General features: G+C 38.0%; 3 protein-coding genes and 1 non-coding gene across 9 annotated transcripts; 3 read left to right on the top strand and 1 right to left on the bottom strand.

The window, feature by feature from the left end:
• Positions 1 to 6,231: 6,231 nt before the first annotated feature.
• Positions 6,232 to 6,303, top strand: Trnav-uac (transfer RNA valine (anticodon UAC)). Its single transcript has one exon. It is a non-coding gene; the product is annotated as a tRNA-Val (tRNA).
• A 3,341-nt stretch (positions 6,304 to 9,644) lies between these two features.
• Coq10b (coenzyme Q10B) lies at positions 9,645 to 35,116 on the bottom strand. Of its 2 annotated transcripts, XM_047547748.1 has the most exons (6): positions 34,960 to 35,046; positions 25,546 to 25,603; positions 25,095 to 25,244; positions 22,732 to 22,924; positions 13,390 to 13,491; positions 9,645 to 10,689 (listed from the first exon to the last, which is right to left on the bottom strand). In XM_047547748.1, exons 3-6 carry the CDS (start codon positions 25,217 to 25,219, stop codon positions 10,522 to 10,524), a joined length of 588 nt encoding a protein of 195 aa, XP_047403704.1. In that variant the 5' UTR covers positions 25,220 to 25,244; positions 25,546 to 25,603; positions 34,960 to 35,046; the 3' UTR covers positions 9,645 to 10,521. The 2 variants fall into 2 exon arrangements, with proteins under 2 accessions (XP_047403704.1, XP_047403703.1); XM_047547747.1 differs by lacking the exon at positions 25,546 to 25,603 and having other exon boundaries at positions 34,960 to 35,116.
• Positions 20,301 to 20,732, top strand: LOC124981393 (UPF0729 protein C18orf32). Its single transcript, XM_047547749.1, has one exon. The coding sequence runs from the start codon at positions 20,466 to 20,468 to the stop codon at positions 20,694 to 20,696; it is 231 nt and encodes a 76-aa protein (XP_047403705.1). The 5' UTR covers positions 20,301 to 20,465; the 3' UTR covers positions 20,697 to 20,732.
• A 46,412-nt stretch (positions 35,117 to 81,528) lies between the features above and the next one.
• Positions 81,529 to 124,120, top strand: Sf3b1 (splicing factor 3b subunit 1). Of its 5 annotated transcripts, XM_047544212.1 has the most exons (25): positions 81,529 to 81,639; positions 94,869 to 95,035; positions 96,217 to 96,321; positions 96,651 to 96,765; positions 98,613 to 98,692; positions 100,193 to 100,363; positions 105,905 to 106,142; positions 107,347 to 107,559; positions 107,812 to 107,933; positions 110,358 to 110,555; positions 110,650 to 110,751; positions 111,909 to 112,088; positions 112,739 to 112,825; positions 112,931 to 113,201; positions 113,844 to 113,989; positions 114,229 to 114,375; positions 114,658 to 114,783; positions 115,443 to 115,664; positions 116,188 to 116,370; positions 116,454 to 116,565; positions 118,187 to 118,307; positions 118,725 to 118,856; positions 119,880 to 120,152; positions 122,214 to 122,430; positions 123,637 to 124,120. In XM_047544212.1, exons 1-25 carry the CDS (start codon positions 81,612 to 81,614, stop codon positions 123,793 to 123,795), a joined length of 3,915 nt encoding a protein of 1,304 aa, XP_047400168.1. In that variant the 5' UTR covers positions 81,529 to 81,611; the 3' UTR covers positions 123,796 to 124,120. The 5 variants fall into 5 exon arrangements, 2 of the variants coding, with proteins under 2 accessions (XP_047400168.1, XP_047400169.1); XR_007107665.1 differs by lacking the exons at positions 119,880 to 120,152; positions 122,214 to 122,430; positions 123,637 to 124,120 and adding an exon at positions 117,711 to 117,780 and having other exon boundaries at positions 118,725 to 118,753; XM_047544213.1 differs by lacking the exons at positions 81,529 to 81,639; positions 94,869 to 95,035; positions 96,217 to 96,321; positions 96,651 to 96,765 and adding an exon at positions 96,985 to 98,306.
• The last annotated feature ends 16,566 nt before the right edge of the window (positions 124,121 to 140,686 follow it).

Here is a 140,686-nt window from a genome sequence, read left to right as displayed (position 1 = left end):
AACCCGCTGGGCTTGTTTTGTTTCCTTTCCTCAACTTCCTTTACCCTGATGCTGGGTGGGGGCAATGTGTTCAGACCTTTCAGAACTCGTACAGCCCATCGAGCTTGTACCTCTCCTGTGGGAATCATGGAGCCGAAGGGCTTGATGAGGCCAATAACAGGGTTGGCTTTTGCAGATGCGCCGGGAAGACATACTTGTACAGGGACACCTGGCCAGCTTCCACTTTCACGAAAGATTCCTGCTGTCCTTATCTTGAACATAACTTGGGTAGAAGTAGAGGGAGGTTAAACGGTCCATCACAGATAAGAAGTCTTAAGTCAATTGAAATCCTCCACCTATAATACTTTTGCTTTGGTAATTTGGTCAACAGATTTGAGATGAAGTGACCTGTTAACAAAAGGTTTTTAGAAAAGGAACATAAGGATTTCCAGTGAGCTCAAGGAGGCTGAAGTAAAAACTGTCAGTCCTATTTCTAACCCAAGGGCTATTAAGTGGTAAGAGTTTACCTTTGAACTTAACCAAAGAACAAGCTGGCAACTGCCCAGGACCTAAGCAATTGATGCAAGAAAACCCAAAAAAGTTGCAGCCAGATTTGGAAATTTTTTTTTTCTTAGCCTTAAGTGAAAACATCCATGGTCACACTTAATGATGGAATCAGGAGTAGACCCATAGGCCTAAACTCTTAAGTCTTAATCCTTTCCGTTCTACCTCTTCCAAAATACATAAATGAAAAAGTCAATAAATCCATTCTTAGGCCAGGCTCATCACAAATTAAAAGATGAAAGGGACTTTAATCCAACTTCCACCTCCCAAATATCCAACAGAAAAAAGACAGTACCAGTGAAAAGCATATGTTCTACCTATAAAGTGATATCAAAAGTTTTGGGTAGGTTCTAGAAAGGAGCAGGAATATCAAAATGGTTACATACACAGTATTTAGTTGAGATTAAAGTCAGTTACTGTGGATCAGGAAATAGGTATTTGGATCCCTTAAGGAAACCTGCTGCAAGATAGTTCATGGAAATTCCCGGGTAACCACACAAAAAATGTCAGGGTGCCAATGAGTGTTGACCTACAAAGAAAAGCAGGGTGGAATGGCCTTACTATGAAAACAAGCAGGATTTAATTGCCTTTCTGCTAAGAATCTATTTGAACAAAGAAGGGGCTTTTCAAATAAAAATGTCCAGAATTAGGTAGAGAGGGAAGTAAACAGTGATCTCCAACTATGGAAATAAACCTGGATAAACAAAGGAATAACCAAAGGAAAAGGAATGCCCCTGTAGAGTCAGATCCTGCTAATTCAGGGAAATTGTTGAGGAAATGAACACTTCTATTTTAACCAAGATAGCCCCTACTAGGCTCAGATTTCAGAGAATCCAAAAAACTACAGTTTGGGGATTTAGGACTTAAAGTATCTTCCTGGTTCTCACAAACAGCAGTTAATTCAGTATAATCATTTTCAAATTGGGTTAAATGTTGGGAACTGTCAATGTCAGGAGTTAAGTAGCCAATTGTGGTGGTGCACGCCTGTAATCCCAGTGACTGCAAATTCTAGGCCAGCCTCAGTAATTTAGTGAGACCCTGTCTCAAAAAATAAAAAGGGCTGGGGATGTAGCTCAGTGGCAAAGTGTCCCTGGGTTCAATCCCAGTACCTAAAAAAAAAAAAAAAAAAAAAATTAAATTAAAAAAATTAAAAAAAAAAAAAGGTAAGAGTGCACACCTGTAATTCCAGAGACTTGGGAGGATGAAGCAGAAGGATTGCAATGTTAAGAAGGCATACCCGGTAATTTAAGACCTTGTCTCAAAATAAAGAACTGGAGATGCTCAGTGCTTGCCTAGTATGCAGAGGCCCTGGGTCCGGTCCCCAGCACTCTCCTCCCTAAAATGGAAACAGGGTTCCCTGGCTACCATAGTTTATGACAGGAAAAAATCAAATGGATCTAAAACACAGTTACTACTTGAGAGCATGTATACTTTCAACAACATTCAGAGAAGTCAATGCACTGGTGCACACCTGTCATCCCAGTTACCCTGGAGGCTGAAGCAGGAGGATCACAAATTCAAGATCAGCCTCAGCAACTGAGACCCTGACAAAAAATAAAAAGGACTAGGGATGTAGCTCAGTGATAGTGTGTCTCTGGGTTCAATTTGCAGTACTGAAAAAAATAGGAAAAATAAAAAATGGGGGTGAGCCACAGCGGTTTTAAAGATAAAGGAATCAGGGGCTGGGGAGAGAGCTCAGTCGGTGGAGTGCTTGCCTTGTAAGCACAAGGCCCTGGGTTCGATACCCAGCACCCAAAAAAAAAAAAAAAAAAAAAAAGAATGGAAGGGCCTTTCTTCAAACAGAAACTGAATAAAAGTAGGAACTGAGCAGCACCAGTGGTTTCATATGCTCTGCTCAACAGGTAGAAGGGGAGTCCAGGAACCAACTGGCATTGGCCATGGATAATCAACTGAAAAAAGGGTCAACAGTGGGTTCCAAGATGATAGATTATCTTAATTCCCAGAGAATAAGACATCTGAGATAGATTCATGAATTTGAGACTGACATAAACACTTTACCACTGAGCCTAGTCCTTTTTTGTTTGTTTGTTTTGAGATAAGTTCTCCTTAAGTTGTTTAGGGCCTTGCCAAGTTGCGGAGGCTGGCCTTGAACTTGCAATCTTCTTGCCTCAGTCTCCCAAGCCACTCAAAATTATAGGCATGCACCACCACACTCAGCCATAAGTTTTTATTTATAGTGACAAAGAGCTGAGTGCAGTAGCATATGCTCATAATCCGTGATTTGGGAAGCTGAGGAAGGAGGATTGCTAGTTCAAAGCCTGTCTCGGCAACAGCAACATGCTAGCAATTCAGTAAGACCCTGTCTCTAAATACAAACTAGGGCTAGGGATGTGGCTTAGTAGTCAGGTGCTCCTGAGTTCAATCCATGGTACCAAAAAAAACTCCATAAAAGGATTTCCTTCAGCATCAAGGTAGTAAATCAAAATAAAAGGCCAAATGATTCAGGAAATAAGAGGCCCCAAACTACAGAGAGATGAAGGAAGTCCTACGACAATGGCAGGAAAGAACTAGGATTATAGCTGAACAACATCCTGGAGGGCACCCAGTTCAGACTGGAGCAGGAAGATAAAGGGATGGCTATAAATAATTGTGTACCTAACTAAAAGTGACCTGAACACTGTTATCTCCCATAATCAGAAGTGTAAAATTGGCAACTATAAGGATGGTGTTAGAGAGTTTTGAGATGGTCTCTGAAATAATTTGACTCCTCCCCAAAGTGAAAAGATGGAAGATATAGCTGCAAACCTCCTGTCCTCAAACAATTAGTTAAAAACAAAACACTAAGGAAGAGAACTTCTAAGGTTCCGTCTACAGAGGGAAGAATCTTATCAAGCTATCCCACTGCTATCAGTCTTCTTAGATATCATTGACCAGATAAAAGTTTAGAAAGTTGGTGTTTTCTTCCCAACGTATTTCTTTCTTAAATATGGAAAGCAGAGATGCCAAATTTTAAGTCTACAGGTCCTGGTCTCAAGACTGTTGGACCAGATCAAACATGAGAGGACAGATAATAGAGACAGTAGTGTGGGAGTTTTACCGTTTCTACCACTTCTTGTGATATTGGTCAAGTTACTTAAACTCTCCATATATTTTTCTTTGTACTGTATATAAAATGGGGATAATAATATACCTACTTTAAAGAGTTACTGTGCCTAACACATAGTACTATATAAGTACGCGAAACCAAAAAAAGTTTTTGGTATTGGGAATTAAATCCATGGGCACTCTGCCACTGAGCCAGATCCCCAGCCCCTTTAAAATTTTGAGATAGAGGCTCACTAATTTGCCTGGGCTGGCAATGAACTTATAATCCTCCTGCCTCAGCCTCCCAAGCAGCTGGAATTACAGGTGAGCACCACCATGTACAGCACCAAAAAAACTATAAATGCCTAAAAACTTGAGCACTGAAAATCTATGTGGATAGCCCCATGAAATCCCAGAGATCTACCCATCCCAGTCTTATCAACTCTTTTCTTGTAGAAGGGGGAGGAGAAATAAAGGGAGGGATCACAAATTACCCTCGATTAGAGGCTGAGCACAGATTTCCAGAGAATACAATCAACTCTGTAAAGATAAACTTGGGCTTAGGAACCTAGCATCTAGAGAGATCCAAGATGGCAGACTAGAGGGAGGCTGCTCTCCTTGTTGCTCCATAACTCGGGTTTCAAGCAGAGGATGTGTTTCTCGGTGAGGCAGTCTTTGCTGCTTATCAATCCCCTGCTGTTTACTCCATTTGTCCACTGCGATTGCCTGCAGTCTGCCAGCATATCAACTATTTTTGAGTGCAGATTGCTCACTGACTGGTGCCTATCATCTGCAATTTGCCTGCCTCTTGCCTGCCCATCACCCACTGCCCAAGGTCCACCTGCCAATCGTCCACCAGTAGCTAGCACACCGCCAGTGGATTGCCAGCTGCCTGCTGTTGCCTGGAAGTCCAATGTCACAGAACCTACAGCTTCGGTTACACGTGGCTGCTGCCATTTTGAGACAACAGCCAGGACCTGTAGGACCCCCAGCCAGACTCATTGAGTCGATGACACCAGACATAGATAGAATATTCCATCCATCAACAAATAAATACGCTTTCTTTTCAGTAGCACATGGATCCTTCTCTAAAACAGACCATAAGTTATGCCACAAAGTAGCCCTTAGTAAATACAAAAAAATAGAGGTACTACCTTGTGTTATATCAGATCATAATGGAATGAAATTAGAAATCAATGACAAAATAAAAAACAGAAATTATTCCACCATGGAGACTAAATAATATGCTATTGACTGAAGCATGGATAACAGAAAATGTCAGGGAGGAGGTAAAAAAAATTCTTAGAGGTAAATGGTAATGACAATACAACATATCAAAATCTCTGGGACACTATGAAAGCAGTACTAAGAGGAAAATTCATTGCATGGAGCACATTCAAGAAAAGAATGAAAAGTCAACAACTAAATGACCTAACATTACATCTCAAAGCCCTAGAAAAAGAAGAAGAGAACAACACCAAAAGTAGTAGAAGACAGGAAATAATAAAAATCAGAGCTGAAATCAATGAAACTGAAACAAAAGAAACAATTTAAAAATTTGACAAAACAATAAGTTGGTTCTTTGAAAAAGTTAACAAAATAGATAAACCCTTAGTCACACTAACAAAGAGAAGGAGAGAGAAAACTCAAATTACTAAAATTCGTGAAGAAAAAGGAAATATCACGACAGACAACACTGAAATACATAACATAATGAGAAACTACTTTGAAAATCTATACTCCAACAAAATAGAAGATACCGAAGGCATTGACAAATTTCTAGAGACATATGATCCTCCCAAACTGAACCAGGAGGACACAGACAATTTAAACAGATCAATTTCAAGCAATGAAATAGAAGAAGCCATCAAAGGCCTGTCAACCAAGAAAAGCCCAGGACCAGATGGATTCTCAGCCGAGTTCTACAAGACCTTCAAAGAAGAACTCATTCCAATATTTCTCAAAAGTATTCCAGGAAATAGAGAAGAAGAAGAGAACCCTTCCAAACTCATTCTATGAAGCTAGTATCACCCTCATACCCAAAGCAGACAAAGACACATCAAGGAAAGAAAATTTTAGACCAATATCTCTGATGAATTTAGATGCAAAAATCCTTAACAATATCATGGCAAATCACATACAAAAACATGTTAAGAAGATAGTGCACCACGATCAGGTGGGGTTCATTCTGGGGATGCAAGGTTGGTTCAACATCTGGAAATCAATAAATGTAATTCATCACATCAATAGACTTAAAGTTAAGAATCATATGATTATTTCAAGTGATGCAGAAAAAGTGTTAGACAAAATACAACACCACTTCATGCTCAGAACTGTAGAAAAAATAGGGATAGGAGGAACATACCTCAACATTGTAATGGCTATTTGTGCTACGCCCACGGCCACCATCACTCTTAATGGAGAAAAACTGAAAGCATTCCCTCTAAAAACTGGAACAAGACAGGGATGCCCTCTTTCACCACTTCTATTCAACATGGTCCTTGAAATACTAGCCAGAGTAATTAGACAGATCAAAGAAATTAAAGGGTTACGAATATGAAAAGAAGAACTCAAACTGTCAGTATTTGCTGATGACATGATCCTATATTTAGAGGATCCAAAAAACTCCACCACAGGGACTGGGGAGATAGCTCAGTTGGTAGAGTGCTTGCCTTACAAGCACAAGGTCCTGGGTTCAATCCCCAGCAAGCACCACAAAAACAAAACAAAACAAAACACCAGAAAACTTCTAGACATCATAAATGAATTCAGCAAAATAGCAGGATATAAAATTGACATCCATAAATCTAAAGCATTTTTATGCATAAACCATGAAACATCTAAAAGGGAAATGAGGAAAACAACTTCATTCACAATAGCCTCAAAAAGAAGAAATACTTGGGAATCAATCTAACCAAAGAGGTTAGACCTCTACAATGACAACTACAGAACATTAAAGAAATTGAAGACCACAGAAGATGGAAAGATCTCTCATGTTCTTTGATTGGCAAAATTAATATTATCAAAATGGCCATACTTCCAAAGGTGCTATACAGATTTAACACAATTCCTATTAAAATCCCAATGACACTTCTCATAGAAACAGAAAAGGCAATCATGAAATTCATCTGGAAGAACAAAAGACCCAGAATAGCCAAAGCAATCCTGGGTAGGAAGAGTGTTGCAGGAGGTATCACAGTACCAGACCTTGAACTCTAATACAGAGCAATAGTAACAAAAATGGAATGGTACTGGCACCAAAATAGGTAGCTCAATGGTACAGGATAGAAGACACAGAGACATACCCACAGAAGTACAGTTATCTCATACTAGACAAAAGTGCCAAAAACTTACAATGGAGAAAAGATAGCCTCTTCAACAAATGGTGCTGGCAAAACGGGAAGTCCATATGCAGTAAAATGAAATTAAACCCCTATCTCTCACCCTGTACAAAATTCGACTCAAAATGGATCAAGAACCTAGGAATTAGACCTGAGACCCTTCACCAAAGAGAATAAAAAACGGGCCCGAATCTCCATCATCTTGGCTTAGGACCAGACTTCCTTAGTGCAAGAAATAAAAGAAAGACACAAGAAATGGGATAGATTCAAACTCAAAAGCTTTTTCTCAGCACAGGAAACAATCAATAATGTGACAAGAGAGCTACAGAGTGGGAGAAAAATCTTTACCACACACAATTCAGACACAGCATTCATCTCCAAAGTTTATAAAGACCTTAAAAAACTCTACACCCAAAATACAAAGAACCCAATCAATAAATGGGCTAAGGATCTGGGCAGACACTTCACAGAAGAAGATATACAGGTGATCAACAAATATATGAAGAAGTGCTCATCATCCCTAGTAATTAGAGAAATGCAAATTAAAACCACCCTAAGATTTCATCTAACTCCAATAAAAACGGCTATTATCAAGAATACAAGCAATAATAAGTGTTGGCGTGGATGTGGGGAAAAAGGCACAGTCATAAATTGCTGGTGGAGCTGCAAATTGGTGCAGCCACTCTGTAAAGCAGTATGGAGATTCCTCAGAAAGCTTGGAATGGACCTACCATTTGACCCAGCTATCCCTCCTTCTATACCCAAAGGACTTAAATCAGCCTACTATAGTGATGCAGCCACATCAATGTTCATAGCAGCTCAATTCACAATTCACAATAGCTAGATTGTGGAACCAACCTAGATGCCCTTCAATTGATGAATGGATAAAGAAACTGTGGTATATAAACACAATGGAATATTACTCAGCCATAAAGAAGAATAAAATTATGGCATTTGCTGGTAAATGGATGAAGTTGGAAAATATCATGTGAACTGAAATAGGCCAAGCCCAAAAAACCAAAGACTGAATGTTTTCTCTGATAGGTGGATGACCATGTTTAATGGGGGTGGGGGGTGGGGGCAGGGAGAGAAGAATGAAGGAACTTTGAATGGTGTAGAGGAAAATGGGGTGGAAGGGGGTGGGGTCGGAAAGACAGAAGAATGAAACAGACAGTATTACCCTACATATATATATGATTTCATGAATGGTGTGAATGTACATTGTGTACAACAACAGAAATGAAAAGTTGTGCCCCGTTTGTGCACAATGAATCAAAATGCAGCCTGTAAATATAAAAAAAAAAAAAAAAATTAATTAAAAAAAATAAGAACCTAGTCTTGGGGCTGGGGTTGTAGCTCAGTGGTAATGTGCTTGAATACTAGCCCTGTGTGAGGCACTGGGTTCGATTCTCGGCACCACATATAAACAAAGTAAAGATCCACTGACAACTTAAAAAATATTTTAAAAATAACCTGGAGTCTCAGGATCCCTTTGTTATTTAGCATCCCTTTCAAAATGGTCATTGTGCCTTCTGTATAAATAAAGGAAGTACTGTAGTTAACCTAAGTAAGAAAACTACTAAAAAAAATTCCTAGAACTTGAGAGAGTAGATCAGGCAATTAAGCTTAATCCCAAATTTAGGACATCCTTGAAATTCAACATAAACCAAGAGCAACCAGACAAAGCTGAAACCAATGCTGTCTTTCCTACCTGTCTCCTGTTCTTCATCTGTGCCTATCCTGCCCATATCTAGGGAACCTCATGAGTCAAAGGGATAGTGAGATCAAAGCAATAGCTGGGTATTCCTGAGTTCAGTGACCAAAATGCCATTACATACTCTAATATGAGGCCCAGATACATCCCAATGACTTAAGATTCTGAACCTAAAAGTTTACCTATGGTATATGTAAAAGCATTGATAAGTTCTTATTTCTATTGAAAGAGTAGCAATTCAGTATAGGGCACATATGAGTTTTAGTTTTGCCATTTAAGAAAATCTGTGGGCTGGGTACAGTGGAGCAGGCCTGTAACCAGAAGCTCAGGAGGTTGAGTCAGGAGGATCACAGGTTCAAAGACTTACCTGTTTCAAAATAAAAAAATAAAAGGGTTGGTGATGTGACTCAATGTTTAGGCACACTGTGTTCAATTCTTTGTACAAAAAAGAAAGAAAAACTGGGGGCTGGGGATACAGTTCAATAGTCAAACACCTGTCAAGCACAGGGAGGCCCTGAATTTAATGATTCCCAGCATCGCAAAAAAGAAAGAAAAAAAAAAGAAAAGCTTTCTATGAAAAGGTACATGATTATATGTAGACCACTTATTCTCTGGGAAAATATCTGTAATTGAAAATTTATTGCTTTACTTGTATGACAGCACAGTGACTGAATGTGAGTTCTTCACCACTATATAGTCAGTGTCTGAGAGATAGCAGGTACTCAAAAAGCGGATTAACTGAACAAATTCATGTACACTCACTTTAAATAGAAAGCAAATTAGTGACTGTTGATCCAAGAAAATAAAGTTAGTAGCACTAATTAAATGCCAGAGGGTGGTGTGTATGGAGCAAAAAGAGGGAAGGAGATCAGTATTGATTATAGGGAGACTGATTTTGCTCAGATTTTTCAGTCTGCTCCTATAAAAGTATTTTTGTTATGAAATTCTATAACACTTCACTTTGAAACAATATAGTAAGATTTCAATAAACAAAATAACTGTACAAAAAATAGACAAATTAACTTTATTAAGTTACTACTTCAGTCCTTATATTCATTTATTTAAAAAAATATGTTTGGACTATATTACTGAAAGTGAGTACACACAATAAATAGAAAATAGGGATGCATAGTGCTGGAGATATATCAACCAACTTATTTCATCTGTTGCTTACTCTGGTAGACAAAATTTGACGCGTGATTAGCAATACTGAAAGAGCAGCCAGAGAACCTGGGAGAAGGCTGCAAACTACTGGAAAAGTACCATAAAGCTCTGGACCACTCACCAAAAACAAAACAAAACAAAACACCAAATCAAACAAACACCCTCAGTATTTACCTGGGGGCTAACCTCACTATAACAGTGAATTAGCTACTACTAACCACAAGAACAATTTAAAATTACCAAAAGTGCCAAAAAGTGAAGTGGGAACCTTCATTAACAGAATTTTAAATCAAAGGTTTTACTTTAAATGGATGATGATTACTCAAATATTCTAGGCCATATGGCAGGCCCTATAGCAATAAGTTACAAATACTCTGAATGTAATAACTTAAACATGATATGATTAATATATATGGAGATGCTCCACTGAGGGAGTATCTCAACTAACCTCTTTCAGGTAAGGTGATAATTTAAAAAATTGAATTTACAGTTTCAACTTCTGTACAGAAGAATAATGTCAATATTCTGGCAATAGTGATGATATCCCATTATCATAAATGTAGAACCTGTTGAGGTACGCATTACTTTGAATTATACTTGATTGAAGAAATAATTCTATGTACAAGTGGGTCCATATTCTATGTGCAAATTTTCAATGGAGCTCCTAAAAGTGAACTAAAATTAAATGAAGGTGACACCAGTTCTTTTTTTCCTTTACGTGTGATGAACTTCATGAAGCATTAATTCCCGAGGTATACTTGTTTCTGGACCATACAGCTTACATGCTCTTCTTTCAAAGGCAGCTACCATCTGTTTCACAACTTCATCGAAAAACAGTGTAGCAAGTTGCGAGTGTAGAAGGGAGCGGAATTCAAAAGAAATCTGTAAGAGAATGTTAAAAATTGTTTTAGAAAGATCTTTGGGGCTGGGGTTGTGGCTTAGTGGTAGAGCGCTTGCCTAGCACATGTGAAGCACTGGGTTTGATTCCCAGTACCACATATAAATAAATGAATAAAATGAAGGTCCATCAACCATCTAAAAAAAAGAGGAAAAAAAAAAAAAAAAAGACGATCTTTCTTCTGCTAACTTTCCACTTAGGACAAGGTGTTTACACTGTGACCTGGATATCTAAGGTAGTTGTGTGGATTTATTGAGGTGAGATTTTAGCAACCATCAGAAGAGGGAATCATCTTTATTGCACTGTGAACAACTGCTGGCACAATAAATTTAAGAAAACAAGGCCAATGAATCTCATTTCAGAGCTAACACTCGGGGCTGGGGAGATAGCTCAGTTGGTAGAGTGCCTGCCTTGTAAGCACAAGGCCCTGGGTTCGATCCCCAGCACCCAAAAAAAAAAAAAAAGAAAAAGAAAAAAAAGAAAACAGAGCTAACACTCTACATCTGAATAAGCTGGAGAAGACTAGAAAACTTTTGCTGTTCTTATTAATGTACCCCTCCTTAGATCCATCCTACTTCACAAAAGGAATAAGGAGGGCAAGTGACTGTTCTCATAGGCATCATTCCAATGATAAATAGTAGCAAGGAGATCTCCTGTGTGTGCATACATGCATGACTCACCACAAAGCAGAAAGGGCAGGTGATTCAATCTTATAAGTAGCCAGTGATTTAGAATTTTACTTATACTCTCTCATTGTTCTAGATAGAATTCAAGGCAAATGTTTTGAGAAATAGTTTTTTAAAGACCAAATGTCTTCTAAATTTTAAAATGTTTTAACTTTCCGTCCTTTTTTTTTCCCCCTGAAGTACTGGGGATCAAACCCAGTGTCTCCATTGAGCTATGCTCCCAAGCACAAAGTTTCATTTTGAAATAAATTTATTTTTATAAAAAGGTTGAAAAACTAGTAAAAAGAATTCTCATGTACCCATCACCCACATTTTCCCACTTTAATGCCCTATAAAATCACAGTATAACTGTCAAAATCAGGAAATTAACAGAGGGAATTACTATTTCTAGATAATAGTACTATAATCTATACAGACGTTATTCAAGTGTCCCCAGTTGTCCTATTTAAGGTCCATTAGTGAGCTGGGGTTGTAGCTCAGAGGTAGAGCACTTGCCTAGCATGAGTGAGGCATTGGGTTTAATCCTCAGCACACATAAAATCAAATAAATAAAAATATTTGTCTTTATTTAAAAATTTGTCTTTATTTAAAAATAAAGTCTAAGAAGAAAAAAAAAATCCACTAATCTGGGCTGGGATTGTAGCTCAGTGGTAGAGTGCTTGCCTAGCAGGTATGTGGGTTTGATCCTGAGCACCACATAAAAATAAATAAAAATTAAGGTATTATGTCCATCTACAACTAAAAATATTTTTAAAACAAAGGTCCGCTAATTTTTTTTTGGGGGGGGGCAGGGGGGTAGGGTTGCTGGAGGCTGAACCCAAGACCTTGAGTATACTATGTCTACTAATGTTTTCATGAGAAAGAGCTGAAAACAAAATAAAACAATTTTACTGAAGCTATTACCATTTCTTTTTTGTTTGTTTTGCAGTGCTGAGCATTAAACCCAGAGCCTTCTGCATGGTATTAAAGCAATTTACCACTGAGCTACAACCCTAGCTCCCCATCACTAAGAACAGAAACCAGAGGTGCTTTATAACTTAGCTATATCCCTAGTCTTTTTTAATTTTTAGACAGGGTCTTAATAAGTTGCTGAGGCTGGCCTCAAACTTAAACAATCATCCTGCCTCAGCCTCCTGAGTTGTTGGAACTGCAGATGTGTACCACTACACCCCTGGATCACCACCATATATTAACATTCAACACCTGAGCCGGGTATGGTGGCACACACCTGTAATTCCAGCAATATGGGAAGCAGAGGCAAGAGGATTATAAGTTCTAGGCCATCCTCAGCAACTTAGCAAGACCCTGTCTCAAAAAAAAAAAAAGGGGGGACTGGGGATATAGGTCAGTGGTGATAAAGCACCCAACCCTGAGTTCAATCTATAGTACAAAAAAAAAAAAAGATTCAGTGCCTGAGTTCCTGAATTACAAGGACAGAAAAATTTACAGGGGGCTTTAAGTTTTCTACTGTTAAAGTGATAAGAAGAAAATTATGAGTTCCTAGATTCTGAAATTTTAATTTCCCCTTTATGTTTCATTTCTACAACTAACATACAATATATAGATTTAATTTGATATTAATTTTAAATTGTTACTAAATTTAAATGTTTTCAACTGATACTAAGCTGGTAGTAAACTCATGGCATGTGTTTTTTTGTTTCTGTTTTTTCTGCATTACAGGGGATCAAACCCACCTCACACATACAGATAACTGTTCTACCACTGATCCCTGGGCTACATCCCCAGCCCAGGCACATATCCTATAATCTATGGATCTGTAAAGTGTAGAAAAAAATAGAAGAAATAAATATTCAGCATTGGAAGATTAAAACAGGAAAAAAAATGTTCATAGCGCTGGTACAGAAAAATGTAATCAATACTCAAAAATTTGAGATTTTTTAAAAAGTGAGCTTCAGTAATCTCTATGCATACAATATAACTACAGTACTAACTTCACTTTATATGTGAAACAAATCAAGGACTTCATGAGAGACTTACTGAAAAATCCAAGGTACAAGTTCTTGGGTAGCCAGGAAGACCCGGGCTAAAACGCCAAATGGTCTCCAAATGATTGAAAAGTCTCCCATCAGTACAGGATGCCTAGAATAAGACAAAACAAAAACAAAAACAAAAAACTACAGTTAAATACCGTTGGGATTTACAAGACTCTACCATGACTGATTTTTCTTTGAAAAGTAATTATTTTTATAGACCAGACCACAGGAGATGAAGATATCTAATACTGTGATACTAGGAAGTAACTTCTTAACCAAAATTAGTCATTTTCTTCCCTTTTGAAATTCCTAAGACTGACAGTTTTGCTCTCTTCCACAGTTATCACCCATTATACTACTTAAGATTCCTCTTCTCTAGCAGTACAACAGGAAATGATTTTTCAGAAGCTTATTTCCAGATATACCACTTATAAACAATCTTGAACAAATTAAACCCTTGTACCATATTTCCTTAAAATGTAAAATAATACCTGCTGTATACCATTTCTATGAGATGGCTGAAATGGTTATAAGGTACCTGGTACAGTTAGAACAATTCTATAATTCTCTTTTATCCAAATTTATCTTGTTAATCACATTAAGTCTTTCCTTCACTTTTTTTTTTTTTTTTTTTTTTTTTGGTGGTATTGGAGATTGAACTCAGGAGTGCTCTATACCAGTGAGCCACATCCCCAGTCCTTTTTATTTTGATACAGGGTCTTACTAAATTGCCCAGGCTGACCTCACACTTGTAATACTCCTACTTTAGTCTCCTGGGTAGCTGGGAATACAGTCCTGTGGCACCCACCCAGTACAGCTTCTTTATCTAAAACCCTCAGACGTTATGGGCATTATTACACTAGTAAACAACTGACCTCAAGAATACATATCACTTTCCATTAGCAACAGATTATTTTAAAATGTTGTTTCAAAGTATACAATTTCCTCCTCAAGTTTTAAGGTTTCAGCTCCTTAGGCATATCCTGAAATCATTATTCAAGCTCCTTTATCCTTTTTCTTTGGTGACAGATTCCCCTCAAGAGTTTAGAATGTCCTTGTCCTCACTACAAACATACATTAGTAAAATCAGGACTTGCATAGATAAACTGTTTTTCCTCCAAATATTTTTTCACTTTTTCTTTCCCAGCTATAGTTCCCCTAAACAAAGAACACAGGACCCTTTCTCTGACTAAATTTGGGATCTCTGGATATTGAAGCCAAAGCAGAGAATCTTTTACAGTTTCATTTCTAAATTCCTCTTCATCTACATTCTCTTGAATGAATTACCATTGTGAATTACCTGCCAGTAACATGGTATAATAATTATACCATGTATAAAAAGGTCAGCAGCACCCAAGCTAAAAAAGTATTTATGTGCTCCATTCACGTGTTTATAAAAATAAACATTATTTTAATTTGAAAAATGGAAACCAGTGAATGTTAAAAAATTTTTATAGGGCTGGGGATATACAGCTCAGTGGGGCAAAGTGCTTGCCCAGCATACACAAGTCCCTATGTTCAATCTCCAGCACTAAAAAAAAAAAAAAAAGGAAAGAAAAAAATTTATTTAGATGATAATAGTAATTAAAATACTAGCTATTAACTGATAGCCAAGTTAAATCATATTATGCTAAATCACTGGGGAGAAACAAATTTGTAGCCATACATGTATAGTTCAATAACAGCCAATTCAACTCTCTAATTTTTAATACCAATAAAAATCTATAACAAACCAGGCATCGTGGCATATATGTGTAGTGCCACTTACTGGGGAGGCTGAGGCAGGAGTTCAAGGCCACCTAGCCACCTAGCAAGACCGTATCTAAAAAAAAAAAAAAAAAAAAAACTATAATGAAATCTTATTATTTCAGTAATCTAAGTTTAAGATAATACGTTTTGGCTGAGCATCGTGGTACATGCCTATAATCCTAGCTATTCAGGATGTGAGATAGGAGGATCACCAAGTTCAAGGTCAGTCTGTGTAACTCAGTGAGACCCTAAAAAGGGCTGAGGAAGTAATTCAGTGGTAAAGCTCTTCTGGTTTCAATCCCCAGTACTGTGAAAAAATAGGAAAGATAATACATTTTGCCCTTCTTTATAATCACAAAAGAAGCTTACAGGAAACTTAACACTGAAGGAAAAACAGCTGTTGGAAATACTATAACACCTCCCTCTCTGACTATTTTTATACAAAATATGGCAGTGTGCACTCATACCAATGATGTAGTCCAAGGACACATGGATTTTTATTGGTATGTTTTGACATGAATGATATTGCCAAAGACCTTACTCCAAACAGAAATGATATCTAACACAGAAGCAGCTGTTACGATAATGACTTTCTGCTGGTTGTTCTAGGTAAATTGACCAAGTCCATCAAATAAACTAACCCAAACAAAATGTTTATATTGTAAACCAGGAAGTAAGATTCTTTGAAATGTTTGTTGTCCCTGTTATATCTGGACACTTCCAAGGGCTTCTGGTCGTTACACATTCATGTAGATTAGAATTACTGACATATTAAGTCATAGGTACATTTTAGTCAGTTAATTCACAGACTTGTGACATGTCTTCTGTTGTTCTTTTGTTAGAATGATTATTACTGTATTTTACAAACATGTATTAGATATTAAAATCTAAAACCTGAACTCAGGGACAACTGAAAGCTAAGTATACACAGTTCTGGGTTATTCTCAATTATATTTGTAAAAATAAACTTGTATATAAAGTGATACAGCTTATTATAATGGAAAAGCAGTTTGGAATCAGATATATACAGTGTAAAATTTTCTTTTTCTTTGTACTGGAGACTGAACCAAGGGGCACTTTACCAATGAGTGTTATCCCCACTGCTTTTTAATTTTTTATTTTGAGACAGAGTCTTGCTAAGATGCCCAGTTTTGCCTCAAACTTGCGATCCTCCTGCCTCAGCCTCCAAGTTGCTGGTATTACAGATATATGCAACTATGCCCAGCTACAGTGTGAATTTTTTTAGGGTTCCTAATCTCCTTAAGCATCATAAAACTGAGATAGCAATATCACAAAGGCTATTAAGAAGATTTTTTAAATACTTTCCTTTCTCCTCAGATGTACTGAAAATAACAGGTTATTATGAACATCTCTGATCTTCAATAGCCCAAGAATACAGGTAGTGAGAGCTTCATATCAAAGGACTATGATTCCTACAGTTGTAGTGCTGAGGACACAAATGAAAAGACAGGCCCCTTCCCTCAAGTTGCTCAAACATGTCAAAGAAAAACCCAGCTGAAAAAATATATGACCGAAATAAAGTATATACAAAGCCCAGAAGAATCACTGAGGTAGGACTAATGATTTACATGAAAAGAAAGGAGAATGTAAAACCAGACAGCTGGAATTTGAAGGATTAATAGGCAAGGAGAGAAGTACATTATAGGTAGAAGATTGAACAATATGCCAAAGCACAGACCTGTGGAATAAGCACTGTTTGGTGCATTCATGGAACTTTAAGATGTATGGTATACCTGTACAGTAAGGCAGGGGGAGGAGTAAGTGGGTCTGTGTACAATGATAAAGAGATTGACTTTATCCTGTATATTTTAAGAAGCCAGAGAAGGTAAGAAAGTCCAAGGGTAAAGTGGTTAGGATGTTTTTTTAAGAGTTCTTTATTTAGATGCTGCATGAAACACTAATATTTAAGTTACAAGATCCCTCTAAAAGTGGAACAAGGCAGGGATGCCCTCTTTCTCCACTTTTATTCAACATCATCCTTGAAACACTAGCCAGAGCAATATTAAGAAAGACGAAAGAAAGTAAAGGGATACGAATAGGAAAAGAAGAACTCAAACTATCACTATTTGTTGTTGACATGATTCTATATTTAGAAGATCCCAAAAATTCCACCAGAAAACTTCTAGAACTCATAAATGAATTCAGCAAAGTAGCAAGATATAAAATCAATACCCATAAGTCAAATGCATTTCTATACATAAGCAACAAATCCACTGCAAGAGAAATTAAGAAAACTACCCCGTTCACAATAGCCTCAACAAAAATAAAATACGTGGGAATCAATCTAACAAAAGAGGTGAAAGACCTCCACAATGACAACTATAGAACACTAAAGAAAGACACTTGAAGACCTTAGAAGATGGAAAGATCTTCCATGTTCTTGGACAGGCATAATTAATATTGTCAAAATGGCCACACTACCAAAATCACTATACACATTTAATGCAATTCCTATTAAAATCTCAATGACATTCTTCATAGAACAAGAAAAAACTATCATGAAATTCATTTGGAAAAATAAGAAACCCAGAATAGCCAAGGCAATCCTTAGCAAAAAGAGTGAAGCAGGAGGCATCAGAAAACCAGACCTTAAGCTATACTACAGAGAAACAGTAACAAAAATGGCATGGTATTGGCACCAAAATAGACATGTAGACCAATAGTACAAAAGAGAAAACAGAGACAAACCCACAGAAATATGGTTATCTCATACTACACAAAGATGCCAAAAATATACATTGGAGAAAAGAGAGTCTATTCAACAAATGGTGCTGGGAAAACTAGAAATCCATATGTAACAAAATGAAATTAAACCTCTATCTCTCATCTGCACAAAAATCAACTCAAAGTGGATCAAAGACTTAGGCACTAGAACAGAGACCCTGCTCTTAATAGAAGAAAAAGTAGGCCCAAATCTTCATCATATTGGCTTAGGACCTGACTTCCTCAACAAGACTCCTAAAGGGCAAGAAGTAAAATTAAGAATTAATAAATGGGGTAGAGTCAAACTAAAAAGCTTCTTCTCAGCAAAGGAAACAATCCATATGTGAAGAGAGAGCCTATAGAATGAGAAAAACTCCTTACCACATGCACCTCAGATAGAGCACTAATCTCCAAGATATATAAAGAACACAAAAAACGTCAACACAAAAATACAAATAACCCAATCAATAAATGGGCTAAAGAACTGAACAGACATTTCATAGAAGAATATAATCAACATGAAAAAATGTTCATCATCTCCTGCAATTAGAGAAATACAAATCAAAAGTACTCTAAGAATTCACGTCACTCCAGTCAGAATGGCAATTATCAAGAATACAAACAATAATAGAGACATTCTAAAGTATTTTTTATCCCATGTGTCCAACAGTGATGTCCCACTACCATTTAAGAGAAACAGGGATCAAAGTTCAAACTGTCTTTAAGTCTAGGACCTGGTTTAGAGTCAGGAGAGGTCAACCATGGTTGCTACAGACCCCAAGGGAGTGGGGTCACTCAGGAGAAGGACAGGAAAGAAGTGAAGGGATGACTATGGAAGATCCAAGGTTCCCAGAACCCCTCCTAGTCTTCAGGCATTCTCAATATGGTTCACCTGTGGTGGAACGTTTTGTTACATTGAAACATTTTAAAACCAGATAGTTCCCTGCCCAGAATCAAGTAATTACAAGATGCTGAAGATACCAAACAGAAAAAACAGAAGATAAAAGTGCCAGCTCTAGATCTTAAGACTTCCACTCAAACACCATGAAGTGCTTTTTGTTTTGGTTTATTAAAGTGTTGTACAGAAAAAAAAAAAAAAAAAAAAAAAAAAAAAATATATATATATATATATATATATATATTACACAAGCAATAAGTGTTGGTGAGGATGTGAGGAAAAAGGTACACTCATACACTGTTGGTAGAACTGCAGATTGGTGCAACCACTCTGGAAAGCAGTATGGAGATTCCTCAGAAAATTTGGAATGGACCTACCATCTAACTCAGCTATCCTACTCCTCAGTTTATACCCAAAGACTTAAAATCTTCATACTACAGTGATGCAGCCACATCAATGTTTATAGCAGCTCAATTCACTATAGTTAAAACTATGGAACCAACTTTGATGCCCTTCAACACATAAATGGATAAAGAAAATGTGGTACACATACACAATGGAATATTACTCAGTATTGAAGAAGAATGAAATTACTGTATTTGCTGGTAAATGGATGGAACTGGAGAAGATCATGCTAAGTGAAATAAGCCAATCCCAAAAAATCAAAAGTCGAATGTTTTCTCTGATAAGTGGATGCTGATCCATAGTCGGGGGTGGGTAGGGAAGAATGAAGGAACTATGGATTGTGCAGAGGGAAATGAGGGGAGGGGTGGGGTCTTAGGGAGGGGAAGGATGGTAGAATGAGACAGACATTATTTCCCTACATACATGTATGAAAAAAATTATAAAATAAAAATTTAAAAAAAAATCTTCTGCATTTAAAAAAAAGTTGTAAGAGCTTGAATGGTAAGAGATTGAGGTCAGAGAACAATAAAATCTTAAGATTATAATTCACTGGTTTTGGACAGACTAAATTAAAGTGTTAGCTCTTTGACTCTGAGCAAGTTATCTAACTCTTCCAAGTTTTAATTTGCTCTAGAAGACAAGGAATAATAAGACTTGACTTTCAATGGGCTGTTGTGAGAATTACATGAGTAATTAAAGCATTAAAAAGAGCTCAGTAAAAGTTAGCAATTATAAGAAAGGTAGTATAGTGGTTACAAATTCCAAAACTATGAGGAAAATAGCTGAAAACATTTTTAATAATGGCAAAGTCCCAGAATGGGCACACAAACTTTTAAATGAAGTTCAGGTTTTGAGACTGAAACAGGCTAGACTCCAGGGTCTTAGCTTCACTAAACAGTACACTCCTTCCAGATTTAATAAAACAAAGAGCACAGTTGAAAGTTGAAGGCACAGCGGCACATGTCTGCAATCCCAGTGGCTCAGCAGGAGGATCACAAGTTCAAAGCCAGCCTCAGCCACTTAGCAAGGTCCTAAGTAACTCAGAGAGACCCTGTCTCTAAATAAAATAAAAACAAAAGGGCTGGGGGCTTCGGTGCGCCTGGCAGGGGCAGGGGCCGGAAGGTGGGCTCTGTCTTCCGCGCTCCCGCGGCGCTTTTGAGCAGCTCCGCAGGCTCCTCCCGGCGGCGCTCAGGATCCTCAGCCGGTGCGTGGCTCAGCTCCCCGCCCTGCCCGGCGCCTTGTGGCGGCCTGCGCTCCCGATACACCCCGCCTGGCCTCACGTTTAGGGACTTGAACCTGGGACAATGGTGTGCATTCCTTGTATCGTCATTCCTGTTCTTCTCTGGATCTACAAAAAATTCCTGGAGCCATACATATACCCTATGATTTCCCCTTTTGTTAGTCGCATATGGCCTAGAAAAGCTGTACAAGAATCCAATGATAAAAACAAAGGCAAAGTAGACTTTAAGGATGCTGACAGAAATGGATTACCAACAAAAGGACCAACAGGAATCTATGAAAAAAAAAAAGACTAACGCAATTTTCCCAAAGGATCTCAGTTGTTTTTAAAATGGACCTGATAACACGAAGCACCTTCTTTGTAATTGTCTCTGACCTTTTTCTCTGAAACTAGGATTTTGGATAGAGAGTTTATTTATCTGATACTTAACAGAAAATACATGGTATTTATATTTAAAATGTACTTAGTTATATTTAATGACCTCATTCCTGGTTTCCATTTTCATTATAGTAGCTTTTATTTCTATTATTGCTGATTTAGTAATATGAATAAATAGGTTTATGCCAGTAAATACTCAGTACTCAGGCCTCTAGCATTCATCCTCATGAATTTGACTGCTGTTTGCTCTAATTCTACGGGTTCTTTTAATTTGAATGGAGTAAGTTTTACTGTGAAATAATACAGATGATAATGATGTGAAACATAAAGGTAAAATACTGTCCAACACAATGGAGCAGTTTATCTGTGAGTAAGTAACTACTGTTTATTGCTCTGAGGAAAATGGAGAAGAAGGATATAGAGGAAACTTCTTTGAAAAATGAAACATCTTTTACGTACATGTCTAATGTGTTATAAAATTATAATGCTTTTGCATTCCTTCCATTCCTACAAATGCATTAAACATTCAATTTAAAAAAAAAAAAAAAAAAAAAAAAAAAAGGGCTGGGATGTGGCTCAGTGGTAAAGCACCCCTGGATTCAATCCTTGGTACCAAAAGAGAAAGTTGTAGCCCCTTCACTGCATGACAAAGAGCTGGCTTTGGCCTTCAGCTCTGGCCAAATATAAAGAAATAATATCACCATTAAATCCTGTGAGCACAAAACAAAACTCAGTCTTAAAAATAGCCATTAACTAGGCACAGTGGCATATGTCTGTAATCCCAGCTATGTGGGAGGCTGAAGCAGGCGGATGGTAAGTTCAAAGCCAGCCTGGGTAACCTGGGAGACCCTTTCTGAAAAATAAAACATGAAAAGAGTTGGGGTGTAACTGAGTAGTAGAGTACCCCTGGGTTCAATACTCAGCACTAAAAAAAAAAAAAAAAGCTTTGGTCACTACAAGGTATTTCCATGGAATTCTGCATTTTGTATGTCTAAGTCTGGGTTCCTTTTTTACAGGTGTATTCTTCTCTGAAGATGATTAATATAAGGTAACAGGAGCTGTTACATGGCAGGAGGACCTCAATCCTCAACATATCTGTATCTTTTCTACCTTTCCTCACCTTCTTACCACTTTTCACTCCTTAACTTTTTAAAAAATATACTTATTAAATCTCCCCCCAACATTCTGTCTCTCTCTCTCTCTCTCTCTCTCTCTCTATATATATATATATATATATATATATTTTTTTTTTTTTTTAAATAATGCAAAGATTAGCCTGTAATCCCAGTGGGAGGCTGAGACAGGAGGATCATGAGTTCAAAGCCAGCCTCAGCAAAAGCAACTCAGTGAGACCCTATCTCTAAATAAAATACAAAATAGGGCAGGGGATGGTCAGTGGTCAAGTGTCCCCAAGGATCCCCAGTATCATACCCCCCACCCGCCAAAAAACTATTGCAAAGATTAAATTAAAAATTTCTCACTTGTGTGGCCCAAGTGATCTTTCTTATGATGTGGTTATTCCTTAACAGTTTTAAAAAAAAGGATAATGCTAATATTGTATACAGAATAGCAAAATTAGGAGATAAAAGAAATGGCTCATTTCCTCCCCTCCTAAAGATGCCATTTAAATTAAAAAAAAAAAATTTTTTTTAGTTGTAGATGGATACAATATCTTTATTTATTTATTTATTTTTATGTGGTTCTGAGGCTGGAACCCAGTGCCTCACAACATGCTAGGCGAGTGCTCTACCACTGAGCCACAATCCAGCCCTTTACAGACATCTTTTTATGCTTTTATACATTCAACCATTTGGGGGCTGGGGATATAGCTCAGTTGGTAGAGTGCTTGCCTGTTAAGCACAAGACCCTGGGTTCAATCCCCAGCACCGTAAAAAAAAAAAAAAATTGATATTATTTGGGAAATAAAAAAAAAAAAAAACCAGAATTATTACCTTTACCAAATGTGGTTTCACCAAGGTTACTACTGATGTATATCGCTCCAGCACAGGTGGAAATCCAATCTCTAATCGTGTTTTACAATATCCAGATCTCTTTGATATTATATCTGATTTTTTGCACCAAGGAACGAAATGCTTGTAATTCTCCATTTCTGATACTACATCATACATTTCCTGCATTGAATATCTTTTAAAAAAAGATGAGGGGTGTTAACAGCTTGTTATATATTCATACACTTTAAATTGAAGTGAATAAAACTTATTTGTAAATCATTTTGCATATATGTTGAACACATTGTAGAATGAATGACTTCAAAACAACACAGAAATTAGAAGGGTCTACATAGACACACACAGCAGAGGTAACAATTTGGCAGCTCATGGGTTGAATGTGGCCTGTAGAGGTGATTTTTCAATTTTTTACTAGTGCCAGTACTTAATCATGCAAGGCAAGGTGGAATATGGCTATAATCCCAGCTATTCAGGAGGCTGAAGTAGGAGGATCACAAGTTTGAGGCAGAACTGGGCAACTTAGTAAGACCCTGTCTCAAAATAAAATTAAAAGGGGGATGGGAATATATAGCTAATGAGCACTTGCACAGCATGTGCAAGGCCCTGAGTTCAATTCCCAATACTTCTAAGTTAATAAGTAAAATAAATAAATAGGTGAATGTTTAATAAACCACAATAAGATTACTATGGGACTCTAAAAATATGATTGAATATACATTTTAAAGCAAAGAAATTTAAAGTATGTCATTAATGAGAAAAACACATTATAAAGTAAAATATGTACAACAAAAGTATAAAAATATACATTTCCTCAATTTAAACTTGTTATTTGTTTTCTCTTAAAAATTACTATTGTCAACAGAACATCCATAATGAATACATTTAAAAAGTGTGGAAGAACATAAAATCAACTCAGAGAAAAGGAGGGTTAAAAATAGACTAACTCAGGCTGGGGATTTAGCTCAGTTGGTAGAGGGCTTGCCTCACATGCATAAGGCCCTGGGTTCAATCTCCAGCACCACAAAAAAAAAAAAAAAAAAAAAAAAAAAAAAAAAAAAAAAAAGACTAACTCCTTAGACTATATGCTTCCATGTTATTTTTTACATGTAAGCAGGTAATACTGTTGCAATTTTAGAAAGAAAAATGAACTATTTTAGAACACAAGAAAAGGAAACTGCCTATTGTTTTGTTGTTGTTGTTTTTGTTTGGGGTACTGGGAATTAAACCCAGGGTCACTTTACCACTTTTGAGACTGGGTCATGCTAAATTGCTCAGGCTGGCCTTGAATATCCTCCTGCCTCAGTCTCCCAAAGAGCTGGGATTATAGGCATGCAACACCACTCCTGCTCCTCCTATTCTTTTTATGAGTCAGCATAACCTCCTAATACGAAAACCTTATAAAAGAACATGAAAATAAAGTTACATACCAACACCCTGTAAGTACAGAGGCACTCTTCAGAAAAATATCAATAAATAGAATCCAGCAATATATTAAAAAGACATAATGATCAAATGCAACTAATTTAGGGATATGTGAATAAGTTAATATAAAGAATTTTACGATTCTAATAATATTAATTGCAAAAAAGGGAAAACTATATGATTAACTCCATAGATAACAAAATATCAGAAGCAATTCTATTACGGTAAGAAATAACAAAGATGCCACTGTTCTGAAAATATTAGCTAAAACTTCAAATAGAGCATATGTGCTGAAAATATTAAGCAAATTTATCAACTGGTAGGTGAAACAAATATCAATCCAGAAAAGCAATTCAGAATTTAGTAAGATGGCCTGTTAGAAAGTAAACAGAAATCAATACCTTTCCTATGTTAACCAAAACCAGTTAGAAAACACTAGCATAGCAATGCAAAATACCTAGAAATAAATTTAACAAAAATATGTCAGGACTTAAAAGAAAAAACTCCATTGATACCTATAAAATAAAACCCAAATAATAAGTCAGATATATACTACTCTTGGTTATAAAGACTTAACACTGTTTCACCCAAAAAATGATATGGTAATTTAAACAATCACAACCTAAATTATAAAAAAGTACTTTTGGAAGCAACCGAATTTGAGGCTTTCTCTGTTTAAATTCCTCTCTAGAATTGCCAAAAATACAGCATACAGAAATGGTCATATATTATTTTCATTTTATGTCAAGGTTTAAATCTATCTTATAATCATTCAACAAATATTTATAAAACTACAAGGGCAATGGAAAAACCAATCTAGAAAAAGCAAAGTTTAGTCTAAGAAAATAATCCAGAGAGAAAAGGCACAATACTTTATAAATAATTGTGAATGTGTTCTTTTAGTAGAATTATTATATACAAACCCTATAATTCTTCTCTCTGAATATTCTTTTCTTTTGTTTATTAAAGGTGAAGCGATTTTGAAGAAAGTTCTTGAATATATCTCCTTAGGCAAAACAGAGTTATGTAGTGGAAGAGTTCTGCTCATCAGTATACCACAGGAAGCCAAATATCTAAAAAGACAAAAATTACCAGATTTAGAGTGACAGTAAAAATTAACAGGAAGCACAAATTATAGAGACTGTAAAAAAATTAAGACTTTGTAACTTCAGAGTAAAATAACAACAACACACACACACACACACACACACACACGTATACACAGACAAAGAGAAAAATAAATCTTTGTTTTCTACTGGGTATAGAACCCAGGGGTGCCTTACCACTGAGCAACATCCCTAGTCTTTATTTTCTCTTTATTTTTTATTTAGAGACAGGGTCTTGCTAAGTTGCTGAGGCTAGCCTTGAACTTACCCATCCTCCTGCTTCAACCTCCCCAGTCAATGAAATTACAGGTATGGGCCACTACTGTCTGCTAAGAAAAAGAAAAATTTCTTAGACACCATTAAGAAAACTAAAAATACAACAAATCAAAATGCAGTCTATAAAAATAAAAATTAAAAAAAAAAACCTAAAAATAGCTGGACCACCAGGCTCATGCCTGTAACCCCAGCCACCTGGGACGTTGAGATAGGAGGATCGCAAGTTCAAGGCTAGCCTCAAGAACTTCCTATGCAACTTAACAAGGCCCTGTCTCAAAATAAAACACAAAAGGGATTGGGGATGTAGTTCAGTGCTTAAGCACCCTTGGGTTCAATTCCCAGTACAAGAGAAAGAAAGACAGAAAGAGAGAAAAAGAGAAAGAAAGAAAGAAAGAAAGAAAGAAAGAAAGAAAGAAAGAAAGAAAGAAAGAAAGAAAGAGGGGGGGGGAGGGAGGGAGGGAGGGAGGGAGGGAGGGAGGAAGGAAGGAAGGGAGGAAGAAAGAAAAGAAAAAAGAAAAGAAAAGAAAAGAAAAGAAAAAAACAACGGCTCACAATTAGATTGGAAACTTCTGGCGCAAAAAGTTCTCTCTTTCCAGAAAAGAAATATCTTGTTCACCTAGCTATTTTAACTTTCCCTAATGAGATATTGCATAACTATTTTACACTACTGTTCATTCATTATCAGTTCACATACTTATTGAGTTCCTATTCTGTGTTAGACTGTACTAGTCACTAAGGATTAATGGTGAAAGAACAAATAAGAACCTTATGAAGATTATATTACAGTTGAGAATTCAAAACAAGTACCAGAAAAGAGCTGAGTACACCATGTGAACATGTAGTCCCAGCTACTTAAGAGGTAGATCATTTGGGCCCAGAAGTTTGAGACAAGCCTGGGCAACATAGCAAGACCCCAAGACTCCATCTCAAAAAAAAAAAAAGAAAAAAAAGAAAAAGTACTAGAAAAGAAAGGGTAGAAATATATAATGAGGACCTCAGGACCTATCCTTTAGTCAGGGTGTCCTAGGAAGTCCTCTGAAGTTCTATTTCAGCTAAGATGTAACACAAAATAAGTTTCCATGCAGATAGAAAAGAGGTAAGTTGGTACATAATAAATGTGTGTACACATATGAATATACAAAGATATTTTCATTTGTGTGTGTGTGTGTGTGTATATATGGGAGAGAGGGATAGGTAACACTACTATAGCATTCCAGGTTATAGGGAAAGAGTTTGGCAGTGTCCAGAGACGAAAAAAGACCAATAGTATAGAAGCAGTATGAAAGCCAAGAGAGTAGCAAGAAATAATGTTGGAGACAGTGGTTGGATCATGGTGTGTACTGCTAGCCAGTATAAAGAAATTTGAAAATTTTGGGGGGGAAGGGGTTCCTGAGGACCAAACCCCAGGGACTTTACCACTGAGCTACATCCCCAACCCTCTTTGATTTTATTTTGAGACAGGATCTCGCTAAGTTGCTTAGGTTCTAAGTTGCTGAGACTGGCTTGAACTCGTGATCTTCCAGCCTCAGCCTCCTAAGTTGCTAGAATTACAGGCGTGTGCCATCATGCCTGGCTGAAATTTATTCTTAATAAGAAGTTGTTGAAGAGTTTCATATATGAGAGTGAAATTTCAATGGGCACAGTGGTGCATAACTATAATCCCAGCAACTCAGGAGGTTAGGGCAGGAAGACTGCAAATTCAAGGCGTGCCCGGGCAATTTAGTGAGACCCTGTCTCAAAATAAAATCAAAAGGGCTGGATATGTATTTCTGTGGTAAAATGCCTCTACATTAATCCCCAGTACCAGCAAATGAGGAAAAGAAGTGAAGGTTCATTAAATCAAATCTTTAAATTATTATTTTTGGCACTAGGGATTGAATCCAGGGGCAGTTAATCACTGAACCACATTCCCCAGACCTTTTCTACTTATTCTGAGACAGGGTCTCACTAAGTTGCTTAGGGTTCCTTTAAATTGCTGAGGCTGGCTTTGAGCTTGCAATCCTCCTGCTGCAGCATGGCGTGCACCACCATGCCTGCCAAATACCTTTTTAAAGGGGAATAGAGTAGCTGTTATGGTTTAGATATGAGGTATCAACCACAGGCTCCTGCATTAACGCAGGGATATTTGGAGATGAACGATTGATTAGATTATGAGAGCTGGAACCTGATCACTTCACCCTAGTTTGAAAGGATGACTTGATGGTGACTGTGGGCAGGTGGGCAAGATTGCAGGCAGTGGATCACTGGGAGTGTGCCCTGGAAGGGTTCATCTTCCCTGCTGCCCCTTCCACCTTCCTTTTCTCTGCTTCTGATACTGCATGAGCAGAGAAGCTTTTCTCCATAGGGTTCTTTGGCCTTGAGGTTCTGTACCTCACTCTGTGCCCAGAGCAGTGGACTTTGCTAACCAAAGACTGAACCTATAGAACTGTGAGCCAAAATAAACTTTTCCTCCTCTCAAGTGTTCTTGTTGGATATTTTGGTCACAGTTATGTAGAGTCAGCTAAAACAAATTAATATCAAAAGTGAGGTTGTTACTGTAACTAACTTGATCCTGTGGTTCAGAAGTCTTTGGAAATTATTTGTGGGAGTTGTTTTGAGAAGTTTGGAAATGCAGGATGGAAAAACCTTAGAATGTTGTAGCAGAGCTTTTTAATTTTTATTTTATTTCATTTTTTTGGTACCGAGGATGGAACCCAGGAGTGCTCAAATAATGAGACACATCTCCAGCACTTTTTAGTTTTTATTTTGAGACAGGGCCTTGTTAAGCTGCGTAGGGCCTCATTAAGTTGCTGTGGCTGGCTTTGTACTTGTGATCTTCCTGTCTCAGTCTTCTGAGCTGCTAGGATTATAGGCATGCACTGCCACACCCAGCTGCAGCAGAGCTTAATGAGTAATTCTGGTGGGAACTCAGAAGACCAAAATGCCATCAGGAATAAGAACTGTGCTCATGAGGTTTCACAGGGGAACAAATACTCTTCTGGGAATGCAACGAGCCACCACTTGTGTTATATTCTGGCAAAGAACATGTTGTCCATGTCCTGAGACTTTTAGTGAAGGTGAATTTAATGGTGATGGGACTAATTAATCTGGCAGAGGAAATATCAAAGCAGCACAGCATTCAGGAGATGGCACGGATGTTGCTATCAGCCTTGAGTCAGGTACACTGTGAGAATGAGGAACAGAAAGAAGAGCTGAAGGGTTGGGGATGTAGTTAAGTGGTAGAGTGCTTGCCCAGCATGTGTGATGCTATGATTTTGATCCCCAGCACCACACACACGCGCACACACACGCGCACACACGCACACGCACACACACACACACACACAAAGGGGGGGGAAAAGGCAGAGTTGAAGATTTTAAAAACTAGAAGGAAAACCTTTCAGTTATACCAGAAAAATACTTGTATAACTGGGGCCAAGGATGATATGGTTGTTAACAAGATTACAGCCACTAAAGAGATGCTAAGTACTTCAAAGAAACAACAGAAAAGATGGCTTGAGGGCATATTAGAAACTTGTTAAGGCCACACCCATTAAAGGTTCACAGTATAGAAGGAAAAATTTATTTGAGAAGATATCATGGGGTGCCCCGCATATACAAGGGAGCCTAGTAAGCTCTTTCACCCTGTTCAGCTACCCAGACACTCAGAATCTATTAGAGCCATAATTTCGGGGGGCCCAGTTCTTGAGCAAGCTTCCAGCAGGCCTTGATGTCATACACATAGTGCTAGTTCTATAGGAATACAGACAGGATCCTGGAGTTGAGGGGTTATAGTGGCTTCCACCATAATTTCAAAAGAAGGGCTGAGAGACCAGGCAAAGTATAGTAGTGATGGGGGCAGACTGATGCAAGTGATAGGAACATAAGGTTAAAGGAGTAGTTCTAAAAAATGGGCCCACTGTGCTGACCTGTACATGCTTTCTTTTCTAAGAAGCAATTTACCTGCAGCCATGCCCAGATTAAGTGGATAGGATATGTCGTTTTCCTCACCAAACTGTAATCTGCAGGAGAAATGCAGGCCTGAAACAATGCTGATAAGTGAAACTCAAGTTACCCTGAAGGGGGTTCTTTTTGTGACTCTTTTTACAGACCAGATCCTGGAACTCAGGAAGATAAGTACAATTCCTCCTAACCATAAACTCTGTAAAAATGTATGATTAGTGATTCATTTAGAATCAGTCAGCATGGGCCAAAGTACCCTAGAGTTGTCACTGCAGTGGGAACTTGAAAGTCTCATATAATGTTGCTATCCGTCAAAAGTCAAGAGGTGGACCTGGGTGGGACTCTCTGGAAACTTCTCTGGGATCCCCAATAAAACTAGAGTGCAGAAGAGGCACACTGTCCCTCTCCTCTCTGGGAGGACCCACTCTTTCACTTGAAAGTGTCCCCTTCCCCTTTTCCAATCCCTTCAATAAACTCAAGCCTGTTACAGTCTGAAATCTTTCTGACTTTAAATAGGTGGGGTCCTTCACGCTGCCTCAGTTTCCTGTAACACTATCAGGTCCTCTCCCACACCACGGGAGTTTTATCTCTTCTCACTTAAATAAATCCTACTCTGTTCTCTCTTCCTTTTCATTACTGTCCATGCGTTTTATTCTTCAAATATGCCAGACAAGAACACAGAAGGAAATTGGTGAGGCCTGCAGCCTGCACAAACCCCATTTGCCAGGAGAAGCAGGGAAATCTAGTTTCATCTCAAAGCTGATTTCAGTAGGGTCAGAATCCCTGCAGACTGCCCCTGAGCAGGCAATGTGTAAAGCTGTGAAGTGAAGCTGAAACTGGAATGGAGACCCCAGAAATTAAGAAATACCAGTAATGTCGACTGTCTGCCAAGAAAAGTTGCTGGCTGCAGAGAGTGCCAAGCTGAAACAGAGCCCATGTGTGCTGCAACCAGCAAGACCAAAGGCATGATCCGCCCAAACCTTTTGGAAATTATATCTTGTCACCATATGACCCAAATACTCCAGGTGGAACTACAAAAACAGTTTGCCCAGCTGGGATTAGGTTTTGCTTTGGCCCCATTCCTTCCTTCTTTCTTTCTTTTTATTTTTTTTAGATGTTGATGGACCTTTATTTTACTCATTTATCTTTATGTGGTGCTGAGAATTGAAGCCAGTGCCTCACACATGCTAGGCAAGTGCTCCACCGGGTCATAATCCCAGCCCCTCTGCCTCTCTCTCTCTTTTCTTTTCTTTCTTTCTTTCTTTCTTTCTTTTTTTTTTGGGTCTGGGGATTGAACCCCGGGGCACTTAAGTGAACTACATCCCCAGCCCATTTTATTTTTTATTTTGACACAGGGCTTTGCTAAGTTGCTTAGGACCTAAGTTTGCTGAGGCTGGATTTGAACTTGGATCCTCCTCCTGCCTCACCCTCCTGAATCACTGGGATTACAGGCATGCGTTACCACGCCCAGCACCATTCCTTTTCTCTGTGCCTCTGTCTCTCCCTGTAACTTGCTTTTGATCTTTCAGAGCCAAGAGTGTGCCTTGAGTCTCAGAGGATACTTAAGACTTGGACTTTTGGGCAATACTAAAACTGTTAAGACTATGAGACTCTTGGAGATGAATTAAAAACATTTTGTATTGTGAAATGAACATGATCTTTTGGGGGCCACAGTGGAATTTTATGGTTTGGATATGTGGTATTCCCCCCAAAGCTCCTGTGTTAATGCAGAAATAGCCAAAGGTGAAATGATTAGATTATGATAGCTATAACCTAGCCAGCTCATCCTAGTTTGAATGGACTAACCAGGTGGTAATGATAGGCTGGCATACATGACTGGAGGAGGTGGATTCACTGGGGGTGTGCCCTGGAAGGGGCTCATCTTTCCTTCTGCTCCTTCCACCTTTCCTGTCTTTGCTTCCTGACCTTGCCATGAGTGAGCAGCTTTCCTCCACAAAGCCCTTTGGTCATGATGCTCCACCTCATCTTGGGCCCAAAGCGGTGTACTCCGCTGACCATTGATTGAGTTTCCAGAACTATGAGCCAAAATAAACTTTTCCTCCTCTAAGTTGCCCTTGTCAGGTACTTTGGTCACAGCACCACAAAGTTGACTAAAACAGAGACCTTGAGAAATCTCATGTTATTATATATAATATTTGATTTATATAAGTATTATGGATACATAAATAACATTTCTTGAAGGACAGTGAGACCCTACAGTTTAGATGAGGAACAAGAGAGAATCCAAAGGATATAAAGAATAAGGAACAGTTGAAGAAATCGAGAATATTCAGCCAGGAGTTAAAGGATACCTGAGAATATGGCTTCAAAATGCAAAAAAGCAACACAATTAAAAGGAAACCAAATTTGGGCTCCATAATAAAAAAATTAAAAAATAAAAAAGATGTTTTGAACAATTAGTTGTTTATAAAAACTGAAAGAGGGGCTGAGGAGATAGCTCAGTCGGTAGAGTACTTGCCTTGCAAGCACAAGGCCCTGGGTTCGATCCCCAGCACCATAAAAAAACAAAACAAAACAAAACAAAAAACCAAACAAACAAACAAACAAAAAACTGAAAGAGGGCTGGGGATTTAGCTCAGTGTTAGAATGTTTGTCTAACAGGACCTGGGTTCAGTTCCTAGCACCACACATGTACAATTTGAATGGGCTTATTCTAGAGGCAATGAAATAGAGGTCAATGAAAATGGTTAAATTAATTACTACATGACTGTTAAAATGTAATGGAAACGAACAATATAAACTGTATGAACTTATCTAGGATTCTTATGTATACAGCTATAAAAACAAAGTTTAAGAATGAAAATATGGAAAAGTAAAATGGGTTTGTGAATTTTAAGTTTTCTATGACACCAAAGTAATAGTTGATTTTAAAGTGATGGTAAAAGCACATTTCAAAGACAGCTATATTATTTTAGCCAAAAACATAACAAAAACAAAATACCCACTTTAGATTATTGTCTTCCTAGAAGAGTGTTATAAATGGGTTCCCAAAAATCTTTTAAAATATGGTTTCTGTTATGTGAAAGATGCCTATTGTGACTTTTTTTGGTATATCTTTTGAATTTGTTTAAAGGTGAGGTTATACAAATAATGAACTACAGTCACTCTGCTTAATGAAGCAAAACAATGGAATAATATATTATTATTATTATTAATACTACTACTACTACTACTACTTTGTGGTTCTGGGGATTGAAACCAAAGCCTCCCACAGGCTATGCAAGCACTTTAACATCGAGCCATACCCCCAGTCCTGCGCAGTGAAAATAAAATTTTTAGGCAGTGATTTAAGCTTCTCCCTTAAAAAATAAGTCACACACACACACACAAAAAATGATTTCTGATATCTGTTAGCTAGATTGATTACAAAAACTAAATTTAATATATAAAACCTACACATTCTTTAGTTATCTTCCAACTGTTATAAGTTTTATCTACTTTTCTCCACTTCCTGCATCCCATGGGTACCTTGTTATTTGTTGTTGGAGGCTAATCATGTGGTAGTTACTATGTCCAGTTATTAATAATTTTCTGATAAATCAGTATCAGAAAAGGCAGCTTCTCTGAGAAAAGTCTTTACTTTTAAAAAGATAATAGGACTACAGATGTAGGTCAGTGGTAGAGTGCTTGCCTAGTATGTGCAAGGTCCTCAGGTGATTCCTCCCCCAACCTCCACCCTGCCAAAAAAAAGATAAAGAAAGAAAGAAAAAAGTAAGATCTTTATTTCTAAAGAGGTGAATTGAGTAACTTGCATACTTTTCACTGCATACAGTTTTGTAGCAGATTCATATATGGCTTCCCCAGCACCCCAAATTTTTTGTGTATAAAGCAAACTAAGAAGTTTCCTAATCAGTGTGCTATCATGCTATGGTTCAGTGCCCTATATCACACATCTGTTTTCACACACTATCAATATTAGAGTTAGGAGTGTACAATTCAGTGGTAGGAACCCTGTGCTAAGCATGTGCAAGGCCCTGGGTTCCACCCCCAGCACCAAAATAAGTTTTCAACTGCAATATGAAGAGCCATACAGTCATAAATACAGATAAACATGAAATGATCACTGTACGACATTGAAGACAACTTTTTTCCCCCTTGTGTACTAGAGATCAAAACCAATCTGATAAGGTCTACCACTGAGTTACATCCTCAGCTCTTCTAATTTTTAAATTTTGAGACAGGGTTTCCCTAAACTGTCCAAACACTGAACTTCCAATCCTTCCGCCTCAGTTTCAGGAGTAGTTGTAATTACAGGCTTGTACCACGTGACTTCTTTTTCCCTTCTTTTTTACCAGTACTCTTCCAATACTACTCTCTCAAATACTCTATTATAAAGGCCAAAATCTATGTTAATATAACACTTTTATTTGCAAACCAGTATTTTGTAAGAGGAGCACAAGCAGATCTAAAGTATGAGGAGGTTGTGTTCTGTTTAGAATTACCTTTTAAGGTTACTTCCTAAAGCAAGAGTAAATAATTTCTGATTTTACTTGTTTTACCCAATTTGTCTAAAAGGATTTGGAGGTGTGCTACTGTTACTTCTTAAAATTCTTCAGTGAACATAAATGGCATAGGGGTCAGCCAGATTTGTGCTCTCTCACGTCATCCCATTCTGTATAAATATGTATTCATTTTCAACACTAATTTTCGAGTACAATTCTTCACAATGTTATTAGTAAAAAGGAAATTAGTAAAAGTAGGGTATCCTTCATGTCTCCACCTCCGTTTCCACCCCCACCTCTCAATAAAGGAACCAACCAGGAAAGACAGACCCTGTACAAGGTTACAAGACCTCTGAGTTACAGCGGAGTGGGGAACGGATCGAATCAAAAGAGGTCCTCTTCGTTGGCTACATTTAGTTTTGGTGCCACAAAGGGAGACAAAAAACTCCACTGGAAAAACGCGCCTGATCACCTGGCAAGGGGGAATAGAAGGGGGCTCATAGCTAGGCCACAAACTCCCAAATTCCCAGCAGCGAGCAACGCTTTCGCGCAAAGGCTCTTTGTTAGTCGTGGTGTTTCCGCGATAGTAGGGATCGCATCCAGGGTCAGGAGCCTGCGATGCTAGTCCGTGATCACTGAGCTACACTCCCAGGCCCCGCGCAAAGTGAAAACTTTCCGGCGGCCGCAACAGGTCTAAGGGAAGGCGACCGGAAGAGCCCCCAAACACCTGTGGCTCAGCGGCTTCCTCAGAGGCGTCCAGAGCCGCTCCGCCAATGCCTCACCGCCGCTGGCGAGGGCAGCCAGTCGCCAAGAGACCGAACCACCAGCCAGCCGGCCAGCCTGGGGCGCGGCGCCTGAGCCCCTCAAATGCCGACACTTCTCCAGAGACAAGGAAACCCGCGGGGTCCGGCTCCTCCTCAACCCCAAAATCTCCCTGTTTCGCCACTCAGCAGGCCCGGGAATAAAACAGCTCTCGTCCCCGCGCCCCCCTTGTTTATTACCTGACATTCCGCGCAGACCTTTGCGCCGGAACCGCGGCTGCTGTCGCCAACCCGGGGCGGCACCCCGAGACCATCCTCGCCAGGGCCCTCTGACCGGTGCGAGCTGCCATGATTATCTCTCTGAAGCCGGTCGCAAACACCCGGACTAGGTCCGCAGCGCCGCCCTCAAGCCGGGCGGGCTGACCGGCTCCCCCGCCTCCCAGCCAATCGGCTGGCCCCTTGTGCACCTAGACCCGCCCCTTCTTCCCTCCCTGATAGTGTCATGGCGACGCAGGCTCTCACAGCCGTAGGGCGGATTGTGAACGCCTGGTCCCCCTCACGGCCAATCAGAGGGGTGCACGGTCTCCAGGACACCCCCAATCCCCATCCGGGCTCCTGCTACGCCCTCGCGCACTTACGTAAAACACGGTGACCGCTCGCCCCACCTCCCGCGCTGGAATTCCTTCCGGAATTCGCCAACGGCAGCGGATTTCTTGGGGACCTACTTCCGGTCTCGAGGCCCCGCACGTGAGCCCCGCCCAAGAGTCAAAGGGAGCCCAAGGTCTGGTTAATTATGTAACTGTCCAAACCTATAAGTGCTGAGCCCGTCATGCCATCTTCTTCCATGCTGTGAAGCCTGGCAGTGTGTGCTCGTTAATGATTGTCTAATACAATACCTGCTGCACTTACCTGTGTGGTTGTGAGAGCAGCAAAAGGTCATGGCTTTAAGGGAAGCGACTCAGTTATCTAGTAGCACTTCTTCTTGCGTGGCCAATGTCATATTTGGTGTTGATTTGTGGTTTGGGTTTCTCTTATTGCCTACTGGCCAGACAACTTTGCTTTGATTCACTCATTTCAGAAATCAATCATCAAACCCAGACTTCTTTTCTCTACATTTATTCCCAGGCCCTTATTAACCTCTGCAGGCCATGGTTTTCTGTAAACTGTAGCAATACTATTTAAACAGTTTTGAGGCATAAATAATATTGTTCATTAAGTGTAGTCAATTATATGGGGAGAACATACCAGGTGCTGGAGAAATAAATTAATAATAAATAAATAAAAGTCCCATCATAGAGCTTATATTCTAGTTGGGGAAAGAAAGCAATTAAGTAATACAATATCAGATAATTATATATCCTGTAGAATTAAAAAAAAAAAAAGTAGAGCAGAATAAGAAAATGGAGAGAAAGGGATGAGGTGGATTACTATTTTATTTATTTCAGCTGTGCTGGGGATTCAACCCAGGGGGGCCTCACATGGTAGGTAGGCAGGGCTGTACCCACAGCCCTCTTATTTTTTAAGACAGTCTATGTTGCCCATGCAACATAGTGGTAACTCCATATATGAACAACTAAACAGTTTCCCAATAGATTTTTAAAGAAATCTTTGTATATGTGACAGTATATAATACTCATTTCACTCCTCAGCAAAGGAAGGAATGTGTTGAAACAAAGGTGATAATAAACTCTGTTTTCTTTTCAGTAGGTGATAGTGCTTCCATAATTGGAGTTTGTAAAGACTGAATCTGTAATTTTAAAGTATTGGTTATGAATTAAAACTCTTCAAAGCTGCCTCAGCAACTTAGCAAGGCCCTAAGCAACTCAGCGAGACCTTGTCTCTCAATAAAATATAAAACAGGCTGGGGATGTGACTCAGTAGTTAAGCGTCCCTAAGTTCAATCTCAGCCAATAAGTAAATTAATAAGTAGAACTTCTCAAAGACTTCCCAGGAGCAGGGTCTTAGTTTCTCAATCAATTATGCTGTTAGACATCTGACGAGCTGGGGATACTGCTCAATGGTAGAGCCCAGTCTGCTGTGTGAGGGCCTGGGTTTGATCCTGAGCACCATAAAATAAATACATTTAATTAATAAGTATTTAATTGTTATTAAGTATTAATAATAAATGCATTTAATTAATAAGGTGTACTTTTTTAAATATTTGATGCAATACCACATATGAAATGCTCTTGTCAAATTAATTGAATTTGGTCAAACTTCTATGCCAGTTTGAACGGGGGATACAGAGTGTTAGGGAACAGACAAATGAGGATGGTGGGAACATGAGATTAAAAGAATAATTCTATAAAATGGGTCCACTGTGCTGACCCCTATGTAGTTTCTTTTCCAAGAAGCAAATTACCTGCAGCCCTGCCTGACCTAATTGGACAGGATATGTCACATTCCTCAGCAAACTACTGTTAACTGCAGGAGAAATGCAGGCCCAAGATAATATTGATGGGAGGATCCAGGAGATATTTGTGTCCAGATCCCAAAACTACGGGAGATAAGGATAGTTCCTCCTAACAATAAATTCTGTAAGAATGTATTGTTGAGACTCCATTTAGAGGGACTGGGGTTGTGGCTCAGTGGTTAGAGTTGCCTGGCACATGTGAAGCACTGGGTTCAATCATCAGCACATAAAAATAAATAAATAAAGGTATTGTGTCCATCTATAACTAAAACAATATTTTTTTTAAAAAAAGAATCCAAATAGAACCAGTCAACATGGGACAACATGACCTAGAGTTGTCATTACAATAGGGACTTGATGACACACTCTGTCAGTCAGAAGTCAAGAGGTGGACCTGGGTGGGACTCTCTGGAAACTTCTCTGAGATTCCCCAACAAAACTGGAGTGCAGGAGAGGCACACTGTTCCTCTCCTCTGAGAGGACCCACTCTCCCCACCTGAGAGGGTCCCCTTTACCTTTTCCTATCCCTTTTCCTTTCCCTTCAATAAACTCATTCCTGTTACTCTGAGTGACATGTCTGAAATCTTTCTGATTTGATTGCAAGAATCCGGATTTGAAGATGGGGCCTTCATGGTTCCTCAGTTTCTCGGAAGGCCCCAGTTCTGTAACAAGATAGAAGAATACGTTAAATGACACTGAGGGATGCTACCTACCAAATCTAAAATATGGTAAATTCTAAAGGAATAAACCTGCTGTTTGCTATTTCTGTGTCCTATTCTTCAATAATTTACTGAACCAAGACAATGAACCTAGCACCCCTAGACAGTAACAGAATTGGGGGCTCATCTGGGATAGAAACTATCAACTCAAAGGTTAGTAACAGTCATGTTAAACTGTTGATGAGGTCTGGAAAGTGACTGTTGATCATCAGGCATTCTGTGGCGCTCTGAGGCCAGAGAAGCCCCAGCCATGACTAGCACAGCTGAATTTGCAGACTGTTTCCCCCGCCTTCCCTCATCTCTGGCAAAAACGTGAGTAATAGGCCCCATAGCCCATAACAGAAATGGCAACATTTCTTTTCCTTATGGAAACAATTTGTCAGTTAAGACTAGGTCACTCCAAGTTCATCTTTACCTTATGCAGAAACCTTGTCCCTTTGTCAGGGTAATTACCCCTGGAAATGGGGCACAGTGGCGCACACCTGTAATCCCAGCAGCTCGAGAGGCTGAGACAGGAGGATTGTGAATTCAAAGCCAGCCTCAGCAAAAACGAGGCACTAAGAAACTCAGTGAGACCCTGTCTGTCTCTAAATAAAATACAAAATAGGACCAGGGATGTGTCTCAGCGGTTGAGTACCCCTGAGTTCAATTCCCAGTACCAAAAATAAAAATAAATAAAATAAAGCCCTATAGTAGAGGAACTCCCTGTAGTTGAGATATTTGAGAAACCACCTATCTCCCTCCCTTGTGACTTTAAGGATCCTCCAAAAGAAAGGAATCAAGAAAGGGGCGGGGATATTATCATGATCATCACAGTGAAGGCAGGGGACAAAAGGCAGTTGATATAGATAACAAATAATTGGGTCCGATCAGGGAGATGGGAACTAGTTCTAAAGAAAAGGAAATCAAGGGCTAATACCTCCAGAGCCCTTCTGCCTCCTCCTCCACCTGTTGCCAAGGTAACCTGGCCCCAGGGATTGTTCTTCTCTACAAGGGGCTGTTAATGAATGCTTCCTGGGCTGCTCCCTTCCTGCTCGACCCCTGAGCCATTCCCTTCCTTTCCCACCCAGGATCACTCCACTTTGGGCCGCTAATCATGTACCCAGGATGGAGGGAGGAGGAGAGAGCATGAGAACAAAGGAAATCTAAAATGTATAAAAGGGACAAGACACTCCCACATCCTTGGACACCAGCTCTGGGACCCCTTCTTTATGGAGAAGTCTATTTCTGTTCTAGCCTTTAAATAAAACTTGTTTTCTGCACTTCCCTTGATGTTTCTCAGGTGTTCAATCTTCACATCTGGGGAAACAGAATTCAGACATGATTGATTCTTGTCACTGGCATCAAAAGGACCTCTCCTGGGGTTGATTTATAGCAGTTGCTGAGAACCTTCTTGCATAGGAAAAATACCTATAAATGTGGGCTGAGAGATCACCTTAGTAGTTCAGGGGATTCTGCTATCAAAGACTTCAGCATAATCTTTTCACAGGCAGCTGCCTCTCCTCCAGATTCTTGTTCTCCTGAGAATCCAGGATCCCTTGTTGATAAGAATAAGGTGGGAATTACATGCCTTCCAGCAGTTATCAAATCTTTATGACTTAGCATGGAAGGATGTTATGTTGTTTTTAAGTTAAATTTTAACTTCCTTGGAAAAACAAAGTGTCTTAGAGAAGGCTCTTACAACAGGAGAAAACTCTACAGCAGAGGGAGGAAAGTAACCATGACTGGCAAGAGTCAGGCAGTCCCCGCACTGAACCAAACTGGAATGCTGACAGAGGTGAAGATGAATGGGAAAGATGTCACTTTGTATACCATGTATCAGGATTGAGGAGAGACCAAGTTAATCCTTTCAGTTATGCCCAGCTGACCGCTGTGATTCAAGGCAAAAAGGAGCCATTGGTAACCTTTCTACAGAGGCTCCAGGAGGCCATTACCAAACACATTAATTTTTTTTTTAGTTTTTTTATTAGGATTTTTTTTATTTTTACAGACTGCATTTTGATTCATTGTACACAAATAGGACACAGCTTTTCATTCCTGTGGTTGTACACAATGTACATTCACACCATTCATGTGTATGTATAGGGTAATACCGTCTGTTTCATTCTACTCTTTCTGACCCCAACCCCCTCCCCCCCATTTTCCTCTACACCATCCAAAGTTCCTTCATTCATCTCTTCCCCCTCCTTGTTATATATCATCATCCACTTATTAGAGAAAACATTTGACCTTTGGTTTTTCGGGCTTGGCCTATTTCAGTTCACATGATATTTTCCAACTTCATCCATTTACCAGCAAATGCCATAATTTTATTCTTTTTTAAGGCTGAGTAGTATTCCATTGTGTTTATATACCACAGTTTCTTTATACATTCATCAACTGAATGGTATCTAGGTTGGTTCCACAATCTAGCTATTGTGAATTGTGAATTGAGCTGCTATGAACATTGATGTGACTGCATCATTGTAGTATGATGATTTTAAGTTCTCTGGGTATAGACTGAGGGGTGGGATAGTTGGGTCAAATGGTGGGTCCATTCCAAGCTTTTTGAGGAATCTCCATACTGCTTTCCAGAGTGGCTGCACCAATTTGCAACTCCACCAGCAATTTATGACTGTGCCTTTTCCCCCACATCCATGTCAACACTTATTGCTTGTGTTCTTGATGATAGCCATTCTAATTGGAGTTAGATGAAATCTTAGGGTGGTTTTAATTTGCATTTCTCTGATTACTAGGAATGATGAACACCTTTTCATATACTTGTTGATCACATGTATATCTTTTTCTGTGAAGTGTCTGCCCAGATCCTTAGCCCATTTATTGATTGGGTTCTTTGTATTTGGGGGTGAAAAATTTTTAAGTTCTTTATAAACTTTGGACATGAGTGCTCTGTCTGAAGTGTGTGTGGAAAAGATTTTTCTCCCACTCTGTAGGCTCTCTCTTCACATTATTGATTGTTTCCTGTGCTGAGAAAAGCTTTTGAGTTTGAATCTATCCCATTTCTTGAGTCTTTCTTTTATTTCTTGCACTAAGGAAGTCTGGTCCTAAACCAAGATGATGGAGTTTTGGGCCTACTTTTTCTTCTATTTGGTGAAGGGTCTCAGTTCTAATTCCTAGATCCTTGATCCATTTTGAGTTGAGTTTTGTGCAGGGTGAGAGATAGGGGTTTAGTTTCATTCTGTTGCATATGGACTTCCTGTTTTGCCAGCACCATTTGTTGAAGAGGCTATCTTTTCTCCATTGTAAGTTTTTGGCACCTTTGTCTAGTGTGAGGTTACTGTACTTCTGTGGGCATGTCTCCGTTACTTCTATCCTGTACCATTGTTCTACCTGTCTATTTTGGTGCCAATACCATGCTGTTTTTGTTACTATTGCTCTATAGTAAAGTTTAAAGTCTGGTATAGTGATACCTCCTGCATCACTCTTCCTATCCAGGATTGCTTTGGCTATTCTGGGTCTTTTGTTTTTCCAGATGAATTTCATGATTGCTTCTTCTGTTTCTATGAGAAATGTCATTGGGATTTTAATAGGCATTGCATAAAATCTGTATAGCAACTTTGGAAGTATAGCCATTTTGATAATATTAATTCTGCCTATCCGAGAACATGGGAGATATTTCCAATCTTTTAAGGTCTTCTTCAGTTTCTTTCTTTAATGTTCTGTAGTTGTCATTGTAGAGGTCTTTCACCTCTTTGGTTAGATTGATTCCCAATTATTTTTTTTTCAGTTGTTCTATCACTTATGAATAAAAATGCTTTAGATTTATGCATGTTGATTTTATATCCTGCTATTTTGCTGAATTCATTTATGAGGTCTAGAAGTTTTATGGTGAAGTTTTTTGGATGCTCTAAATATAGAATCATGTCATCAGCAAATAGTGACAGTTTGAGTTCTTTTCATATTCGTATCCCTTTAATTTCTTTGGTCTGTCTAATTGCTCTGGCTAGTATTTCAAGGACCATGTTGAATAGAAGTGGTGAAAGAGGGCATCCCTGTCTTGTTCCAGTTTTTAGAGGGAATGCTTTCAGTTTTTCTCCATTAAGAATGATATTGGCCATGGGCTTAGTGTAGATGACCTTTACAATGTTAAGAAATGTTCCCACTATCCCTGTTTCTTCTAGTGTTTTGAGCATGAAGGGGTGTTGTATTTTGTCAAGTGCTTTCTCTATGTCAACTGAAATAATCATATAATTTTTAACCTTAAGTCTATTGATGTGATGAATTACATTTATTGATTTCTGGATGTTGAACCAAACTTGCATTCCTGGGATGAACCCCACTTGATTGTGGTGCACTATCTTCTTATATGTTTTTCCATGTGATATGCAAGGATTTTGTTAAGGATTTTTGCATCTATATTCACCAGAGATATTGGTCTACAACTTTCTTTCCTTGATGTGTCTTTGTCTGCTTTGGGTATGAGGGTGATACTAGCTTCATAGAATGAGTTTGGAAGGGATCCCTTCTTTTCCATTTTCTGGAATACTTTGAGAAGTATTGGAATGAGTTCTTCTTTGAAGGTGTTGTAGAACTCGGCTGAGAATCCATCTGGTCCTGGGCTTTTCTTGATTGGTAGGCTTTTGATGGCTTCTTCTATTTCATTGCTTGAAATTGATCTGTTTAAATTATCTATGTCCTCCTGGTTCAGTTTGGGAGGATCATATGTCTCTAGAAATTTGTCAATGCCTTCGGTATCTTCTATTTTGTTGGAGTATAGATTTTCAAAGTAGTTTCTCATTATGTTATGTATTTCAGTGTTGTCTGTCGTGATATTTCCTTTTTCATCATGAATTTTAGTAATTTTAGTTTTCTCTCTCCTTCTCTTTGTTAGTGTGACTAAGGGTTTATCTATTTTGTTAACTTTTTCAAAGAACCAACTTATTGTTTTGTCAAATTTTTAAATTGTTTCTTTTGTTTCAATTTCATTGATTTCAGCTCCGATTTTGATTATTTCCTGTCTTCTACTACTTTTGGTGTTGTTCTCTTCTTCTTTTTCTAGGGCTTTGAGCTGTAATGTTAGGTCATTTAGTTGTTGACTTTTCATTCTTTTCTTGAATGTGCTCCATGCAATGAATTTTCCTCTTAGTACTGCTTTCATAGTGTCCCAGAGATTTTGATATGTTGTATTGTCATTACCATTTACCTCTAAGAATTTTTTTATCTCCTCCCGGACGTTTTTTGTTATCCATGTTTCATTCAATAGCATATTGTTTAGTCTCCAGGTGTTGGAATAATTTCTGTTTTTTATTTTGTCATTGATTTCTATTCTCAGTCCATTATGATCTGATAGAACACAAGGCAGTATCTCTATTTTTTTGCATTTCCTAAGGGCTGCTTTGTGGCATAACATATGGTCTATTTTCAAGAAGGTTCCATGTGCTGCTGAGAAGAAAGTGAATCCTCTCGTTGATGGATGGAATATTCTATATATGTCTATTAAGTCTAGGTTATTGATTGTGTTATTGAGTTCTATGGTTTCTTTGGTTTGTTTTTGTTTGGAAGATCTATCTAGTGGTGACAGCGGTGCATTAAAGTCATCCAGAAGTATTGTGTTGTAGTCTATGTGATTCCTGAAATTGAGAAGGATTTGTTTGATGTACAGGGATGCACCATTGTTTGGGGCATAAATATTTACTATCATTATGTCTTCCTGATTTATGGTTCAATTTAAGCAGTATGAAATGTCCTTCTTTATCCCTTCTTACTAACTTTGGCTTGAAGTTCACTTTATCTGATATAAGGATGGAAACCCCAGCTTTTTTTTACTGAGTCCATGTGCGTGGTAGGTTTTTTCCCATCCTTTCACCTTTAGTCTGTGGATGTCTTCTATGAGATGAGTCTCTTGCAGGCAGCATATTGTTGGGTCTTTCTTTTTAATCCATTCTGCCAGTCTATGTCTTTTGATTGATGAGTTTAGGCCATTAACGTTCAGGGTTACTATTGAGATATGATTTGTATTCCCAGTCATTTGGCTTATTTTTGGTTTTTAAGTTGGCTTGGTTTCTCCTTTGAGTGGTTTTTCTCTAAGGTAGTTCCTCCCTTTGCTGACCTACATTGTTGTTTTTCATTTCCTCCTCATGGAATATTTTGTTGAGAACATTCTGTAGTGCAGGCTTTCTATTTGTAAATTCTTTTAACTTTTGTTTATCATGGAAGGATTTTATTTTATCTTCAAATCTGAAGGTTAGTTTTGCTGGGTATAGGATTCTTGGTTGGCAACCATGTTCTTTCAGAGATTGAAATACATTGTTCCAGGCCCTTCTAGCTTTTAGAGTCTGGGTTGAGAAGTTGGCTGCTATCCGTATTGGTCTCCCCCTATATGTAATCTGATGCTTTTCTCTCGTGGCCTTCAAAATCCTGTCTTTATTTTGAATGTTAGGCATTTTCATTATAATGTGCCTTGGTGTGGATCTGTTGTGATTTTGTGCATTTGGTGTTCTGTAAGCCTCTTGTATTTGATTTTCCATTTCATTCTTCAGGTTTGGGAAATTTTCTGATATGATTTCATTGAATAGGTTGTTCATTCCTTTGGTTTGTATCTCTGTGCCTTCCTCAATCCCAATAATACTTAAATTTGGTCTTTTCATAATGTCCCATAGTTCTTGTAGATTCTGTTCATGATTTCTTACCATCTTCTCTGTTTGGGAGACTTTATTTTCAAGATTAAATATTTTGTGTTCGTTAAGGTTCTGTCTTCCAAGTGGTCTAGTCTTTTGGTTTCGCTTGTTTGTTATTTCTGCAAACCCACAGTGCTGGGGACTCGAACCTGGGCCTCAAGCAGGGGAGGCAGCCACTCTACAAGATCGGCTATAAGGCCTGCACTAGTCTTTTGGTGATGCTTTCCATTGAGTTTTTTATTTGGTTTATTGTTTCCTTCATTTCAAGGATTTCCATTTGTTTTTTTTTTAGAATCTCTATCTCTTTGTTGAAATGATCTTTTTGCTTCCTGCAGGTGCTCTTTTAGCTTATTGGTATTATCATTCATTGCCTGCATTTGCTCTCTTATCTCATCCTTTGCTTCACGAATCATCTTAGTCATGTATAATCTGAAGTCCTTTTCTGACATTTCTTCTACCATACTGTCATTGGATTCTGTTAATATAGAATCTAGATTTGTTTGGATCATTTTCTTCCCTTGTTTTTTCATGTTGTTCATGTATCTTCCCCTCTAGCAGTGCAGATCTGGGGTATTGCAGATTTCCCCCTATAGGCTTATAGTGGCCCTGTAGGTTTCCAAAACCCTTTCTTTAAGGGGACATCAATATTAGCAATGCCCAATTCAGACACTATGCAATTCTAGACCAAATAGCCCCTATGAGGACAATAACAGAATTATCATAATAAACAGAATGAGTTCAAATATTATCTTCAGTAAAACAAACAGATTTGCAATAAGGTCTGCAGTTTCTAATGGAGGACAAAGAGGATGCAGAGGGATGTAGAATGTAGCTGTTAATGGGATAGGAAAAGAATATACAGAAGTTCTAGATAATAGAAAGGGTGGGAGTGCTAACATCCAATCAAAAGAAATTGGATGTTAGCATGCAAAAAAGGAAGAAAGAGACTCTGAAGAAACAGGTAAACAAAAGGAAAAGAGAGCAAGAAAAGTAAAGAAATAAAAACTTAAATTTTTTCAATAAGGAGAAAAAAGAATATCTACAGTATAACAGTCATATAGTAATGAAACCTCCCAGAGTTCAGTAGCCTGATGCAGGAGAGGTACCTGACAATGAGCTTCAAGCCTCCAGCAGGCGTCTCAGGATGGGTTTTACCCCACCTAAAGATCAGAGCTACAGCTTCCAGGATTATCCAAGGTGGCCGCTCTGGCTTCAAAATGTGTTGGCAAATGGGGAGCTGCAGCTCAGGGTTTGGCCGTGGTCAGCAGGAGGTCCTGGAGGCAGGATGCAGTTGGTCCAGCAGGGGTCCTGGAGGTTGGGTGTGTTTGGTGTGGCTGTGGGATCTTGGAGGCCGGTTGCAATCAGTCCGTCTGGGGTCCCGGTGATAGGGTGCAGTCAGTTGGTCTGGGGGTCCTGGCAGCAGGGAGCAGTCAGTCAATGTGAGGGCCCCAGAGGCAGGGGTGATCGGTCAGGCTGAGGGATCCTGGAGATGGGGCTCAGTCAGTCTGGCCAGGGGTCCTACGGGGCCTGGCTGTTGTCTCAAAATGGCGGTAGTTACGTGTAATCAAACCTGCAGGTACTATAACAGTGAACTTCCAGGCAACAGCAGGCAGCCGATGCTCCACTGGCGGTCAGCAATCAGTTTGCTGACTGTTGTTGGACTATCGGGAGGTGAACTTTGTGCGTTAGGTGATGGATAGGTGTAAGGCAAGTGATGGACAGGTGAGAGGCAGGCAAATGGTGGATGATAGGCGCCTGACAGTGAGCAATCTGTACTCAAAAAACGCATCAATATGCTGGTAGGCTGCAGGTGATCACATCAGACAAATGGGGTAAACAGCAGGGGGATCGATAAGCAGCAAAAACTTCCTTACCAAGAAACAGATATTCTCTGCTTGAAACCAGAGTTATGGAGCAACAAGGAATGCAGCCTCCCTCTAGTCCACCATCTTGGATTTCCCCTATTTTTGGTTTTTAACTTGACTTGGTTTCTCCTTTGAATTGTTTTTCCTTTAAGGTAGTTCCTCCCTTTGCTGACCTACATTGTTATTTTTCATTTCATCTTCATGGAATATTTTGTTGAGAACATTCTGTAGTGCAGGTTTTCTATTTGTAAATTCTTTTAACTTTTGTTTATCGTGGAAAGATTTTATTTCATCTTCAAATCTGAAGGTTAGTTTTGCTGGGTATAGGATTCTTGGTTGGCAACCATGTTCTTTCAGAGATTGAAATATGTTGTTCCAAGCCCTTCTAGCTTTCAGGTTCTGGGCTGAGAAATCTGCTGATATCCGTATTGGTTTCTCCCTATATGTAATCTGATGATTTTCTCTCACAGCCTTCAAAATCCTATCTTTATATTTTTGTATGTTAGGCATTTTCATTATAGTGTGCCTTGGTGTGGATCTGTTGTGAATTTGCCATTTGGTGTTCTGTAAGCCTCTTGTATTTGATTTTCCATTTCATTCTTCAGGTTTGGGAAATTTTCTGATATGATTTCATTGAATAGGTTGTTCATTCCTTTGGTTTGTATCTCTGTGCCTTCCTCAATCCTGATAATTCTTAAATTTGGTCTTTTCATGATGTCCCATAGTTCTTTGAGGTTATGTTCATGATTTCTTACCATCTTCTCTGTTTGGGCAACTTTATTTTCAAGATGAAATATTTTGTGTTCCTTGTCTGAGGTTCTGTCTTCCAAGTGGTCTAATCTGTTGGTGATGCTTTCCATTGAGTTTTTTACTTGGTTTATTGTTCCCTTCATTTCAAGGATTTCGGGGTTTTTTTTATTTGTTTGTTTTTTAAGAATCTCTATCTCTTTGTTGAAATGATCTTTTGCTTCCTGCAGTTGCTCTTTCAACTGCTTATTGATATGATCATTCATTGCCTGCATTTGCTCTCTTATCTCATCGTTTGCTTCATGAATCATTTCAATTGTGTATATTCTGAACTCATTTTCTGACATTTCTTCTACCATGCTGTCAGTGAATTCTATTAATATAGAACTAGGTTCGTTTGGATCACTTTCTTCCCTTGTTTTTTCATGTTGTTCATGTATCTTCCCCTCTAGCACTGCAGATCTGGGGTATTGCAGTTTCCATCCTGTAGGCTTATAGTGACCCTATAGGTTTCCAAAGCCTCTTCTTTAAGGGGGAGATCAATATTAGCAGTACCCAGTACAGACAATATTCAACCCTAAACCAAATAGCCCCTATGAAGACATTAACAATATTCTCATAATAAACAGAATGAGTTATTATTTAAAGTATAACAAATAGATTTGCAATAAGGTCTGCAGTTTCTAATGGAGGAGAAAGAGGATGGGGAGGGGTGTAGGATGTAACTGTTAGTGGGACAGGAAAAGAGTATATAGAAGTTCTAGATTGTAGAAGGAGTGAAAGTGTAATCCAAAGAAGTTGATTGTTAGCATGAGAAAAGGGAGAAAAAGACTCTGAGGAAACAGGTAAACAAAAGGAAAATAGAGCAAGAAAAGTAAAGAAATAAAAACTAAAAATTTTTCAAAAAAGGAGGAAATAAGGAAAAAAGAAAAAAAATCTACACTATAAAAGTCATAAAGTATGAAGACTGGGAGGTACCTGACAAAGAGCTTCTAGTATCCAGCAGATGTCTCAGGATGTGATTTTTCCCCACCTGTAGATGGGAGCTACTGCTTCCAGAATAATCCAAGATGGTCGCTCTGGCTTCCAAATGTGTTGGCAAATGGTGATCTGCAGCTCAGGGTGTGGGCATGGTTAGCCAGGGTTCCTGGAGATGGGGTGCGGTTGGTCAGGCAGGAGTCCTAGAGGGGGGTGTGGTCAGTCTGATTGAGAGGTCCTGGAGGCAGGGTACAGTCGATCTTGGAATCCTGGTGGCAGGGAGCACTCAGTTGGTCTGGGGGTCCTGGAGGCAGGGTGTGGCCGGTTGGGCTGAGGGGTCCTGGAGATGGGGCACAGTCAGTCCAGCTGGGGGTCCTACAGATCCTGGCTGTTGTCTCAAAATGTCAGCAGCCACATGTAACCAAACCTGCAGGTAATGTGACAGTGGACTTCCAGCCAAGAGCAGGCAGCTAGCTATCCACTGGTGGTCTGCGGTCAGTCTGCTGGCTACCAGGGAAGGCAGTAGACAAATGGGGTAAACAGTAGGGGGTCAATAAGCAGCAAAGACCGCCTCACCAAGAAACAGATATCCTCTGCTCGAAACCCAAGTTATGGAGCAACAAGGAACTCAGCCTCCCTGTAGTCCACCATCTTGGATCTCCGCAACTTCCACATTAACATTGATCCAGGGTAACAGATGGAGGAAATCATTCTTAAAGATAACTTCTTAATCCAATTTGTTGCATACATACAGAGTAAGCTCCAAAAACTGACTGGGGAACCAGACAAAATCTTGAAACAATTACTCCAAGCCAAAAGACAATAGTCTTTTATAATAGGGACCCAGAAAAGGAGAAAATGAAGGACAAATGAGAAGGAGAATTTATGTCAGCCAGGAGAGAAGGTGCCCATGGGTACTCCTCCACCTCCTGTTTCTCATTTCAAAAAGGATTGTCCCCAGAGGCATCCACCACCTATTGGACTACCTGCCAGACTTTGTCTTCTATGTCAGTTGAAACCATTGGAAGGGTTAGATGTCCTTGGAACCTGAGGGGATAAAGACCCTTGCCTACCAGTTGCCAATGATGCATCCCAGGGGCTTCCTTTATGGCTACCATGACTGAAGTCCAACTTGAGGAGCCCTGGGTTACCTTGCTCATGGACAGAAAACAAATAATTTTCTTCTTGACATGGAGCTTGATTCTCAGTTCTGTTCTACTCTTTTGAACCTAGGTCCCAAGATAAAGCAACCATTCAGGGCATATTGGGTCAACCCCTTGAGTGATATTTTACTAGACCTCTTGCTTGTTCCTGGGTGATTTCCATTTCTGTTACTCCTTTCTTATTATGCCAGAGACTCCAACCCCTATCTTAGGAAGAGACCTATTATCTCAATTAAGGGTCACATTGTCTGGGTGCTGCAGTACATGTTTGTAATCCCGGTGCCTTGGGAGGTTGATGCAAGAAGATTGCAAGTTCAAAACCAGCCTCAGCAACATAGTGAGGCCCTAAGAAATTCAGTGAGACCCTGTTTCTAAATAAAATACAAAAAAGCTGGGGATGTGACTCAGTGGTTGAATATCCCTGGGTTCAATCCCTGGTACTAAAAAATAAAAAATAAAATGGGCCAAGTTGTTGCTATCTGGGGACTATAGCTGCCTACCTTTAGTAGAGACAGAGGTGGACCCTACAGTTTGGTCAGATAACAATATGATGTGATGGGCACGGACTACAACCCCTGTTGAAATTCATCTAAAGGATCCTTCTTACTTTCCTTGCCAAAATCAGTATCCTTTAAAACTTGAAGCTAGAAAGGGACTAATACCTAGTATATGGAGTTTGAAACAACAGAGACTTTTGGTAGAGTGCTCTGTCCCTTATAATACTCCTATATTGGGGGTCCCAAAGGGCCCCAATAAATGGAGATTAGTTCAGAATCTTTGTATGAAGCAGTAGTCCCTTTGCATCCAGTTGTTCTAAACCCATTTACTCTTTTTACCTAAATTCCCAATGGAACTACTTATAATACTATTCTAGATTTGAAGGATGCCTTTTTCTGCATTCCTTTACATCCAATAATTAAACTCCTATTTGCCTTTGAGGATCCTACTCATAAGCCCAGACAAGTTACCTGGACAGTACTTCCCCAGGGATTTACAGACTGTCCCCATCTGTTTGGATAAGCACTGGCACACGACTTCATTGACTGGTCATACTCTAAAACAGTGCTACTTCAGTATGTACATGACCTTCTTTTGTGTGGACCTTCAGAAAAAAATATTTTCTGAGAGCACTGGCTCTCTCCTCAATTTGCTGGATGCTAGGGGATATAAAGTTTCCCGAGAGAAGGCTCAGTTGTGCCTACCCCGGATTACTTACTTGAGCATGATACTGAGAGGTGAAACTCAAAAACTTGGCCCAGAAAGAGTTCAACCCATATACTCAATGATATGTTGCAGAAAGGAATGACACTAGGAATGATTACTCAATCATTAGAGGCCACTCTCCAGCCAGTGGGATACCTAAGTAAAGAATTAGATAAGGTGGCCAAAGGGTGGCATGGATGTCTTACAGCTGTGGCTGCAGTGGAACTATTGGTCCTGAGGTGAATAAACTTACTCTGGGAAGGCCCCTAACTACTTACCTCCCAATGACATAGGAGGAATCCTAAATTCTAAAGATAGTCTTTGGTTAACAGATAGTAGTATACAAAAATATCAGGTCCTGTTGTTGAAAGAAACTGAAATTACCTTAAAGACCTGTCAAAACCTCAATTTAACCTCTTTCTTACCTGAGAGGAAAATCCTTTCTACTCCTGTGAGGAAGTTATAATGGAAACTTATGCTGCCGTACCAAATTTATCTGATCATCCCATAGATAATCCCAATCTCACTCTATACACTGATGGTAGTTCATTGTTGATTGATGGGATTTGGAGATCTGGATATGCAGTAGTGACAGATTTTTAGGTTTTTGAATCAGGACCACTTCCAACTTATACCAACACTCAACTGACAGAATTAGTTGTCCTCCCCTGAGCACTAGAGCCTTCTAAAGATAAGCAGGGATATATATATATTTTTTTAATATATATATTTATATATATATATTTATTTATCTTTAGAAAGATATATATATTTTATATTTTATCTAATTGGTTATACATTACAGTAGACTGCATTTTGACACATTGTAAACAAACAGAGCACAGCTTCTCATTCCTCTGGCTGTACATGGTGCTGCTGAGTCACACCAGTAGTGTAATTATACATGAATATAGAGTAATAATGTCTGTCTCATTCTACCATCCTTCCCATCCCCAAGACCTCACCCCTTCCCTCACTTCCCTCTGCACAATCCATAGGTCCTTCATTCTTCCCTACCCACCCCTGACTATAGATCAGCATCCACTTATCAGAGAAAACATTCTGTTTGTGTTTTTTTGGGATTGGCTTATTTCATTTAGCATGATCTACTCCAGTTCCATCCATTTACCTTTAAATGCCATAATTTCATTCTTCAAAACTGAGTAATATTTCATTGTGTATATGTACCACATTTTCTTTATCCATTCATCTGTTGAAGGGCATCAAGGTTATTTCCATAGTTTAGCTATTGTGAATTGAGCATCTATAAATATTGATATGGCTACATCACTGTAGTATGATGATTTTAAGTCTTTGGGTATAAACTGAGGAGTGGGATAGCTGTGTTAAATGGTGATTCCATTCCATGTTTTCTGAGGAATCTCCATAATGCTTTCCAGAGTGGTTGCACCAATCTGCAGTCCCACTAGCAATGTATAAGTGTACCTTTTCCCCCACAGCCTTGTCAACACTTATTATTGCTTGTATTCTTTTTTAAAAATATTTTTAGTTGTAGATAGACACAATGCCTTTATTTTATTTATTTATTTTTATGTGGTGCTGAGGATTGAACTCAGTGCCTCCCATGTGCTAGGCAATCACTCTACCACTGAGCTACAACCCCAACCCTGCTTGTATTCTTGATAATCACCATTCTAATTGGGGTGAGATGAAATCTTAGGATAGTTTTGATTTGCATTTCTCTTATTACTAGAGATGTTGAACATTTTTTAATATATCTGTTGATTGCTTGTATATCTTCTGTGAAGAGTCTGCTCATTTCCTTAGCCCATTTATTGACTGGGTTATTTGTATTCTCAGTGTAAAGTTTTTAAAGTTCTTTATAAGTTCTGGAGATTAGTGCTCTATCTGAAGTGTACATGGCAAAGATTTTCTCCCACCCTGTAGGCTCTCTCTTCACACTGTTGATTGTTTCCTTTGCTGAGAAAAAGCTTTTTGGTTTGTCCATTTATTGATTCCTACTTTTATTTCTTGTGCTTTGGGAGTCATGTTAAGGAAGTCTGGTCCTAAGCCGACATGATGAAGATTTGAACCTACTTTTTCTTCTATCAGGTGCAGGGTCTCTGGTCTAATTCCTAGGTCCTTGATCCATTTTGAGTTGAGTTTTGTGCAGGGTGAGAGATAGGGGTTTAGTTTCATTTTGCTACATATGGATTTCCAGTATTGCCAGCACCATTTATTGAAGAGGCTATCTTTTCTACATTGTATTTTTTGGCACCTTAGTCTAGCATGAGATAACTGTGCTTATGTGGGTATGTCTCTGTGACTTCTATCCAAACCATTGGTCTACCTGTCTATTTTGATGCCAATACCATGCTGTTTTTGTTACTATTTCTCTGTAATATTGTTGAAGGTCTGGTGTTGTGATACCGCCTGCTTTGCTCTTCCTACTAAGGATTGCTTTGACTATTCTGGGTCTCTTACTCTTTCAAATGGATTTCATGATTGCTTTCTCTATTTCTATGAGGTACATCATTGGGATTTTAATTGGAATTGCATTGAATCTGTATAGCACTTTTGGTAGTATGGCCATTTTGACAATATTAATTCTGCCTATCCAAGAACATGGGAGATCTTTCCATCTTCTAAGGTTTTCTTTAATTTGTCCTTTAGTGTTCTGTAGTTGTCATTGTAGATGTTTTTCACCTCTTTTGTTAGATTGATCCCCAAGTATTTTTTTTTTTTTGAGGCTATCATGAATGGGGTAGCTTTTCTAATTTCTTTTTCAGAGGATTCATCACTTATATATAGAAATGCATTTGATTTATTGATTTTATATCCTGCTACTTTGCTGAATTCATTTATGAGTTCTAGAAGTTTTCTGGTAGAATTTTTTGGCCCCTCTAAATATAGAATCATGTCTGTGATAGTTTGAGTTCTTCTTTTCCTATTCATATCCCTTTAATTTTTTGGTCTAATTGCTCTGGCTAGAGTTTCAAGGACAATGTTGAATAAAAGTGGTGAAAGAGGGCATCCCTGATTTGTTCCAGTTTTTAGAGGGAATGCTTTCAGTTTTTCTCCATTTAGAATAGTGTTGGCCATGGGCTTAGCATAGATGGTCTTTACAATGTTGAGGTATGTTCCTACTATCCCTAATTTTTCTAGTGTTTTGAGCATGAAGGAGTGCTATATTTTATCAAGTGCTTTTTCTGCATCTATTGAAATAATCATATGATTCTTAACTTTAAGTCTATTGATGTAGCGAATTACACTTATTGATTTCTGGATGTTGAACCAACCTTGCATCCCCAGGATGAAACCCACTTCATCAAGGTGTACTATCTTTTTAATATGTTTTTGTAGGCGATTTGCTAAAATTTTGTTAACAATTTTCGCATCTATGTTTATTAGGGATATTGGTCTGAAGTTTTCTTTCCTCGATGTGTCCTTGTCTGGTTTTGGTATCAGGGTGATACTAGCTTCATAGAATGAGTTTGGAAACATTCCCTCCTTTTCTAGTTCATGGAATACTTGAGGAGTATTGGAATGAGTTCTTTGAAGTTCTCATAGAACTCAGCTGAGAATCTGTCTGGTTCTGGGCTTTTCTTGGTTGGTAGGCTTTTGATGGAGTCTTCTATTTCATTGCTTGAAATTGATCTGTTTAAACTGTGTATGTCCTCCTAATTCAGTTTGGGTAGATCATATGTCTCTAGAAATTTGTCAATGTCTTCGAGATTTTCTATTTTGTTGGCATGTCCTTTTTTATCCCTTCTCACTAACTTTGGTTTGAAGTCCTCTTTGTCTGATATGAGGATGGAAACTCCTGCTTGTTTACACAGTCCATGTGAGTGATATGCTTTTTCCCAACCTTTCACCTTTAATGTGTGGATGTCTTTTCGTAGGAAGTGGTCTCTTGAAGACAGCATATTGTTGGGTCTTTTTTTTAAAGTCCTAACTGCCAATCTATGTCTTTTGATTGATGTGTTTAGGCCATTGACATTCAGGGTTATTATGGAGATATGATTTGCATTCCTGGTCATTTTGTTTTATTTTTGGGTTTTAACTTGATTTAGTTTCTCCTTTGATTGATGTTTCCTTTAGTGTAGTTTCTCCTCTTGCTGGTTTTCATTTTTTTTTTTTTTCATTTCCTCCTCATGGAATATTTTGCTGAGAATGTTCTGAGGTGCAGACTTTATAGTTGTGAATTCTTTTAACTTTTGTTTATCGTGGAAGGTTTTTATTTCATCTTCATATCTGAAGCTTAATTTTGCTGGCTATAAAGTTCTCGGAAGCATCCAATTTCTTTTAGAGTTTGATATATATTATTCCAGGATCTCCTGGCATTGAGGATCTGGGTTGAGAAATCAGCTAAGCTGATTTCCCCCTATATGTAATTTGATTTTTTTTCTCTTACAGCCTTTAAAATTCTATCTTTATTCTGTATGTTAGTCATTCTTATTATAATGTGCCTTGGTGTGCTGTAATTTTGTACATTTGGGGTCCTGTAAGCCTCTTGTAGTTGATTTTTCATTTCATTCTTTAGATTTGGGATTTTTTTTTTTTTTTTTTTTTGCAGTGCTGAGATTGCATGTAGGGCCTTGTGCTTGTGAGGCAAGCACTCTACCAAGTGAACTATATCCCCAGTCCTATGGGATGTTTTCTGATATTATGTCATTGAAAAGATTATGTATTCCTTTGGGTTGTATCTCCATGCCTTTAGCTATTCCAATAAATCTTAAATTTGGTGTTTTCATGTTATCCCATATTTCTTGGAAGTTCTGTTCATTGTCCTTTTCATCTTCTCTGTGCAGTCAAATTTATTCTGAAGAGTACATATTTTGTCTTCATTGTCTGAGGTTCTGTCTTCTAAGTGGTCTAGTCTGTTGATGATATTTTCCATTGAATTTTTAATTTAGTTTATTGTTTCCTTCATTTTGAGGATTTTTGCCTAATTCCTTTTTCTAATCTCTGCCTCTTTATTGAAGTGATCTTTCACTTCCCATATTTTCTGTTTGTTTTCCAAAGATCAATCTAACTTTGTATTTTTTAAACTCCTTCTCTGACATTTCTTCTACTGTGCTGTCTATGGATTCTATTGTTGGAACATCTTGGTTTGTTTGAGGCACTTTGTTCCCTTGTTTTTTTTTTTTTGTTTTTTTTTTTTTCATGTTGTTTGTGTGTCTTCTTATGTACAGTTTCTACCTTGTAGTCTTATAGTGTTCCTGAAGGCTTCCAGTACCTCACCTGAAGGACTGTGATGATGGACTACCAGGCAACAGCAGGCAGCAGGTAATCCACTGGTTGTCTGTGGGCAGTCTGTAGGCTAATGGTGGGCAATTGGCAGGTGGATATTGGGCAGCAGGCAATAGGCAGGTGAAAGTAGGCAAGCAAGAGGAGGGCTGTGGTGGGCGAGACCCAGGGCCCAGGGTTATGCCACATACATCCAAGATGACGACTGGCAGAGAGCCAAAGGACATGCTGAATGCACCTTGAGAAAAACAGGAAGCGTTTACCATTGGCTGTATGATAATTAGTTCAGCCACTTAGCGTGTGGACAGATATATCTTATGTGTATGCTTGAGCTCGTGCTCGCTTGACCTTTAATAGGATTGGATGGACATATCTGGTTACAATTGCTTATGCATGAGACTGCTTATATATTGAGGGTGTTATCCGAATAAAGCGGAAGCTGCTTCATGAACTTCTGAAGTGTACGTGTCGTTAGTCCCGCTGGTCGAAGGCAAGTGGCAAGGGCAAACAGGCAAATGATGGATGAGAAGTAGTAGCCAGAGAGCAATCCTCATTCAAAAGGAGGCAATATGCTGGCAGACAGCAGGCCAATGAATGGGGGGTAAACAGCAGGGGATTGAGGGGCAGCAATGTTTGCCTTGCATAGAAATAATATTTCCTCTGCTTAAATCCTGAGTCATGGAGAGTCAAGGAATGCAGCCTTCCTCTAGTCTGCCATCTTGCATCCTCTCTCCAGATATATATTCTAAATATGCCTTTCTTATACTTCATGCTTACTTAGCTATCTGGAAAGGTGAGGATTGCTTACTACTATAGGCATTCCTATTAAGCATGCCAAGGAGATTCTTTGCCTCTCAGGTAGCAGTTATCCATGTTCCTGGACATCAGAAGAGATATGTCGTAATAGCTAAGTGAAATAGGGCTGCAGATGTTACAGTCGAGGAAACTGCTTTACAGGTTTCCACAGTTACCCCATTCCTATGGGAAAATTATTTTCTATCCTCTGAATGCCCCCTGTACTTGATGGAAGAGGCTCAACAGACTGTAGCTTAAGGATACCAATTAGAGCATACAGAGTGGTGGGTTTCTCCTTTGAGTATCCTTTTACTTCCCCAAGCATCCCTATGAAAGGTTTTAAAGTCTCTCCACCACCTCTACCACTTGGGAAGAGATAATACTTTTACCTAATACAAAAAATGTTTTCAGGAAAAGACAGTCCATCAGATCATCCAAAGCTGTGAAATCTGCCAATGGGTTTAATCCTTCTAATAAATGTCTTCGCCCTTCCAGACACCAAAGAACAGATTCTTAATAAAGAGTGGACTGGCAGTTAGTTTGATCCCCATAAGCCCGGGAGATCAAATTCAAAATACTTACTAGTTCTGGGAGATACATTCACTGGATAGGTGGAGGCCTTTACTTGCAGATCTGAAAAGACTATTGAAGTTGCAAAAGTTGTACTTTAGGAGATCATTCCTGAGTTTGATCTCCCTCAAAGTCTTCAAAGTGATAATGGACCTACTTTTTTTTTTTTTTTTTTTTTTTTTTTTTTTTTTTTTTTTGCGGTACTGGGGATCGAACTCAGGGTCTTGTGCTTGCAAGGCAAGTACTCTACCAGCTGAACTATCTCCCCAGCCCTGGACCTACTTTTAAGGGAGAAAAAAACACAAAAACTCTCTGGAGAATCAGGAATTAAATTTCATCTTCATTGTCATGGAGACCTCTATCTTCAGGTAATATATTAAAAAAATGAGCTTCTTATGAAACGCTTAAGAAAATTGCAGATGGATCCCTGTCTACTTAACCATCCACTTAATTTATGTGACGTCACTCTGTATCCTCTGCATAACTTTTCTATGCTCTATGAAGTAACTGCTCAACATGCATGCTTAGCAACTAATACTCAATCTGACTTAAGTTTTCTTAATCAAGTTACTTCTTTTGCTGGGTGTATCAAATACTTCAAGGTCCTCCATTGGCAGAGTGACATCTTTTACCTTTCTCTTGACCAAGTGGATGATGTTATTTTAACATGGACCCCAAAACTATTACCTTTACCCCATATGTATATAACTTTACAACCCTTAGTAGATGTCTTTAATCAAACTACTACAAAGATATGTTAACACATAATCAACATCAATTAAATCAATATGAAAGATGTACTTAAATTACAACTAACAGACTAATTGGTGTATCACTATTAATAACTAGTAATACCAGTCATCATTGTTTTTTTTTTTTTTTTTTTTTGCGGTACTGGGGATTGAACTCAGGGCTGTATGCTTGCAAGGCAAGCACTCTACCAGCTGAGCTATCTCCCCAGCACCAGTCATCATTGGTATGATTTTCTGTTTCTTTCTCCAACTGCACAATGACATTCTTCTGCTCTGTTTAACCTATAATGATATTTGCTTTAGTATTAATCTCACTTTGTTACCATAATATTTATCTGTATGCAAGAATTAAAAGTATAGCTATACATATGAAACCCTGTGTAAATGTGCTTGCAAGTTTCTACCAAGGACCTCTGGACCATCCTGATAACACCTCTTAGCCTTGACCTCTCTTCAGGAGGACCCTCAGACATAAGATTACCACGCCCCTTTCCAGCTTGAAATAGTCAGAGTGGTCATTGTCTCAACTCCCAACAGTAGTCAAAGTGTTCTCCGATTGGGGGTGGGGGCGATGTAGAAGGGTTTAGGCAGTCAGGGCAAAATGGCAAGTGAGGAGATTGGGGACAGGATAAGAACAAAGGAGCATGGAGAGGGTCTTCTGATAACGCTAACTTCCTGGTTGTTGAAAGTGCTCATGGATACAAGTGGAGGACCCAATCAGACAGACACTTTCATATTTGTGCTCCTACATGGGGGTCCAAGAGAAAAACTAAAACAGACACAAGGACAGAGGGGGAACCAATCAATAATAGTGAGGAGGGCATGAATAGAAGAGGAAATAAGGAAGGGAGAAAATTCCAGAGACTATAAAAAGAACAGTCCAAAACTACCTCACTGGATTCTCAGCTCTGGGGCCCCTTCTCTTCGGATAAATCTATCTCTGTCACTTTTGCAATAAACCTGCTTGCTTTCCATCTCTGTTGCTATCCAATATCTGATATCTCTTGCTATATCTATTTTGTCCTATTCTCCAATTCTTTGCTAAACAGAGAAAAAGAACCCAGTACTTCTAGATGGTAATAGAACAGACATATATGAGCCAGGTACCATGGTGAGTGCCTGAAATCCCAGCTACTCCGGAGGATCCCAGCTGAGGTAGCAGGATCACAAGTTCAAGGTTAGCCTCAGTAGCTTAGTGAGATTTTTTTTCTCAAAAATTTTAAAAAATAAAAAGGCTTAGAGTGTAGCTCAGTATTAGGGTTTCCCTGGGTTGAATCCCTAGTACCACAAAAACAAAACAAAAACAAAAACAACAGCAACAAAAACCATACATGAGACTGCAAAAATTTTTAAGTGACTAGATATTAGATGATTTTAAGAAATTAAAATTTGTAAGTAGGTATCTGGTGTGGGGTCACACACCTGTAATACCAGCAACCTGGGAAGCTGAGGCAGGAATATCCCAAGTTTGAGACCAGCATAAGCAACTTAGCAAGGTCGTAAGCAACTTTACAAGACCCTGTCTCAAAATAAAAAATAATAAGGACTGGGGATACAGCTCAATGGTAAAGTGCCCCTGGGTTCAATCCCTAGTCCCCCACCCTCACAAGGGGGAATTCATTGTGATATATCCATACATGTACACAGTATAGTTTGACAAATTTAATTCCATTCCTCCCCTTTAGGAAGACTTTTTCAAATAATACAAATGTACCTACTATTTTATTTTATTTTATTTTGATACTGAGTCTTGAATCCAGGGGTGCTTTTCCACTAAGCTACAACCCCAAGCCTTTTAATTTTTAAATTTTGAGACAAGGTTGCTAAGTTGCTTAAGACCTTGCTAAGTTGCTGAGGTTGGCTTCAAACTTGGGATCCTTCAGCCTCAGCCTCTCAAGTTGCTGGAATTATAGCTGTGTGCCACCATGCTCAGATGAATTCCACTTTTATGTATAATTATAATGCACCAATTACAAAAATAATAGAAGAAAGACCACTAGAGTGGAGGAAGGGACTCGTGGGAAGGGTCAGGGTAGTACTGCTGATTGAAATGGAGCAAATTATGTTTTTTGCATTGATGAACATGTCAAAATGAACTTATACATGCCACAATTATGTATAAGTATAATGCACTAATAAAACTTTTTAAAAAAGAGCCTTCCTTGGCACAATGGTATATACCCATAATCACAGCTACTTGTGAGACTGAGGCAGGAGGATCACAAGTTCAAGGCCAGCCTGGGAAACTTAGTAAGACCCTGTTTCAAAATAAGAAGCAGTAGCCCACTGTCCAGCATATGTAAGACCTTGGGTTCAATCCCCAGAATTGGAAAAAAAAAAAAAAACTTAGATATTTATATGGAAGTATTTACAGATAAAACAAAATTGATCATATGGGGTTAGGGTTGTGGCTCAATGGCAGAGTGCTTGCCTAGCATATGTGAGGGACTGGGTTTGATTCTTAGCACCACATGTAAATAAATAAAATACGGGTTCATTGACAACTAAAATATGTATATATATATATTTTTTGAAATTGATCATATGTTGATATTTATCAAACTGAATGATGGATTCAAGGGGAGATTTTCACAATCAAATCTAATTTTTGTGAATATTTGAAGTCTTCCATAATAAAATAATATTTTATCTCTATGTCTTTTTAAAAACATTATTGCTTTTTTCATAGCTTTCTTTAATTAATTAATTTATTCTTATGTGGTGCTGAGGATGGAACCCAGTGCCTCACACACGCGAGGCAAGTGCTCTACAGTGCAGTGAGCCACAACTGCAACCCCTCTCTGTTTTTTTTTTTTCCTGCTTTTCATGTGACCTTTTCACATGAAATCCTCCTTATTGACTTACACTTAGTATCTCACTTTGTTTTACCTTTTGCTTACTCTTCAGAACCTTAAATATAAACTGGATGGAACCAGCAAGACTTCAAGTAGATAGAGATGGTTATGACATTTAGTAGTAAAACATTTTTTTATTCTATTGTCTGTTCAAAACAAATACAGGATGATTTTTTTTTTTGGTGGTAGGGATTGAACTCAGGGGCCCTCAACCACTGAGCCACATTCTGAGCCCTATTTTATGATTTTATTTAGAGACAGGGTCTCACTGAATGCTTAGAGGCTTGCTGTTGCTAAGTCTGGGTTTGAACTCTCAATCCTCCTGCCTCAGTCTCCAGAGCCTCTTGGATTACAGGCATGGGCCACCGTGCCTGGCTACAGGATAAATTTTAACCACAAAACAAGTTCTTTTTTTTTTTTTTTTTGCGGTGCTGGGGATCGATCCTAGGACCCTATGCTGCTTGTAAAGCAAGCACTCTACCAACTGAGCTATCTCCCCAGCCCCTACAAAACAAGTTCTTTATGTGAATATCATATGTGTTTTTTTCTAAAATGAAGCAATGTTTTTTGTTTGTTTGTGCTGGGGATCGAATCTAGGGTCTAGCACATACTAGTCAAGCACTCGACCACTGAGCTATACCCCAGTTCTTTTTAAATTTTATTTTGAAACAAGTTCTCCCCAAGGTTACCCAGGCTGGCCTTGAACTTGTGGCTTCCTGCTTCAGCTTCCTAGTAGCTGGGATTATAGGCATGTGCCACTACACCTGGCTCTAAGCAAATTTTTTAAAATTAACATAATTTCATCACTGGGAACTTTTTGATCAATAGAATAATCTTCCCAGAAGGCTCAATGATTTTATACTGGGATTATCATTGGGAAATGTCTGGTTTAAAGAATGCCTTCCTTGACTAGGTCAGATGTTAGTTTCTGATTAAAAAAAAAAAAAAAACTCAGAATAACAAAGGAGATTAATTGGACAGTTCACCTTTACTGACTGGCTAAATCAGTTAGGAACTAACCAGGAAAACTGAAACTTTATCAGATATTTTAAACAAAAAAATTAAATATGGGCCATTGTTTAAAGTCTTTGGAAGGGCTGGGGGTGTAATTCAATGGCTGAACATTTGCCTACTGAGAGCAGGAGCCAGAAACTCAATAGGCAGACAAAGCAGGGACTGCCATCACAACAATTCCGTATGTAAAGCATCTGATAGGCCAGACAGCACATGATCAAGCACATGAACTGTCAGGGACCAAGAAGTTCTCATTCTGAGAACATTCTGACCTTTACAATAAGCAGCAGCACCCCTCCCCCACTCCTGGCTGATAATTCTGACAGTATGGCGCCTATGGCGCCGTCCCTGCTTCTCTTCCGGGACTTCACCTTCCCGTTGGCGCGAACTTGCAGCCTATCAGGAGCCCAATAGAAGAACACAGCCAACCAGCCTGCACCTCGTCATACCCCTCATTCCCTCAGCATAAATACCGTGCGAACAATAAAAATTTGCAGCTTGATCAGAATTCCTGTCTTGCTGCCACTCCCTGTGTCTCTTGTCCCTTCATTCCTTCTCTCTTAGGTTTGCCGTCCTGCGTTGATGTCCTGCGGGCCAGGACAATGAAAAACACATGATCAACAACCTGATTGGACAAGGGGGTGCACAATCACAGAGTGTCACACTCTTATTGGATGTGGAAACTCCCCTCCCAAAAAGTCATTAGTCAGTAAGTTTAAAGTTCACCTCCAGCAATACTTTTTTACCCCTCCTAGCAACTCTGCAGCAACCCACTAAGAATCCCTCTCTTGTAGGAGCTCCACTTCCTCTCTGTTTAAAAAATAAATTGTTACTTTACTCTACCCTCCATTGTCCTTGGATCTTCTGGGATCAGCCAAGATTATCAGAGGGTGAGTAAAATGGACCAACAGAACCATCACTTTTGTTTTCTGGAGTTTTTTTTAGAAAATTCTCAGTCCAAAAAAGGAAATACCAGGCATCTGTCAGCTAGCTAAAAGCAGTTGGCCTAGCCACCAATCTAAAGACAAAGGTGACAGGCTTAATGGAGGAGACTTGATCAATCCCCTTTGTCTCTGATGGAAGAATGTTGGTCAAGCTCTACTTCAGCTTCTCTCCTTGGAACACAAACCAGGTTGACTCGACTGGTTCAAATATCCACTTCTTTCTTTCACTTTCTGACTGATTTGGCTCAATGTTGAAGGGTGCCCACACCCAGTATATCTTGGTCCTGAGACAAAGTCTTACTCTGATTCAGGTCTTTGGAAAAGTGGCAACCCACTAATCCCCAAAGCATGAGCCAAGTGGTCTCTTTCTGTAATCCTCTGCTAAAAATGCCTTTCTCTCATGTTTGCTGTAGAACTTATGTAGAACCAGATTTCTTCATGTGTCCCTCCAAACCCCAGCTGTCTCAGTAGGACCTATTGATAAATAAGGCTATTGGGAATTTTAGAGTCTTTGAGAGGCTTTTATAACCCAAACCCTAAACATATTCCTGGTGACTTCCTCTAAGACAGAAACCAATTTTGCAGATTTCTAGCCTCAGTTATCTTAGATCCTAGGACCCAAAGTACAAGTCAAGCTAATCTTCAGTCCAAGTCAATCACAATAGCTCTCCTAGTATAAGGGACCCTGGTGGGGACCATTCCCACCATGCTGTTTGATAAGGTCTGAGCACGGGGAAGGGCTTGGTAAGGCCACCATTCCAGGAAATTGCCACTGTCGTCTGTCCTAGGAATTGGGTGTTTTCTTGTAATTATTATACTTATAACTATGCAACTGCAAATCATATTCCCTGGATCATTGTGAAAAGAATTTAACCTTAATGAGTCTGCAGAACTTGGGGGAGGATGAGGAATGCTTTAAAAAATGTACCAATATCACACATACGTTTGTGAGTACAGAGTTTGAGAAGTTCTTCAGAAAACTACAGTTACAAGAATTGCTTGCTCCTATGCTGAGCACACCTGCCCCAGTTAATGCTTTACCAGTAAATAGCCTAACAAACAGAACAGGAGATTTATTGTCCCCAGAGTACTAGGACCGCCCTACTTAGCTTACAAGATTGGGGGACGTTTGTGGTACCCACCTAGAGGGAAACAAGTGAATAAATATAAGGACCCACATCCCACAGATCCATCTCTTCCCTATACAGGAGTGTACAAAGAAAATGGTGAATGGATAATTAATATTAATGATAAATGGACAAATGTCCAATGTTTGTCCTTCCTTCAAAGACTTGGATGTCAAGGGCCACCCAAGAAATGTAGGACTAAAGAACAAAGAAACAGCATATACAAACAACTAGAAAAATATTATCTTAAGATCAAATACCCTCATTGCATGTTAATTGGTTATGAGTAGTTTATGCTGGCTTAGGTCTCATATGTGTATTACAATAGGTAGAGGATACATCAATAACATAAAAATATTAGGATAAAAATTAAACACTCACACTGATTATTTGGCAGTAAATAACCTAACTTAGTCTTAACTGAGCTTGTTTAGGTAATAGAGTAGACCTTTAAGGTTAAATCAAAGACATAGCAATATGAGCTAAAGTTTAAGTACATGTTTTGCTTAGCAGTTCAGTAAAATTCGCTTAAAACAGAATAGAGTCATTATGGTGACCATAGGTCTGACACCAAAGGGTAGACAAAGGCCAGTAGGATGAAAAGAGGAAAATATCTTTCACTGTAATATGCGTATGTGAGTAACTTTAAGTAAATATAGAAAGTGGACCTTAATGTACCCGCTATGTGTTAGACACCTGCTGGAAAGTGTGGTTAATGACAATCTTGTGGTAATTTTTCTATAACTTGTATCTTGTTTAATCCTGCTTTACTTAATACTGTAAAAGAAGAGCCAAGAGTCGTGGAGCGAGCTGACGGGCGAGTCAGGCTGCTTGCATCGTGGAGGTAGCAGGCGGGCACCCAAACTGCCTGCCTTGTGGAGCAGGGCAGTGGGTAGCCAACCCATCGAACCACCACGCCGAGGTTTGTCCCCATCAGGGAGTTAGCCAGAGGCTTCTTTATAGGCTGGTGCAGGCATTTTGAATTACTCCTGAGGGCGTGGCCATCAGCACTGGAAGAGCGGCTCCCTTCCTGAGACACCTACAGGAGGCTAGAAGACCTTTGACAAGACCCAGGAGCCAAGAAGAGGAGGTATTGAGAGACTCAGGACCATCTCAGAGCCACCAGGGAATATACCCCACCTGGAGGTCACCACCCCAAGAAGGCCAGCTTCCTAGTGGAGCACCGCATTGTCAAGTTCCTCCAAGACTTCAGCCTACTAAAGGCTAAGAGGTGAGTTATTGGAAATCTACAGAGACAATATTAGTCAATAGAGGAAATCTGCAATATCCCAGAGTTTCACTACTAGAGGGGTAGATACCTGAACAATATGAGAAAACAAGGGAAGAAAATGTCCCAAACAAACCTAGATGGTATAGCAATAATATCCAATGACAGCATGGCAGAAGAAATGACAGAAAGGGAGTTCAGAATGTACATAATCAAAACGATCAGGGAAGCAAACGAGGAGATGAAAGAGCAAATGCAGGCATTGAAGGATGAGATGAAAGGGCAAATGCAGGCATTGAAGGATCACACCAATAGACAGTTAAAAGGGCAAATACAGGAAGCAAAAGATCATTTCAATAAAGAGTTAGAGATACTGAAAAAAACAAACAAACAAACAGAAATCCTTGAAATGAAGGAAACAATAAACCAAATTAAAAACTCCATAGAAAGTATAACCAATAGGATAGAACACCTGGAAGACAGAACCTCAGATATTGAAGAAAAAAATTTAATCTTGAAAACAAAGTTGATCAAACAGAGAAGATGGTAAGAAATCATGAACAGAATCTACAAGAATTATGGGATATCATGAAAAGGCCAAATTTAAGAATTATTGGGATTGAGGAAGGCTTAGAGAAACAAACCAAAGGAATGAACAATCTATTCAATGAAATAATATCAGAAAACTTCCCAAATCTGAAGAATGAAATGGAAAATCAAGTACAAGAGGCTTATAGGACTCCAAATAGACAAAATTACAATAGACCCACACCAAGGCACATTATAATGAAAATACCTAATATACAAAATAAAGACAGAATTTTAAAGGCTGTGAGAGAAAAGAACCAAATTACAGTCAGGGGGAAACCAATAGGGATATCAGCAGATTTTTCAATTCAGACCCTAAAAGCTAGAAGGGCCTGGAACAACATTTTCAAGCTCTGAAAGAAAACGGATGCCAACCAAGAATCTTATACCCAGCAAAACTTACTTTCAGATTTGACGATGAAATAAAATCCTTCCATGATAAACGAAAGCTAAAAGAATTTACAAAAAGAAAGCCAGCATTACAGAACATTCTCAGCAAAATATTCCATGAGGAAGAGATGAAAAACAACGATGTAAATCAGCAAAGGGAGGAACTACCCTAAAGGAACAACCAAATAAAGGAGAAATCAAGTCATGTCAAAAAAAAAAAAAAATGAGCCAAATGACCGGGAATACAAATCATATCTCAATAATAACCCTGAACTTTAATGGCCTGGACTCATAAGTCAAAAGACATAGACTGGCAGATTAGATTAAAAAGAAAGATCCAACAATTTGCTGCCTGCAAGAGACTCATCTCATAGAAAAAGATTCTCACAGACTAAAGGTGAAAGGATGGGGAAAAACATACCATGGACACAGCCAAAAAGCCAGAGTATCCATCCTCATTTCAGATAATGTAGACTTCAAGCCAAAGTTAGTCAGAAGGGATAAAGAAGGACATTTCATGCTGCTTAAGGGAAGTATAAATCAGCAAGACATAACAATCATAAATATCTATGCCCCAAATAGTGGCTCACCCATATATGTCAAAGAAATCCTTCTCAATGCCAGAAATCAAATAGACCACAGCACAATAATACTAGGTGATTTTAACACACCTCTCTCACCACTGGACAGATCCTCCAAACAAAAATTGAACAAAGAAACCATAGATCTCAAAAACACAATCAATAATTTAGACTTAGCTGACATTTATAGAATATACTATCCAACAAAGAACGAATACACTTTCTTCTCAGCAGCACATGGATCCTTCTCTAAAATAGACCATATATTATGCCACAAAGCTAATGTTAGCAAATACAAGAAGATATAGTACCTTGTATTCTATCAGATCATAATGGATTGAAATTAGAAATAAATGACAGTAAAAAACAGAAACTACTCCAACACCTGGAGATTAAATAATATGCTATTATATGATGAATGGATAACAGAAGATATCAGGAAGGAAATTAAAAAATTCTTAAGGCAAATGAGAACAAAGAAACAACATATCAGGAAGGAAGGACTGTATAGAGGGAAAAGAGGGGGAGAAGGGGTGGAGGGGAAGGGGAAAAATAACAGAATTAATCAAACAACAGTACCCTATGTAAATTTATGATTACACAAATGGTATGCCTTTATGCCATGTACAAACAGAGAAACAACATGTATCCCATTTGTTTACAAAAAAAAAATAAAGATTCTCAAATTTGGAAAAAAAAAAAAAAAAAAAGAAACAACTTATCAAAATCTCTTGGACACTATGAAAGCAGTTTTTAGGGGAAAATTTATTTCATGGAGCGCATTCAATAAAAGAAGAAAAAAATCAACAAATAAATGACCTAACACTATGACTCAAAGACCTAGAAAAAGAAGAACAGAGCAACACCAAAAGTAGTAGAAGACAGGAAATTGTTAAAATCAGAGCTGAAATCAATGAATTGAAACAAAAGAAACAATAAAAAATTGACAAAATAAATAGTTGGTTCTTTGAAAAAATAAACAAAATTGATAAACCCTTAACCACACTAACAAAGAGAAGAAGAGAGAAAACCCAAATTACTAAAATTCGGAATGAACAAGGAACTATCACAACAGACACAATTGAAATACAAAACATAATGAGAAGCTATTTTGAAAATCTATACTCCTACAAAATAGAAAATCTTGAAGACATCAACAGGTTTCTAGAGACATATGAATTACCTAAACTGAACGAGGAGGACATACACAATTTAAATAGATCAATTTCAAGTAATGAAATAGAAGAAGTCATCAAAAGCCCACAAACAAAGAAAAGTCCGGGACCAGATGGGTTCTCAGCCGAGTTCTACAAAACCTTTAAAGAAGAGCTCATTCCAATACTTCTCAAAGTATTTCTTGAAATAGAAGAGGAGGGAACCCTCCCAAACTCATTCTATGAAGCTAGTATCACCCTCATACCCAAAGCAGACAAAGACACATCAAGGAAAGAAAGTTTTAGACCAATATCTCTGATGAATATAGATGCAAAAACAAAATCCTTGCATATCGCATGGAAAAACATATAAGAAGATAGTGCACCACAATCAAGGGGGGTTCATCCCAGGAATGCAAGTTTGGTTCAACATCCAGAAATCAATAAATGTAATTCACCATATCAATAGACTTAAAGTCAAGAATCACATGATTATTGTGATAGATGCAGAAAAGCATTTGATAAAATAGAGCATCCCTTCATGCTCGAAACACTGGAAAAAATAGGGATAGTGGGAACATTCCTTAACATTGTAAAGGCCATCTATGCTAAGCCCAAGGCCAATATCATTCTAAATGGTGAAAAACTGAAAGCATTCCCCCTAAAACTGGAACAAGGCAGGGATGCCCTCTTTCACCACTTCTATTCAACATTGTCCTCAAAACTCTAGCCAGAGCAATTAGACAGACCAAGGAAATTAAAGGTATACAAATAGGAAAAGAAGAGCTCAAACTATACCTGTTTGCTGATGACATGTTTATATATTTAGAGGAACCAGAAAATTACACCAGAAAACTTTTAGAACTCATAAGTGAATTCAGTAAAGTAACAGGATATAAGATTAATCTCATAAATCCAAAGCATTTTTATACATAAATGATGAATCTTCAGAAAGAGAAGTTAGGAAAACTACCCCATTCACAATAGCTTTGAAAAAAATAAAATACTTGGGGATCAATCTAACAAAAGAAGTGAAAGACCTCTACAAAGAGAACTACAGAACACTAAAGAAAGAAATTAAAGAAAACCTTAGAAGATGGAAAGATCTCCCATGTTCTTGGATAGGCAGAACTAATATTGTCAAAATGGCCATACTACCAAAAGTGCTATACAGATTCAATGCAATTCCAATTAAAATCCTAATGATGTACCTTAAAGAAATATAGCAAGCAATCATGAAATTCATCTGGAAGAATAAGAAACCCAGAATAGCTAAAGCAATCCTTTGCAGGAAGAGTGAAGCAGGGGGTATCGCAACACCAGACCTTCAACTATACTACAAAGCAATAGTAACAAAAATGGCATGGTATTGGCACCAAAATAGACAGGTAGATCAATGGTACAGAATAGAGGACATGGACACAAATCCAAATAAATACAATTTTCTCATACTAGACAAAGGGTCCAAAAATATGCAATGGAGAAAAGATAGCCTCTTCAACAAATGGTGCTGGGAAAACTGGAAATCCATATGCAGCAGAATGAAACTAAACCCCTATCTCTCATCCTGCACAAAAATCAACTCACAATGGATCAAGGACCTTGAAATCAGACCAGAGACCCTGCATCTTATAGAAGAAAAAGTAGGTCCAACTCTTCAACATGTCAGTCCAGGATCAGACTCCCTTAACAGGACTCCCATAGCTCAAGAAATAAAAGCAAGAATCAATAACTAGGATAGATTCAAACTAAATAGCTTTCTCTCAGCAAAGGAAACTATCAGCAATGCGAGGAGAGAGCCTACAGAGTGGGAGAAAATCTTTGCCACTCATACTTCAGATTGAGCACTAATTTCCAGAATATATAAAGAACTCAAAAAACTCTACTCCAAGAATACAAATAACCCAATCAACAAATGGGCTAAGGATATGAACAGACACTTCACAGAAGAAGATGTACAAGCAATCAACAAATATATGAAAAAATGCTCGCCATCTCTAGTAATAAGAGAAATGCGAATCAAAACTACCCTAAGATTCCATCTCACCCCAATTAGAATGGCGATTATCAAGAATACAAGCAACAATAGGTGTTGGCAAGGATGTGGGGAAAAAGGTACACTCATACATTGCTGTTTGGGTTGCAAATTAGTGCAGCCACTCTGGAAAGCAATGTGGAGATTCCTTAGAAAACTTGGAATGGAACCACCGTTTGACCCAGCTATCCCACTCCTCGGCCTATACCCAAAGGACTTAAAATCAGCGTACAGCCACAACAATGTTCATAGCTGCTCAATTCACAATAGCCACCTGTGGAACCAAACTAGATGCCCCTCAATTGATGAATGGATAAAGAAACTGTGGTATATATATATATATACCATGGAATATTACTCAGCTATAAAGATTAATAAAATTATGGCATTTGCAGGCAAATGGATGCAGCTGGAGAATATCATGCTAAGTGAGGTAAGCCAATCTCAAAAAACCAAAGGATGAATGATCTCACTGATAAGCAGATGATGACACCTATAGGGGGTGGGAAGGGAGAAGGAATGGAGGAAGAAGGAACTCTATAGAAGGATAAGAGGGGTGGGAGGTGGAGAAAAAAAAAACAACAGAATGAATCAAACTATTTCCCTAGGTAAACGTGTGATTACACAAAGGGTATGCCTCTACTTCATGTACAAACAGAGAAACAAGATGTATCCCATTTGTTTACAATCAAAATGAATTTAAAAAAAAGGACAACTAAAAGAAATCTGAGCAGCACTTGCTTCAAGTTGCTCCAGAGGTTCGAGTCATTCCTCTGCGCCGACTCCACCCATCCTTCGGGGAACCGGGAGTTGCTGGGGCTGGCTCCTGGCAGGGCCAATTCTTTGCTCTTCTTAATTGGGGCTACCACCCAGAGCATTATTGGGCCTGCCTTCTCCTCCAGGTTACCGAGGGGGCAGGGAGTACAGGCAGTTTTGACTGTATTTTATTTTGATTAAAGTCCTTTGTCTTGTGGAAAGGAGTGGTATTTGGTAATTTCTTAAGGATTATTTCAGGATGTGGATTGAGAAAGTGGTCAGCAACTAGAAGAAGTTAAAAGGAAAAAGTATTTTGTATAGTAAGGGAAGACAAAACTAAGGATTTAAACAAGCTGTGGAGAGTCTAAGAAAGTTCGGATGGTTTGTGGAAGGTAAATCTCAAAAAGTTTGGGTATGTTATTAAGTTGGCTATAAATTGTAAGGTCAGTTAAGATAGTATGAGGTTTTTTCCTGGGGTCAAGTTTTGTTGTGCTGGTTCAGGACAGAGTTCTCCATGTCTTGGATTAGTGGGGTTTTTCTTAGAGCTTTGGTCTGCTCTTAATTGTCAGGATGATTTCTTTTGTTTGTTGGGCTTTTGTTGCTTAGGAGGTTGGATCTCAGAGGATTGGAGTTCATACCACTTTGGGGGCCTTTTGAATGGCTGCTTCAAGGCTGGTTGAATGGATGACTTGTTTTGGATTGTTGCAGTATGGTTGACTTCCTAGGTGTGTGTGGCTGATGGTGTGTATTCTGGGAGCTGTGCATGTTTGGGAGTTTTGTCTGAGTGTTGATGTGGGGGTTTGTGGAGTGGGTTTTATATGAACTTGGTAGTCAGGATGATTGCTACACCTGTGTTAAGCCTATATGGGCTTTCATTTTGCAGTCTTTTGCATTGGAATTTGGATGGGGCTCTCAAATGGGCATGTATGGTTCTTAGGTGTGTGCATGACTCTAGTTACATATATTTGGGATGTTGGCTGTATTGTGGTGGCCTAGAATGACAATTGTCTGGACATTTATGAGGTGGTCATTTGGGGGACTTTGGAGCAGGTGCGGGTTCTGATTCTTTGAGACTTAGTTTGCCTGAGTGGTGGGAGCCTGGCCCATGGAGAAGTTCATCTTGATGGAAGCAGATTGGGATTTTGGGAGGACCTTGTTGATTTGACACATGGAGGGTTGGATTCTGATTTGTGTCAGGGCACTGAGGTTTGACCTAAAATAAATGCTTGAATAATAACTTCCTCCATATGGTGGAAGGTACAATCCTCCCTCTAAGTTTTTCAGCTGATGGTAGGCTTAACACAGGCAGGCCAGGGTTTATCATAATGAACAGGGAATCACAGGATACAAGGCCACATCAATAAGGGTGACTACTCTGATAGACTACAACCCTTTACAGTGGTCACTCATAGAGGAAAGGGAAGGAATCTAAGGAAATTCAAAGATGCAAGGCTACATCAGTAAGAGTGACCACTCTGGTAGGCCACAACTCTTCACATGTTCACTCATGAGAAAGGAAAGTTACACCAAGGGATGCCCTAGTCAGGAAACAATAACAGAGGATGCCTTGTTCTTCTTCTTTCTGTCTTATAGATGGGAAATACTCCCTGTGATATCTATACACCCTTAGAATATATCTTAACTAGTTGGGATCAGTTTGACCCACAAATTCTAAAAAAAGATATGCCTGATATTTTTCTGCACCCAAGCCTGGCCTGAATATAAGTTGGAAGATGGGAAAAATGGCCTCTTGAGGGAGGCATAAACTATAACACCTTCTTACAGCTAGGATTGTTAGAAGTGCGCTATGTACAAGCTTTTTGCCTCTCATGCTCAAAACAGCAGCTTTCCTTGCTCCTGAGTTGCGTACAAGATATTTATCTGGGACACAGGATGCATGAACAAATGCCCCAATTTTGAGACCAGAGGAAAAAAGTGTCACTTTCAAATCCAAGCCACTATTGGACATAAATGTTTATTTTATCTCTTCTTGTACTCCAGGATTTTGTTTCAGTAAATTCCTCCCTAAATTCTAGAGAAATGGGGTGATAGAAGGAAAGGGGATCTGGAAAGGCTAGATGCACCAGGCCCCAGACCTTCTGAGGAGGTGTACATTCTGCTTTTGGGACAAGGTCAAAGAGACTCAGCTTCAGGAAGTTGACATAACAAGTCCTGTAATGTCAGGGAACACCCTATTTCCCATGAAGTTTTCCCTTCTCTCCAGGTGGGCACAGGGAATGAAGATGAAAAGATCCCATATCTGGACTGACTTTAATCTGATCTGAAAGTATACTTTGGTCTGATATAGATGTTTTGTGTGCTCCTTTACTAGAATAATTATGACTGTGTCATCCCCCGCCCCTTCCCAAAACATCTCTTTTTTTTGAATTCATAGGTTCTTTGGTGAATTCACCTTTCATCCTGTATGCCTAAATTAATATATCTTTTTGTTCCAATTAGTCTTATCTAACTTGAGTTTTCTTTAACCTTCCCCTTTTTCCTGCTGTTTTTATTCAGAGACCAATTATTCAAGGGTTAACTCTCAAGTACACTGGAAAGAGATATCCTTTAGAGAGTCCTAAGGAGTAAGATAAACAATGGTGATAGTGGGAGTAAGTATGCTCCCATGGAGGACAAGTGGCCAGCTGAACCTTGATTTCAGCATCCCCAGGGCTGACAAACTCTATTCCTAATATCTCCAATTGCACAGGCCCTCCCCATATCTGGGTCACTGTGCATTGAATTTTGTCACCTGTGTACTGAATTTTGTGTCTACGTATGTACTTGTATTTGTATTATTTACAAGGTGCCAAAATTGGCTTATATATAAATGAATACTCATAAATTATGTGACTTAAATAAAAAAAATTTAACAAAAAGGTCAATTTAAACTGGTAAAAGCAAAGATATATCTTTAAAATTACTAACTCACACATTTTTCTAGGTGATCATTCAGTGGTCAGCCAATCAATGGAGTGATGTTTTCTACAAAATGTTTACAAAAAAGTGCAGTGTTCATTGCTTTTAAGGATTTTTCTTTGGTAGGTAAAAAATGGCTTAAAATATTAACTAGGCTTGTCTGATATCTTGATTTTCATGGGTAAATTAAATTGAACATGATTGGGATTAATCTTCATAAATGTTTGTTAGAAGAGACTAAATTTGCAAAATTAAGATACATAAATATCAACTGCTAAATAAAATTCTTGAAGAAAATAAATGGAAGTCTGATTCAAGGTCTAATAACATAGGTTATTAGAATATAGTTGACACACTAAATGTATGTGACTAGAGATACTCATATAGCTGAGAACTAAATATGTTTGTCTGAACTTGGTGTAAGGGTTATGTTAAAGCAGATGAGATTATAGGCATGAACCTCCATGACTGATTAATGGTTTACCTCTTTAGAAAAAAAAAAAAAAAAGAGCTTATGTAGGTTTAATACAGGCAAGGTAACCAATAAATGCTCTTTTATACATTGTATCTGACATAAAAGCCCATATTGCCATTTTAAAACCTAACTTTCATCTGGTTTCTTTGAGTACATAAAGTTTTATTACATTTATATATCAGATAAGTCTATTTCTGATAATTAATGCTGTCTCTCTTGTTCATTTCTTTTGCATTTTCCTTATAAAATTGTATAACAATTTATAAAATTGTAAAATTTTCCTTGTAAAATTGTTGCCTAATAGTGTTTTGCAGCTCTATTCCTAACAAAACAACCTGAGTTAAGACAATAAACCATCACCTACAGGAGAGATAGAAAATAATGCTGACTTCCAGTACTGATACTGACCCTAATTAAATAAAAGGGCTAACTATAAAATTATAGACATTAAAGCTAAAACCCATTACTCCTACTTCAAGACTGGTGAAACTGGCCTGCTAGATAGTTAAAACCAAAACTTGGATACCAAAGTCAAGGAACTAAAGGAGCTAAGAAAAAAAAAAAAAGCCAATATTCTGGTTCCTGCCTTTTAAAGTCAGCTAGAACCCAGGGAATGATGGAACTCATAAATGTCCTATAATTCTGGTGAGTCACCCAAACTTCTGATCAGGGGGATCATGAGAATCCTAAAGGACAGGAAGCCAAGCAGTGCACATTCTGCAAAGAGGAAAGTCATTGGAGAGGGAAATGTCTCTGATACTTCCAAGGGAAGCCACATGTGGTCAACATGACCCTGACCCATCCTAGTAGATGGCATGACTAGTAGAGGAAAAGCTAAAGGAGCCAAGAACTTCTCACAGGTTCCCAAGAGTGACCCTTGACAAATCTCAACTGACTCTAACAGTAGATAAAAACAAGGTCGATTTTTTTTTAAATTTATTTTTATTGTAAACAAATGGGATACATCTTGTTTCTCTATTTATACATGAAGTAGAGGCATACCATTTGTGTAATCATACATTTACCTAGGGTAATAGTTTTTGATTCATTCTGTTATTTTTTTCCTTCCCCCCGACCCCTCCCACCTCTCTTTTCCCTCTATACAGTCCCTCCTTCCTCCAACAAGGTCAATTTTTGACCAACTTGGTCTTGAACACCTGACAGGAAAGTATAACAAAGCACAGCTATACATGGACTTTGAGAGAGAAAAGACAGTGGCTCTTTTAGTATTACTCAAGATGTACACTGTGTCAGTTTTTTCAAAGGTAAGTAAATCTGGGAGATTATAAAGGAAGTGTTTTTACATAGAAGTGCCTGATAACTATCACAAAAGGCTCTGTCAGAGTCACAGTATGTTCTAAGTCAATTCAAGACTTACAAATCTTCCTAACTTCCTTCATAGGTAAGCTCAATCTATTTTTCAGTGGTATGATTATTTAGCCCTGATATTTATCCCTCTAAAAGGTGTAATGTAGCACATGGAGCCCAACCAACTTTACCAAGACATAGCTAAAGGGATCCCTCTACAAAACAAAGGTAATGCTAATAAAAAACTACTTACAGGCAAAAATATGATGACAGTTCAACAGATCACTAAAACCTGTTAGGTGTGGTGATGCATGCCTGTAATCCCAGTGACTTGGGAGGCGGAGGCAGGATGATTACAAGTTCAAAGCCAGCATTAGCAATGTAGTGAGGGCCTGAGCAACTTAGTGAGACCCTATCTCAAAATAAAACACATTAAGGTCTGGGGATGTGGCTCAGTGGTTAGAAGCCCCTGGGTTCAATCCTAGTAATGAAAAAAAAAAAAAAAAAAAGAATGAAATAGAATAAATGTTTTTAAAAGCATTGTAGGAGGACTTTCAGAGCCAGGCCAGAGTTTAGATCAGTTATGATTTTGTGATCCTTTCTTGATGTCACGTGAATGTCTTGTTGGCATTTCCAGTTTGATTTGAAAATTCTTCCTACATTCCATCTGAAGTTCCTATCTTGGGATTTTAAAATACATCATGGTGCTCCTGGACATTCCAGGTGACATTCATCACAGCAGAAAGAGAATGGAGGAAGGATGGAATTCCTTCCTATACAATCAGTTAGATGCGTAAACAACCCCCCAAAAAAACCTATTTGTTCTTACACTTAAATTTTTCCCTTCCCCTTAAGGCCTCTTTCTGTTCCAAAAGTAATACTTCCAATGTCTCAGTATCTTTTAACAGTACAAACTCCCTATTGCCTGAGGATTACTATTTTCCTCCCAAAAATTCTTTTGGCCAATACACTATCTGCAAAGATTAAAATAAATGATGCTGGGGCTGGGACTGGGGCTGTAGCTCAGTGGCAGAATGCTTGCCTCACACATGCGAGGCATCCAACTCTGGGGCTGAGGCAGGAAGATATTAAGTGTGGAGCCATCCTCAGCAACTTAGTGAGGCCCTAAGCAACTTAATGAGGTCCTGTCTCAAAATAAAAAATAATTATAATAAAAAAAGGGCTAGGAATGTGGCTCTGTGGTTAAGTACCTCTGGTTCAATTCCCCATGCCAAAAACAAAAAAACAAACAAAAAACACAACCTGGATGGCCCACATTCAGAACAGAAAAGGAAAAACTACTGTGGAAGATTGTGGAAGGAGGAATCAGAAAGACTCAGAGAAGTGATCATACTAGAGTAGATATTTTGTGCTAAAGTCGGAGAACTTACCAGGTCACTATGTTCCATAGGAAGGCTCTAGAGGACACTCTGTTGCCCAAAGCAATAAGAAATGTGGGAGGGACACCATCACTGAAAAAGGTTAAAACTAGGTGAAGTGAATGAAGTAATCCTCAGGTGCAAAGTTTAAGGGAGTGCTAATCAAAATTAATGCACAAAAATCATGATGAATAAGATCCTAAAAATTTAAATAAAGAGAAAAATCAATATTACCAATTTCCCCTTTGCCTCAGACCCTTCTGTATTGCTCAGCATAGCACTAAAACTGATCATGGCCATCTAATACAGATCTCAGGTAAAAGAAGCAGATAGAATTGCAGAGCTGATCTTGGTATACAGCAAGGGGGATGATGTGATCCCCAAACAACAGAGGTCAAACAGTAATGTTTAACCATCAGAAGCCAGGTGGGCATAATGACCATCATTAGCACTAGGTAAGAATGACTACCAGGGGTATCCTGATCTGCAAAACATGTGGAGATGACTAATGCAACAGGGTGTCCTTTTAGGCAAGATTGATGGGCAACCCTCAAGAGTATTGCTCAATCTACACAACTAAGAGAAATCAAGAATAAATGATCGGGATGGTATCTGTTACAGTTTTAAAAGATGTTGATCCTATAGCTAGTTTCCAGATCTGAGCTAGTTTCCAGATCTGAGCTGGTTTTTAGGCCTAAAATCATTTGACTTTGGACCATCTGGTACCCAGGAAGAACAACTATGTCACATCACAGTATGTGTTAAAGATTCCCTTAGTATTTTTCCAAAGGAATCTATCATTTATTGTGGCAACTATACACTGGGAAAGTGGAATAACCAAATATTTGAGGGATGTGGGATACATGATCCATTGATATGAATATCCAGTGTCATAATAACCCCTGTTAGAATAATGGTGTACAGAGACTAGATCTTAGGTGAAATTCTGGCCAAGGTCAAGTTTCTAGAACCAAGGACATAGCAAGTATTATTTCCCAAGTTCCTGAATGTATAATCAGAATGAACATACTTAAAAGCTGGCCAAACTCGGATTCATTCCTTGGTCTGTAGAATAAGAACTAGTCTAGTGAGAAAAGCTACTAAACGGATTCCCATAATATTCACACTAAAAAGTCACCAATCTGGTTATCCAGATCCTGAAGGATAATGGTGAACAAATTCATCCAAGTAGTAGCCCCAAAATTGCAGAACTGATCTTGGTATACAGCAAGGGGGATGATGTGATCCCTAAACAACAGAGGTCAAACAGTAATGTTTAACCATCAGAAACCAGGTGGGCATAATGACCATAATTAGCACTAGGTAAGAATGACTACCAGGGGTATCCTGATCTGCAAAACATCTGTGCCAGATGTGGTATCTAGAGCAGATTAACATGACCTCAAGGACCATCTGATGAAAGAGTTCATTTCCATTCCTAACGATAAGGAGGAATAAAACCAGCATTCTCTTGAGGTAGAAAACAGTACCCACTTAATTTTATTCCCAGTTTGTTTTCTCTCTCCCATTAATATAGTCCATCATAACAACTCTATCATAATTTAGTTTTAGGGACCCAGGCATCTGGACATATAACAAATCATATTAGTCTATTAATGGCATTATAGTTATTGTGTTACACGTTAATCAGATCTGATAACCAGGATATGGTAAGTATATTGTAGGCTCTAGAGAGGGTGGTGGTAAACCCAGTGAAAATTAAGAGTTTGGACTGAACATGTGGCTCAGTAGCATGCTTAAGACTCTGGGTTCAATCCCCAGTACTATAAAGCAAACAAAAAGTTAAAGACCTGTTCCATTAGTGACATTTTTTAGAATAAGGTATCTTTTTTTTTTTTTTTTGGTACTGGGGATTGAACCCAGGAGGGCTTAACCACTGAGTAACACTACCAGCCCTTTTTGTATTTTAGAGACAGGGTCTCACTGAATTGCTTAGGGCCTTGCTAAGTTGCTGAGGCTGGCTTTGAACTTGCAATCCACCTGCCTCAGGCTCCTGAGCTGCTGGGATTACAGGCATGCGCCACCACTCCTGGATGAGAACAAGGTTTCTTAACAGTGTCATTATTGATGTTCTGGGTTAGATAATTCTTGTTTGTCTGTCTTTCTTTCTTTTCTTTGTTTTTTTTTTGGTACTGAGGATTGAACCCAGGTACACTTAACCACTGAGCCACATCTTCATCCCTGTTCGTTTTTTATTTTGAAACAGGGTCTCCCTAAGTTGCTTAGGGCCTTGCTAAGTTGCTGAGGCTGGCTTTGAACTTGCAATCCTCCTGCCTCAACCTTCTGAGCTGCTGGGATTACAGGCATGCACCACCACAGATAATTCTTTCCTGTAGGGAGTTTTCCTGTGCATCATAGGATTTGAGCAGTATTCCTGTTCTGTAAATGGTGGTCCTTTTCCTTTTAACAGCTTTAGATATTACAGTCCAGTAAGGGAGAAAGTCACATAAAAACAATTACAATGTAGTTAAGATTTTTTTTTTTTTTTTTTTTTTTTTTTTGCTGTGTTTTAGGTGCATAGCACAAAAAAAAAAAAAAAAAAAAAAAAAAAAAAAGCACACTATCTATAACTGTATCTCATCCCAAGGGTGAGATTTCCTGGGTGAGTAACACCAGGCTATTGTTAGAAGATGAAGAGTTAGGTAAAAGGGAGTAGAGGAGATGTTGGTAAGAAGAGGAAATAAGACTAACAAAAAAGAGTTGTGACAATCAAAATCGTCTCTAGACATAGTGAAATAGCTGAGAAGAAAAATCACCTCCTAGTTGAGAACCACTGTTTTAGGCATAAAGTAGCCTGGGACATACCTGGATAAATATTGCATTTCATAATTCCCATTACTAAGAGGAAAGCAATAAGTATAGTACGTCTTTTCAGATTCCAGGTGGCATTAGGAACTGCTGGCTTTGTACAGTTGCTATTGTTTTTATTACCAATTTATGTAGGTTGTTGCTGCCTATATCAGCATCATTAATAAATTCAAGCATTCAGTGTTGTATAATACTATTATCAACGCCTAAAATAATTTCTGGCACATGACAAGTCTTCAGTAATTATATTTTGAAAGAGTGGTAAAATTAACCTTTGGCATTTGCATCTGAACCAGGAGTGGATATATATGAAGACACTTATTGTGAGGAGTTGGCTTATGTAATTGTGGACATTGGCTAGGCAAGTCTAAAGTCTGCAGGCAAGGCCCTCAGTAAGGACAGCCTAGAACTCAGACACAGATTGAAGCTGCTGTTCACAGGTGTAGAATTTCTTCATGAAGGAAGTTTCAGCTCTGCTCTTAAGGTCTCTCGATTGAATCGGACCTTCTCAGATTATCTAGGACAATCTCCCTTAGAGTCAATTATTATGGACTTTAATTGCATTAACAAAAGCCTTCATAACACCCGGGTTGATATTTATTTGAATAACTGGGGACAATAGCCAAGCTAAGTCAAAACATCAGAAGACCATCACAGTATTTTATGCATCTACTGCTTCTGGAACAACTTCTCAGAAGGTGCACTGAAATGTGCTCTGAATCTAGCTATTTCTTCATTATGAATCAAAGTCAGTTCTCAGCTGACTTTTAATTAGAAAAAGGAGCTAGAAAATGAATTAGTAGTAATATTTTAACTTATTGCTATTGTATTCTAATCAGGCATAGTCTAGTTGAAAGGAACAGAAACAAGTGAATTCAAGAAAGGCAGCTACCACTTAAAGGATGAGCCTTAAGAAACTTGAAGCTGAATGTAGTTCAGGATTCAAGGTAGCTGTGGGGAATAGAGCAGAAGTTTGTGATTTTCATTGTGTTATGTCATTTAAAACAACATTCTCTTCTGATTCTTTGTTTCAGTAACATACTTCCAATTCAAATTTCCAAAAGAAGGAATCTTGACCTAGCCAAAAAAAAAAAAAAAAAATGTTGTCTGTGGGTATAGTATTCTGTATTCCAGGCCAGTTTTAGTGGATGGCTAGGGGCCTCTCTTCCAGAACAACCCACCACTGTTTCTTTGAGCAAAGTATGGAAAGGCTAGGTGAACTAGAAGGATAGTCAAGCAAGACAGGTGCTTTGACTGACATATTCAGAATATCATCTCAAGGGTAGCTTTTATTTTACTGAGTAATGCCGTACACTTTCAGAAATAAAACTCTAATTTTGGAATTTGAGTCATACCTGAAAGGCAGATAAAATTTATTTTGAGCCTGGGATAGATGGAATCTGATATTCCTTTAGTATAGGAGACCTCTGGAAAACTCAGTACTGGAGAGCAAAATTGTGGATCTTTTATTCCGTGACAATACTTTCACTTGGGAAAAGATAGGGCTTTTTGTGTGTGTGTGCGATGCTAGGGAATTGAACCGGGGCTCTCTACCACTGAGTTCTATTCCAGCCCTTTTTACTTTTCATTTTGACACAGGATCTCACTAAGTTGCTGGGGTTGCCCTCCAACTCGCGATCCTCCTGCCTCAGCCTCTCGGAGTGACTGGGATTACAGACATATGCCACACCGCCCGGTTGTTTTAATGGACTATTGGTGATGTTCAAAAATGCTTGGGTCAAACGTAAACAAAACACCTACTCAAATGGCAATTATTGAAAGAAAAATGAACCTGAATTATAGTGCAGAGGATGAGACTGTTATCACTATCTCATCGCTGAGAACTGCAACACCTGAGATGTGCTAGAGGCAGTTTTTCTCCAGCCCCAAGACGCTTTCCGGGGAATTTAGAGAAAGGGGATTGTGGTCTCTTCCAATCCTGAAATTGTAGTGTTTCGTACAGGGTCTGATCTTACTTGCCCCGTGGAACCCACGTTCCTCCCGAACAAAGCTACTTTAAGCCCTTACTGCCTACCCTGTGCTTTTCTACGGTCTTAACCAGAGCCGCCACCCGGCCGAGCCCTGGCTCCTCCCACACCCACAATGCACTTCGCGGTTCTATCTAGGTGGCTGCTCTTATCACGTGTCGCCCGATGGAGCGCGTTCCCGCTTGGCGCATGCGCAGAGAGCAGTCGCCTGCTATTTTTCTCCGTGGCGGCGGCGACGAGCGGAAGTTCTGGGGAGCGCCAGTTCCGTCTGTGTGTTCGAGTGGACAAAATGGCGAAGATCGCCAAGACTCACGAAGGTAAGCGGTGTTTCCCTATTTACGGGCCTTCGCCGCCGCCAGCGTGCTAAGACCCTGTCTTTCTAGGCTTCTGCTTCTTCCTGTAGTTTCATTAATAGGGGGCCGGTCCCGCGCTTCTGGGTCTGGGCCGACTCTTTGGCGTCAGTGGTGCAGGCCACTGCCCCGCGTAATGGCGTCCTACTCGTACACCCCCGACTGGCGCTTTGTTCCGTGTTTGGATGCTGCTGCTTCAGAGTTGCTTCTCTTTTCTGACCGGAGGTCCTCGATTCGGCGGCTTGCTAAGAAGGATTCCAGGACAAGGGATCGGGGAAACGGGCGTGGGAGGAAAATCTCTTTAGCCTTTCGGCACTGTCGTCGGCTTCGTTTGTGCATCTGAGAGCCAGACAAGCCCTGAAACACGGCAGCCGCTTTTCCGGCTGTACTAAATCGCGTTTGGTTAAAACGAGGCCCGTTACTCCTAGCCCCGGTAATAGGAACCTTCAGGCGTCTAGGTTACAGGATTATTTTCTTGCACGAAATGATCTGGACGTAAAATCTGATAGTTTCCTTCCTTAATCACGTCTAGTATAGTATTTTTATTTTTCTTCGGAGGGTGATTATTGGAGGTGCAGGCAGAAGAGGAAAAGGCATATTACGTTTGTTAAGACCGAAGATTTCAAGATAGTCGTTTTGTGACATTCAATATCAGGAAAATTGTTGGGAATAAACTGGAGTTCGTGACGGGGTATTCAGCAAAGACAGGAAACGGGGCCTGGAAAGTTGGAACAGCGTTTCTTGATATCTGACTCAGAATCCAAAACTTGCACTGAACACAAGGCTAACGAGAAAGAGACGCTTATTTTACTCGTCCTTCCGAGGTGTGTGGTATTAGTCTGTGAGTGTAACAGACTGAGACCTTCAAAATTTTCATTCTGATGGGGGAAATAGACGTGTATATATCCTTATTCTTTTATGAGGCCAAATAAATGCATAAAAGAAGTCAAACAACATGTTCTGGGTAACGGAGTAATTAATTTATGGTCAGTTATTTCACAGGAGGTGACGTGTCCCCAATCTAAAAGGATCAATCAGATTTAAATTAGGGGAGGATATCCGAGCCTAAGAGAACATCTTGTAACAAGGCAGTGAGTCGTGAAAGGTGTGCTTGCGTAGTCTGCTGTGGCAAGAAAAGAGGGTGCAAGAAGGAAATTAGTAGAAGAATTTGGAAAGATTGGTTAGGATCAGAAGTTGAATGGCTTTGAATAGTTGGGACACTCTGAGGAACTGATAATCCAAAACTTTTTAAACCCACAAGTGTTCTTAGGCCTTATTCATTTGTCTTTAGATCATTTTGACATATCTTTTGCAAATAATTAGAAAATAGAAAGATATTGCTACTTTTGTTCATTTTGGAGTAGATTTTGTAGCTTTGATTACTTGTTGATTTCTTAACTGTCACATACCCTTGGTCAGGAAAATCAAAGAGAGTTAGTAGTTTCCCTACATTTTAGAAACCCACTTAGCCTTGGTGGATTGCATTTTTTGGCCAAAATTGCCATTTTATTTGGAACTATTAGTGCAAAAGAAGATATTGGAAGATTTGGTTTTAGTATCTGAGTACTGTTTGCAAGCAAGATATTGTCCATTACTTTGGGGTATAGGCCAGAGTGGTACGTTTACCGTGACTTCTTGCTCCTTTTGTCTTGGCATTTTCCTGGAGAACTGTAGTTTTTCCTAGACTGTTTTTATTTGTTAAGCCACTTATGATGGCTTTTTTTTTTTTTTTTTAAAGGTTGTGCTACTGTATCTCCTAGTACAAATCTTTTTTTTTACTTAGCAGTCTGTTTTAAGATTTTTTTTCTTCTGTTTTGGGATTGCATACATAATGTCCTGATATCCCCAGTACTTGGTACACACTCAAATAATCAACCTTTTTTTTTTTTTTTTTTGTACGTCCTGGGGAGTGAACCTGTGGGCATTCCACCACTGAGCTACACCCACAGCCAGAAAGAGGACATTTAAATTTATCTTTGGTAGGCTTTGCTGTAACTCTTTGGCTTAGATAGATTAGAACCAAACTTATTTATGTACTGGGTACTGGGAAACTCCTGAACTGAAAGGGAGAAATGTTGGGTTAGCATCAAAGTTTTTGTAGGCTTTGAACACTGCAAGGTTTGATTTTTGGCTTTCTAATCACTACAAAATAAAATGCCCTCCTCCCCTCACATAACAAATTGCTCCTTTATTTAGGAAATTCACCTGTTGTGGGGTGAAGGGTTGAAGGGTGAATTAAAGAAAGGCAAAGCAACCATTCTTAGACTATTGGATTATTTGAGAGGAGGATTCAGATTTGAACCTCACTAGAGCAACTTTTAAAATTGTGTAATACTTAATTTTTCTTCGGAGTTCATCGTGTGGCTTTTTTAAGTTAAAAAAGATTCTCTAATCTATGCATCCTAAATAATGTTTCTGGTAAAGACATTTCTTTGTTGTACCTTACTAGTATATTTTTAAAGTAATGGCTGCATCAGTTGCTTGTGCTTGCATCATGAGAGGTCAGTAATAACTGTTTTCAGACAATTTTAGGTTATGTTGTACTTTATGGGTTTTTTTTTTTTTTTTTTTGGTGTTGCTGGGGATTGAACCCAGGGCCTTGTGCATGTGAGGCAAGCACTCTATCAACTGAGTTATATCCCCAGCCCCTATATATGGTTCTTTTCATAGGCTATTCCCATCATTGGGCCAAACCAGAAAGTAATTTTTTTTTTTTTTTTTTTTTTTTTACTGTCATAGCTGTTTTTGTTTTAAGTACCTGGGATTGAACCCAGGGGCGCTTAACCACTAAGCCACTTTCCCAGCCCTTTTTATTTTTTATTTTGAGACAGGATCTCTCTGACTTACTAAGTCTGGCCTTGTATTTGCCATCCTCCTGCCTCAGCTGGGATACAGGTGTTTGCCACTGTTCCCAGCTTGTCATAGCCTTTTCATATATTTCTGATAGGATTGACCCTCACATCCTCTTTAATCATTTGATTATTTTTTACCCTGGTCAGGGTGGTTTATATTTTCTACTATTGAAAGATAAAAAGAGCTAGACTTATTCAAATCAAATCTTTTGGGCGGTTTCTGCATGTTAAATTGTGTTAAGTGTATACAGTTGGGCTGGGTATGGGTATGTAGCTGTGGTAGAGTGGTTTACCTAGCATGAATATATGGTGCTGGGATCAAGTCCCAGCATTGCCCCCCCCAAAAAAAGAATTATGTGCATCTAGCAGTTCTTGAGCTACTGCTGAGTTTTACAAATGAGAAAACCCCACAATGATCTGTTTTGGAAGGGGAAAGATGGTTTAACAAAAAACTCCATGTATTGGCTTGTTTTTACCATTAATTCCTTGAATTGGAAAATTTGGGATATCACCAAGCTGAAAAAGTTTCTTCCTTAATTCTTTGCTTGAGGAATGACTGGAATAAGTAGTTTTATTATTCTAAACCTTACTGTGATTTTTGTTTTCCTTTATTTAGTTGTCTTGGTTACAGATCTGCTATGAATGTTGCTAGTGAAAATAAAAAGAAAGTTAAATTTGCTTATAGGTTTAGAAGAGATTTTTTTTTCTCCTGTAGAACTAATTGTTTAGAATTGATTTTTCAGTGTTTTCTATAATGCTGAGTGAAATAATTTATACTGTAGTTAGTTGTCATATTTGGGTTTTGTTTAATGAAAAGCCTGAGAATTGGGTTGCAGAATATGTTTCCTGTTTTGGGGAAGTGTCTTTTAAAAGCTGGGGATATAGCTCAGTTGGCAGAGTGCTTGTCTCTCAAGCACAAGACCCTGGGTTCAATTCCCAGCCCTGCAAAAACAAAACAAAAGTCTCATATTTGAAACTGGGTGTGGGGCACACACCTGTAATCCCAGCAACTCCAGAGGCTGAGGCAGGAGGATTGCAAGTTCAAGGTCAACCTGGGCAATTTAGCAAAACCCTATCTCACAATAAGAATTTCTTTAGAGTCAAGGATGTAGTTCAGTGGTAGAGTGCCTCTGGGTTCAATTCCCAGTCCCCCTCTCCTCCCCAAAAGTCTCATGTTTGGGAAAAACTTGGTCACCAGTTGTTTCTGATTAGATGAAAATAGATTTCACTTATAGAGGGACTCTTAAAAATTTAAATTTAACATCTGAGAGCTGTCTTATGACACTTAATGAACAGCAAATCATACATCAGAAATAATCGAGCCTGGTACAGTGGCACCCATCTGTAATCACAGATATTTGGGAATCTGAGGGAGGATGATCACAAGTTCAAGGTCAGTCTGGACAATTTGGGGGAGACCCTATCTCAAAAAGAACTTGGGGTGTAGCTAAGTGGTAGAGTGCTCTGGGTTTAATTTCTAGTACAGCAAAACAATAGAAGAAATGAATGAATAACTATCCAAATTAAAAATGAGCAATGAAGCATCAAGGAGGAAGAAATGCTATACGCTGGACATATCTGAGACATAGAAGAAAAGACACAGGAGGGGAAACTGGAATTGTTGGGGAGCAGTTAAACAGGTATATCAGATGTGACCTTATATCATTGGCATAAATTTTTATCTTAGTTTCAGTCTTAGAGCTTAGATCTTTAGGACTTAGTTTTAAAATACAAACAGGTTTTCAGTGATATCTTTGAATGTCAGATAATTCCTAGATAAAATATTAGATGTTTATGTCATATAAAGTTTTTATAATTTTAATATCACTTTTTTGAGTCTGGGAAGTCTGTTGTTTTTAAAGTGTGGTTCTGGAGATTCAATCCAGGACCTTTTCATGCTAGGCAATTGCTGTACTTCTGATCTGTACTCTCAACCTAGGAAACCTAGTTTTGAATCAATTGAGAAGTCAAATATGCTAGGTCCCCCAGATTATCCATACACACATTAATGCTGTTAATTAGCATCTGTCTTTACCTTTTAGCAGAGGATTTATTTTCTAGTAGTTGAAAGTATGCCAGAATCAGAAACCTTCTCCCAAAAAGTGTGTGTGGGGGGGATTCAGAAAAGTTGGTACAGTTAAGATTTAGTATATTATGTAAAAGCTGAAAAATTCTATTTATTTATTTATTTATTTATGGCGGTGCTGGGGATTGAACCCAGGGCCTGTGCTTGCACGGCAAGCACTCTACCAACTGAGCTATCTCCCCAGCCCCTCTATTTATGTTTAACGGAGGACTCCATTTCAGAAAAGAGAGAACTTTTTAGTTTTTGAGGTATGGGGTCAGAGGCCTTGGTTTCAGGATAATACAGGAGAAAACCAAAAAGGAAGAGCTGAACTTAAGAAAGATATGCTAAAGAAAGGGGGAAAAATATTTAAACTGCAAACATAAGAAAAAAATACAGAGAATTATGAAATTAACTCCCATGTCCTTCCCAGAATTTTAGATTTAGGGCCACTTTTGTTTAATATATCCACTAGTCATTTCCACCCATTTTTAAAATAACTGGTCCTTTCCACCCATTTAAAAAATACAATATAATTTTAATTTTTAATATATTTTTATTGGTGCATTGTAATTACACATAATGGATTTCGTGTTACATTCCACCCATTATTAATTTTTTAAATAATTTTTTTTAAAGTTGTAGATGGACACGATATATCTATTTTTATGTGGTATTGAGGGTCTCAAGCAGGAGGCTCTACACTGAGCTACAGCCTCAGCCCACCACCCATTATTTTGAAGCAAATCCTAGACATCATTTCAAGTATGAATATTTCAATGTGTGTTTCTAAAATGTGAAAACTTAAAAAATTAATGCCATTATTATACCTAAAATTAATGACAAAATAACCAGTGTTCAGTTTTGCCTATTGTCTTATAAACATTTTTTCTGTTTAAATCAGAAAAAAACCCAGTAAAGACTGTGTATCTCTTATTAAATCTTTTTCAGTCCATAGGTTCCTCCCCCTCCTTTTTTTTTTTTTTTTTTTTTCCTTGCAATTGATTTGTGACAACACCTTTGTCCGGTGTTTTGCTAGTAAGAGCAATAAAAACACCCAGATTTTGCTCTTAGGTTCCCACCACTACTACTTCATTCAAGATGTCAGGGGACTACAAAGCAAAGGAAACACCAAGAAAATTATTGGTTCTAGGAATGAGCACAGTTTTCGAATCATACTTCAGGTTTATTTTGCACTAACCATGGGAAGGAAACCTAACAAAGGGTTTGCTCATTCTGATTTCTCTCCCACTGTAATTAAATGGTTTTTTAACAAGCTTATCTGTTACCCAAAATAGTTTTGCATGTCGTCCAGTGATATTTGTATCTTAAAATCAGAATACCAGTTTGAGACCTTGTCGTTTTGTTTTGTTTATTTTATTTTATTTTATTTTATTTTATTTTATTTTGTACTGGAGATCGAACCCAAGGGTGCTCAACCTCTGAACTACATCCCCAGGCCTTTTTCTTTTTTCTTTTTTTTTTTTTGGGGTACCAGGGATTGAACCCAAGGAGCTTAATGAGCCTCATCCCCAACCTTTAATTTTTATTTTGAGATAGGGTCTTACTAAGTTGCTAAGGCTGGCTTTGAACTTGGGATCCTCCTGCTTGAGCTGCTGGAATTACAGGCATGTGCAACTGACTGTGCCTGGTTCCCTAGGCCTATTTTATTTTATTTTTTGAGACAGGGTCTTGCTAAAGTTGCCTAGGCTGGCCTCCAACTTGCAGTTCTCTTTTCTTAGTGTTCCTAGTCACTGTGATTACAGAGGTGCACCACCTTGCCAACTAGAAGAAAGACTTTATTCTTGACAGTTTACCCTCATGCCTTTAGCATGCCTCTTGCAGGTTCTTTGGTGAATACAGATCTCATATTCTTGACTGTTACTTTGATCTCTTGTCTAAGACTTTTTTTTTTGGTACTGGGGATCAAACCCAGGAGATTGAACCCAGGGGTGCTTAACCACTGAGCCACATCCCCAGCCCTTTTTTTATATTTTATTTAGAGACCTCACTAAGTTGCTGAGTACCTTGTGAAGTTGCTGAGGTGACCTCCTCCTGCCTCAGCCTCCTTAGCTACTGGAATTATAGGTGTGTACCAAGCACCTGGCTTGTCTTAAGACATTTTTTAAAAACTGCACCCAGACTATGACAACTCAGAATTTGAAGGACTACCCATAACTTTTTATGATTTCAGAATTACGAGCCAAGAGTTCTATATATCCTTGTCCTCTATTAGTATGTTTTATTGAAGATGGATGAGGGGAGGATTGGGGCAGGGACTAGAAATGATATCAGGTGTTTAGAAATCAATGTTAAATATTTCTGCTCCCTTAAGCCCCCATTTCCTTTTTTTTTTTTTTTTTAATTTTTTTTTTTAGTTGTAGATGGACACAGTACCTTTATTTTATTCTTATGTGGTGCTGAGGATCGAACCCAGGGCCTCACGCATGCTGGGCAAGCCCTCTACCACTGAGCCACATCCCCAGCCCTTAAGCCCCTTTCTAACATCATTTTACAGTGGAATTTTAATAATCTTCACTTGTCCTAGCTTCTTTTCATCTTGTTCCCTTAATCTCTTTTCTCCCCTCCTCTCCATTTCATCTTTCAAAATTCTTCCTTTGTTATGCTGAGTACTTCAGCTTGTGTCTTTTCTTAATCTTGTGTATGTAATCCTACCAAAAGGCCTTTTTAAGTTTCTTATAAGGTTAAACATTTACTTGGTACAGAACCCAGCAATGCCATTCCTTAGGTATTTACACAGGTGATGATAAAACCCATGTTCACACAAACCTGTGCACAAATATTTATAGCAATATTAATTGTAATCACTACAGACTGCAAACAAATGCACCTTTGCTAGAGGATAAACACTGATATAATGGAATATTATTAATAAAAAAGCACATTTTTTTTTTTTTTCTTTTGCAGTGATGGGGATAAAACCCAAGCCTTTGTGCATGGCTAGGCAAGCACTCTGCCACTGAGCTATGTCCTCAGCCCCAGTCACAAATTATTGATATATACAGTAATATGGTGATTGGCATGTTCATGGATTCAGATGGGTTAGAGTGCTAGCTCTTGGCAGTTGTTATTTATGTGTGGCCACTAAGAAGTCCGTATCTCTTCTTGCCCAGTCACTTAGTAAAATCTCCACAATTTTTTTGTCTTCACATACAAATGTATTGAATTGTAGGGAACCCTAAGGGAATGGATTTAGTCTGGAACAGTGTATTTATTTATTCTGGTTCAAAATTGAAGTAGGGAGAGATAAGCATTTTCATATTTAAGAAAGTACAGAAATACACACCAGTAGCTGTAATTTAGTGTTGGTGTTGAAAATACGGAGTTAAAGGCAATTTTTATTTTTTATTTTTTGCCTATCCCAGAAATGTTCATAAAATTTGAAGTGGAATTTTACAAGCCTTTGCTGGCGTGGATGGGGGAGAGAACAGAGAAATTTGGTAAATTACTCTTAATGACTTTTTTTTTTTTTGGTAGTACGGGGCATTGAACCCAGGGCTGTTTTACCACTGAGCTATATATCCCTAGCCTTTTTTATTTTGACATGATCTTGCTAAGTTGCTAAGGCCAGCCTCATACCCAGGGAAAGTTACCTTTTTTGTTTTGTACTGAGGATTGAACCCCTCTGGGGCTACTATTGAGCTACATCCCCAGCCCTTTTTATTTTTTATTTTGAGGCAAGGTTTCGCTTAAATTTCCTGTGATGACCTCAGACTCTTGCCTTAGCCTCCTGAGTTGCTGGAATATCAGGCATCTGTCTCTGTGCCTGGTGGAAAGTTACCTTTTTATTATGAAATATTTTAATTTACAGGAAAATACAGGACAAAACATTGTAACCCATAACTCGGATTTTAATGTCCTGCCATATTTGCTTTACCTGTTCTCAGTATCTTGAAAGTGAAACCTCAAGCATAAAAGTTAGGGGGTTTATGAATATAATGACATAAACTTGTTTGCTTATAAATATTTGAGTGTGTCATGTTTGATATTTTGGTGCACAGTTAATTAAGTAATTACTGAGCTTTCTAGTTTTTAATTATTCTCTTACTTGCCTAACAAGCTGGGATCTGATATCTTAATGCTGTGGGTAATAAGATGTGTGTATAAATGTGCAGCAGTTCACAATGCATTAACAAAACTCATTAGTTTTTTTTTTCCTACATTTTATTCATAGTTCCAAGCAAAGACAGAAAACAATGCCTGAATTTCATATAAACATTTACCTTTGTAGCCTGTAGAAATTTAGTAATGAACTCCTCTTACAATTAATTAACTACAAACAGCTGCCTAACTCCAGAACACTTTGGGCTAAGAAATTTTGTTACTAAATTTTGATTGAGTAGGACTCATGTCTTGACTTACATGGATTTTGTACGCACACTCATTTGGTATTTTATGAACCTTTGTAATTAAAAAACTGTTGCTTATCAGCAAGTACATAAAATAAACAGGTAAAATTCAACAGATGAAGGTAGTTTCCAAAGGAATATATTATCCAAATGACAGGGACTAGTTACTGAAAACTTAAAACACTGAGCTATATTCCCAACCCTAAAATTATATTTTAAATTGGAGATTTGGTAAGGGTGGCTGGGGCTGGAAATGGAGGGGTTGGAGGGCCAGGTAAAATAGTTTCCTGGGTGTTTGTTAATTAGTGATTCTGGGCTCTTAGGTTAAAAGTTCTGTCTGAATGTATATCAGGTCTAGGACCCCACCTTTTTAACTTGTGTACCAAGTCGTTTTGATTTAGGTGTTCAGATTACATTGATGCTGTGGAGAAGGGAATACAGGCTGTTTGGTTGGCTTGGTTCACCCATTCGTGTCTTCTACCTGAATCTTCATGGAGGCAGCATTTTCAGTCATTAAAAACAAAAGCAAAACAAAAAACACCCCAACCCATTTAGTTAAAAGTAGTATATGCATGTTGCAGGAGTGGGTGTGGAGGCCTCAGACACTCCAGAAAGGGAAAAAATGAGTACATCAACACTCACCCTTTAGCCAGTTTTCTAACCGGAGTGGTTTTGTTTCTGTTCCTTTGGGAATAAAAAAGTGCCACAAATGGGTATGAGGCAAATGTGGATTAAAATTTTTTTTAAATTTTTTGTTTTTAAATTTGCTGTTGGGCATTGAATCCAAAGCTTTGCACATGCTAAGTGCTTGCTCCACCACTGACCCACACGGCCAATCTCTAAATTTTTTTTTTTTTTTATAAAAACTTTAAACAAAAAAAGTAGAGATAATAGCAAAAGGAACTATCTACCTAAATGAGGATAGTTCTGGCTGCCTATCTGTTTTAATGGTTTTGAGAGATGAGATATAGGAAAAAAGTAATACCAGTGGAGACGGTGACATGACACACTGTAAGAATTTTGAGATCTGATTAAAAAACAAACCAGAGTTGTTTGGCAGACTGAATTCCTTAGAACTGCTCCTGCTCCTTTTCTTAAGGGGAAATGTGGCCTAGCTGTGCTTCAGACTACATAAAGTTGTTCCATTTTCTTCTTTATGCAACAACCATCTTAAGGAACTGTAGGATGATTTCCTTATTTGGGAGAAAGGGGACTGGACAGTTACATGATGTCTTTCGATATATATTTTGGTCAGTGCAGTTAGTGAATGAACTTTTTAAACAAGTGCCTGGTATCAAAGGGCATAATTCAGTTGCACAAAGGTAATTGGGTTAGCAAGAATTGTGGCTCTTTGTTAGGCCTTAAAAGTAATTTGAGGTAGAAACTATTTCTTTATACATCTGTGTATTATTTAAGTTAACAAAATGAAACTTTAGTTTGTAATTTAAAGTTACCTGGTATTATACAGGATCAGACAAAAATTGGAAGACTAGTCTGTATTTAAAGAAGACTAAAGAGAATGACAACTAAATGCAATGCCCAGTTCTTTAGTTTGTGGGACAGGGAATTGAACCTTTGCATGCTCTACCAACTGAGTGACATCCCCAGTCCTTTTTATTTTATTTTAAGACAGGGTCTCACTAATTTACTGCGTCAGGTCTTGAACTTGTGATCCTGCTGCCTCAGCCTCCTTAGTAATTGGGATTACAGGAATCTACTACTCTTCCTGTGCCTGGCTTAGTGTCTTGTTCTTGACCGGATCATGGCTTTGAAACAACAGCAACACCTCCTCTCATCATGAATGTTACTAGGGCATTTGGGGAGATTAGAAATGAATGCTGTTATGTAGGAGAGTGTCCTAAACATGGAAATATATGCAACGTCTTTAAGGGTGAAGTATCTGTAACTTCATTTAAATGGTTTAAGAAAATTACATATATATACATATTTGCTTTATCTCACATACAGAAACAATTGATGAGTAATAGATGGAAGAGTGTATGTGGGTGTTTATGCTATTTTTATTTAACTTTGTAGTTTTGAAAATTGTCAGAATTTAAAATTGGGGGAGTGGGGGTAGGGGTATAGCTCAACAGTAGATTGCTCACCTGTTATGGACAAGACCCTGGTTTTGATTCCCAGCACTGAAATAAATGAATAAATAAAAATTGGTGGGAGTTTGGAAAGCAGTTGAGAAAAATTGATGCTTCATTCACTAGCTGTGTTTTTTGTTTTTGAGTTTTTTATTTTGTGGTGCTGGGGATCAAATCCAGGGCCTTGCTTATGCTAGGCAAGTGTTCTAGCCCTGAGCTACACCCTCTGTCCCAGATGTGTATCTTCTAAATATCAGACCTATGGCTAGAACATAGTTTTTAAAGGATCATATATAGCAGGAGTTAATTCATTTATTGAATACCTCAGCATTTGTGTTCATTATCTCATTTAATCCTTAAAAATTTTTTATTTTGTAGAAAACTATACTCATAGATGAAGTAAATTATTAATTAGTAGAGAGAGCCATTATTTGAAGGGAGACATTTGGATTCTAGAACTTAATTAAATAAACTTTAGTCACAAAACTAAGGAGATGGTGATTGCAGCCAAATCATGTAGGGCTATTGTCTTTGTGTTTCTATAACAGTACACCTGAAGTTGGGTATTCTAACAGTAAAGAGGCTTTATTTAGCTTATAGTTTTAGAAGGTAAAGGTTCTGGATTGAATACACCCATCTGTTCAGCCTCTGGTGAGGGCCTTGTGGTTATATCATAACATGGTGCCTGGCATCATGAGTTGTGTTCAGGAGGAAGAGATTGCATGGCAAGACAAGCAAGAGAGAGGGAGGTGCCATAGTCTCTTACAACAACCCACTCTGGAGAAATAACCTACTTTGTGAGACCAGTAATTTCTAGGGCAGTGCTACCCTAATTATCTTTAGGCCCTACCTTTTAAAAGTTCTATCACCTCAGCACTGCCACATTGGAGACCAAGCCTCCATTATAAGTACATGATGAATCTTTAGGGGACAAATGATAACCAAACCATAGAAGTCCTGCATTCCATGCTAAAGAATTTAGTCTCTTCTGTTATTCACAGTATAGTTCCTGCTGACCAAGACATTATTACATGAGGGGAGGGAGCTTGTTAGAAATGTAGATACTTGAGTATGACCCAGGCCTCTGCCACATTTAAACAAAATCTGCAAATTAATTTGTTGTATTTCAAGTTTGAGAATAACTCTCCAAAGTACTCTGCTTTGTTAGAGTCTTGCTTTCTTGCTCAGGTTGACCGTGAATTTCTGGGCTCAAGTGTCTTTCTCCCTCAGTTTCCCTAGTAGCTAGAGCTACATATGTATACCACTACACTCAGCTCAGTACCTATTGTTTTTATATCCTTGGTAATATTGAAATTAAATAATACTGAGTGAGGACTGGGGCTGTAGCCCAGTGGTAGAGCACTTGTATAGTGTGTGGGAGGCCCTGGGTTCTATCCTCAGCCCTTAGAAAAAAGGAGAAAAAGTAAAATCTTGAATGTAGTTCTGGGTTCCTTTTCTTTTTTTTTTTGGGTGCTGGGGATCGAACCCAGGGCCTTGTGCTTGCAAGGCAAGCACTCTACCAACTGAGCTATCTTCCCAGCCCCTGGATTCCTAATCAATGTGAATAATACCAATTTTTCAATGAGAAAGGTTTTGAATTCAATAATTAATGAATAATTTTGGCAGTCCATTCTTAGGGTGAGAATAATTTGCAGTTATTGAGATAGTAAACAGCTCTTTGCATTACTCTGTTGTTGTATGTACTTGGTAAAATCCTGTTTACCCATTATATGTGGCATTTATTTTAAATGTTTTGCATTGTTGATACCTCTTCGGAAAATGAAATTAAGCAAGTTTTGTATTTCTTTTCTTATAGATATTGAAGCACAGATTCGAGAAATTCAAGGCAAGAAGGCAGCTCTTGATGAAGCTCAAGGAGTGGGCCTTGATTCCACTGGTTATTATGACCAGGAAATTTATGGTGGAAGTGATAGCAGATTTGCTGGATATGTGACATCTATTGCTGCAACTGAACTTGAAGATGTAAGTTACACATTGTATAAGAGACAAGCTTCCCCTTCCTTGATTACCTCCCCGCCCCACAGAAAGCAAGAAATATGAATAGTTAGTTACAAGCTTTTGAATCTGTTTTCATTATTGTGGAGACTGATACCTTCTTACAAAAATATTATCAGGATGTTTTAAAATATATTTTATGTAGCTTATATTTTATCCCACCATCCCAAACATACAGATATGGTGAAATTTCTAACCATCCTTTTTTTTTTTTTTTTTTAAATATACATGTTTTTAGTGGTAGATGAAAACAATACCTTTGTTTTATTTATCTTTATGTGGTGCCAGTGCCTCACACGTGCTAGGCAAGCACTCTACCACTGAGGTATAACTCCAGCCCTTCTAGCCCTTCTTTTGTGTGATTTTTGTAACAGACAAACTTTGTGTATTTAGATGCTCAAACTGTTTATTTTTATGAAGTTGAAGTCATGTTTTACTTTGTTGTTGGAGCTTTCATCTTTTCCTTGAAAGAAATTTAAAAGTACCAAAGGTGGACTAGCATTCTGGGTTCTCATAGTTTAATGGTAAGAGAGAGTAATGACTATATATTCCAGAAACTAAGGGGAAAGTTGTCCTTTTCATTTTTAAGTAAAAAATAAGAAGTGTTAAGATCTTCTTGAGAAGTACCTGGTGTTGCATCTTTTACAATTGAGAATAACACTAGTATGTAAAATTGTACTGCTTAAATATATTAGGGAAGCAAATACATTTAAAATTATTTCTTACTTGTTTTGTGACCACAAAACAAGGAAATAGGGAAAGTTCTCAAATAAGCTGTTATTTTTTATTTTTGTTATGGGTGAACACAGTACCTTTATTTTATTTTTTTGGGGTGCTGAGGATCGAACCCAAGGCCTCACGCTGCTAGGCGAGTGCGTTACCACTGAGCCACAACTCCAGACCATCAAAGAAGCTGTTTGTAGTTGTCAGATTTCTTTTAAAATATTTTTTTAGTTGTTGAAGGACCTTTATTTACTTTTATGGTGCTGAGAATCGAACCTAGTGCCGTACACATGCTAGGCAAGTACTCTACCACTGAGCCACAACCCCAGCCACTTTAGTTGCCAAATTTGAAATTAAAATTTTATCATGCTAATTTTTAAGTTATTATATTTATTTTTAATGCTTTTTGGGGGGTTTCATTGCAGGATGACGATGACTACTCATCATCTACAAGTTTGCTTGGTCAGAAGAAGCCAGGATATCATGCCCCTGTGGCTCTGCTTAATGATATACCACAGTCAACGGAACAGGTGACCTTTTTATTTTTTATTTTAAACCATAGTTTATTCACCTAAAGAAAAGTGAATGTAAGTTTTTTTGGAAGTCAGTACACTTGCATTAAATTCTGGAAATGTGGAGATACACACGCACACACACACATACACACATACACTTAACACACATAATTTCCCTATGCCTTGTTTTTCCATACTAAGATTTATAAAATGATAGAGAATATTTTCTTTCATCAGTAGACATGTATTAAACCTTGTGTTTTATAATACTCTAATTTTCATGTATGATATTCTGTTTGGTTATTTAATGAATTGAGTTTTAAATGAGATTTGCCTCTTTTTAGTATGACCCATTTGCTGAGCACCGACCTCCAAAGATCGCAGACCGGGAAGATGAATACAAAAAGCACAGGCGGACCATGATAATTTCCCCAGAGCGTCTTGATCCTTTTGCAGATGGTAATTCTTTCCCACTTTTCTATAAGTATTCAGAAATTTATTTGTATTAAGTTGTCTTTAGCCCTTTGATTTTTTTTGGCATGCTTATGAATTTGCTTTTCTTTTTTAAAATCCCCCCTTATTATAGATTTGTGTAGATTTGGTTGAAGTCACAGATGCCATATTCTTCATCTTTATAATGCAAGTTTTCTTTCCAGGTAGAAGGACAAGAAAATAATGAGCCAATGCCATAGAAACGCAAAGGGTTAAAGGTTTTTCTTTTACTTTTGTTTTGGGTACTCTTTTTATACTTTGAACAAATGTGTTTTTCTACTCAAGATACTTTCATATTATTGAAAGTTTTCATTCCAAATTCTAGAGTTTTAGGATTGTTAGTTTTGAGAAACTGTTTCTCACACTAGAGCTCCCCCATATTGTTCTGAATATAGTTTAGTAAATGCACCTACTTTGCTCTAAGCATACCTAAAGTTAAAACAAAAGTATGTATACAAAGACTTTGATATTTTTAATAGTTGGAGTCTGTTTTGCTAATTTTAGTGTGCAAGTCAGCACAAGGGGCATAGTGAGCCTGATGGAAGCTTTCCTCAGGTGAGTTGAGTTTCACAGTCAAAATTAGGTGCCTGTTTCTTAAAATTAGATTTGGCTGCAGGTTTACAAATTAGATTTTCAGCCTGCATGAATTAGTAGGGATATTCTTTTTTTTTTACTTGCATAATTGTAATTGATTTAAACATGTATGTCAGAATTCACAGGCCCATACTAACTGTCCTTAATTTCTTTCCTACAGCAGTACTGCTATATGCCAGTCCTGTCTGCATTCTTAAGGGTGCAGTTCAACACATCCTCTCTAGATTATGGTGAAAAAGTATTCCAAAGGAAGTCTTATCAGAACTAGTGTCAGAAAGAATGACACTGCCAATTGGGCATGATCTTCAGCATAGGAAATGTCTTAGAATTTTATTATTTTATCCTAAATTATGATGCTATACTGCTTGTATAGCTAATTATCACATTTCTGAAGCATAGTGTGCCTCTGTGAATCTTGTTGTATACTGTTGGGCTTCTTTAATATATTTCAAAGTTTGAAAAGCAAATGCTGAAACTTTAACCAAGAGACTAACACATCTCTTTGTACACCACTTTTCTTCTGTGTGCATCGTTAAAAACTGGTAGAAGTAATATATTTTAAGTTGTGTTTCCAGTTGTAATTTATACTTTCTAATAAAAATTAAAATATGTTTCTGGGTTGAGGAAACTTTTTAAAAACACGAAGCCCTTTTTAGTAACGTGACATCAGAATAAGATTATAGGTGTATTTTTAAAAATCAGATTTTCTAAATAAACTACAAATGTTTTAGAACACTATGAAGAACTTGTCTAGTCATAGTTATTTGTAGTCAGGATTTTAACAGCTTGCAACAGGTAATGTTTTGAATATAAATATCTTTCCAAAGTGTTACTAATGGTAAAGAGATAATTTTCTAGGCTTCTATTCTGCTGCTTGAAGTCAGAACTGCTGATGGAGACAAAGGCACGAAAGTGTACGTATTCCGGATTAGCAACCCAGGAACCCATCACTTCTGAAGACTAAACTGTGCTGTCATTTTGTTTTTATATGCATTAAAGTATTTGTTTTAAACTGCTGTAGATATGTTTGTGTTCAAACAGGTTAAATTGATCAGCAAACTCAATAAAAAGTAAGATGTATAATTATTAAAGTTTTCTATCAAAAAATAAATTAAATGATTATGGAATAACATAATATTAGAGCAGGGCAGATAAATCAGTTGAACCTAATTATTTTTTTATTTATTGTACTCTTGTCCTGTTGCTGTTCTTTTCTGCAGGAGGGAAGACCCCTGATCCTAAAATGAATGCTAGGACTTACATGGATGTAATGCGAGAACAGCATTTGACTAAAGAAGAGGTATGTGAACCTGCCCCATATTTTAATGGTTGTGAATGTATGTAAAGAAAGTTGAGATTGAGAGGCTTTTATATTTCTTGTTTTGTTACTTGTTATACAAGTAGTATTTTTAGTAGTGTTAATGGAAATTAAATTGAGAAAAAAAATTTCCCCCAAGTTCTATCAGTGCTCAAATTAAACTTCATATTTCTATGTCCTTTTCTTGTCCAAGGCCTTATGTCTGTGAATGTGTGTATCTGTCTATGAGTGGATGTACCTGTGAGAGAGAAGGTTAATGGTATGCCTTTAAAGCCATTGTGTTAGGGAAAGTCCAGATGGCCATGTTATTCTTGAAAAATTCCTAATTTTTCCATAAGATTCAGTTTGAATATGGGTGGAGAATTTTGAATAAACGATGTGTGTGTTGCAGAGTTGGGAATTGAACCCACATCCATTTTTGTTTTAATAGTTAATTCTATACCTTTATTATGAATGTGTAAGGTTTCTTTATTGTGTGATTTAAATGGGGTACTGGAAACCCATTTTAAAATCTGGATCAATTAAATATTTGTTATGACTAATCATGCATAGGGTTTATGTAATTACAGATACAAGTAAAATATAATTTTGTTGTTTTTACTTTTTACCATCTTTCTATCTTGTTACATAGTGTCAATTGCTATTTATATGAGTTTTAAAAAACCCTAATTTTTCATTTTATGTAGTGCTGGGAACCAGATCCAGGCAGGACCTTGTACATGCTAGGCAAGCCCTATGCCACTGAGCTATAGCCCCAGCCAAAAACCTTTCTCTTCTGTGAAAGCATTCTGGTTCTCCATTGTTGACTGAAGATTTTGCTTAACTAAGTATATGTAAAGCAGGGTGTTGTATGTTAAAATTCTGTATTCGCTTGTATATTACTTAGGAAGAAAGATATTGTATAAAACTGGAAATACAAAAAAGAGAATAAGTAATCGTAATACCAAGTAAAATAAAAAGTAAAGTGAACAAAGTATAAAGTAGGATAATAAATGGAAATGATTATATTAATGATATAAAAATAAACTTTTTTGGGGGGGCAGTACTAGGATCCCACATTTTTATGCATGGTATGCAAACACTCTGCAATTGAGTGAAAGTTTTTTTTTTTTGGTACTGGGGATTGAACCCAGGGGCGCTTTACCACTGATTTAATCCCTGTCGCTTTTTATTTTGAGGTAGAATCTCAGTAAGTTGCTGAGACTGGCCTCAAACTTGTGATCCTCCCACTTCAGCCTCCTGAATTGACTGGGATTACAGGAGTGCATCACCTTCCTGGGCTCATGAAAGCAGCTTTTAGTTTTTTAATTTTTAATTGTAGATGGACTCAATACCTTTACTTTATTATTTTCATGTGGTACTAAGGATCAAACCCAGTGCCTCACATGTGCTAGGCAAGGGCTCCATCACTGGGCCACAACTCCACTCCTCATGAAAGCATTTTAAAGATAAATATTCTCTGCTTTTTCAAATATTTTTCAGAGAGAAATTAGGCAACAGCTAGCAGAAAAAGCTAAAGCTGGAGAACTAAAAGTCGTCAATGGAGCAGCAGCATCCCAGCCTCCCTCAAAACGAAAACGCCGTTGGGATCAAACAGCTGATCAAACTCCTGGTGCCACTCCCAAAAAGCTGTCAAGTTGGGATCAGGCAGAGGTGGTTGCTTTTTATTTTTCATTATTATTTAAAATTTTTTCTCTTATGGAGTATACTAGTATACAAGAAACCATTGACTGGGTAGCTTAAACAACAGAAATTTATTTTCTCACAGTTACGGAGGCTTTCAAGTCCAAAGATTAGAGTGCCAGCATGGTAGGTATTTGGTGAAGGATTTCTTTTTGACTTGTAGGTGATCACTTTCTCCCTCTATCTTCACATGTCCTTTTCTTTGTTGTCTTTTCTTACAAGATCACTATTCCTGTCAGATTAGGACCCCACCCTGATGACCTCATTTAACCTTAAATACTTTCCAAAAGGATAAATCTCATCAGGGATTAGAACTTCAACATGAATTTGGGGATGGGTGGAGACAGTTCATCCCTTGTCATGGGGTAAAGGAATGTTCCTTTGGAATATTATAAACATGCATTTGTTAAATTGTGGGGAGGTTGGGTACAATATAGTAGTCTTCCTTATTTTCTGGATGGATAATTTAAACTTCTGACCACAGGTGGCAAATAGGTAATGCCACTATGTTCCTTCCCTTGATTAATTTACTCATACAGGATTCTTTAAAAAATATTTTTGTAGAATATACATGAATTTTGCCATTATAATAATACTTTTTTTTGCAGTACTAGGGATTGAAGCATTTTAACTGTTTTAAAGATACAATTTAGTGACATTAATTTTACTGTCAATGTTGTACGACCATCAATCACCACGATTAACTTTCAGAACTTTTTCATCAGCCCAAAGTCTGTTCTCTTCCCACCTACAATATCTCCTTATGTTTGATTTAGTTGATGACTTATCTTCCTTTTTATTCCCCAGAATAGAAACAGATAAAACCTCTGTTCGTCCCCACCATAAAATTTTCCAAAATTATCTGTATCTGTTCTCATTAGTTCTGCTTCTCTCCTGTTTCACAAACTATTAATGCAAGTTGACCATCGATACTGTTTCTTCCATACTGTTACTAGCAAACAAGTTTCACTATTGTCTTTAAAAAAAAAAAAAAAAACAAAAAAAAAACTGTAGAAAACTTACCCTTGATTCTCAAATCCTCTTCTAGCTGCTCTCCCAGATCTCTTTAACCACAAAATATTTTGAATGAGTTGTGTATTCTTGCTGTGTCTGCTTACCTTGTTTCTAGTCTTTTCCCTTTACCATTGCACCTAAACATCTTGACAGGGTCACTTGATTTCCTTGTTGTTAAATCCAAAATTCTCTCTAATTAATCTTTTGTTACTTAGTATGTCAGTAGCCTTTTGCATTCCTTGATACCCATTTCCCATTTCTCTCTTAACCTGTGCGCTTTAGTCTCTCTTTCCTCTTCACAGGCTTTTCTTCTTTAGTCTTTTTTGTTGGCTCCTCCTCTTCCTTAACCTCTGAACTTTAAGTGCTTTAGTGCTCAGTCCCTCTAATCCTCCTCCTGCCACCTTATGGTACTGGAGATTTAAACCAGTGGCACTTTACTACTGAGCTACACCCACCCTAGCTCTTCTTTGTTTTTATTTTGAGATAGGGTCTTGCCAGGTTGTTTAGGCTAAGTTTGAATTTATGATCCTCAATATGATGCCAGTGATGAGATTCAATTGAACCAAGTTCCGTTTCCTCAGATGTGAAGATTGAACACCCAAGAAACACTGAGGCAAGTGCAGAAAGCAAGTTTTTTTCAAAGGACAGAACAGAGATAGACTTCTTCGCAGAGAAGAGTGCCCAGAGCTGGGTACCTGAGAAAGTGGGAGTGTCCTGCCCCTTTTATGCTTTTTAGAATTCTATTGTTCGTTCTCATGACTTCTCCTCCTCCCATAAAGTGGGCCAAAAGGTGGAGTGATCTTTGGCGGGAAAGGAAGAAAGTGACCCAGGGGTCCAGGCAGGAAGGGAGAGGCCTAAGAGGCATTCATTAACAGCCCCTTGTAGGGAGGAACAGTCAGGTTACCTTGGCAACAGGTAGAGGAAGGGGAAGTGTCCTGAAGGCATTAACATTTTATTTCCTCCTGAATCAGCCCCCATCTCCCCAGTTATTACCTACACTAATTTTCTAACCCCTGCCCCTACCCCACTTCCTCAGCTTCAATCCCTGGGATTACAGATGTGTACCACCATGCCTGGCTAGCCTTCAAATTCTTTTAACGTGTACGTTCACTCCGAGGAACTTATTTCTGTCTCCACCTACCGCCTGGCAAATTTACGAATTTGTCCCCAACTTCTGTTTTTCAGACTTATAGTTGTTTTAACTTGGATGTACTTACTTGCATGTTTAATAGACATTTTAAAACCAATTTAAAATAAAAGAGAATTTTTTTTTTTTTTTTTTAAGCTCACAGATTTGAAGATTGAAAATCCTTGTATCATGGCATCAACCCTGGTTCCATCACACAGCATTATGGGGGCACAGTCACATGTGTGAGAGTGAGATCACGTGATTATAGGAAGCCAGAGCAAGACAGGGAGGAGCCATTACCACTCCCTTAGGCCCCACTTTTTTTATTTTAATGTTAAATTTTTTTGTTGGTGCATTAGAGTTGCACATAATGATGGATTTGTTGTTACATATTCCTTTTTTTAATTCAAAATTTTTTTTGTAGTTGTAGATGGACAGCATGCCCTTATTTTGTTTATTTTTTTATGAGATGCTAAGGATTAAACCCAGCACCTAACACGTTAGGCAAGTGCCACTGAGCTACATCCACACTTTCTGTTATACATTATGTGCACACAGACAACAATACAGTTTGACGAATGTCACTCCCCAGCACTTCCCTGCTCCCTCCCTGCCTCCCTGCTCTTGATCTTTTTTCTCTTCTGATATCCCTTTGGTTTTCATGGGATCCCCTCCACCTTACTTTTCTTTTTCTCTCCAGCTTCCACATATAAGAGAAAACACATGACCCTTGACTTTCTGGGTTTGATTTATTTTGCCTAACAATGGTTTCTAGTTCAATCCATTTTCCTGCAAATGACATAATTTCATTTTTTTTAATGACTAAATAAAACTTCATTTTGTATGTATACCACATTCTCTTTATTCATTCATCCATTGATGCACACCTAGGCTGGTTCCATAGTTTGGCTATTATGAATTGTATTGCTATAAACATGGTTATGCATGTATTACTGTAGTAAGATGCCTTTAATTCTTCCAGGGTAAATACTGAGAATTGGAATGGTCGTTTCATGCCTAGTCTTTTGAAAACCTCTAGTGTTTTCCACAGTGGTTTTAATAATTTAAGGTCCCACCAAGCATGTTTTTCTTCTCATCTTTTCCAGCATTATTATTTGTATTGATGATTGCCATTCTGACTGGTGTGATGTGAACTTTCAGTGTAGTTTTGATTTGTATTTCCCAAATTGCTAATGATGTTGAATTTTTTCACATATTTGCTGGCTGTTTGCATTTCTTTGTTCGAGAAGTATCTGTTTAATTCATTTGCCCATTTATTAATTGGGGTATTTGATTTTTTGTGTGTGTGTGTAAATTTTTTCTTTCAATATTTTTTTTTTTGTCAGTGGACATTTATTTTATTTATGTGCGGTGCTGAGAATTGAACTCAGTGCCTCACACATGCTAGACAAGCACACTACCACTGAGCTAACCCCAGCCCTCTTGGTGTTTTGGAGTTCTCTCTATATTCTAGATATCTATCCTGTCAGAAGAGTAGCTACTAGCAGAAATTTTCTCCCATTCTGTGGGTTTTCTCTTTACATTCCCAATTGTTTCCTTTGTTGTGCAGAAGCTTCTTAATTTGGTTCGGTCCAATTTATGAATTCTTGGCATTATTTCTTGAGTTTTAGAAGTCATAGTCATTGCCTATACCTATATGCTGGAGTGTTGACCCTATGTTTCTTAGGAGTCGTGTAGTTGCTGCTCTAATTCCTAGATCTTTAATCTATTTTGAGTCAAAACCAGTTTGTTTGGAGGTAAAATTATCAATTCTCTACTCTCATCCCTTCCATCCCCCTCTAGCTTGATTTTTAGGTCTTCCACATCGGTTTGACTCAAACCATAACACCTAGGAGTCATCCTGTACTTTTCATATACTCTTACCAAGTATCCTAACCAGAATCAAATTTTGTTGGCTCCATATTTAAATATATTAAGGATCTACCCACTTTTTGTGACCTGTCTTCACCATTGTTGTCTAATTCATTGTTTGTTGTAGTCTGAACTACTGTAGATTTATTTACATTTCAGGAAAAAAATGGATCACAACTTGACAGTATTTTCACATTCTCAAATTGGACTATATTAAATACAATATATAATTTCTAATTTAGTTTAAGATTGGTCCTGAGAATTTTTTTCATTTGTTCATGAGAGAATTCAGTTCTGCTGAATATGATTAATTACTAACTTTAATACTACGGTTCACATTGAGTATTTAATTTTAAAAACTGAGATAAACTTGTTCTGCTGGATCTGTTTAACTGTAAGCTTATAAATGGACAAAGAGTTTATGTGTTTCCTATAACAGCTATGGAGACCCAGACCATGTTTTCTTTCATTCTGCTCATTTAAGGTAACTTTACCCTAATCATGACACTGGGATTAGAATACATAATAGGAAGTGTTTGTTTCCCACCTTTCTAATTCAGCAGGAGGGACAAGTGCCAAAAATTGAGATGTTGAGCAATTTATTTTCCTTACTTAATACAGAATTTTCCAACCTTAAGTAATAGAGTTTTTTTTTTTTTTTTAATGAATAAAGTTAAACTTAATTTTTTATGATATGTAGTTTTGCAAATAGAGATCTAGAGTTCTTGGGTCTACAAGAGAATCCCACTTGAAAACAAATGTATAAAGTATTTTACAAATCCTTTTGAATACTTAATGGAGCAGTACTTAAGTCTAAATTTCGTTTATTTACATTAAGTCTTCTTCTGATTTAATATATTGTCTCTTGTGGTGGAAGTTCTTTTGATACTATGTGCCGTCTGGTGTCTTACGTCACTTATTAGTCTCTATTCAAACTGCTGTGGAACCATGGTGTATTAAATCTACTGATCTTTTTGGTACAAATTTCAAGGATTGAAAGCATGTGGCAGAATGTGTTTTAAAGATAATTATCTAGATGATCCAGAATACTTATTAAACACACATGCACAGTGAACAAAACTTTTTGAAATAGTGTTTCTTAGAATTCATGGTTTCCTTCTCCCCCAAATGATGTATGTCTTTGAATTCCAGTTTGAGAAGTTTTGAGGAAATTAGAGCTAACAGTCTTCCAGTGCAGATTTAGATGGAGAAACCTTAGTGATTTCTCAAAAGTCATATATTTAAGATTGATACAATAATATGTCTTTTAATTGTCAGACTTTTCATTGTTTCAAATTAATATTTGAAATTGTTTTTGGTCATAAACCTATTTTCAAGAAAGTGAGTTATCTCTTTTTTTAAGCAGAATGATAACCTACTTTCATTTTAGTTTATAGAGTCTAGAACTAAAATATTTAAAATTTTTTGTTTAACAGAAATTGGTTATTCTCAGTGGGTATGTAGGTGTGTGAATAAATTTCTTTTGCTTTGTTAAGACCCCTGGGCATACCCCTTCCTTAAGATGGGATGAGACGCCAGGTCGTGCAAAAGGAAGTGAGACTCCTGGAGCAACCCCAGGCTCAAAAATATGGGATCCTACACCTAGTCATACACCTGCGGGAGCTGCTACTCCTGGACGAGGCGATACACCAGGGCATGCGACACCAGGCCATGGAGGTGCAACTTCCAGTGCTCGGAAAAACAGATGGGATGAGACCCCCAAAACAGAAAGAGGTAGTACTTCTAGTGGAGTCTGGATGTGTGTTTGGGTAAAATGTTGACTTGAGCAGTAGTGTCAGACTGCATTCTGTTCTCTAGTCTATCTGGACGTGTAAATAACCAGATGTTATGAAGATAAATAAGAAACTGAACATATCAAATGCTTAATTTTCCCCCTTCTTGAAGAGGTTTTAGATTTTGTTTTAGGAAGTCTCTTACAAGAAAGTCAAAGCTTGTGATTAAATATACCTGGCATAAAATTTACCATTTTAATGCTTATGTGTGTTTTTGTTTTTACTGGGAATTGAACTAAACTACATCCCAGCTCTTGTTTATTTTTTGTTATGAGGCAGGGTCTCGCTAAGTTGCAGAGGCTGGCCTCAAACTTGTGATCCTTCTATCTCAGCCTCCTGACTTGCTGGAATTACAGGCATGTACCACCATGCTCAGCTCATTTTAAGTATTTTTAAGTGGACAATTTATTGGTAGGATGCACAGTGTACACAGTTATCACCATTGTTCGTTTCTAGGAGTTTTTCTTTATCCCAAAAAGAAACACTGTACCCACACCCCTCCCCTTTCCAGTTCCTGATAACCTCTGTACTACATTCTGTCTCTTAATTTGCCTAAATCTCTTGTTTTTGTATAAATGATCTGAGGCTAGCTTTCATTGACTTCTTGAGCATAGCTGTGGCAAAACTAAGATTTAGTAGTACACTTACCGTATTAAAAGTTTTTAAAGAATTGGTAAAGGTACAGGGAAATAAGCACTTAACATGTAATGAATGAAAGAAGCAGTATAGAGTTGTCAGCCACTCTCTAGAGAAATGGAGAAAGTGGCTCAAGATGCAAAGAACAGATTGCTCTGTATAGTAATATCATGGATGATAAAAAAATTATTTTCCTATTCATCATTGGTTATTGTGGAAGTTTTTGTCATCACAGTGGAAAAGAAACACAAATAATGAGCGTATAACATAGAACATTGTAAACTTGAAATGTGTCTGTTTTAGGAATGTCCTATTTCTGAACTTAATATTGAAAATGTTAACTATTGGGCTGGGGATATAGCTCAGTTGGCAGAGAGCTTGCCTCACAAGCACAAGTCCATGGATTCAGTCCCCAGAACCATAAAAGAAGATGTTAACTATTTGAGAATAAGCAATGTTGTCTTAACAGTGGTTAATATTGTGGTTTTATTGACTCTTTCTCTTTGAAGATACTCCTGGGCATGGAAGTGGATGGGCTGAGACTCCTCGAACAGATCGAGGTGGAGATTCAATTGGTGAAACACCGACTCCTGGAGCCAGTAAAAGAAAGTCACGTTGGGATGAAACACCAGCTAGTCAGATGGGTGGTAGCACTCCTGTTCTGACTCCTGGAAAAACACCAATTGGCACACCAGCTATGAACATGGCTACCCCCACACCAGGTAGAAACTTTAATTGGAAATAATTATCTTTCCTCTTGGAAATATCGTCATTTTTTTCTTTGTGGTTTTCTGTGTGTTGTTAACGCCAGCTTGTAGCCAGAGTAAAGGCATATAAAGATTAATTTTGGTTTGCGTTTGTAACATAGGCAATTAAATGTTAGAGTTAATCTTAACTGTCTTGTATCTCAAGGACCTATGTAATGACCAAGTCTTTAAATATAGATTGCTAAAAAAATTTGCCTTTTTTGGTAGGTCATATAATGAGTATGACTCCTGAGCAACTTCAGGCTTGGCGGTGGGAGAGAGAAATTGATGAACGAAATCGCCCGCTCTCTGATGAAGAGTTAGATGCTATGTTCCCAGAAGGATATAAGGTAGTAACAATAAATGTGAACGTGATAATATTTGAGATGCGAATTTCCTTTTAAGAATTTGTTGAAAAAATTGATCAGTTTGCAATGGCCTTCCCCAAATTTACCAGTGGCATTCTATTCTTTTTAGCTATTTCTAAGTACATTTCAGTTCCAAAGAAATAATAGATGAAAAGAAGTAGTGTGAAGTTTTATTTTTGATAGTAGGAAATTTCAAGATCTTTGGGGCTCTATGGAATATATGTTGATAACACCTATATATTAACAGCATGAAATAGTTTCCTTTCGTTTACCAGTAGTTCCAGGATTAAACTCACATTAGCTTGTGGTTGTTTGACTTGATGCCTCACAAAATTTTGTATGTATCAGTTCATAGATTGCCAGTGGGAAGAAAGAATATTCTCTTTACCATAGTTACTTGAAGTTTATTTTGAACTATAAACTTTTCCAAGTCCCTTGCACCTGGAATATTTGCTGGTCTAAAGGCTGACCGTCTGTGGTTATATAGTTAGTATCATAACCAAAACTGAAATCGAAATCATCTGATTACCTTTAGGGAACCTTTCTGCTAATGATTTTTGCTGCTTTTTAGCAGTTTGTATGTATGTGTGCTTGTTTTGTTTCCTCTGTTAGGTTTGTATTAAGATTATTTGTTTCATGTATGTATAAATACCTGCCTTAAAACTTCTTGTAACCTCCACATAATGCTGTGAGCATAGACAACCTAATTTTGACTTTCTCAGTAGTTGTAGTTATTGATATCCTTCATATTGATGTGAGGAAAATTGTCTTTAGTGAATCCTCCTAAGAAATAAAATCCTTATTAATGAATATTTAACAATAGTAATCTTTAAGTCCTTAAAGTAGAATGATGCTGGAAAACTTGACATGGATTTCATAAGCCTCTCACAGGATAAATTTCATTTTTTTAAAAAAATATTTTTAGTTATAAGTAAACATATTTATTTATTTTTATGTGGTGCTGAGGATGGAACCCAGTGCCCCATATATGTGAGCTAGGTGAGCACATACCTGTAATCCCAGCAACTCAGGAGTCTGAGGCAGAAGGATCACAAGTTCAAGGCCAGCCTCAGCAACTCAGTGAGGCCCTAAGTATCTTGGCAAGACACTGTCTCAAAATAAAAAAGTAAAAAGAGCTGGGATATGACTCAGTGGTTAAGTACCCCTGGGTTTAATTCCCACGTCGCCCCACCTCTGCGCCCTATACCAAAAAAAAAAAAAGTTTGTCAGTGATGCGTGTGGTTGTATACATTAACCAACAGCAAAAATTGGGTAGCATCAGTTTTCTTAAACATTATTTGCTCTTAAATCTAATTGACATTTTTGGACAGTAGTTTAGTCTTATTGGATAAGACCTGTTTAGGCTTATTGACCTTCCTCAGAAGTTGTATAAAAAACGTTTTTGTATCAGCTTTAAAAAAATAAATCCTTCTTTTTAGCCCGTATTTCAGAAATTTAGTAATACTGCAAAAGATTTAATTAGGTGGTATATGTTTTACAGGACTCTGGTAAATATTTTGGTTTTAGTATTCATGCATTTAATTTCTTTAGTTTAGACAAAAATTTGTTTTGGTAGTGAAGGGATTTATGTGAATGATGTTCCATTTTATTACTAAATTCTATATAATCATTTTTATACATTATGTACATTATATATGACCTTATTTCCATTTATGCAAATACATGTTATTTGCTAATAGAGCTTTTCTGGAAATCACTGACTTGGGTTTTATAATTTCTGAATTTTTGTTAATTTGGCATTATCAACATGTTTATATAGATAAATTTGTGTTTTGGGGAATACAGAGGATTGAACCCAGGGGCACTTTACCTTCTGAGCTACTTCCCCAGCCTTTTTTAAATTTTCATTTTGAGACAAAGTCTTGCTAAGTTGTTGAGGCTGGCTTTGGACTTAGAATCCTCCTGCCTCAGCCTCTGGAGTTGTTGGAATTACAGGCTGTACCACCACGTCCAGCTAGATCAGTGTTTGAAAGTGATCAGAAGTTTATAAACCCTCCTCATATTGTTCATTTCCTTATACTCTGTTAATTTTAATTAGCAGATAAGAAATAAAATTTTTTAAAGAAGTTATTTTTATTTTTGTGGTACTGGGGATTGAACACAGGGGTTGTTTTACCACTGAGCTATACCCCTAGCCCTTTTGATATTTTGAGACATGGTCTTATTAAGTTGCACAAGCTGCAACTTAGGATCCTCAAGCCTTAGCTTCCCAAGTCTTTGGGATTACTAGAGTGTGCCACCACACCTGATAATAATTTGTTTCTTCAAGTAAGTAAAAAGCTTCCTAGCTAATAAACTAAAATATTTTAAGAGCATGTTACTCATTATTGTTATTCTCAGTTTGTAAAGTCAAGAAAATCCTAAACTATCTTATAATTCTGTTAGGTACTTCCCCCTCCAGCTGGTTATGTTCCTATTCGAACTCCAGCTCGAAAATTGACTGCAACTCCAACACCTTTGGGTGGTATGACTGGTTTCCACATGCAAACTGAAGATAGAACTATGAAGAGTGTTAACGACCAACCATCTGGAAATCTTCCATTTTTAAAACCTGATGATATCCAGTACTTTGATAAACTGTTGGTAAGTAAACTATTGGTAAGAAATGAATTATTGTGTTTTGTGTGATAGTTACAATCATAATATCTTGAGCTTCCTTTAAATTTTCTTTCACTAGGTTGATGTTGATGAATCAACGCTTAGTCCAGAAGAACAAAAAGAGAGAAAAATAATGAAGTTGCTTTTGAAAATTAAGAATGGAACACCTCCAATGAGAAAGGTAAGTACCACTTTGCTGAGTCATTATTTTGGTATGTTCAGGAATTTATCCTCCTCATCTTTATTGGGGTGTAGCATCATGGAAAGAAAGGTAGATAGAAGAACTCTGTCACTAAGCTACATCCCCATCCCAGGATTTAGTTTTTTTTTTTAAATGTTTGTCTAGTATTTTTTTTTTTTTTTTTTTTGGTGGCAGGATTAAAACCAGGGTCTTACACATGCTAGGCAAGTGCTCTACCACTGAGCTCTACATCCCCAGCATTAAAAAAACTTTTTTTTAAGTTGTAGGTGGACTCAATACCTTTATTTTTTTATTTTTTTAATACCTTTATTTTTATGTGGTGCTGAGGATTGAACACAGGGCCTCCTGCATGCTGGGTGGGTGCTCTACTACTGAGCCACAACCCTAGACCCCCAGCATTTTTTCTAATCAAAGAATTTCGTGCTTTAAAAAAAGAGTTGGAAAAATAAAAATTTAGTTTGTCCTTGTGTCCTTAAAATATGCTTAGGACTTGAAGGTAATTAGTGGAGTTAAGTGAAAAATTGCATTAACATCTTTTTTTTGAAAGTGGGCGTATTGGGGTTTGAACTTAGAGGCACTCAACCACTGAGCCACATCCTCAGCCCTATTTTATATTTTATTAGTGACTGGGTCTTACTGAGTTGCTTAGTGCCCTGCTTTTGCTGAGGCTGGCTTTGACTGGATCCTTCTGCCTCAGCCTCCCAAGCGGCTGGGATTACAGGCATGCACCACTGCACTCATCTGCTTTAACATCTTTATGTATTTCGAAGATAGAAGGGACATTAGGGGAAATGGTTCTATGGTTCTGTGATTTTATTAAATTATTGTCCTTTTTGAATTAATTAAAAACATTGAATTTTTCTTGTATATTCAAACTTCAGAGTAATTTTGACAGAAATGAATTCATGGTACTCTATGTAAAATGTATGTAATAGCTAGTTACAGAATATCTTCTTGGAGTAATTTGCTCTTTTAAAATGCTTGGTTTTTTTTTTTTTTTTTTTTTTGGCGGTGCTGGGGATTGAACCCAGGGTCTTGTGCATGTGAGGCAAGCACTCTACCAACTGAGCCATATCCCCAGCCCAAAAATGCTTGGTTTTAAAGTAAACATAACTTTTACTCTACTTTTTCCCCAGGCTGCATTGCGTCAGATTACAGATAAAGCTCGTGAATTTGGAGCGGGACCTTTGTTTAATCAGATTCTTCCTCTGCTGATGTCTCCTACACTTGAGGATCAAGAGCGTCATTTACTTGTGAAAGTTATTGATAGAATATTATATAAACTTGATGACTTAGTACGACCATATGTGCACAAGGTTTGTTGTTCTCAAATGATGTTTCTAATAGTTTCATATTTTTCTTTTTTAAAGTAAAAGGAATTCATGGATTTCTTTTGTGTAGTTGAAATTGAAATATTGCTTTAAAAAAAAAATTGGATACATTTCACAGTAGAGAACCAAAGTTTACCCCCTTATAAGATTCTCAGAGTTAACCTATATTAAATTTGCCTGTCCTTCCAGATCTTTTTTTTGCAGAAGCATATGTTACATATATTAATACAGGTACATGTAGATGGAATGTTTAGCCGTCTTTACAATAATTGGTTTTTATTATTTATATTTTTTCATTTGCTTTTATCAGTATTAGATTAGGATGAGAAATAGGTATGTTTCTATTACGTTATTTAGTGTAAAGAACCATCCTTTTTCATGATAGTAATTTAATTGCAAAGTGCTTAATATATGTGTAAGTTTTTAAAAAGATAAATTTGTTAGTCTGCATGGTTAATAGTCTCTCAATTTTTATCTGTGTTGGGGGCTTGAAATTGTGTAATTAAAATTCTTAATTTGTCCCTTGCTTAATGAAGCCCTGCTAACTATAAATTTCCTATATGTGTGTAATTATTTTACATGAATGGGGCAACAGTAATTGATGTCAAAGTGTAACTTCTTTTCTTCTTTTTCAGATTCTTGTGGTCATTGAACCACTGTTGATTGATGAAGATTACTATGCTAGAGTGGAAGGCCGAGAGATTATTTCTAATTTGGCAAAGGTAATGTTAAATTCTGGAGGAGAAAGTTTCTTTCTTTGATATAATTATGGAAGGAAATGGTCCAGAATAATGTTACCAACTCAGACTCCTATCTTTTCCTTTTAGGCTGCTGGTCTAGCTACTATGATCTCTACCATGAGACCCGATATAGATAACATGGATGAGTATGTCCGTAATACAACAGCTAGAGCCTTTGCTGTTGTAGCCTCTGCCTTGGGCATTCCTTCTTTATTGCCCTTCTTAAAAGCTGTGTGTAAAAGTAAAAAGTCCTGGCAGGCGAGACACACCGGTATTAAGATTGTACAGCAGATAGCTATTTTAATGGGCTGTGCCATCTTACCACATCTCAGAAGTTTAGTTGAAATTATTGAGCATGGTAAGTTGTAATATAACTTTTGTTTTTATAGGACAACTGTCCTGAAATTTGGGCTACTGACTTGGGGAGATAATGGAAAGGCTTAACTACATAAACTCCTTATATTTTGAAATGGGGTTTGTAATAATATCTATTAACACACTGATTTATTTTGACTTTTGCCTAATTTTATCTGAAATGAACAGATTTTGTAATTTGGCTAACTGGATAAATGTGGGGAGTCATCTTTATTTAGCAGAATCAGACTAGGTCGGACCTCATGACTTAGAGACCTGACTTCCCCAAACTGACAAATAAAAAAGTCTGTCCCAGATTGCTGGCGGGTATGTGGCACTGTGGGAGTGGTTCCCTGTCATCGACTTGTATGATAACCCCCCTAAGAAAATGGCTCCCCTAACTCCACCCTGTCCTGTCCATCACAGAAGAAGCTCCTCCTGGTCTTACTCCCTTTACCTGTCTGTCTGTAAATAAAAGAGAGTTGGTCTACTCCATGTTGTTAGAGGCCAGGGCTGATATGACTGGACCTGTCACGCCCCCTCTCATTTAAAAGGAGTATTGACTCTTGTGTGTTTATTGATTAGATAAGTTTATGGGTAATTAAGTAGTGTTGGTACATAGTTAAACCTGTGCTTGGTTTTATAGGTCTCGTTGATGAGCAGCAGAAAGTTCGGACCATCAGTGCTTTGGCTATTGCTGCCTTGGCTGAAGCAGCAACTCCTTATGGTATCGAATCTTTTGATTCTGTGCTAAAGCCTCTGTGGAAGGGTATCAGGCAACACAGAGGAAAGGTAAATCTACCAATAGGGTTGTTTTTTAATTTTTTTTTAGATATTGATAGACCTTTTTTTTATTCATTTATTTTTGTATGTGGTGCTGAGAATCGAACCCAGTGCCTCACACATACTAGGCAAATGCTCTACCATTGAGCCCCAGTGCCAGCCCCTAGACTGTTTTTGATAACTACTCATGAGTATTAAAGCACAGTAAATCTGATTTACTAAATTATGTATTTTTTATCTTGAAATAGGGTTTGGCTGCTTTCTTAAAGGCTATTGGATATCTTATTCCTCTTATGGATGCAGAATATGCCAACTACTATACTAGAGAAGTGATGTTAATCCTTATTCGGGAATTCCAGTCTCCTGATGAAGAAATGAAGAAAATCGTGCTGAAGGTATTTGTTCCAGATAGTTGTTTCAGATTTTTTTTTAAATATTTTTTTTAGTTGTTGACTGGCCTTTATTTATTTATACGTGGTGCTGAGAATCAAACCTAGTACCTCACACTAGGCGAGTACTGTACCACTGAGCCACAACCCCAGCCCAGTTGTTTCACATTTGTTAACCTAAATTGGGCTTCTTTCATGGTTCAAAGAGAATTTTTTAGCATTTGTTTTAACAAACCTCTTGTTGGTTTCACCAGTACTCTGATTTATTATTGTTTTTTAACCTTTCAGGTGGTAAAACAATGTTGTGGGACAGATGGTGTAGAAGCAAACTACATTAAAACAGAGATTCTTCCTCCTTTCTTTAAACACTTCTGGCAGCATAGAATGGCTTTGGATAGAAGAAATTACCGACAGGTAAGCTTTTATTTAAAAAAAAAAAAAAAAATCAAAAGCCTTCGAGCCAGGTACAGTGGTACATGCCTGTAATCCCAGCAGATTGGAAGGGTGAGGCAGGAAGATTACGAGTTCAAAGCCAACCTCAGCAAAAGTGAGGTGCTGAGCAACTCAGACCCTGTCTCTAAATAAAATACAAAGTAGGCTGGGGTGTGTGGCTCAGAGGTTGAGTGCCCCTGAGTTCAGTCCCTGATATGCAAAAAAAAAAAAAAAAGCATTTTGACTATTTTTTCAGTAAGTTTGAATGCATGTTACAGATGCATATTTTTTGCCTTATTTCACAATTCATATGTGCTTGACTGTGGAAGATAGATTTTCATAAGCAAGTTAACTTCCACTTCGGTTTTACATTGAGATGCTTAACTATGAATTGATATCTTTATCTACTAAATTCAGTGGTTTATCTGGCTTGCTGGAACATGGATACAGTTTTACCTTGAATCTTCTTGACTTACTTAAACTCATTTAAGTTTTGTAGTCACTTTCTCTTGAAGTTTAATAAGTAGGAATTATTCTCAGTGTGGTTACTAGCTAAGTAGTATATTTAGAATATTTGGTTCTCATTATACTGCTTTATTTCTTGAACAATGGATTTGATTTTTTTTTTTTTGGTCTTTTAGTTAGTTGATACTACTGTGGAGTTGGCAAACAAAGTAGGTGCAGCAGAAATTATATCCAGGATTGTGGATGATCTGAAAGATGAAGCTGAGCAGTACCGAAAAATGGTGATGGAGACAATTGAGAAAATTATGGGCAACTTGGGAGCAGCAGATATTGATCACAAACTAGAAGAACAGCTGATTGATGGTATACTTTATGCTTTCCAAGAACAAACTACAGAGGTAATGATAACTAATTATTATTAAACTAATTATGGAAAATTGCTAGTAATTTTCAGAAGGATTTTTACTTTTTAAGCAAATTTTCTAAAAAAGTAATTAAATTCACCACAATAAGTTTTTTTTTTTTTTTCTTTTTTTTTTTTTTTGGTATTGGGTAGTGACTTCAGTGGAGCTCTACTACTGAACTATATTACCAACCCTTCTCTTATTTTTTATTTTGAGGCAGGGTCTCAGTAAGTTGCCAAGGCTAGCCTTGATCCTCCTCTCCTCAGCCTCAAGAGTAGCTGGGATAAAAGTGTGTTACTGTACCTGGCTACAGAGTATTTTTTAGAAAGCCCAGATTCTCATTTGTTTATCAAATATTATTTTACCTGAAGTTTTTGGATTTGATTATTTTTAAAATACAGGTGTTTTGGTGGTTGGAAAAAGTTGAATTTTACTATGTGTCAACTGTCAGTCATAAGGAAACTAATTTCTGATTCTCAGGGTGTGAATTTTTATAAATATTGGCTTTCTTTCGTAGGACTCAGTAATGTTGAATGGCTTTGGCACAGTGGTCAATGCTCTTGGCAAACGAGTCAAACCATACTTGCCTCAGATCTGTGGTACAGTTTTGTGGCGTTTAAATAACAAATCAGCAAAAGTTAGGCAACAGGCAGCTGACTTGATTTCTCGAACTGCTGTGGTCATGAAGACTTGTCAAGAGGTAAATTTTGCACCATATTATTGTTTCTTCAATAAGCAGTTTAATGTAAATAGTAATATTTTAATGTTTTTTCTTTATTATAGGAAAAATTGATGGGGCACTTGGGTGTTGTGTTGTATGAATATTTGGGTGAAGAGTACCCTGAAGTATTGGGCAGCATTCTTGGAGCTCTGAAGGCTATTGTAAATGTAATAGGTATGGAATTCGCTGGTCATGCGAATTTGTTGTTGGTTTTTAACTTTCTTTGTATTTTTGAAAGTAAATTATGGAAACATTGGGAATTGGGTGATTTTTATGTTATCTGTTTTTAAAAGCACTTCAAGATTATAGTTAAGTTGGAAGGTGTCACAAAAACCTCTAAGTTCACTTACATTTTACTTTAAAAGAGAAAAAGGGGCAAGTTTAGGGCCTGTAAGGGAGGTGTAGAAGTAGTTGCAGCTCACAAAACCTTAAAGTCATGGAGCAGAGGACCCTAGTAGAACTAGTCTGTCAGCTGAAAATATTGTTATGTTCTGCAAGGGGAGGGGGCAACTCTGAAGTTTGAGTTTAGTTTATAATGAAATTTTAACTATTCAGTCTTGAGTTAGTAAGTTTTTGTAACATGTTGGGTTTTTATTTTGTTTTGTCTTTTGTTTTGCTTGCCATCAGTTCAAAGAACATAACTAGGAAGAACTGGGAATTTATAGCTCAGTGGTAGAGCCACTTGCATAGATGCATAAGGGTCTGGGTTTGATATCCAGCAAAAACAAAATACAAAACAAAAATTAGGAAGAAAAGTGAACTGATTAAGTTATTATCTTGTCTTTTTATACCCAAATCTTTGAAACTATCCAGTTTTCTAATCCAAAATAAAAACACAAGTATGTTACAAAGAATCTTGGGTGTGGAGAGCAAAGCTTTTGATTCCATTAGGGGGAAGTATGATAAAGCAAACATTTGGCATCTTGTGTTTTATCTCTCCTTGTAATTGAGCATAATTATTGCCAAAAGTAATTCCTTTTGGGCTTAGAGGGTCAGAAATAACATAGCAAGAGGTCAAAGTAGCTGGCTGTGATAGCCACTATTTTTCTTATTTTAGTAAGAAGTAATTATTTACTATTGATCTTTCAATTATTGTACTTGCATATAATTCCCAATCAGCCCAGTCCTCTATACTCCAGAGGTAGTGACTTGCCAAAGATCAGTTACTTGGCCACTTGTGGGGCTCTGGTTTTCAGGGAGTTATAAACCATATGGTTGGTCAGGGAAACATGGGAAAAACAATGGAGAGAGAATCAGAACAAGCAATCTAGTTAGAGCAAGAGCCCCTGCCAGCTGCCTCCTTTTTTCTCTCTTCATAGGTGTAAATACCATCCAAGTATGCCCTGCATTGCAGGGAGACTGGAGATCTCTTTGTTTTGCAGTTAAAGGGTAAGGGGGCCCTTTCTGGAAAATTTTGCTTTAATTTACATGTTTACCTCTGGCTTATATTGTTGTATATGGCCGGAACATAAGCTGTCCCCATATTTAAATGTCAGTGTACAAATACATTTCAGAACCAAATAAAACTTTTTTTTGTTATTGAGTATCCATCATTCTTAAATCACTTCACTGATTTCTTTCATTTCTACGCATAATCAGAAGTTGTTAATAAAAAAGTTAAAAGCAGTTCTGAGACTGGTCAGAACCTGGGGTTTTCTCTTTCCATAGGCAGCTGCAAGTTTATATTTATGCCTAGTCATGTGTATTACATTGAAAAGTAAAAGAAAAAATGATCAAAGGTTGCAGTTCAAAAGTTCAAATGTTAATTGATAGTTTTTTGACTTGTATTAAATAGGTATGCATAAGATGACCCCACCAATTAAGGATCTGCTGCCTAGACTCACCCCCATCTTAAAGAACAGGCATGAAAAAGTACAAGAGAACTGTATTGATCTTGTTGGACGTATTGCTGACAGGTAAGTGCATTACCTAAACTTTTTTTTTTAGGTTCAGCAGTATTGGTCCTCAGATTTAACCATTTTGCATTCACTTAGCAAAACTTGTTTAATGTTGCTGATGTAAAAGTTCAGGCTATCCAATATTCATATTTTCAGTCAGATTTTAGTTTGGATAGTAATGAGGAGTGGCAGTATAGTTGTAACACAATTCTAACACAACCAGCCTTTCTGAAGAGTAATAATAACTTATTTAATGATTAAAACGAGTTAATTATCATCTTTTCAGAACTGAGCCTGCAAATTTACCTGTTAAAACTTGGGAACAGAAGTGTAGCTCAGTTATATAATGTTCGCTTGGTTTGCACGAGGTTCTGGGTTCAACCTCAACACTGCAAAAAACAAAACACTTCAAAAAATATTCTTCTTTTTAATTAGGGGAGCTGAATATGTTTCTGCAAGAGAGTGGATGAGGATTTGCTTTGAGCTTTTAGAGCTTTTAAAAGCTCACAAAAAGGCTATTCGTAGAGCTACAGTCAACACATTTGGTTATATTGCAAAGGCCATTGGGTGAGTATAGTGTTGTAAAATGCTTCTGTGTAGAAATCTCTTGAGATGTAGTACGATTAAGGTAGTTGGGTAATCATTGAACTATTGACTTAGCAAATTTTAAAACATTTTCTTAAATTTTTAATTGAATTAAAATAGAAAGCTTTGAAATTTCCTTTAATCAACTTGAGATATTTTCAGGGAAGGAAGCATTTCCATTATCAGAATAATTTCAGATTTTTGTTCTTTTTTAGGATATTGCTTAAAATATTAAGGCACATTCTTAATATCATCATAATTCATGTTTCATTGGTGCTTTTTGTATCTTTTAAAAATGTTATTCCTAGAATAATCCACAGATTTAATTGAATTATAGAAGCTTTATTGTTAATCTGTGGTTATTTACTTCATACATGTGGCTTATATTTTCTGGAAATATACAAATACCAGATTAATTAGGTAGCTGGGTGCAGTGGCACAGACCTATAATTCCAGCTATTTGGTAGTCTGGGACAGGAAGATTGCAAATTCAAGGCTAATCTGTCTCAAAACAATTAAGGACTGAGGATGTATTTCAGTGTTCAAGTAAATGCCTCTTAAGTTCAATTCCCAATACTTAAAAAAAGAGAGGACCGAGGTAGTAAATGTATGTGAGAGGGAAACTAGAGAAGGAAACTAGGTCTTATATGTTCGAACATGAGAGACCAGAGTTTTGGATATTATTGCTCCCATAAAGTTCCCTATCTCTAGTGTCTGTTTTGACCAATCAGAGAATTAAACATTGAATTAGATTTCTTTATATCTCAAAAAATTTAAAGACTGAAAGTTATATTTGAAAATGAATCCATTTGAATTAAAACTGAGAGTTTATTGAAGTTCTTAGTAGAAATGATATTGCAGTTGACGCAAGTATTACATTTTACCATAAATGAGTCACTGAATTCCCAGGGATTTGATTCCTTTGCATTTTTTCCTTTCCCTCTGAAAAGTTTTTGACTTGTAATATAACAGCTTTCTCTGACACATTTTTTTTTCCCCCTCTAGCCCTCATGATGTATTGGCCACGCTTTTAAACAACCTCAAAGTTCAGGAAAGGCAGAACAGAGTTTGTACTACTGTAGCAATAGCTATTGTTGCCGAAACATGTTCACCCTTCACGGTACTTCCTGCCTTAATGAATGAATACAGAGTTCCTGAACTGAATGTTCAAAATGGAGTGTTAAAATCACTTTCCTTTTTGTTTGAATATATTGGTGAAATGGGAAAAGACTACATCTATGCTGTAACACCATTACTTGAAGATGCTTTAATGGATAGGTAAGTGACTTGAACCAAATGTAAGAAAATAATTAGAATGTTTTCATTTTAGAACTTATTAAATGACCTATTTGTTGTGATACTTTAAAGAAGAAATACCTGGATTTTTACAAAACTAAATATGACCTTTCAGTATATGTCTTGTAACAGTTTCCAAAATTTTGTCTTCCAAGACCACCTCCCTCTTTTAAATCCCTTTTCATATGTTAGACTTTTTTTTTTTTTTTTTTTTTTTTAATGTTTAGTTGTCAGTGGACCTTTATTTTATTTACATGTGGTGTTGAGAATCGAACCCAGTGCCTTACACATGCTAGGCAAGTGCTCTACCCCTGAGCCACAACCTCAGCCCCTTAAATATATTTTTAAAAACATAATCAGTAGACTTTTGTTTTAAAAGTTAGTCAAATATGGTTAGAATTGACATGCATGAGTTAATCAGTGTGGCAGAGAGAGCTGACCTTTTTAGCTTTTTAGTGCAAGTGAATCAATTAAAATTTTCCTTTTAAGGTTTTGTACCTACTGAACACTGCCTACCAGAGCTACACTATTGCTGATGTAGGCACCCAGTGGTTCAGATGGTAAACAGTAATACAGTAGTGCTCAAGTTATTTGTCAGATTCTTGATAACCTTCTGTCATCTAGATTGACATACGGTCTTAAACATAAGACTGCCTGAAGAAGGAATAAATGAAAGTTTAAGGTTCATGTAATTTTGCTAGCTCTTTATTTTTCAGAAGAAATAAGTACTCTCATTTCAGTTACTTTTGTGCAGATTAAAATTACTAATGACCTTCACAAAGGGCAACTTAATTGAATCATCAGGTTGCCACCAGGTATATGTACAAGACATGGAGATAAATTAAGAATTATGCTCTGGGGGGGGGTGGGGAAAGAATTATGCTCTGGAAAAAGTTCAACCTCAGTGGGGAGCAGTGACACACACCTCTAATCCCAGCTGCTCAGGAAGCTGAGACAGGAGGCCACAAGTGTGAGGCCAGCATTGGCAGTCTTAATGAGACCCTATCTCAAAAGAAGAAATGACTTGGATTGTACTCAGTGGTAGAGTGCTTGCTTACCACGAATGAGGCCCTGGTTGCAATCCCCAAGGAACCCCCGCTACCCTTGCCAAAAACCTGGCTTCCTGGAGCCAAAGAGGGAGTAAATCACTCTCATTCCATACTCTTTAGTGGTACATGCCTGAGCATCCTATTATAATCATGGGTATATGTGACCTGTGGCTATAAATTATGTTCTGTGTACTGGTAAATTGAGGTAGTAATCCATTGAAAATTGCTAAATGAAACAATATTGGAAAATTTGTTGAGAAATACCGCTTCACTATGGTGGATAGATTTGACATTAAGAGAAGTAAGGATATTAGTAAGTACATATCTCTTCTGACTTTTAGTTATTCTGTCTTTGGGGCTAAATGTGTGAACTTGTTTTTATACCCAACTCCCCCTTTACACTCATCACAGACCCAATATGTATTATTCTGTGCTCATACTTGGAATAACTGTGGAATGAGTGACTCAGTTGATTTGTCATAAACATAAATTCATGTGTAGCACAAGAGATGAAAGAGTTCTTATTTCTGTAGGTTTGAAAAAAATTATGGAGTTTTTGAAATGAAACTTAATATTTACATGAAAGCAGGTCTAATTTTAGTTATCTGTTGTATTCCAGCATCTGAATTTCTACCAAACATTTTAACTTTATAGTTTAAAATGAGGTATTACTATTAATCATTCATTATGTAAGAGTCACATGTCTCCACTTCAGCAGTATTTTGAAACTAAAGGATTTTGCTTATATTCCTTTTAAAGACTAATTAGGAGATATGGCTTATTTTTTAAACTTTGCGAGGTTTGAGTTATTAAAGCAAAAGATCTCAAGTGCCATCATTAGTCATTCTGAAGGACATTTCAGGTCATAAGGTATTGGAATGACTTCCCATTTGGTCAGTTCTTTGAATTAGTGGTTTAGTTCCTAATGGGCAGATGAATATTCCTGTAAAGTCAAGACTGTTTCTTAACAGAATTTTTTTCCCCTCTGTTACAGGGACCTTGTACACAGACAGACAGCTAGTGCAGTAGTACAGCACATGTCACTGGGGGTTTATGGATTTGGTTGTGAAGATTCCCTGAATCACTTGTTGAACTATGTATGGCCCAATGTTTTTGAGACATCTCCCCACGTAATCCAGGCAGTTATGGGTGCCCTGGAGGGCCTGAGAGTTGCTATTGGACCATGCAGAATGTTGCAGTATTGTTTACAGGTAGGTTAAATTTTTTAAAGTTTACTCAATGATTAAAGTAATTTAGTTTAATAGGTTGAATTAAGTTACCATTCCTAATTATCAATAGGGCATATATTATGCCATATGGGAAGACAGCTGTATGGTGAGGAGGGAATTAAATTTTGGTCTTTGCTCATTGCAGTTTTGTGCAATTGCTAGATTTTTTTTGCCCCCACTTGAACAGAAATTGTTTTGGTGTTTTTCATTGTATTTTTATTTTTTCGTATTTTTTGTTGGTGGTGGTGCATTACATTTGTACATAATGTGGGATTTGTTTTTTGCATAGTTATACATGCACACGATATGAGAATGTAATTTGACCAATTTCATTCCCCAGTGATTCTTTCCCCTTTTCCCTCCTCCTCCTTGGTCCCTTTTCTTTACTCTACTGATCTCCCTTCAAATTTCACAAGATTGACTCCACCACCCCCGCACTTTTTTTTTTACCTTATTCCTCTCTAGCTCCCACATGAGAAAAAAAAAAATTACCTTTGACCCTTCTGAGTTTGTTATCTTTTGCTTAACACGTTTTCAAGTTCCATCTGTTTTAGTGCAAATGACATAATTCCTTCCTTAAGGCTGAATAAAGCCCATTGTGTGTGTGTGTTTATATATCACATTTACTTTATCTCATCTGTTGATGGACACCTAGGCTGGTTCCATAATTTGGCTATTGTAAGTTTTGCTGCTATAGCAGTATATTGTAAGTTTTCCTGCATGTATCAGTATAGAGTGATGACTTTAATTCTTTAATATCAAGGAATGGTATAATTAGGTCTTATGGAGGTTCCATTCCTGGTCTTTGGAGGAACCTCCATACTGATTTCCATAGTGGTTATACTAATTTACAGCCCCACCAACAGTGTAAAAGTGTTCATTTTTCTCCACATCTTCTCCAGTGTTTGTTTATATTCCTTTTTAAAAATTTTTTCTTAGTTGTAAATGGACACAATACTATTTTATTTATTTATTTTTATGTGGTGCTGAGGACCAAGCACAGTGCCTCACACATGCTAGGCAAGTGCTCTATCACTGAGCCACAACCTCAGCTCCCTCAGTGTAGTTTTGATTTGCATTTCTTAAAGGGAAATATTTTGAATTATATCTTTATGACCTTTTAAAAATTGTGTTCAGGTTATATATGTTTTTGGAAATTGAAATAATGGAATCTTTCAATTATTCTAGGGTCTGTTTCACCCAGCTCGGAAAGTCAGAGATGTGTATTGGAAAATTTACAACTCCATCTACATTGGTTCACAGGATGCTCTCATAGCACATTACCCAAGAATCTACAATGATGATAAGAACACCTATATTCGTTATGAACTTGACTATATCTTGTAATTTTGTTTTTGTGTTTAATGCACAGCTGTTTCACACCGTAAAACTTGCTTCAATTTGGTGATATAAACTTTTAAACATTGCAGATCAGTGAAGAACTGGTCATAGAGGAAGAGCTAGAAATCCAGTAGCATGATTTTTAAATAACCTGTCTTCGTTTTTTGATGTTAAACAGTAAACGCCAGTAGTGACCAAGAACACAGTGATTGCACACACTATACTGGAGGGATTTCATTTTTAATTCATCTTTATGAAGATTTAGAATTCATTCCTTGTATTTAAAGGGAATGTTTAATTGAGAAATAAACATTTGTGTACAAAATGCTAATTTGCGTGTGTTTTTTGAACATGACTTGTAAAATGCGGAAGTTTGATAAAGTATTGGTCTGTGTAGACTAAATGGTTTAACTTCATTTTCTGTCACCTGGTTTCTAGAAAGTATTTAGCAGAATACAAAGTATATAAAGTGATGGCATCTTTGTCAAAATTCCATTGTTCTGTTGATGACAGTGAAAAGTGTAGCTTTTCGGGGGGTGTCCCCTCAGTCTAGCACAACTATTCCATTACCATAGGAAAATAGCACCTTGGCTAAACTGTCTTGAATATTATTATTTTGTACTTACATAGCACCTTTCACCTCTTGATTTCTCAAAATGCTTTATAAACACGTTTAAAGGAAGAGATCTATGTCCAAGTCTTGACTGGTCTGTGTTTAGAGAGCAGGAAAATTGTCATTTCAAAACTGCTTTCTGCCTTTTGGGAGCAAGGCTACCTAAGTACTACTAATAGAATAAGACAATCTTTGGACTCTTTCTGTGTCTTAAGCCACTACTCAAAGATGTATTCAGTAAGTTCCTATTGAATACCATTGTGCTTAGATGCAGGGGATACAAAGGTATGACCTGCCATTTACTGTTAAAAACTAGAATAATGGAAGGGGGCACACATTTCATTGAAGAGTCTTTGTGTACTATGACATGGCACAGTGGTTGCAGCTAAAGAGTCTTGGTTTATTTAGTTTTGTGTATAGTAATTAGATTATAAATTGATCTCAGTGTGTGGCATAAACTGAAATGCCATCTAATTCTTGAACCAAGCATTGAGGCAGTTATTAGTGTTCTTGGCAAATATTTTAAGAATCATCTCAACTTTTTCTAATTTTATTTTATGGCCCCAAATTTCTTGTTTTTAGACCTGTTACTACCCATAGCTGTGTTACTTTGTCTCCCCTATGTTATTGTAAATTCTAAAGGGAAAAGAAATTTGCAAGCAGTGTTGTTAGCACATGATGACTCTGCTATTATAAATAAATCTCACAGGGACTAGGAGATTTGTAATTCCCACTATTAGCATGTAGAGCTCCCTGCTTTGGAAGCTTAAATGAGAATCAACTTATAATTGGCTTTTACAAAATTGATATTGAGCATTAACTGTTCCCAAGCAGAATGTATAATTTCTTATTATTCCTCGTATGGTGTAATTTTCTGACAATATTTGTCATTGTATAGTAACATTAAACAAATTCCAAAATCACCTATATCTGATCTTTAAAGTTGTCTAACTATACCTCCCCACCCTATGCATTTAAAATCTGTTTACCATGGTTAATTTCAAATGACCCTCAGTAATTATTAATCATGAATAAAACAGATATCAGAGCCAAAAATTGATTTTAAATCACTCACTCTTGGGAAAATTTAATTATATTTTCAATTCAAATATTTACATGGCTTCAGTTTGCTTGGCCTCAACTATTTATGGAAAATAAGCTTTGCAGTGGAAATGTGGAACAAAGGAGACTAATACTCCTAATTGACTTTTTGCTGACAAAAATAATTTGCAGTTAGAGAGGAGAAAAAATACTGAAGGCTGTGACCTAAAAAATTGGGACCAAATAGAGGCTCACAGATGTTTGGATTTTTTTATTGCATAAGGAAAGCATTTTGTGATAAGTGAAAGACGCTATGTGAAGTTTTAAAAACTATCTTCTCAAAGACCTTCTTTCGCACTTTGTTTTGATGTTTCTTAAAGCCAAACTTAAGCAGGAAGAAATTAATGTTCTTAGGGGGCAGAGGGTGGGTTTTTCTGTGGGCTTCTGTTGGTTTTTCTGTGGGCCGTTGCCCTCTAATGGAATTAATCTCTTTGGCTGTTTGATTTTTTTCATATTGTATTTTTTAAATTTGTTGTACGGTGCCCTGTGAGCATCAAGTACCACCAGATGAATAAAACTTATTATATCTAAAGTCTTAGTAGACCAATTTTTAATCTTAGTTGACTCTCTATTGTTACCACACTACACCCTGTTGTGGTTGTGCCATTTTAATAATATTGAGCTCTTTGGGTGGTTTTCCAAACAAGGGAAACTAAATGTTAAAAAATCAGATTGTTTTTCTTTGAGCTAAGAAACCGAAGAGATAATTGCAGCTGTATAGGTTCAGTTGTTTGGCTCTTTGGTTTTCAGTGGCTTTTACATCTTAAGGTAAAAGTAAAACTACAGCTATCCTAGAGTTTCTCAGCTTCAGCATTATTGACCTTTGTGCCAAATAAGTCTATTGCTGGGGGCTGTCCTACCCAATGTGGGATGAGCAGTTTCCCTGGCCTTTGCCCATTAGATGACAGTAGCACTCCCCAATCCAATTGGGACATCTTAAAATGCCTCCAGGCATTACCTATGTCCCTTGTTGGGCATAGTCTCCCTAGGTTAAGAACTATGGAGGTAGCAGGATTCACATGTCTGATAAAATTAAAACTTGATGTACAAAGTATTTAATTATAGGCAGCAGTAATCAAAATACTATTTAGTAAATATTTAAACTTACCTAGCTTGGGTATAACTCACTCTCTCTATATAATAAAGTCCTAGGGAAAACAAGCCATGAAAATGTCTTAAGGTGTTGACCCCTCTGGTTCTTCGAACATCTTGTAGCAAAGTTGTAGTCAGATGTGCAACTCCTGAAGTAGCTGGGTGTGCCACATGGAATGCTGGTCCTTAGGACCTGGGTTCTCACAGTAGGTGGATATATGTATGGCTGGAGGAGTAGGGCAGGCAGAGGGCTTAGAGATCCTTTTCTCCCTTTCTAAGTCATTTTCATAGGAAGCCATAGAACGTAAGGCGATTTGATAGAGAATTTATGTTTGAAAGCAGCTGCAATTTGTATGCCTCAATTTAGAGAAAAGTGGTCAGTGATATCTATGGTGTTCTTTTTAGAAGAATTTGAGTTCTAAAATTTATTGGTTTGGATTTTAAAAATTATAAAGACAGTTGAGTGTCATGTTGAACAAATAATATTAATTTGGGGAGTTGTTTGTGTGATGCTGTGGATTAAAACCAGGTCCTCACGCGTGCTAGACAGGCAATCTGCCTATCACCTCAGCCCTGGGGAGGAGATTTTAAGGAAGTTAGCTGAGAGCTTTGTGATTAGGGTTAGTCTTAAGTATCCTGGAATATGTTTTTGTTAGGAAATAAACTTGGAAATAGGATAAATTATTAATTGTTTCTGTATCTACCCCCCCCCCCCAACTTAAAGGTTTACTGAGAAAAGTTGAAAGACTAGTATAATGAGGGCAGGTGTTATCTTCCTAAATTCAGTATTTGGTATAATCTCATGAAACAATCTTCAGTCAATTACCAAAGAGAAATTTTCAGACTAGATAAAATAGAGGAGACTGATGAGGTAAGTGAAGTGGATCACTGCCTGAATGAATTTCTGATGAGATTGAAAGGGGTGGAAGACAGGCACAAATTGAAGGATTTTTGGACAAGAAGAGAGTCCTTAAGGGAGAAATTACTGTGGAGTGTAGGTAAGTCAAGTTTGCCCTTGGCATGTCAGGGTGTCAAAGTATAAAAATATTTTTTGGTGCTTCAGAAATAAGTAGTCAAAGTTAGTTATGTAAAGAATTCAAACAGAGCAAACCTAGTTGAAATTTTCTTTTTTTTAAATTAGAGCTTTATAACTGTCCATAGTAGTTAGATTCTTCCTGACAAACTCATAAATGCATGGAAATGGAGTTCAGTTCATAATTTCCTCCTTTCTGTCCTCCCACTTTTCCTTCCTGTCTTCTCCCCTAGTTAAGCTTTAACATTGATGTCTCTGGTCGGTAAAGTATATAATGTGTAACTAAGACACTCTGCATTCTTTTAATTAGAATATATACATCGGGGAAGAAAATGACTTAGTACCAAAATGATAAGGAAGATGTGTTCCTGTGTCAAACATGTAGGTCATTGATATTCCAGGTGTGGTCTGGAGAGCAGCATCAGTGTCACATTTTGTTTTTGGTACTAAGGATTGAACTTAGGGGTGCTTAACCACTGAGTCTTACAACCCCAATCCTTTTTATATTTTATTTTGAGAGAGGATCTCACTAAGTTGCTTAGGGCCTAAGTTGCTGAGGCTAGCTTTGATCTCACCATCCTCCTGCCTCAGCCTCCTGAACCACCAGGATTAAAGGTATGCGCCACGAAGCCTGGCCAGTGTCATGTGTTTTTTAAGAAATACGCTCTCAGGCTCCATCCTATCCTTACTGAGTGGGAAGCTGCATTTTACAAAGATCTTTCCCAGATGATTTATATGTGCTTTAAGGTTTTAAGAAGCTCCAGTGTAGGACACACTCCATTCCTAATATGGCAATGATAATGGTGATAAGAAGCAGATGTGCCTTGCATGTAAACAGGTGGGATGATCAACCCAGCCAACCAGCAGGTGGTCAGAACACCTCCAGGAAGGTGCCTTTTTTTTTTTTTTTTTTTTTTTTTCTCTAAAACCTACAATGAAATGAGGAAGAAATGGGAAATTTTTTGTTTTCTCCTAGTAAAGCTGGTCAGTTGATGTAGTAAATAAACCTCAGATGTGCATTTGCATTACTTTTCCTGCTACTGACTAGTTGATATTGGTTGTTGGAAAACATTGAACTGAAAGAAGTTCACTCAATGCAGATAATAAACTGACCTAGGAGAATCAGGCAGCCTGTTGGTAATCCTGCATTTATCCTAAGTGAAACAGGGAGTCAACTCAGTGCTGGCTTAACAGTTGGTCCTGGAGTTAGTCCTGAATTTGTAACCTGGGCATGCCACTTAACTGGCTCTGTGATCTAGAGCAAGTGACTTGACCTCTCTTTCAGTTTCTAATTTGGGCATAATTACAGTACCTTCTTCAACAAGTGGTAGTCGTTGGTGAAGATTAATAGATAATTTTGTGTGTGTATGGTGAAATGCTTAAACATAATGCTTAACAAATATAACAGCTCTTACTGTTGATGAAGTTTGTTATTTTTATTTTGAGGGAGAAGACATCTCTTGTCATTGCTGACAGAGTGGATAGAGATTGTTAGGTGGCTTGAGGAGAGAGCATTTTGGGAACAACTCTTGAGGAATAAGAAACTCATCAGGGACATTTAGGATTGCCTGGCAGTCCCAAGGGGTTGCTAGGTCTTCTCCAGTGTTGCCCAATAGCCCAGGTAGCTGGAGAACATATTTGGTTTAGTATCTTTCTGAAGGTGTAGCAGAAGTTAAGAAGCTTCAGGGATCGGGTGTGAGTGCACATGAAGACTCGGAAGGGGGTTTGCTCTTCAAATCATTTTAGGAGCTAGGTCACTCAGTGGTTAGAAGCACACTCCTCAAATTTTCTCTGGGGATAGTGTCATGATTCTGCCCTCAACAATTAAATGAGATATGAAGCCCAATATGTTTTCTGATGGGCCTTGCATGTTCATTGCACTGAGTAATCAAAAACAAATTATCGGGCTGGGGAGATAGCTCAGCTGGTAGAGTGCTTGCCTTGCAAGCACAAGGCCCTGAGTTCGATCCCCAGTACTGCAAAAAAAAAAAAGAACAAATTATCTGTTTGTCTTTTGAGTTTATGAAATCTTAGCTTCAAGGAAATTTAGAAATGTATTCTAAGGTGTAAACATAATAACTACAATTTAAGCTCATGAGGACTTCACCCATTTATTTGACAAATAGCTAGGTATCACATGTCTATAAGCTGCTGTAAGTATCCTAGAAAAGTAATGGAAAAAAAATATTCAAGTAACTTTAAGAGAGGAGAGAATGTCACAACAATGGTGCAGGTCAAACTCAGCAAGTTCATGACAGTTCTTCATGTGGGAGGGGAAGAAGAGCCTGCGGAGGAGGGCTCACTTGGCTGCGGTTTAATTTAGGGAAAAGTTGGAATTGTGCAAATGTCCTTGTTAGGGAGATGATAGAGGAATGGAAGTGGGAAAGTGTGAGCTGGAGGACAGTTAAGTGATGAGAAAAATAGGAAGATCAGATGAAGTTCTAAAGTCAGGACCAGAATCTGCTGGTTCAGATCTGAACCTCCAGCACTAAGTACCATACCTTCCCTGTGCATGGATTCAGATTATGAAAAGTTTTTCTACAGGTCATTCTTTACATTTTATTTTATAGGTAATGGGTAACCACTGACTATTCAACATTCACTTATTCTGAAAATACCTATTGAAGGTTTTAGAGAAATGGCATGAATTTAACTGTGCTTGCAGGAAGATAAATATCCCTAGTTAGTTTTCTTGATCCAGAATAGTTATATAAAGCAAGTGTTTCTAGCGCAGAATTAGTTTGGAGGAGACATTCAGACTGACCAAATCATGGCCCCCACCCAGCCCCTTGCTCCCACCCCCTCAACTGTGATGCTGTGGCCCTGCTGGAGGCCCAGTTGTGAAAGGGAAAGAGCAAACTGATTTTGTGTTCTTCAAATGATTCCTTGTTCGCTTTTGCCCCTAAAAGTCTAATCTTCAGAGATCTAGAAGGTGTTCATCAGAAAACTGATTTTTGGTACCACAGAGGGATCTAGAATGTTCTGTATTTTTCAGGGGGAAACAGTGATTGTTCCAAAAGACCCTGGCTAATCTGATGTGAGGGCTGAAGGGCCTTCTAGACACTTCCCATGTGAGGAGTGGGATGGACTAGCTGTTCCAGTGTTTTCCTGGAGTGTGGCACTGCAGCACTCGGGCCAGCCACCTCAAGAGAGCACGTGTACATGTTGTGGCAGGGCAAGCAAGACAAAGGAAGTGAAAATGCTTTGCAAATCTTGAAGTTACACGTCTCCATATGAAGTTATATATGGATCCTACTTTTATCTTCCTTTTTGCTGTGCTAGGGATTGAACCCAGGACCTCATACATGCTAGGTAAGTGCTAGGTAAGTGTTCTACACCCCCAGCCCTTTAGGGTCTTACCTAGGGAGCCTGGGCCTTTCAATCCTCTTGCTTTAGCCTCTGGAATAGCTGGGATTACAGGTGTATGTCACCATGCCGGTGTGGGGTTGGGGCAGGGGTTGCGGGGAGAGCCTACTTCTTTCTCTAACTTAAAAAAAAAGAAAAGGAAGTTTGTAATTGGATGTTAAATTTATCCGTCATCTCTCTCCAAGAAATGTTATTAAAGGGGTTAAGCTGTCGAGTCCCAGTGCTACACTTACTGAGTCCAGTCCATGAAGGTTTTCCATGGACTGTCAGAGCTATCTGTCATCAAGGGTCTCAAGTAATGTGGACTCTTGAGGTAAAGAGGAAAGGAGTGGCCTGAAAAGGGAGGGGTGATAGCTTATTGATACTTAACCTTGGAATAAAAGAAAGAGGAAATCTGGGTGCAACACAGCAAGATCCTGACTAAACAATGACATGAAAATTCTTTTTGAATGTGATGTGGCCTGGTTTTTTGTCTTGCTAGTTGTAACAAGAATCAGTTTACTAGGTCTTAGCAAATAGAAGAGAATCAGTTCTGATTTTGGTGAGATGTGGGCTAATAAAGAATGTCATCATGATTAAAACCTTTGTGTTCAAAGGAAAAATTATGAAACCTACTTTCATAAGCAATTTAATAGCACACTGTATGATACATGCTCCATAATTTCCAAAGGCTTTAGCATCATTGCTCATTTGTTTCGCATAAAACTTTAAGAAGTAGATACTTATGTTTACTGCACAGAGGAGACAGTTAGGGTTCAGAGGTTTGTGGGGCCATTATTTGAACCATGGCAGACCAGCTCCTTCCATTGATGCATATATACAGTGTTATTTTTGACTATTTTAACTATCAAAATTAATTTTTGACCTTGATTTTCTAGACTAATGAGAACTATATCACTTTTTATAGGTAATTTTCTTTCCCAAATCTTCTAGGGACTGAAATCAAAGAGGTAATCAGGAGACTACAAGGGTGGAAAACCTTATTGTAGAATATAGAAACAAGTGAATATTTAATGTTTGATAGAAAACTAATGGGAAAGAAAAACAGAAAAATTTTGCCAAAAATCTGTTCAAATGTGGCTCGTTGAAAGGCAAGGCATTAAATGGATATGATATAAATAATGGAAAAATATAAATAGTGTCTCTGTGAATTTTGATGAGTACAAAACTTTATCACATAGTTACAGCCTTCATGTGGTTAAGTAATATGTCCAACATTGAGAGGAAATAGTTTAATGGGCACTAAATTTTAAGAATTTCCGTAGGATTGAATTTTTAAGCCCCATAGATAGTCTGGTGTTTTCCCCACATGGTGTTTCTTTCTGTTGTCTTGTGAATAGTAGCCATGATTATGTACAGCTCTTTGGTAGCTGTTTACTAGCTCCCTCTTCCCCTTGGGTCTTCAGATAGCATCTTCAGTTAGATAACAAAATGTTTGAGCTCTTGTATATGTAGACGATACGCATGCAGAACATAGGGCAACTGCTAGCACTTAGTGTTTTTTTTCTGTTCATCTGGCCACCCCAGGGATCTCTTTTGCTCTTCTTTGTGATCTCTGACATGGCCATACTCTGAGGCAATGAGAAGTCACCAGGCAGGAGAATAGCAACTGGGGGCTCAGATTAGACTCTCCATGTAGTTCAGTTCCCCTCTTAGGACTGCCTGAACTTACTGTCCTCTTTCAGGCTGCCCCACTGTGGCTCAGACAGCTGGTGCTATTTGGAAAGACTCCTGGCTTCCTCTTCAGGCTAGATCTTTGAGATCTAGATCTGCTAGATGATAAGAATGGGCTCCTTTGCTTCATCTGGACTTTGCTGACTAAGATGTTGCATTGATGTGCTCCTTCAGTACCTGGTATCCACATTGCTCATCACTCACACCCCAGCTGAAGTATCTATTCACTTGTGTGTCTTCCCTGATGGTCTCTAAATGGCATGAGGGAATGGACTGGGCCCACAACTCATCCTCAGGTCCCCAGCACCTGTCTGCTCTCAAGGTACCTGTGCTGAGAGACTCAGGGAATGAAAGCTGCACCCTCAATTATTTCAAACAGAGTATTATTGCTGGGAGTTGCATAAGCACTTCTAAGCAGAAAATCAAGTAGGCATATTTTTAAACAAATATTTCTTTGGCCTTAGTTCACAAGATGTGAGAATATCTTATTTCATCATCTGTTCTGGGAAAAGCTTTGTTCAAAACATCTAAGCTAAGAATACTATTCTTAGCTTCTGACAGGGGGCAGCAGAGCCCAGGAAAACGAAGGCTTGTACCTTCGAACCAGTGGTGGCTTACAAACTTGGAGCCAAATCTTTCATAATTTTTAGGAAAAACCAGCCCTTGATAGCTAATAATCTCACTGTTGAATAAAGTTTTCCAGGTAAAGGCTAACTTTTATTAACTTAATATTCTTTGAAGGCACTGCAAATGATGTCCATTTTTTTTTTAAAGGGCACTAAAAATAATATAAGGTGCCCACCTGTAATCCCAGACTTGGGAGGCTGAGGCAGGAGGATCGTGAGTTCAAAACCAGCCTCAGCAACTTAGTGAGGCCCTAAGCAACTAAGTGAAACTCTGTCTCTAAGTAAAATATAAAAAGGACTGGGGATGTGGCTTAGTAGTTAAGCACCCCTGGGTTCAATCCCTGGTACCAAAAAGCAAACAAACAAAAAACCCAAAACAACAACAACAACAAAAACAATCATCTCTCTCATTTTCTTACATAAGTAAAAAAGTAGGTACTTATTTTGTAAGCAATTCATAAAATGGTGCCAGGTCATAAAATATTTCCAGTCAATGTTGAGGATAATGATAAGATTTACTAATTAACAGGTGCATCCCCTCACTTCCACCAGCCCTCTCCCCTTGGTGGTGGTGGGGAGACATAAAGTAAGTAAGGAAAAAAGAACAAAACAAAACAATGAAAGCAGTTGAGATAACTGAAGCCAATAGCCAGACCTAAGTCCCCTCTGCTCACCCATTACAGCATGAGCCCTCAGAGGCCCGGCCTCATGCCTGGGGTTCCTTTCTGTGTCCAGTGCCCAGCACAGGGCTGGCATTTGGCAGCAGGTGTTAGTGAATGAGGACTTGAGGGAACACATCTGGTCCAACTACATCTAGTTCCCCAGGGGAGTCCCCAAGTCATGTATTGGATCCACTTGTCCCATAAAGACCCTCAAAGGAGGAATTTGCCTTTACAACCAGGATCACCATGGCATGTTCTACACCATGTCTGGTTTCAGGAACTTTGCTCCTTTTCCACTATGTAAAGCTATTCAAAAGAGTCCAGGGTAAAGAAAAGTTAATATTCCATGTGGCTGCCTGTGGGTTTGCACAGGTAAAGGATATTTGGATGGGCTGGATCTGGTTGTCAGGTATTTGGCCTGCGGCCCACACAGTCAGCTTGAAACCAGGAGTACAAAAGAGGTCTGCGGTGTCTCCTAAGCTTCTCTCATGTCCTTCTCCCTCTTGATTTAGAAGACCCAGGGTAGTTCAGCTTTTGTTTCCTCATGTTCCTTTTTCCAACATCACTGCAGCACGTTACATGAATCTTTCCAACTTCTAAGGTGTTGGTGGATAGATCTCTGCCTATTAAATTCTACTTGTACTTCCCAGAGGTCAACTTTTGTTTTTTAATTTTTTGCAGTTCTGGGGATCAAGTACAGAACTTCAAACTTGCCAGGCAAGTGCTCTACCACTGAGCCACATTCCCAGACCCCTGAGGTCAATTTTAAAACTGAGTTCTTGTCACTTAGTAAGAGCCTCACCATTCTTTTAAAAATAACTCAGAACCTCTTACACAAAATTCATGTTTTTCTTTTTCCATTTAAGTAGCAGCGTCACGTGATTTATCGTGTTATAGAGACAGCAATTCTCTTAAGGGATAGGACAAGTATTAAGACACTTCTCCTGACAGATGAGTGAGATGAGACTCAGAGAGGGCAAGTCCTGGACTTGTTGGTCACCTGTCTTGTTGTTCATGGCAGAACCCGGGTTCCCCTGAGCAACTCATGCTTATTCACCGGTGGGGTTTGGATTGGCACTGAGTGGGTGGGGATCCTGAAACATGGAGATCAAGGGAGAGGGAGAGCGTGCATGTTTGAGCCTGGTGCAGGGCTCGACTCAGTGTGGTCTTTGCTACACGGCACACTGCCACAGTGGGGATCATGTGGTGTCCTGGCCCACAAATCAAATAGGGTGTGGAGGATGGAAGACTTTCACTAGAGCAAACATTTCCACAGAAAGGAGTGTGAAGATTACCCAAGGGGCTGGGGATGAGGGAAACAGTCTTCAAAGGGGAGAGGACATTTTTGGGGATCTGTTGCTGGGTCAGGATTTATATGTTTTATATTACTTAGTTGTCACAAGAGCCTTGGAAGTGGTATTATACCTCTTTCTCAGGTGGGACTATTGAGTCACAGGGTGATGGAGTAATGCCCAAGAAAACTATCCTGAAGATCCCTAGGGACACCATTCACAGGGGGATGCAATTCACATGCAGCACCACAAGAAGAAAGCCCCAGAAGGTGAAGCCCAGATTTATTCCCAGGCAGTCTGTGTCAGGAGCCCACGCACATTCTTAGCACCACTTTATTCTGCATCTTCCAAGACAACTTTGTCTGGAACCCAGCATTGCTCAGTCAGGCCTCGACTCATGTATCTCCAGTCTAACAAGAGAGAACATTGTAAAGGTTATAGATGAGTGAACTCTGTTCTCAGGTCAGAGTTCTGGGTCTGCCACTGACTTGTATGCCCTTGGCCAGTTGCCTGACTCTTCACACAGCCATTGTTTTGTCTGTAACATGAACAGAAGAATCAGGATTAGGGTGAAGACCCTGTGAGATTGGTAAATATGAAAGTGCTTCCCAACCTGTGAAGGTTTGAACAAATACAAGAGTTAGTATAAATCTAGGGAACCAGAGGGCAGCCATTTATTACTTGGGCTGCTGTGTGTGCAGAATATTGACTTTTTGTGCCTCATTTGCTTCTGTAAAAAATGCATAAGTGCTGATGTCTTGCGTTTGCATGCAGAGGATGGAGCCTTTGTGTACAGGCACTGCGGAGGCCAAGGCAGGAGGCCAGGAAATGAGAACCATGTGGCTCCCAGACGTGGGCCTTGATGCTTCAAGTGTCCCCACAAGGATCAAGTAAAAGGCATGCTAGATGTTCTTGGGTGATAACGAAGAGAAATATGAATTAGAACTGTTTCTCAGCTTCTTTCATTTCTCCTGAGCAAACATGTCTGTTTGTTAGGTGGCTTAACAGCAAAATTATGTTTCATTTGTTGAAATATGACAAAATTGGGCAGAATAAGGGGCTACGGATGCTGTAATAAAAATGAGTTATAAAATTTAAATAAGTCTTAAGTTACTTATGGCCTCAGGGACTTTCTGGAGTTAAATGAGAAGAGGGATTGTGTGAACTTGGATCCTGCTTTTTCTTACTGCTTTACTGTGGTGACCATGACTATGTAGAAGTGCGGATGTTTACAGCTTTAGTCTTTATGGAGAAAGAGCCAAGAATGTTTCTTTTCAAATCGTCATTTTCTCTCTGTCATCGTAAAACAAATCCAGCCAGGGTGTCTAGAAGGCACATTGGAGAAGTTGACACCCCTAAGAATCTATCTTCTGAGGGTTGCAAGGTAATGGCATGTATCCGAGAAAAAAGATGAAAAGGATGAGCCATGTTAAGCAAAATAGGTTAAACTCAGAAGATCAAGGGATGGTATGTTTTCTCTCATATGTAGAAACTAGAAAGGAAAAAGGAGAGGAAGGTGGGGGCAGATCTCACGACAAAAGGGAAATTAGTCAGGAAAGACACCAAGGGAAGACAGAGGGGGAAATGCTGGGGAGTGATACTCACCCAATTATATTGTTATATTGTGTGCATGTGTGAATACATAATAACAAGTCCCATCATTATATATCACTATAATGCACCAATAAGAATGTGGAAAGAAAAAAAAAAGAAAAAGGGTGAGCACTTGTGGCTTAGATGGAGGGTCTGTGGGAGGGAAGTCAAAAGATTCTTGACTTTAGTATAATTGTGCATGCAGGGGACAGAGAGAGAGAGAGAGAGAGAGAGAGAGAGAGAGAGAGAGAGAGAGAGAGAGAGAGAGAGAGAGCATTTATTAACAGGTGTTATGTTCAGGTGTGAAGAGTAAATACCTCTCAGGTCAAAGTCCCAAAGCAGAGCAGAGAAGTACTCATATTTGTCATGTGAAGCTCTCTGAACAGATTTAAACTATATTTCTGAATTAAAGGGCAACTTCTCAAACATTTACCTCAACGAAGAATATTCACCCCAACTGACTGAGATGAGCAATAAACCCTCATAAAACCAAACTAATGACATGGTCCTGGATTATTGAGAAGAACTGGAATAAAGAGGGAAGGTGACTTTTCTCTTAAAAATGGTCAGTGGTTTTATGTTTGAATTTTTGAGGCAATTTACTGAGTCTTAGAAATGGGAATAACTTCAAAATTTTTTAATCCAACCCCACCCCCACCACACCCACCCCAGAAGAGTAAACAGACCTAGGGAGATTCAAGTCTTGCCCAAACCCACATAGGAAGGCGGCTGAGGCAGCAGCCAGCCCTGAGACCACTGTCCACACACTGGGAGAGAAGATCAGGAGGCTTCTTCTTGAGGGCTGGGGCTGAGCATATGGGGGACAGTTCTCTGGAATAAAAAGATGCTGCTTTTAATATTCCCTCATTTTAAAAGTTTGAATTTAACATCTGCTACAGGGAGAGGAAATTAAATTCCAGTTGGCCTCCTTTTTTGCTTTAGTTCTCATTTAAGAGTGGGGGTGGAAAGACAGGCTGGAAGTTGAAAGACAGTAACTTGAGCCATGAAAACACTGTGTGATCCACAATTAGAAAGTGGAATGGTTTACAGATGCCATAATAAATAAATAAAATAAAACAAAAGGAGAAAAGGCAGTCTGAAGCAAAGGTGTACATATTTACTTTCCGCACCAACCAGGTAGAAAAAAATCAACACAAGTAATATCTCCTCTAGAATCGTTCTTGAGTATTTATTTGTGTGGCAAAAGGGACAGTAGAGTACATATAACTTATTTTTTATATTCAGATTTCTGCGTGGCCTCATCTAGTCTGGAGCTATGGAAGTGGACCTTCTTGTCCTGGAGGTTCTTTCTTCATTGTTGGGGATAGAGCCCAGGGTGTGGGTATGCTAAGGACAAGCTCTACCCCTAATCCTACCACTAAGCCACCCACTCCCCAGGCTGCTTCTTCGTAAACCTAGAATCGGACTAGGAATTCCAAACAGAGAAGGGCTGGTATGTGACTAGTTGCTGTCAAAGGACTAGGACTCGAATTCACCAAGCTAGTGAGAGCATTTGGGATTCCTTGGGGGAATCCACACCAGGTGCTCACTCCCCCTCAGCTTCACAGAAAACTCCACATAAAGGAAGCTTCTCTCCCAATAGGAATTTAAATGATTTTTTTCTTTTTTAATTTATTTTTATTGTAAACAAATGGGATACATGTTGTTTCTCTGTTTGTACATGGAGTAAAGGCATACCATTTGTGTAATCATACATTTACTTAAATGATTTTTAAAAAACATTAAGCCAGAGCTAATCCCAGAGAAGCCTGGAAGATCAGAATAGATGTCCTTGGTGGTCTTCTGAAGGGATTTAGTGAATAGAAGTGAGATTTCCCAGTTTCTGTTGACTATGGACAGATATGTTTTATTCACTTCAGATTATATGCAATAATGATAGATAATTTATTTCCCTAGAATTTTGGTGATTTAAGAGGTCCAAATTAAGAATGTGTTTGGCCACAAATAACAGAAAACCTAATTTACAAAGACTTAAACATGTAAGAATTTTCATTTCTTACTTAATAAGGTAGGTAGAAGTAGGCATGTGATGGTCTTAGTTTGGTGGCTACAGTGTTGGGGCCAGCATCCTAAGTCTCTTGGCTTTTTGTTTATAGTTGCAGAGTGTCTAAATAGTAGGCAATGTGCCCAAATACAGGACAGGAAGAAGACAGAAAAGAGGAGACCAGCAGTGTCACACCCTTTTATTAGGAAAGCTACAACTTCCTCAGACCATGATCCAAGCAGAGTCTTGCTTATATCTCATTGTCCAGAACTGGTACATGGCCAAGAAGGTGGAAAAGCAAGGAAGGATTAGGATACATTTAGGCTAATTTTGGTCCACCTGACACTGGGCACATCACTGTTATGAACCAAATTGAGGTTGGTTAACAAGGCAGAAGGTAGAAGATGATGGTGGATCTTGAATAATTACTGGCAGTATATGTCATATGATGGAGTTCCAGTTTAATACACTTGCAACTGTAATTTTCACTGTTAATAAAGCAGAAAGCATATTTAAAATGCAGAGCTTTTCACTGTATTATTTCCTCTTCTTTACCTCTGTCTTGAGAGCTGTATAGTTTTCATAAATTTTCTTTGAAATAACATTCATCTACTTTCTTAAAAGAAGCATTGTTAAGACTCACTGCAGCTGTTTGCCTCCAGGGTTCCGACATGCGCAGAGCTACTTTAGTTTCCTGCTACGTATATCTTCATGAACAGCTGGAAGTAATTTTCAACCTAAGCATTTCACATTTCATGGATGGGCGAACTTCACAATAACTTTTGCAGCAACTATTCTAGAGCTCATGCATCTTTGATTGGACACTCGATTAATCTCATCCATTTCATTGGTGCTGAAATATTCAAAACCTCTAAAAAGGTCCTTGCCAGAAATGTAAAAGCATACACATACAAAATCAAATCCTCTCTTGTTCCTGTCAATATGTTCAGGCTATTCTCAACACAACAGCCATAGAGATTCTTTTTTTTTTTTTTTTGCGGTACTGGGGATCGAACTCAGGGCCTTCACTCTATCAGCTGAGCTATCTCCCCAGTCCTCATAGAGATTCTTCAAAAGAAAAAGTAGACCACATCATGTCCCTCAGTCCAGTGGCTTCCAATCATCCCGGACAAAATCTAAAGTCCTTTGCAGGCTGACTGTGACCTGGTCCCTGTCTGTTTCTCATGTTACATTTTGTACCTCCTCCTCACTCGATTGTGGCCACACTTGTCTTCCTTTTTGTCCCTCAAATAAACCAGCCATGTTTCCATCTCAGGCCTTTGCCCTGGCCCTTCTTACATTGTAAATTCTGGGATGTTCTGTTCTTAGTTATTTGTGTGACCTGCACCTACCTTGATTCAGGATTTTGGCCAAGTGTCTCCTTCTGAAGGCTTTTCCTGTTTAAAGTATTGCCTGATTCCATTATTCTCTATCCCTGAACTTACTCTATTTTTCTACAAATTCCTTGTCTTAAACTGATTATATGATGTGTTTATCGATTTTTGTTTGTTGATTATATGTTCTCTTCTAGAATGTGAATTTAGCGTTCAGCAGGTGAAAATTCTCCTTCCTTTATTTTTGTATCCTCAGTGTCTAGAATAGTGTCTGGTGCCAGTAGGTATGCTGTAAATGTTAATAAATATTAGCTGGATAAGAAAATAAGAGTTTTGAAAAATAGGGTCTATGGTCACATATTCAGAAGATTAATGAATAGATCACAGCTTATTGGGTAATTTAGTTTTTTTTTTTCAGGAGTATACAGGTATTTAATTAGTAAGGATAGATAATAGCAATGCTCAATTAAATTAAAAAGTTTTATGCTGAAGTATGTGTGTGGTTC

This window comes from Sciurus carolinensis, chromosome 3 (genome assembly GCF_902686445.1).
Source record: "Sciurus carolinensis chromosome 3, mSciCar1.2, whole genome shotgun sequence".
NCBI classification, from domain to species: Eukaryota; Metazoa; Chordata; class Mammalia; order Rodentia; family Sciuridae; genus Sciurus; species Sciurus carolinensis.
This window is presented reverse-complemented; position numbering and strand designations above follow the sequence as displayed.

Bases quoted from the DNA above. Each gene is read 5' to 3' on its own strand.
- LOC124981393 (XM_047547749.1), top strand. From the start codon at position 20,466: ATGGTGTGCATTCCTTGTATCGTCATTCCTGTTCTTCTCTGGATCTAC.
- Coq10b (XM_047547747.1), bottom strand. From the start codon at position 35,069: ATGGCAGCTCGCACCGGTCAGAGGGCCCTGGCGAGGATGGTCTCGGGG. The intron at 25,245-34,959 runs GTAATAAACAAG...TTGTCTTTTTAG, and splicing joins AGGTCTGCGCGGAATGTCAG to ATATTTGGCTTCCTGTGGTA. The intron at 13,492-22,731 runs GTAATAATTCTG...GTCTTATTCTAG, and splicing joins TGAAACCACATTTGGTAAAG to GCATCCTGTACTGATGGGAG.
- Sf3b1 (XM_047544212.1), top strand. From the start codon at position 81,612: ATGGCGAAGATCGCCAAGACTCACGAAG. The intron at 100,364-105,904 runs GTGGTTGCTTTT...TGCTTTGTTAAG, and splicing joins CAAGTTGGGATCAGGCAGAG to ACCCCTGGGCATACCCCTTC. The intron at 115,665-116,187 runs GTAATGATAACT...TTTCTTTCGTAG, and splicing joins TCCAAGAACAAACTACAGAG to GACTCAGTAATGTTGAATGG.